The sequence below is a fragment of the Zalophus californianus genome, chromosome 4 (genome assembly GCF_009762305.2).
Source record: "Zalophus californianus isolate mZalCal1 chromosome 4, mZalCal1.pri.v2, whole genome shotgun sequence".
In the NCBI taxonomy this organism is placed as follows: domain Eukaryota; kingdom Metazoa; phylum Chordata; class Mammalia; order Carnivora; family Otariidae; genus Zalophus; species Zalophus californianus.
This window is the reverse complement of record NC_045598.1, coordinates 47,388,218-47,532,396: the sequence shown is the minus strand read 5'-3', so window position 1 is coordinate 47,532,396 and position 144,179 is coordinate 47,388,218. Positions and strand designations below refer to the sequence as shown.

Genomic DNA, 144,179 nt, shown 5'->3' with positions numbered 1-144,179 from the left:
GTCAGACAGACCTCTGAGTTCAAGTGCTGGCTGTGTCATGAGCGAGTCACTCCTCTCTGGGCTCAAGTTCCTGGGAAGTAAAGGAGCTGGAGGTGGGGGTCAGATCAGCAGCTCTCCCCGAGACAGAGGTGAGGACCTGGAACCAGAAGCTCCAAGGAAGCTTATTTTGCTTAAAAACAAAATGCTGAAAACGTTGTCCTTTTGCTTTGATTTATTTTGAATCGTGATATTTAAGTTATTTTGAATCTGAAACTCATTGAGAGGATGTGAGCATGTTGTGTTTATCGAGGGTGACCTGGGTTATAAAAGAGGCAGAGAAACCCTGGCAGGGCTGATCTTAAAGACCCCTCTGTCTCTAGCCTCCAGTCCTAAGATGACCGACGGCTAGGCACACAGGAAAAAGCAGAGTGGTGCCATGATTCAGACACTGAACTTGGAGTCAGACCCAAATTCCAACCCAGACTCTGCCCCTTATTCTCTGGTGAGATAGGCAAGGGAATGAACTCGTTGAAGTGTCAATTTCTTCCACAGCATATTTTCCTCACAGGCTTAGTGTGAGGTTTATTTAAAACAATGGAATTCCAAGCAGCTGGCACATAGTAGGTGCGCAATAAATGTCAGCTGAGGGTAAAGTCTTTAACTGCATCCCAGTCCTCAATTTAAACAGATTCTCATTGAGTGCCTACCATGCCCTGAATGCCCCATCTCATCTACAAGGAGAAACTCAAGATTTAATACTATGTCATCAATCAAGTTCCCTGAATTGTCCAAAGTTGGTTTTGACCCTTTAGAATGCGTCCACGACGAATGATGGCAACTTAGGGTGTGCTGTCTGGAATCAAACCAGGCTTAAAATCTTTCTTAAATTTAAAGCTGTGTTTTATTACTCTGGAAACTTACCCACCGCACGCTCTTATTTCTAACCGTTACGCTTTTTTTTCCCCCCCTACTTTCCACATTTAACTCAAGGCTTCAAATGCAAAAGCCAAGCTTGAAGTGATCATAACATTTAAGCGATTAATGTAACGACAGCTTACACTTGCATCGCAGGAAGATCTACATTCTCTATTTAATAGCTTTAGCCATTTACAGCAAAAGTTATCACAGGGACCCCATAGAGGGAGGGGAGGAGAGGGAGAATTCTGCAGCTTTGACCAAAGGTGTTGTAGTCATAAGCTAGCTGGGAAATGATTAAGCGATAAATACAGTAAATTCACCCTCAGTTCTGGGAACCCCACAGCGCAGACAGTAATTCTCAGAGGCAGAAGCAATTATTATTAAAAGGTCTAAACCTGGGGCGCCTGGGTGGCTCAGTTGGTTAAGCCACTGCCTTCGGCTCAGGTCATGATCCTGGAGTTCCTGCATCGAGTCCCGTATTGGGCTCCCTGCTCAGCAGGGAGTCTGCTTCGCCCTCTGACCCTCCCCCCTCTCATGTGCTCTCTCTCTCTCTCTCTCATTCTCTCTCTCAAATAAATAAAAAAATAAAATAAAATAAATAAAAATAAAAGGTCTAAACCTTAAGGGTGTGCTGTTTCAGTCTATTTAACTGGAAGATCACTAAGTACAGATAAGGAGGAACTCAGGTGTGTGAAGCACCTACGGACACCGAGGACTCCATCACCTAAAACACCTAATGTCCACACTCCATATAAGTACTTGTAGGTGGACCCCTAAATATACAGGAAGAGGAAAACAAACAATGTTGAGTACTTCCTGTGTACCAGGAGCACACAATGTGCACATAAAATATAATGAAGTGTGTGCAGTGCTTAAGCATGTGTAAGGAAGGCCAGTAAACTAGGAAAGGACCCCCTGTCCTTTGTTAAGGAGGTGACTGTTCGTTGTTTTTCCTGGATGCATCCCCATGGCCTACTATAATGCCTGGTACATCCAGTAGGAGTCAGGAACATGGAAGGTGGAGCCAGATTTTGTGGATGCAAATCCTACTTAGTAGCTGTGTAACCTTCAAAAAGTAACTCAACCTCTCTGTGCCTTGGTTTCCTACTTGTAAAATGGAGTAACAGTGATAACCTCCCTCATATTGTAATTGTAGCATTAAATAAGCTAATAAGTGCAAAGTGCTTAAGACATTGCTGGCAAACAATAAAAGTTGCAAGCATAGGCACTTGTGGACTTGCCAGACACTGGGGAGCTCATCTGTCCTCACCCCCACCCTGTGATGTAAAGTGTAATAAAGCTTCCTTTTCCAGGTGGGGTAACTGAAGAAAGTACACCTGCCAGGTCAGCTAGTTCCTAATTGGCCTAACTTAAATTCCTACCCAGGTCCTCCTAACATTAAGGGCAAAACATAGCATTTAATTGGTGTTTTTAAATATTCTAGGCCTTCACAGATAGGAACGCATTTACTTCTCATAGCAATTACATGACGTAAGGGTTGCTTACCCCCATTTTAGGGATACAGAAACTGAGAGTGAGAGCTTAAGTAATTTTCTCAGGGCCTGATGGTTTGCAAATATCAGGATCGGATTTAAGCCCAGGACTGACACATGTCCCAACACAAGGAGAGGGCCTCTGGTCCCAGCTGCCTGGGGTAAACGCTGGGGTGTCTTCCTAGCCCCTGCTGGGACTAGGGGTCGGGATGGCGGCTCCTCCGCAGGGGATAGTTCTAGGGGGCCTGTAGCAGGGCTTTGTCCCGGCGCTCGGGTCCTGCGCCCCCACCCCACCCCAGGGGACGGCAGACAGGAGCTAAGGCAGGAAGCATCCGGCGCGCTCCCACTGCGGGGACCGGGCGGTGGCCCCGCCTGCGCCGGCGCCTGGGCTGTCCACGCGCCGCCCTCCCAGCCCGTCGCCCGCGTGTCCCTTTCGCTTTTAGCCCCAGCCGCTCCGGTAGCCTGCGATTACTCAGAATCGCCCCCACTTGGCTGGCTGAGTGACAAAGATTAGCAGTCGTTGTCCGAGGAAACCTATCTGCAAACAGGGCTCCCGCCCCCAGCAGAAAGCACCCCTGGGCCGGGAGTCCGGAAGTCGTCCCCGCCCCCGCTCTGCTTCTTGCTCTCGGTGAAACTAGGTTCAGGCCTCAGTTTGCCCATCTGTTGTGTAAATGGTGTCAACAGTGCTTCTGCCCAATAGATCGAAAGGTGAACGATGTGGAAACAGCCTGAAATTTCTTTGAAGTCCCCTCTTTTTAGCGAAAATGATTATAAGTTTTAGATTCTTATCCACCATTATTTGTTTTACTACGAATCTAAACTTTTTAATTTGAAAAGGAGTAAAATTGTCATCCAGGAAAAATAATCTTTGGTTTATCCTGTGGTTCCCGTCCCCCTGTTTGAGATACCCAAGTTAGCTCTGGAAAGGCCCTTCCAACTCCCGCTGTTAATCTGATTCGTTGTGGACCGTTAAGACCTTTATGAGCTCACTGATGACAGGTGGGGTGGGGAAAAGACTGCGTTTTGCAACCAGATATGTTCGGTTAGAATTTCTTGTTCTGCCATTTTCTTTTTGCCTTTGGACCCTTATCAAGCCAATTAAACTTGCTGAGCCTCATCCTCGCGTCTTTAAAATGGGGAGAATACTCCCGGCAGGGTTGGTGTTTGTCAAGGGCTTGCCGGGTGGTCAAAGGATGGGGGTGCTAATGGGTCGGGACTCTCAAGGGTCTAATGGCTCCTTGCTGCCCCCAGGGCCCCGCCCACCGCCTGCGCTGGGCGCGCCTGCTTCCAGTCTCCCAGGCCCTCCCAGTGCCAGGCGCTCAGTGCCACCTCCTCCGCCCGCCCGCTCTGCCCGCGGGACCCGCGGCGACCTGCAGGCGGAAGGCCGTGGCTTTATTTACACAGAAAGCCGCCGGTGGAGGCTGGCCATGTATGGACGAAACGCTGGTGGGCCGGCACCATCGCCCGGGGAGGCCTTCTCCTGATAAGAATCTGAATAAATCAACACGCGGAAGAAAGAATGCGTTGAAACGGATCACAGAAACACGACCCAAAGGCGGCCTTCGGGATCAGCCCACACGCCCCGTCCCATTTGATAGTTGGCCAACAGAGGCTCAAATGATTCGCGAGTCATTGCCAGGCCAGACCTCCTGCCACCCAGACCCCATTATCCTCGGGTCTCCTGTGTGGCGCGACTTTAGGTCGGGCAGGGAGTGAGATCTAGACCCTAAGCCAAGGAGGGGAAGTTCCCACCCCCCCTCAGCTTTATGAGCACCAACGACGCGCTAGGCACCGTTCCTATGTTATTTCAGGGACCTTACACACCACGCTTTAAGCCAGGTATTCCTATTTTTCATCTAGGGAAACTTTGGCTCAGAAAAGCGGTATCACTTGCCTAAGAACACAAAAGCCTGTAGGTGGAACAGCTGCGATTCAAACACAGCCCTGTCCCAGGCTCATCCCACCCAAACGTGCTGCGGGGGACGCCGCAGGGTAAAGATCAAAATGCGCGGTTGCGACGTCAGGAGAGCCGCGCGATTACCCGGCTGTTTCGGGGAGCCGCCCCTTCCCTCGTTTTCCTTCCCAGGCAAACTGGATGTCCAAAGCCTCCTCCAGTTGTACCTGTCAGCTGATTCGCTGCTGCCCCACCCACTCGCCTGATTTAGCAGCCGGAAGTCGCTCTCCCGGTGACCGCTGACCCAGAGCCCCTAGTCGTATCATTGCCAAAGCTAATGTCTTCCCTGGAAGACACACAGGTGCGCCCAGAGCGCGCATTTCTCCTGTCTCCGCCCGAGTTACCGGGCTGCATCCGGTCCGGGAGCAATTGAAACTGGTCCAGCAGCCCCTTTCCCGACAGGGCCCCGCCCACGCCCACCCGCTGCCGCTGAGGCCCGGAACAGCTTTCTTCACTTTCCCTGGCCCAGCTCTCCTGCCGGGGGCGAGGAATGGAAGCTGGTTGCTCAATGTGCCTGAGGATTGTTCTGGTTCTCATGCGATTTGTCTACCAACTATGGGGGGGGGGGGGGAGGGGGGCGGTGCAGCTCAAGGCACCCAGCAGGTACAGAGGCTTGCACATCCAGGTACACCCAGCAAGCCCTTAGGATTCCTCAGATGACACCTGGGCCCTGTGCTCTGTGCATGGCCCTCCAGAGTCAAGTCCCATGGAGAAGGTGGGCAGGGTGCCATAGGCTGCCCTAGCCCTCTGGGTCCACCCAGCTGTCTGGAAGTGGGGGAGGCTGGTGTGAGGCTTGGCCCAAGGCTGGCTCACTCACCTCTTGGTGGCCCTCCATCAGAAAATGCCCAAGGACCTCCAAGGACTTCCCCTGAAGCCTCAGTTCCTTTTCTTTAGACCTCTTGGCCAAGAGGAAGGCTTGAGCAGAAAAGCCAGTCAAGTGACAGAAGGAATTGACTCACAAATAATTCATTGAGTGCTAGGCACTGTACTAGGCCCTGGGGATACCTCCATGACACAGACACAGTTCCTGCCTTCACCCTGTCCCAGACTAGTGAGGCATCAGGCAAGTAACAGGTCACTTTAATTCTGGGCAGGGAAACGTTTCCCAGAGTGCAGCTGGGAGAAAGCCTAAATTGGCTAGGAGGAGGGGGTGGGAGGCATTGGGAAAGGCTTTCTCAAATTGCAAACACTGCCCTTTCCTTCCTTCTTCCACCTTTCTGCATGCATTTCTGGATCACCTGAATCATGCTAAGAGCTCAGGGAGCAGTTGGTAGTTTTCAAGGGACAGCAGGTCATAGATGTCATGGTATAGGGGTTAAAACGCCAGTGCTCTGGCTACAGCCACTTACTTTGCCCTGGGTGATTTGCATAATTTCCCTGAACCTCAGTTTCTTTATCTGTAAAATAAGGCTAGTGATAATATGGCTTCATAAGAATAAGGCCTGGCCTAAGGTAGGCATCAGTGAATGGGATCTATTGTATTACTTTGTTGTGGTTCACATGCTTCTTCTGATCCTCTTGATGATGCCCTACAGCACAGGTAACTTCATACCCATTTTACAGATGAGGAAGCTAACTTGAACAAATCACCAGGATTGCCCATGTCTGGTAAGTTTTCAAGACCAGGACCCTGGGGAGGAATGGCCTCCTGGAATCGGAGAGATATTTTGACCTCTACCTGCCCTCCCTGAAACCCCAGATGACTGGTTGAGACTGAACTGTCTGGGGAACTTCCTTTGACCTAAATCGTGTCAGCTATCCCCGAACAGCAGCCAGAAATACAAAGAGCCCCACCCTCAGCACTTTTGCCCCAACAGGCACTCCATGCCAGGGGATTTCTCTTTCAAGGACTACTTTAAAAAGGGGAATGAGAGATGCTCATTGGACACTTACTATGTGCCAGACACTATACCGGGCATGCTCCCGCGGGTTATTTTACTTTCTGTGGCAGGGAAAGGAGGAGGAAGGGGATCAAGAAGAGGAGGAGGTAAGCATCGACTTACCCCCACGGCTCTCTATAATATAACTTGACATATGCACATATAACCCTGAGTGTTCTTTCTAAAAATGCAACTGCAGTGATGTTATTCTAACTCCCTCACTTCAAATCTCTCAGTGGTCGCCCACCGCCTTTACACAAAGTCCACGCTGCGGAAAGGCATACTGAGCCAGCCACAATATCACATCTGCTCTGCCCATTTATCTTCTAGCCTCCGCACATGGAATTCCTTCTTCCTGGAATGTTCTTCCTATAGCTCCTCACTTCCTTTCCTACTTTTACTTGGTTAAAAACGATTCATCCTTCAGCTCTCAGCTTTAGAGGGCACCTCCGCCAAGAAGCCTTCTTGTCCATTTAGACAGGACGAGGCCTGTCTTACTCTATTGTAGGTATTTGTTTAATGGTCTGTCCCACTAGATGGTGAGCTCCTTAGGGACAGGGACTATGCTTTGTTCCTGTGTCCTCAGCACCAAGCATAGTGTGGCTCATTAAATGTATTCAATAAATGTTGAATGGGTGGATGAGAAAAGGTTGAGCATGAAAATTATTCCTCTTTAACAGAGGAGAAAGCCAAGTCTCAAAAGAGGGCAAAAATGCCTATCTAAGGTCAGACAGCCGGTTAGTGGGTGAGTTAAGCTAAAGCTAAATCCCTGTAAATTCACTCAGTCTTGAATCACCATTTCACTTATATTAATGATAATACAGGGGCACTGGGGTGGCTCAGTCAAGCCTCTGACTCTTGGTTTCAGCTCAGGTCATGATCTCAAGGTCTTGAGCTCGAGCCCCGTGTTGGGCTCTGGGCTCAACACAGGGTTTGCTGGAGATTCTCTCTCCCTTTCTGTCTCCCTCTGCCCCTCCCCCCTGCTCGAGTGTGCCCTCTCAAAAGCGCTCTCTGTCTTCTCTCCCTCTCTAAAATAAATAATTAAATCTTTAAAAAAAAAAAAAGATAATACAAACTGCTTCTAAGATTTCTCATCAAAGTTGCTCCTACCACTGGTTTTCAATATTGCACAGAAACAGGACCCAGGCCCTGTTAATACATGATGAAATAATTATAAACACTAATCATTAAATCTATAGTTAGTCCCAGTTACCAACAGTAGGTGCCTGAGACATATTATACCTCATAACGTCTTAGAGAGGTCAACATTGTGATGTCTAGCAGATTAGGAAGCTGGATCACAGAGGTTAAGTAATTTGCCCAAGGTTCCATGGCCTTCAAATCCAAGTCAGTCTCCCAACTCCAGAGTCCAAGTTCTTTCTACCTCCCCAGGCAGCCTCCTGACCATGACCCTGAGGCCAACTCTCATATGGCCCTTGTGCTCCAACAGGGCCCCTCTTCTCTCTCGACGGGATACAGATGAGACTCCGTGATTATTCATGGTCTTCTGGGCTTGGCCCAAGTGTCATACTAACGCTAGCATTTTCCTCTAGCCACTCTTCTCTTCTCCCTTTGGGTTCCAGCATCTGCCCTGGCTCCACCTCTGGGGAAAAGACAAGGCATGGGAAGCAGTCATTGTTCCTTGTTCCAGTAAACGGCCCCCTTGAGAACCAGGCAGGTAGGGGCAGATCCTCTCATTCTCAGATGTCTCAATAAACAAACTCTTTAGCAATTACACACACCCTTGGCCAGAGCTCCCACAACCTTTCCTGACTCCTAGGAACGGTTCCCCAACTCTAGGGTCACCCCAAGAGCTTCCTTAAGGTGTTTGCATTGATTTATTTGCTCAATGAATATTCGAGCATCTATTACATGCCTGACATAGCTCTTTCAGCGAACAGTGCTCCCCGTGGAGCCCTGGCACTTTTTCAACTCTCTGAGATGAGGGGGTGCCCCTAAAGCATCTGTACTAGACTAAATGTCCATGAAGGCAGGTGCTACCTCCATCACCTAACACATGAAAGCCCTTAGTAAGTATTTGTTGAATGGCTGAGTAGCTATTAAAAAAGTCCATTCATCTCTTAAAATTTGCTTCTAGTGCTCTACTTAGAGATAGGATCAGAGCGTGTTGAGTCAAAAGAGACCCTAAAGGAAAAAATTACCTACTTTAATCCCCTCGTTTTACAGGAAGGGAGACCCAGAGAAAGGAGATACCGATTGGCAGGAAGAATCTGAAGTCCAACCCAAGCCTCCTGAATTTTGCCCCAGTCCCTCCTCTGTGTTGGGACAAGGCATAAACATATTCCCATTTAATTGTCACAGCCACCATGTGGGGACAGGAGTAAGGAAGAAAGAGTGGTACCACAGTCAAATACCACAAGAAAACACTGGGGCTCAGAGGTGAAGTGGAGGGTACCCAAGGTCACACAGCCCGAGTCTGGGGCTTTCTCTGCCACAGCCATGCTAAGAGCTCATTCTCCCCGAGTCTCTCTGCCTATTGCTCCCGGCTTTTGTGAGCCTTAAAAGAGATTTGAAAAGAACAGTCCCTAAAGTTGCAAAGACCTTCATCTTCATTATTCACACCACTTCTGGAAGGTTTGGTCAATCTGTCTGCCCAGTGCAAAAACTAAGACCATCCAGGTATGTAAAACTGTCATCTCTTAAAGGGGCTGGTGGCCCAAATGCTTGTCTCAGAGGACAAATGGTCTCAGATGGTGCTGAGGACTCCTCCTTGCTATGGTGGCACTGTGTAAGTGGGGACCCAGGGTCTTTGGGAGACTATTAGAGCCCATCTCCAATCTCAGAGGTCCTTCTGGACTCTGAGCACAGCCGGCCTTCCTGACGATAGGCTCATCCACACCCCTGGTCTCGCCTTTGCTGTCATGGCTGGTGCTACCTCAGCAGAGAAGAACTACCCATTGTAGCAGAGAAAGGTCTTCAAAGGAGGCCAGATGCCTTAGGAAAAACACCAAGAAAAAAAGTCAAACGCGCTACCCTAATATCACACTCAAGTGACCTGAAGTGAAGATTTTTATCTCCAGGACAAAACACTGCAGTTACTCAGCAATGAAAAGATAAAGCATTTCTTTTTCTAGAAGATCAGGAGCAGAGTCCGTTCACCAGCATCCTGGGTCCTGAATTAGAGGCAATTTACAACGTAATTGAAAAATAAGATGTCTTACCAATGACTTGAAGATGCCAGTTTGGCCAGCACTGGGCAGGAGCCCTGGCTCTGCTCCACACCAGCAGAGGGATCTCGAACAAATGGCCCCACCTTCCTACATCTGTCTCGGGGGCTGAGCAGGGATGCTCATGGTGCCCCCTCGGCAGGATTTGCAGGGATTAAGTGAGATCATTGCCGTAAAGCACCCAGCACCATGATGGCACAGAGTGGGTGCTAAACAAAATTAGTTCCTTTTTTTTTTTTTTTTTAAGAATAGGGAATGAATTGTGCTTTGGAAATAGAATAGTCATGGAAAAAGCCAGGGGCCCCCAGTGAAGTAAAGTTCCACCAGGGCTAAACAGAGCCATTTCCCAATCGTTTGTTCAAGGACCAGCCCTCACCCGTGTGACTGGCTTCCCACACAGAGGGCTAGTACGCTTCCTTTCCAGTTCTCCTTGAGCCGGGCCTTGCCAGCAAAAATGCAGTTAGCCACTCAAAATGCAATCATTACGACTCACCCAGCAGGCACAGCAACATGCTGGCTGACATGTACCTACACATACTAAAAATGCACGCAATGTGATGCAGCCTGATAAAACATGTGGCTCCCTTCCCCAGACCTTCAACAAAACCGTAGTGCTGCGTGGAGAGGGCAGGAACTTCGCAGCCAGATGAATGGGGGCCCAAAGTGGTTTCCTTCCTTTAACAGTGAGTGGTGTGATCTGGAGCAAGTCACTGGAAGTATCAGTCTGAAAAGATGGGTAATTACAATACTTAGTTTTGGGGTCTCGTTGTGAGGATCATATAAGACAATGTCTGTAAAAGGATGGTCTAGAACACTTAAAGAGAGTTATTGCAGAAATGCCAAGAATCTGAAACGGGAGGAGAGAGGGGAGTCCAGTCCTGAGCTCACCTTTTTTATAGTGTTTTACCCAATAAAGTGGCCTCATCTGTTTCTCAACTCCTTTGGGGCTTTTTGCCTCTTAACAGTAAGACTTGGACCCTAGCTGGCTTTGCTCTGTTCTGGACCTTTTTTTGTTTTGCCTCAATAAATGAGCCAGCCCACCATCTGAGTGGTAATGCCATGTTTCCCCCCTATGTCTCCCTCCACCCACCACAGACAATTCCCAATGCCCAGTGCAGAGCTGGGGACAGCAGGTCCTCGGAGGGAGGCTGGGAAAGGAGAATCGAAATCATCTTCAGCCTCAAACCTCTTCCCCAACTCCCTCCCTCCTTCCTCTGCCTCAGTGGAGCCCGTTTGGATGGGAGGGCCAGCAGTGAGCAGGAAGGGCAGGGACAAAGAAGGGCACAGGAGTGACACTCTGGATATGGATCCGGATCCAGATCCAGGGTAAATTACTTTGGAATGAGAACCAAACTAAAAAGCACTGCAAAAAGAGAAGTTCTTTCCCTCCTCTACTCCTCTTTTATCTGAAAAACTGTCAGATGGAAAAGAAAGAAGGTCAAATGAAGCAGTCCAGACTTGAGACAGGTTAGAATTTGAGAATCCTATTGGCAATTATTTTGCATAACACTTTCCCCAGCTTTGTCTCATTTCAATCTTCACAATGTCTTGGTGAAGCAGATGCTGTTGGCCCATTCTATAGATAGTAAAACTGAGAATAAAAGAAGCATCATTACTTGCCTGAGAATCACACAGCAAGGAAATACCAGATATGGGGCTCATACCTGAGTTTGCCTTCTCTAGGTCCTAGGTTCTTCCTATTATGGGGTGTCATTTATCCACAGGACAAAAAAGAACTTCTGAGTCCTGGGCCCATCTCAGACTCTCCTCTATCCAGCCCCTGCCACCAACAATCCAGACACCCAAGCAACCTCAGTGGGGTGCATGTGAAGCTACTCACTGATTCACCAAGCTGCACTCAGGATTTGTGCACTTTTCTGTGTATGTGATCTAGTTCTTTTAAAAAGACACAACATAACAAATATAATTTTAAAATCTACTGGAATATCACCTTCCACTAAAGGCTTTTTCTAATTTTTATTCGTAAAAGCACCCTATATAATGGGACCCCTTGCCTGTCTCTCCAGCCCACCACCCCCCACTTTGTGCAGGACCCACAGAGGCCAGGCTCTCCCGCCTCTGTTCCTTTCTCTCCAGAACTCTTCCCTCCTTGGGCAGGCTGGTTCCCAGTGCCTCATCCCTCTGGCCTCAAGTGAGACAATCCTGCTTCTGGGAGTCTTCTCTGAGCACCGCTCCTCCAGAGTTGGGACCCATACCCGCTAAGCCTCCCAGCACCAGGGCCCACCTCCTGCACAGCTCTGCTGTTCTGAGCTGAAAACGCCTGTTTCTCTGTCTGCCGCCACCAATCCGTGAACTCCTTGAAGGCAGGGCCTATGCTCTGTAATTCCTGCTTCCCAGCGGCCTGCTCAGCAGAGAGGCCCCGCAGGTGTTTCTGGATCAAAGAACGAATGAATCAACTCCCTGCCCACCTTCCAGTAGGGTTTGTTTCCCTCTTGACTTGAAATTCTGGGGGCGCCTGGGTGGCTCGGTTAGGCGACTGCCTTCGGCTCAGGTCATGGTCCCGGGGTCCTCGGATCAAGCCCTGCAGCAGGCTCCCTGCTCGCCAGGAAGCCTGCTTCTCCCTCTCCCACTCCCCCTGCTTGTGTTCCTGCTCTCGCTGTCTCTCTCTCTGTCAAATAAATAAATAAAATCTTTAAAAAAAAAAAAAGAAAGAAAGAAAGAAAAGAAACTCTGCTTTTTCAGCTGTGTGCTCTGTCCCTTTGCGGAATCTGAAATTCTAGGGCGGGGCGGGGGGGAGGTCAGTGCGCTGGAAGGGTTCTGTAGTGGGTTGGGTTGAATTGTGTCCCCCAAAAAGATATATCCAACCCTCGGTACTTGCAAATGTGACCCTATTTGGCGATAGGGTCTTTGCAGACATAATTAAGGATCTCAAAATGAGATCATTTTGGATTTCGCTTGGGCCCTAGATCAGCCACGTGAAGAGGGAGGCAGGGGTCGGAGTGATGCTGCCATAAGCTAGAAGAGGCAAAGAGTGGCTTCTCCCTTCGAGCCTTCCATGGATTGCAGGGTTTGGGGCCTCCAGACCGGTGTGAAAATAAATTTCTGTTGTTTGAAGCCACCAAGCTTGTGGCATTTGTTCCCGTGGCCCTAAGAAACCAGGATTAGCCGCAACCGCGCCTCTCATGGCTGCGACATCCCAGCCACCCACCTGCCCCAGGAACTTCAGAAACCTCACCATGCAAACAGTAGGGCCTCCGTGAAAGACCTTATGAGGTGCTGAGTCCCAAAGGCCTTGTCTGCATTTTCAGCTGGGTTGCCTATTCTGAAGGTTGACTGAAGCCAACGCAAGGTTCTCCCAGCCCCATGGTCAGGTAAGTCAGTCAGCATGGAAAGCACTAGCATCGGCATGTGCTCACTGCCCGCCAGCCACGCCACAGTGGTGTCCCATTTGGTCAACTTCCGCTCAAGACGTATTCTTGAGTATGTTCTCAAGGCCCATCTTCGAGAAGAAGGAATTGAGGCTCAGGCGATGGGGCCACCTGCTTGAGATCTCACGGTGCTCGGGTCTGGAGCCTTGGGTTCCCAGGGCTGTCCTTCACTTGGCTGAGCTACCAGGCTTTGTGACAGGAACAGAATCAGGACAGGGAGAACGAAGGGGAGAGACCAGTGGAGGAGAGGGGTTCAGCTAGCAGACTTTGTGTTTTTGCTTTCATAGGCTGGGAACAGTTAGGTATCATACTTCTAACTTTCCATGTGTTGTGCCAAATGTAAACCTTGAGTGATCCTTATCTATGATCGGTATGCATCTGTATGTGCAAAATTAATCATACTGTAAAGCTGCCATGGGAATTCCAGACAACCCCACAACGACAGCAGGAAGCACAAGTGTGAGAGTGGGCACATCACTGCCACATACGCAACAGCACTGGTCCCCGGGGGCGCGGGTGTGAAGTGGGGGGGGGTGCCTAATCCACCTCCTCGTTGCTCATCACCTTGGTCTGGGCAACATGCATGCTGGTCAGTGAGCCGCCCAGACCTGCAGTCACTTGCAGCTTCGATGCGGGCTCATCCCTGGCACTTCAGAGAGAGGTCACACACTTTCATGCGCTCAGCAACTATTTATGGAGCGCCAACTGTATGTCGGCAGAAAGCAATCACATGGTAATAACATTGTACGGTGACAGATGGCAACTACACTTATCTTGGTGAACATTTCATAATATATGTAACTGTGGATCTGCTAGGTTCTACACCTGATACTAATATAACGTTGTATGTCAGCTATCACTCAATAAAAATAAATAGGAAAAGGGGGGGAACACAAAATCTATTCCTATAAAGCTTACATTCTACTGTGGGGGGAGGAGAGAGACAATAAAAAGTAAATACATAAATATATACTATTTCACCGAGAAGTGAGAAGGAAAATCAAATGGGGGACTGGGAGAGACTGGGGGTGCCATGTTATGCAGGTCTTCCAGGAGGGCCTTCCTGATAAGGTGACAGGAGAGCAGAGGCCTAAGGAGGTGAGAGTGAAGTCTGTGGATACTTGGAGGGGGAGGGAACTGCAAGTATAAAAGACCCGAAGGTAGAATGTGCTTGAAAAGTTCCAATAATGGCCAGGAGACCTTCGAGGCTGGAGCAGAGGGAACTGAGATAGGGCAGGAGGAAGCCAGTCCGAGAATTTGCCAGGACACTGTCCATACAGGGTCTGCCGGCCACGGTGAGGACCCTGGACTGCTCTGGGTGTGATGAGAAGCCACTAGGGGTGGAGGGAGGTCTGGTGCAGGTTCTGGAAGGATAAACAACAGAGGGCCAGCTGGAGGCAAGGAGGCCAGGGAGAAGGCTGCTGTCAGATTCTGGGGGATGGAGAGTCCTGGATGGAGGCCTTGAGTCACAGTGGATTGGAGCAGACTGAAAAGGATGAAGAAAAGGAAGGGAAAGGAAGGTGAGGGGAAGAAAGAAAAAGGGTGGGAAGGAGAAAATACAAATGAAGTGTGACAGAAAAGACTGTTTTACATAGAAACAAGAACTCAGTCGTCAATTACTGAATGTCAGACTCTGGGACCGGCAAAAGGGAAATGGATACCTCCTAGGTGCTAGCCTCTGTACTAGATTTTCGCACGTCCCACCTCATCATATAACGATTGTTTGAGGTAGGAATCATGAGCCTCTATTCTGAGGAATCTGAGGCCCAGAGAAGTTAAGTAATTTCTCCAAGGTCACACAGCCAATATGGGAATGCTGGAATCAGAGTCGAGAGATTGTCTAAGTCCAAAGCCTGTTCCTTCCAAACCTTGTTCTGGCTGGGTGCAGAGAAGATTATCGACATAGTCCCTGCCCTCAAAAACTTCCCTGACTTACGACAGCCCCATGAGGTCAGAACTGTTATTGTCTCTATTTTTAGAAATGAGAAAACGGATGCCCAGAGAGGTTAAGTGACTTGCCCAAGTCACAACAGCTGGTAGGCGGCAGAGCCAAGATTCAATGCTGGTCTACCTCCTTGTATCTTAACCACGACTCTGTGTCATTACATAACGCCATTGTTTTGACCTTTAGTAAAATATAATTTTAAACTTCATTTACAGATAGGTGGTAGGTAAGAAGGGAACCAAGTCATCTATGCTGACCAGTTCTCTAAGACTTCTTGAAGAACACACACACACGGGCACACACACATTTATTGACATGTATACATACACATACGGATATGGACACACCCATAAAGTGCATGCATACACAACATTCCAAAGTCAATTACTTCCTACATTAACTTCTGTTATCTGGGTCTCTGGGGAAGTTAAGTCATTTGCCCAATCATGATGAACTGCGAAAGCCATCTTGTCCATTCCCAGGAAGTAGGCGGATATAGTCTTCAGATTACTTCTTAAAAAGTCAACTGGAACACTCTGTTACCATTTCCTTGAGAAGCTCAGGGAAGGGGTAGTAGTAGGACAGTTGAAATGTCAAATATTCAGCCCTCGGCAATAGAGGACTCCTGAAAACACCGATTCCCAGTGCCCTGCTTCTTCTCCGGAAATGCAGACTCAATTACTCTGGTAATTCAGTTTGGAGCATCAGGAGGAAAAAGACTCCTGTTGAGAGGTACTGTGGTCTAGGGAAATGAGTGGAAACTCACTTTGTCCTCCGACCGCCCTGAGTTCTAAGCCGGTTTCCAGCCCTTCCTGGCTATGTGATCCCAAAGAGGTGACTGGGTTCCCCTATAAACAAAACAAGGATAATATAATACCTCCTTCTGAGCTATCACGAGGATTATAAAGATCCCTTAAATAAAGTGTCAAGCACACAGCTGATGTTGATGGAAGGCAAAGTTCAGAGTCTTGACCTTTCCCCTACAAGGCACAGAGTCACTAACTTCCAACCAATAGAACCTATAATTACTATCTCTGGCCACCATGGGAAGGAGTTTAAAAGAGGGGGGGAAAAAAGGCAGTCAGATGTTTTCACGCAGAAAGGCAGGCCCAGGCATCATTACCATGTTGCTCGGTAGTGTTAAGCCACCCACCTAGCCCCAGAGTGGGCAGCAATTAATGTAATTAGTGCAGTGATGAGTGTCCTCTGCAACGATAAACAGCTTGGTCCTGCAGAACTTGACAGACCTGCTGGTCCCATGAGGCTCCTGACCTTGAACGTCCACTTGGGGAGTGGTGTAGTACAGTTTAGTGGAAAGAGACAGGCTTGGAGTCAGATGAAACCAGAAGTAAATCCTGTCTTTGCTAATTCCTAGCCGTGTGTCTGAAGGCAAGCTGTGTCCCCTCTCTGAGTCTTCGTCTCCTTATCCAGAATGTGGGGCTACACAGCGTTGTTATAATTACCTCTACCATCATCATCTCATCATCCTGGAAAACTCCAAACCGGGCTGGTGTTGAACTGGCAAAAGGGTGGACATAAACATTGCTGATACCTAGCGTGGGAACAGCCCCATTCTTCTCTGGCTAAAGTCAGAGCAGGCAGCACTGATCTGACTGGCTTTGGGGAAACTATTAGAGTTTGGAATGTAAAGCATATTGATACCTAGAATAAAAAGGGAGAGAAAACACCCCTTGATTTGATCATTTAAGATAATGTTATAAATAATTACCACTAATATTATCGGCAATACCACCACTTACGTAAAACAAAAGCACCACGGCAATCTGGCAGTTGGTAATAAAAGCAAAAAACCTGCTTATATCTTTGTATCTAGCAATTCCATCTTCAGAATTAATACCCTCACAAAAGAAGTCAAAAAACCCAAAGGTTGTTACATGTAGGTAAGTGTATGGTACGGTTCTTGATAATCATTAAGAATTTGCTAATTTGTCCAACAGTTACTAAGTGCCTACAGCTACCAGAGATAAAGACCTTGAGTGTGGGGACACACACACACACAGGATTCATTGAAACGAAGGTTCTGAAAAGTCTGTAAAATAGAGTAAATCAAGAGGGTGGAATCTTAGGGAAACTACTAAGCAAAACTGAAGCATAATCCCTGAGACTGACATGGGAGAGAGCCACGTGGATTCTTGGAAACACACATATGAATTGGTGTTAAATGAAAGAGCCAAAGAAAAAAGAAATAATCACAGGACTCAGAGAATGTCAAAACCAGGAAGGGCCTCAGAGAACACCCAGTTCAGCAGTTCTCAACCCTTTCCATGGCGTCCTGGACAGGTGAGACTCACATAGCCTAACAGTCTAGGCAGAGAAAACAATTCATGGGGTAATGATAATAAATATTTCCAGCTGCTAGCTGTCAATCCAGTTTTCTCTCCCACCAGAGAAAGCTTTTCAGTATCCCTGGGTGTAAACTGAAGCTATTAAAGGGATTACTTTTTTGAATCCACTCTAATTTGTTTAATAAAATGGAGGTTGGGAGTCAGCACTACAGTGGAGAACCAGTGATCTGGCCCAGGCCTTCACGCTATTGGTGGAGAAGCCGAGGCCCCAAGTGACCCATCTAGCCTGTCATGCTAGCATATACTTCTTGCTCAATCGGTATTTGCTGAATGAGGATTTGTGAATGAATAAGCAAATGAGATGACATGACCAAGGTTACCCAAACTGTATGTGGCTAGTAACACGTACGGTTTGAAACTTTGGGATTGGGAGTCAATTTATTTATTTGTTTGTTTGTTTGTTTAGTATATGGACTACTTCACAAATTTGCATGTCATCCTTGTGCAGGGTCCAAGCTAATCTCCTCTGTATTGTTCCAGTTTTAGTATATGTGCTGCCGAAGCAAGCGCTGGGGGTGAATTTGGAATGTGGTACCTAGAAATGCATGTTCATTGTATTTCCTTTCTTTATTTTGCTCAAGGGTAGCCTGGGAAATAAAACAACTGCCCAACAGACATGGCAGTGTAGAGTGAGCCACAGTAATAGCCCGAAAAGACGTGGAGCTCTAGAATCTTCAAAATATGGATGATACCAGGGCCACCTGGGTGGCTCAGTCAGTTATGCAACCAAATCTGGTTTCAGCTCAGATCATGATCTCAGGGTTGTGGGATCGAGTCCTGTCTTGGGCTCCCCGCTCATCAGGGAGCATGCCTGAGGTTCTCTTTCTCTCCCTCTTGCTCTGCCCCTCTCCCCCCACTCTCCAGTGTCCAGTCTCCAGAACTTAAAAGCCACAACTGAGAGCCCCCCCCATACAGTAGACACTTGAACTGAGCAGTGGAAAACGGAAGATCTTTTAACAGAATTGACCTAGTGCAGAGCCTGTAGAAAAAGTCCTCAACAGCTGATCCTTGGTGATGGCTCTTCCCTGCCTTTTCCTCTGCCCCGAATGCCCTTCCCCAACCACTCTCCTCTCCCAGGGTCAGCATTTATATCCTTTGTGTTGTAGCCCCTCTTTAGAGAGGCCCTTTCAGATCATCCCCTTTAAGAAGATCCTCCATTTTATTTTCCTTAAAGCCAGAAGTGTTTGGAGATCTTCTAGGTCAGTAGCTCAACTGTCTCCCAACTCCCCCATCAGGTAATATTCAATATCCTGCTAACTACACTGCAGGGAAAACATAGTTCCAGATCACAGGCAATCCCCACCTGGCTTTTTTCACTCCTAACACTAGCTGCTTACTGTGATTTCATATTAATTTATTTATTACCTATATATAGTAACTATAATACCAGTGATCACAGTTGACATTTACTGGGCACTTCCTGGGTTAGGTACTCATCATTCATTTAACATCCATAACAACCCTCTGAAATAGGTTCTATTGTGAACCTTATTTTACAGATGAGGAGACAGATTCAGAGAGAGGAATTTGACCAAGTGCATATAATGCATCAAGGACAGAGCCAGACATCCGAGCCAGACACTCTGGCTCCAGAGGTTAAGTGCTTAACCTCTAGGTGATATAGAAGCACCATGAGGGCAGATTCCATGTCTTTTTTGCCCACCACTTCATTCCCAGGACCTTGTATAATGTGTGACATGGGATAGATCCTCAGTCAGTATTTGTCAAAAGAATGAGAAGTCAGCAGGGAGTGGGGAGGGAGGGAGGGAGGGAAGGAGGAACACTGAGGAGGAAGATACGCCCCTAGCCCCTTCATGCTCTCGCGTAGGTAAAGTAGGGCTGGGACCCACTGAGGAGTGAGTCCCTGCCTCACTGGAGATAGAGCTGAATGAGACAGTGTCCCCATCCTGGAAGAGTGCCTGCATCCTCATCTCAAGGGGGTCCACTGGTTCCGATGCTCTCAGGAGAGCCCAGGGCCCTTCCCTGCCTAGGAAAGGGGGTTCAGCTCTAATGCAACCATTCTGCTCCAGGGCCCTTATGGGAGCCCTCAGAGCACATCAGGGAATATGACAGAGCCCTCTCTCCAGGAGACACAGGCTGGTGAGGAAGAAGAGCCCTGCAACCAAGGAGAGGAGGGCGGTGTGGACCAGTCAGACGGGGAAGGGAGGGAAGTCTCTGAATGTATTCTGCCTCTGGGAGTCTCTGCTTGTGCAGCTCATGAAGCCCGGGACTGGGACAGGCTCTTGGTCGAGAACTGCACCCCTCGCCCTCCACATCAGCATATGCGGCCACCGTGCTCTACGACACGATACTGTGACACGTGAGACTTGAAGACAAGCTAAGACTGATCACTAGGGGAATGAGAGCCGCCTTCTTTCACACTGATTTCTCCCAGGATGTTAGCATTTTGTTCCACTGAGGAACAGCAGGGGAACAGAGACTGTCCTGCACAGGGGAATGTGATTGCCTCAGAGGCATACAGAACTAGGGGGACTGGGCATAGTGCCCTTTCACCCTCCATCCTCCTGCTGAGCTGTTTGCCCACGTTGCCTTTCTTAAAAGGGTTTATTGCACAGTGTGCCCCCATCTTCAAGCACCTGCCCTCACCGCCATAACTGGGCAGCCTCCTCTCTCCCTTATGCCTCCCATCAAGCAACCTTTGCCAGTTTTAAGGTTGAGTCCTATATTTGCTATAGTATGTGTGTGTGTATTTATTTATTTATTCTGTCAAAATTTAACAGGTCTTTTTAGGATACTGAGAGTTTTATCTTAGCATTGTGGTTACAATACTGCACAGGTTTTCAGTGGTCTGCCTCAACCTTATTTTTGCAAAAAGGCCTATTATTTTTTAATGTACAACTCTGCAGAACACCAAGCTTTGCAGGAACTTCCATGTCATGTTGTAGCAGAAATGCCTGTAGCATTTTCTACCTGCTACTATGGCATTCCTTACCCAAGTTCTGCGAAGTAGGGGGAAGTGGCAATTACCACCCTCATTTTCAGAGGAGGGAACTGAGGCTCAGAGATGTTTAGTGACTCATCCAAAGGTGATGAAACAGTACTAGAATCCAAGTCTGCAAGTCCATTTACCCAATTTTCACTGTACCCACAACATTTAGCACATTTCCTAGTGATATGGTAAGCAACTGATCAGTAAGATATTCAGGGAATAATTAATTCTGCCCGCAGAACATTCCTTTATCCAACAATAGGGTCCATGAATGCCATTTGGGGGAGAAAATGAGGGAAAGAAGGTAGCTAAATTTTTTGAACTTCTACTATGAGCCAGGAATGACATTTGATACTTTTTGAACACACACACACACACACACACACACTCACGCTATGAGATAGCTGTTGTCATTCCATTTTATAGACAAGAAACTGATGTTCAACAGTTTAAGGCAACTGCCCAAGATCATACTACTGGGAAGGGAATGCATTGAGATTTGAACCCAAGTCTTCCTGATTCCAAAGCCCATACTTTTTCACTATATCAGTGGAGAATGTCTACCTCCTATAGAATAAGAGAATACTTTTGGTGGTACAAGGACAAATCTATGTATTTGAATGACTGTGTATTTATTTTTACAGTGGTCTAAATGTTTCTGGCAAGTAATATTTGTTACTCAAATCAACTTAAAATTGTAAGACATCATCTCCTATAAAAAATATCTTTAAGTTTTAAGAAAGTAAATCTCTTTAAAGAAAAATACCAAGAAAATTAATTTTAGATCTGTAAGTGAACATAGCAAAATGGAGAAAGCAGTGCGTAAATCACTGAAACTTGAGGAACACAACACTTAATCCTTACAAAGTCCTTAATAAAACATTTTCTTTATGTAGTTGATTCCCATGAGCTAGATCAGCAGATATTGTCTAAATTAGCTTGAATAGAAAGGAAATTAAAATAGGCATGATTCCCTGGCCAGTGTCTTCAGGAATTTAACATGGCACTCTTTATTTCAGCGTCTGTGCCAATTGGTGTTTTCGTCCCAGGACTCAGACTTAGTAGGTCTAAGAAGTGCTTAGGTTCTTGCAAGACAGAGGAAGCAGTAGAGAAAGAAGACAATATATATTTTAAAGAGAGTAATGGAAGTTTCAGGACCTAGTGAATATTCCCAAATGATCCAAACACTTGATGTTTGTGTTATGCAGAGAGAAAAGTAAGAAACCCTGGGCCCACTCTAGACACCTGGGTTTCAATCCTATCTTAGCTACTAATTTAATGTGTCACTCAGGTAAGTGACAGCTGGGAGGTCCATTGTCGCCACTGGCTGAATGAAAGAATTTTGATTTCCATAACCACTTTCCAGCAATGTGAGACACACCCAATCAAGAATAACTATAATTGGCAAAAGCAGCTGTCCATGTAAGTTAGAAGGCACCTGCCTACCATGGGCACCAGAGCCCTTCCCGCTCTAAGAATCTCTTATTTCATGATTTAAGCTCCTTGTGCTACAGATGGCCACACAATTAGCAGGGATGCATATAGAGGGCCAATAAAGTCTCTGAATTATGCCTAGAATGTCACATCATAAGCCACATAAACCAAGCTGGTGTAAATGACTACCTGCCCTTCCAGGCAATGAGTACTCTGATTAATTAAATGCCCATGTGGCTATCACTAAGCTCATTATAATTGTAAATATGGAGTTTGTATTTTTAAGAAATGCTTAATGCAACTTTGTAATATATTGAACACAATTTAAACTATGCTGGCTAAGTATTCTCTTTTCCTCACTTTATTGTTATTTTTATAACTAACAAAGCAGTGAATGTGGATTATAGTAGATGACTATACAGCAAATATTCACTATCTCCTTCCATATCCTCCATGACCTTCCAGCTTCACTGATATTGGACTTGGACATGTGGCTTGCTTCTGCTATACAAAGTGGGCAAAAATGATAGTATACCAGTTCCAAGCCTCGGTCTTAAAAAGCTTCCCATGTTTCCATTTGCCCCAACCTCTGCCATGAGAAGAACAGATCCCTGGTAGATCCTACCTCTCTAGGATGAGTTCTAGAATGAGACACATCAAGCAGACCTGCATTGGACACTCAACTCTGTCTCTTCAGGGTGCACATGAACACATGCAATATGGCATTCGAATCAGCAGTTCCAGGAGAAACCAGCATCACTACTCTGAAAACTGCCAGGGAGCCCCGTGTGGTGGAGAGAAGAGACCACCCACCGGGACCTTAAGAAGTGTAAGCCACCTCAGCTAACCTGCAGACTCATAAGCAGGAAAAAATACTTAACCTTAGATAGCACTCTGATTTTGTGATGGTTTGTTTCATGACAAAAGCTGATTAATCCACCTATTGTGACCAGGAAAAATTCACAGAAATCATATGCTTTTAAAAAGTACCATCTCTTTATCCCACCCCCAGTGAAAGTAGCTGACAATCACCATTTGATAGGTAACTTTCTACTCCTTTCTCTGGACTCTCCAAAGATTAAATGAGCAAATGCATGTAAAAAGCACTTAGCACAGTGATGGGCATATGATGTAGCCACTCATTAAACATTAGCTGTTCTTATTATATTCTCATGCAAACAAATATCTCAGGTATAAGGGTTTTTTAATGTATGCAAAAATGAGACCATATTATACATATTGCTCTGCAACTTGCTTTCTTCATGTAACGTGGTATCATGGGTTTGTCTTTAGGTCAACTTATCTTTTTAACTCACTTTTTAAATTAGCTACATGATATTCCAGGGTTCAAACATATCATAATATATTTTACCTATTTCCATTTTGTAGATAAAGAAACTGACATTCAGAGAGCTGTCAAAATATTTGCTTTTCCTTCCTGTCAAGTCCTGGGACACACTCTGGCCAATCAGAGGTGAGTGGAAGTGACAGGTGAGCAAAACTTTAAGAGCAACCTCATGGTGTTACCTCTCTCTCATCCCATGACACACAACAGCAATATTTCAGACAGGGGGCTGCCACTTCAGCCTGAGTTTCAGAGAGAGAGCTAAGGCCTAAAATCATGATGGAAATGTAACATGCACATGAAATAAATTCATTTGTTGGAAGACTCTGAGATTTGGGAGGTGGTTTGTTACCACAACATAATTTAGAGAACGTTAATACAGTGTTTTAAGACTTTCAAGTGTTTGGATGTTCATTGTAAATATTCATCATCCACTGGTTTGGCCAAGCATCAACATGCTCATCAATCAAGATGTGGGTTGACAGAATAATGGGAAACGATCTCCTCCCTAACTTCATTTTTAAAAATTATCAATAGCTTTCTCCCCTACTGCCAAATCACGAGGCAAAGAACATGATGGTATCACAGAAAAAAACAAGTCTAGTGATGTAGTCCAGTAGGTTGAGGACATCCTCTGTATGTGGGAAGGCTCTTAGGTAGGTCAGGATCATGAGAACGTTGACCCATTTTCACCAGGTTGCGAACTACATACACACAAACATGCAACACGGCACTCGTGTGAGCAGTTCCAAGAAAAGCCATCATCACTACCTAGAAAACTGCAGGGAAGGCAGGTGCAAAGGAGAGAAAGTAGACTCAACGGGACCTTAGGAAAGCTAATTTCAGCTTCCCTGGGTATCAGCTCTGGACCTCCATCTGCTCAGAGAACTACCGTGAGGATCCAATGAGGGACAGCAGGTCAGGTGCAATTACAACTAATAAGAGAAAACATTTATTTATTTATTTATTTATTTATTTATTTATTTATTTATTTATTTATATTACACAGGTAAACATGTTTATCATAGAAAGTTTTAAAACAAAAGGAGCAACAGAAGGAGGAAAATGGAAATTACCCAAATATCTCAACTGTTGATATCTTGTTGGTTCATCAGCCGTATTTCCTCCTAGGTAAATGTATACACATAGAGTACAAGGCCTTCTGTATGCATTTATTAAGCGTGTGCATACATTTATTACAAGTTACTCCTCTCATGCTCATCCTCTCCATTCTTCCCTTCCAGTTTACCTTTTGGTCCCTCCAAACATATCCCATAGTCATGCCCCATAGTCAGACCCTGTTCATGCTTTCCCTCGTCCCACAATGCTCTTTCTCTCTCCATAGACTCCTCTTCTCCTGGCTACTCTTCCTCAACCTTTAGGTTTCAATTTATTCATCACCTCCTTAGAGGACAATTCTCTAGCCACTACCTTTGTCACATGTCTCTTCTGTGTGAACCCAGAACATCCTGCCCCCTTTCTCATAGCATCATCATACTCGACTAGTCTTGCCCCCATATTGTCTATTTCCCTTGCTATGCCCCAACTTGAGGGCAGGTACTGTAGCTTTTGTTCACCAATGTTTACCAGTGATCGGCCCATGGTAAACGCTCAAAACTTGTTGAATAAATGAACAACAAAGCTAACAAAATGTGCTACCTATATTTCCTCTGAAATCCCCAAGCAACCTGGCATTTCTCAATAAATATCCAGTGAAAGATTAAATATAGAAGAAGATGAAGGAAATGGTCACACATCTCAAGAAGTTTATAAGTTCTACAGGAAGAAAATATTACCAACAGGAAGCATCAGTATATAATTAAGTGCTATGTCCTTTACTTCTGCCTCCTCCACTAATTCTCTTCAAACAGGAAAGGGCAGAACAAAATCCCTAACTTCAGTTCCGTTTATTCTTTCACTGAGTGGATCCTGCAGCACCAGGTGGACTAAGAAGACACTAGCAACTTTAACATATATACTCTCAAATCTCAGTGGTTCGACACAATACAGTTGATTCCCCATTCAGGTCAACTCTAATGCAAACACTCCTGTCAATGGGCAGTTTTCCATGTGGTCATTCAGACACCCAGGCTCCTTCCGTCTGTGGCTCTGTCCTTCTCTATGTCCCTTACACTTGACCAGGAGATGGGGAGAGATGGTTTTAGGAGCCAGGCCTGTACCTATCATGCATTAGCTTCACCCTCTCTGCATTGGCTAAAATTCAGCCACACGGCCACACCTAATTACAAAGGAGTCCAGGAAATGTAGTTTAGCTGTGTGCACAGCAGGAAAAGGAGTTGGTGAACACTTTGCAGTTTTTCTGCCACAAATATTTGTCATACATCAGAATACAGAGAGTTATCTTAAGTGATCCCAAGTGCAGGTAACTCGTTTATGAATACCAAAAACTCTTGTTGTCTTCACACAAGAATGTCCATCTTACTAACACTGGACATAAGAAAACATCATCTCAGATTTTCAAATTTTGAGAGTAATAAAGGGTCAATTCCAGAATTGAAAACCACTAATGTTCGTCACCAACCTCCGGCCAAATTCTAAAAGAGAATATTTAAAGATGATTTTTATCAACTTTGAAAGTAAAGTGATGATTACTACAAGCTACTATGATCTCACTGGGAATTTATCATAAACTAAGCCAGCATAGTGTCTGGCACAGGGTAGACAACAAATATGTATTGAATGGATGGCCTTCAATTCCACTTTTAAGGCAACTATCCCATTGATAAGTAACTGTGACTTCAGAAATTTCTCTCTTAAATATTGCAGAGTTTTCCTCTCTAACCTCTAAACATTACCCTCATTCTGACCTACAAACCTGCAGACTAGGTCAACTCTCCCATGTGACATTTGCACAACTACTTGAAGACTTCACTTATTTTTCCCCCTGGGTAAATAAATATGCCCCGTTCCTTCAACTCTTCTTCATGGGACATAGTTTTGGGCTTCTCACCATTTGACTGACCCTCTCTGAGATCTGATTGGCCAAAATTGCATTCCACTGTTTCATGCCCACAATGCTCCCAATGAGGTCCAACCACAGCATTCAGCAGAATTAGCACTGCCCAGCCGCGAGTATCACTAGAAGTATATAAGTAAGTGAAGATGCTGCCAAAAGGATTCCTGCACTGGGAAAGGGGCAGGACTCGAAGATGACCTTCCACTTTATGATCCCAGAAGTTTTGTGGAAGTTCTGAATGCTGAGAAGAAATCACCAGAAGGATGATGGTGTGCACAACCATTACACATTCCTCCTTGATCAAAACCTAGTCTGTGCATACTCTACAATGACTCAGTTCACTCACTTGTATTTCAATTTTCTTCATTTCTGCCTCTTTACTCCAATTGTGATGTGAATGCATATATCCAAGCTGACAATCTGGGAAAAAAAGAAAAAGAAGAAACAGGTGGAGGGTGAGGAAGAGAATGAAACATTCCAAAATTGGAAACCAATCTCAAGCACATAAGAACAAATTTTGTGGAGAGCTGATCCAAAAGAAGGACTTCCACAGGGGCTCTGATGTATAACAGAGACTTAATGAGCACCCTCTATGTGCCAAGCACCATACTAAATGCTGTGGAATCAGTGAAGACTAAAGGACGCCTATTCTGTCTCTGGTGGGCATAACAGATCTTAAAATAAGACTTACACAAAGAAATATGGAATAACAAATTTAGGTAAATTCTCTTGTTACAAAGAAATCTCTAGGTCCCTGGCTTCAGCTTTCCATGAGGTGATATTTGTTAGAGTAATTTCTTGTCCATTTTCTCCATCCCTTATTTCCTTCCCATGAGAAAGGTTTGGGTTATCTGATTGCTGAAGTCAGAAGAAAGACCCAGCATGCCCACACCAGCCATTGCTCTGTCTTTTCAGAATCAATTTGTCCACAGGATGTACACACTCACTGTCTATTTGGACGTGGCTTGCAAGTGCCCACCTTTGCCAGGGACCAATAGGTAAGTTTAATTCCAGGTAAATCATTGGGAAACCCATTGTGTCTGCCATGTCCTGCAATCTCTCCTTTATCAGAGTAACACTGTGATCTCCATTCATCCGACTCCTGTGTCTAACTTCCAGCTGGTTCTGAGCTCAAGAGGGAAAGGAAGGAGTGTTATTTATTACATTCCTGAGTTCCCAACTGCTATAAAGAAAAAACAGATTTATGAGAAAGTATAAGAGGAGAATCTAATTTAAATGGGGGAAGGGTGCAGTATGAAAGAAAGCCTCTTCAAGTGTTCTTAAAGCCAACATCCAAAGGAAATAGAAATTGACCAAAGAACAGGGAAGAGGTGGGAGGGCTATTATAAAGGTTCTTAGGCAAAAAATAGTTTATCTTGCTTGAGGTACTAAAGAAGTCCAGTGTGGCAGTCATTAGGGCTGGTCACCAAACATGTGTAGCTCTCTGCCTTCCAGGCAAATAGGATTGCACTTCCTGGTCTCCTTGTGGCTGGGGGTGGGGGGTAGGGCTGATGGGAGAGTGGGCATGAGACTAGTTTTAACCAATGAATTGTGCGAAATGACATGGTACGTTCTCCAGCAAATGTACTTAACTGCCTGGCCAAGACCTTTCAAAGTTTGCTTTCTGTCTACCACGAGATCTGTAATGTTCCTGAAAGTAGGTGCTACATTAGGCTGGGTCCCAAAGAAGGCAATGTGATCAGAGTCCCTGCCAACCCTTGATGGATATGGAGCAGGAATAAGAAATATTTTTTTTTGTCTTAAGTCACCAAGATTTTTGTTTGTTTGTTTTTTTTTTTTACTGTAGTATAACCCAGGCTCTCCTGACTGATACAGTCACACCCAGTATGGCTACAAAATAGTTGGAGAGGTAATATAGCCCAGGTAATGTGAGATCTTATAGGCAAGGTAAAGAATTTGGGTTTTATCCCAAATCCAATAGGATGCACTTAAGGAGGTTTCAGCAGGGGCGTTTGATATGTCCCAATTTTTATGTATTAAAACAAAGTGCTATTACTATTTGACTATTAAAATACCCCCTTAATTCCACTATAGAAAAGGCTATTTTTTAAAAATTCATCAACAAGCATTTATTGAAAACTTTCTAACCTCCCATGTGCCAGGCACTGCATTAAGCATCAGAGATATAAAAATGAATTAGAAAAATAATAATAAAAATATTTTTAAAAAAGAATTAGACACAGTTCCTAGATTTGGAGTCAGGGATGTAAGAAGACATCTACATGATAAACATTCTCTGCTTCAGGTGTTTACCCAGTATGGTGAGAGCCAAAGAAAACAATAACTATCTGAGTGTAGGGCGGGAGACGGGGTAACAGAAAGTTTCAGGGGGAGAAATTATTCAAGCAGGATCTTGAGGGGGAAGTCAGAGTTTGCCAGGTGGCATTTAGATTAAGGATAAAATGAAGTGGAAAGACAGAAAAACGTTAGAAGAATTGAAAATGTTTAGGGTAGCTGAGACACTGTGTAGTTCAGGGTATGGTAGACTGAATTACTCTTCGCAAACAATTGCTGCCCAGACCCACTGATGTCAGGCTTGACAGTGCGAACTGCTCTCAGCCGAAGCTTTAAGTACCATGCTCTTTTCTCTTTGCCATGACAATCAGCAATGTTTCATAAAGGTTCCTAGAGAAACGATGATATTGTATGAAACAGAGACACAGCCAACCCATAATGGGCATGCAGTATGAATGAAAAATAATTCTTTGGTTGTCATCCAGTAAGATTTTTGGATTGCTACCATAGTGTAACCTAGGCTATACAAAGGTGCACATTTCCAGCTCTTGACTTCCAGACACATAGTAGAATTGCATTTTCTTGCACCCTTTAAGTAAAACAGGATCATGTGACTTGTTTTTGACCAATAGAATGGATATGCAAGTAATGTGTGTCATTTCTGGGAGGGACCTTCAATTGCCAATGTGAATTCATCATGCTTTCTTTCCCCTGTTGAGGTATTGGGATGATTATGGAAGCATTTATCAAGAGGAAGCCTTCTTCAGACTCTGTGTCTGAATGAGTACATTGAGCAGAGCTCCTCTGACCTTGAACATGTAGTATGAGCAAGAAAGAAAGGTTTTTTGTTAAGCCACTGAGATTTTAAAGATTTTATTTATTTATTTGAGAGAGAGAGAGTGTGTGTGTGTGTGTGCACACAATCGGGGGAGGGGGAAAGGTAGAGGGAGAGAGAGAGAGAGAGAGAGAGGGAGAGAAGCAGACTCCCTGTTGACTGTGGAGCCCAACATGGGGCTCAACATGAGACTCCACATGGGGCTCCACACCAGGCTCAACACGGGGCTCAGTCTCACAGGGGCTTGATCTCACAACCCTGAGATCATGACTTGAGGCGAAATCAAGAGCTGGAGGCTTAACTGACTGAGCCACCCAGGCGCTCCAAGCCACTGAGATTTTAGAATTGTTCAACATGGTGGCAAACCTAGCCCATCCTGACTGATACAAAAATTAGAACCTAGATACACGGTAATGTAATAACAACAACAAATAAAAGTAAACATTCATTTAGAAGGCAATAACTAAGAACACATATAGAAGATAAAAAGATGGTGATTTATTTGGTGAATATATCACCTGTGATAATGCAGAAGGCATATCATGAACCCAATGAACTAAAAAGCAAGAGATTGTAAAACAAAATGTTAGTAACCTGTGTTGATGGCTGTTAGATACATTTGGAAACTTATTACAAAAAAGAGATGAGCTCAGAGAAGATTTGCCCAGTTTGTAAGCAGAAATTAAAGTAGGGACAATCTATAAATTCAGAGATTTGTAGGGTTAGAAGAGGCTACTGTTTCTCAGTCTCAACTAGTAAAATATAAAACTATGATATGTTTTCAGCAAAAAAAAAAAAAAAAGGCCAATTAAAATCAACCTTGAAGTATGTATCAAGTCAAGGGTATGGCCTCAAACCTATTGTTATAACTTCTGGATAAATTAAGGTATTACCCAGCATACGCTTGCAATTGGACAGAATGGCTTTGGAAAAGGGAGGAGAAGTATCACTCTCCCACCAAAGCCCAGAAAACCCACAGTGCACAAAACCAAGTCAGAAGAGAGAGAAGAAGGGAGGGACAATGAATGAGAGAGGGAGAGATACCAGCAGGCAAGAGAACAAGAAAGCAAAGAAATACAGCAAAACGTGGAAGTATGTCTGGGAAAGAACTGGCTGTGGCTATGAGCTCATGGAACGCCTGGAATCAAACAGATAAGAAGCCTACATTTTTGTGAGAGCTGTCCAGCCAAAAGCACATCAGCCTGGGATTAAAGGAGACCATATTCAAGACTTAGTATCACTCTGCACCTCCCCCAATTTTTATAAAAGCTTATTTTAAAACATATTTCCTCACGCCATCTTCAGATATAGAAAAGGAAGACTTTCTCAGAGAGCAAAGCCAGAGGTCATGGAAAGCAATGGAGAGGGCAGCTACACGAAGCGGGTAGAATCAGGGTCTAATCGGGGTTTTGGATGGTGGGGGGTGGTCCTCAACCTGTCTGCTCAGTGGACTGGCATCTACTGTGGCTTCCCATTCCTTCACTTTCCAAACGGCGTGCCCACCACAGTTAGCCTGTCTCTGTCCCACTTTACATCTTGAGGGTGCACAGGAAAGATATCTCACATTTAGAAAAAAAAGTCACATCTGGAGCTGATAGAGAGTCTACTACGAATCACCCAGAAGCTGGAAAGTGAGCTTGACACACTGTGACTAGATGAATCCTTAGAATTGTCCCCCCTGAGGAAAGAATGAGGAAATTCTGCCTGTGGAAAGATAGTAAGCCAAACATTTGGTGAACAGAAAGGAGACTGCTAGAGTCATTAGTGTTGTTCTCCAAATAGTCCTGGCTCTCTCCCTTCAAGATACTCAGCAGGATTACAGAGATTTAAAATTAGGCGTTGTCACATGACTTGCTTTGGCCAGTGATACCTGAGCAAAAGTGCAGTGTGTCACTTCCAGGTGGATGATTCGAGAGCCACTGAATGGTTTGCTGCCTTCTCTCCTCCAGCCAAGATAGTAATGAGAAGCACGTGTCAAGACGAAGCCTTCTTCAGCCCAAGTCCTCAAGTGTCCACAGTGAGCAAAACTCCCCTGCAGACCCTTAGCGGGGGCATTGTAGCATGAGCAGGAAATAAACTTCCCTGGGGTAAGCCACTGAGCTGTCCGGCTTGTTTGTTAGAGCAGCATAGCCCAGATTTTCCTGACTGATCCTGGAAGTGAGAGAGGAGACAGGAGAGCAGGAGTGGGAGTATGAAAGGTTCTCTGGGGCAAAGGTTTCTGAACTCTCTCCTGGTCATAAGTGGAAGCCATGAAAGCTTCCAAGCAGGGGTGTTAACAGGAACAGATCTGCTATTTTTTGGATAAAATATGCTATTTCTCAACATAAGGAGAAAATAAGCCTACTAAACCACGTAAGGCAGAGAGAAACACACAAAGTCCTTAAGTCTTGAAGTTTCTAAATACAGGAGCTCTGAAAGAATGTTCTGAAAGGAGTTCCAGAGGATCAGGCATGGTAATTTGTTCTATCCCACCATCCAAGTGCCATTCCCCTACAGACCTCTAATAGTTTACAAGATGAAAAATTCCAGAGCAGAGCAGATACAAGGGAACGTAACAAAGACCTGAGGTCAATTTCCAGCGGTCTGTGTGACCTGAGCAAGATTCTTAACCTCTCTGAGCCTAGTTCCTCACATATTAAATCCAAATAATAATACATGAAGCTCGAGATGGTTGTGGGGAGAAACAGCATATTTAAATGGCTCAGATGAATGCCTGGCTGGTGGTAGGTGTTTAATACATGAAACTTATTTTTATTACCATTAACATAAAAAATGATTAAGAACATCAGCTCACTGATTACAAAAGAAAATGATTCAGGGCAACAAAATAGAGAATGTTCCCTCCTCGAGGAAAGTAACTGGATCTTGTCATCACTGTATCCCCCCCACCGCAGCTCAGTGCCTGGCTCACAGGAGCCACTCAATTTTCCTCTGCTACTGGAGGGAAAGAGAGATGAGGGCGTGGGGTGAAGAAAAGTTGTCAAAATTTCTGACACCAGCTGCCGTTGGGCCATTGAATCTGAACTCTCAAAGCCACAAATACCTTAAAGCTCTGGGCTATAAACCCAAGGCTGAATTCCCCTAAGTTCAGAAGCTGAAAAGCCAGAATTAGAATCTAAGAACACAAATTGCTGCAGGTCCGCCTTTCAAACCCCAGTCCTCAACAGGGAAAGTGCTGACTTCTGACCTTTCCTCCCTCACCTTCCTCCCCTCCTCACTGCTCTTCACAGGGGTAAGGACACCTGGTCCTGCCAAGTCACACTCCTGTCATTCCATCAAGGCTCTGGGAATCTCCGAGGGAGGGTAGAGAAGGGGGCTGTTAGGCGACCAGCTCCTGGCCCTGGAAGCGACGATGCTACACTAACTCAGCCCACCCAGTGAGGAGGGTCTCACCGGCCCCACTTGCAGACCTGAAGGAACTCAAAGAAGTTCAGTGTTTTGTTCACTTCATACCGTGGCAGCGCTGGCCACGAGAGAACCCACGATTCCCGACTTCGGCATTCTTTCCGCCATAACTTTTGTCCCTAAGGGGTGCGGGGTAGGGGGAGGATAAAATAACAACCGCAGAAAAGGAACCACTTACATGTGTCTAGCGCTTCCTAGAGGCTACCCAGGATATGGGCCCACCTTTTTAAATCCTGGTCCTACCCCTGACTCGCTGCGTGACTTTTTTTGAGTATCCGACGCTCTCGGACTTGTTTTCCTGTAAACAAAACAGGACGGGAGGTGTGTGGGGTGTGTGTGTGTGTGTGTGTGTGAAGTGAGGCTGCATGTTGTGCGGGGGCGAGTAGCAGACGATCACCGGGGTTCCCCAAGTTTCGGATTCCCTAAACGCTCATTCACAATTGGAAGCTGAGTTGCCCAATTCTACCCCCTATAGAAAAACTTCCCCGTCGAGGCAAAACTGTGAACACTCGCACGCTTTTTCCCATGGTCTGGAGGGTGCAGTGGGGGTGCAACGCCGACTTAGCTAAGCACCCAGTTTCAAGCAATGCAAATCACTTGGCTTTTAGGCGCAGCCGGACAGCAGCGCGGACGATCGCTCGTGAACTTGACCAGGAGACAAACTTCGCAGAGTCCTCAACGTGGGGGGCCCGCTCTCGCGAGACCGCCCCTAAACTTAAGCCCACTTTCACTCGCCCCCACAGGGAACTTAATAGAGCCACCTTAAGGGCGCTGCTCCCGCCCCCGGAAGTGCGGGGGGGGGCACAGACCCGGGCGATCCGCCTCCGGCCCCGCAAGACAGCGAAGTGCCCGTGGATGCCATCGAGCACCCCAAGTGGGGAAATACCCCCCCACCCCGCGCTCTCGGCCCCAGACACCTGGCCCGGCTTCCGAGCCTTCCGGGTGCCTGCATCCCCTGCATTCCCGCCCGAGCTCTGGACTTAAGCCCGCCTGGGTCAGAGGCTCCGAGAGCCCGCGTTCGCCCGACTCGCGGTAGCCACCGTCACTAGACAGTCAAACCCCAAGACGTCAGCCCACAATGCACCGGGCGGGCCGGGAAAGACGCGCCGGGGAGGGGAGGGGAAAGAGCCCGGCGCGAATCGCGCGGGAGGGGGAGGGGGAGAGGAGGAGAAAGAAGGGCCCAACTGTAGGAGGGCAGCGGAGCATTACCTCATCCCGTGAGCCTCCGCGGGTCCAGAGAAGAATCTTCTAGGGTGGGGTCTCCATGGCGACGGGCGGGCCCGCCCCCTTGAGAGCGACGCGAGCCAATGGGAAGGCCTTGGGGTGACATCATGGGCTATTTTTAGGGGTTGACTGGTAGCAGATAAGTGTTGAGCTCGGGCTGGATAAGGGCTCAGAGTTGCACTGAGTGTGGCTGAAGCAGCGAGGCAGGAGTGGAGGTGCGCGGACTCAGGGAGACAGACACAGGCAGGCGACACGGCAGTGGAGTCCGAGCTGCAAATCTTATTTTCTCTTTCATTTTCTCACCAACTGCCCAGAGCTAGCGCCTGTGGCTCCCGGGCTGGTGTTTGGGGGAGCGTCCGGAGAGCCCCTTCTCCAGTCGCCCCCAGGAGGAGAGCCCCGCTGCCCGGGAGCTGCTGACAGCGCGGAGGGCGGCGACAGTCCGTCCGGGGAAGTCCGGAGAGCGGCTGCAGCGGCCAAGAACTTTCCTGGCCAGGAGGACAGGGGACAAGTGGCCCGGGTCCCGGAGCGAACTTTTGCAAAGCTTTGCTGCGCCTGAAGCTGTGGTGGCGGCGGCGGCGAAGACAAGAAGGCGGCGGAGAGAGGAGACCGAGGAGGGACGTGCGCTCAGCTTCTCTCGCACCGGTTGCTGAACTTGGGCGAGCGCGAGCCGCGGCTGCCCGGCGCCCCCTCCCCCTCGCAGCGGAGGAGGGGACAGTCGTCGGAGTCGGGGCGGCGGAGACCCGCCGCCGGCCGGCCACAGCGGGATCGGCGCTGACTGCCGCCGCCGGGAGGGCCGCTGTCGCCGGGAAGCGTCTTCGTCCGCGGGCTCCCAGGAACCGCTGCGCCCGAGAGCGCTCCGTGAGTGACCGCGACTTTTCAAAGCCGGGCAGCGCGCGCGAGCTGACAAGAGTGCGGGCGGCACCTGAAACCCTGAGCGCCCAGGGAGCGAGCTGGTGAGCGGGGCGCAGGGGGGAGGACAGCCGGCGGGTGCGCGCGCCCCTCGAGAAACTTTCCTTGCCCAGGGCCCCGGGAGGCGCGGGTGTCCCCCGCTCGCCAGCGCGCTGTTGCGGCCCCGAAACTTCTGCGCGCAGCCCAAACTAACCCCACGTGAAGTGACGGACTGTTCTATGACTGCAAAGATGGAAACGACCTTCTACGACGATGCTCTCAACGCCTCGTTCCTCCAGTCCGAGAGCGGCGCCTACGGCTACAGTAACCCCAAGATCCTGAAACAGAGCATGACCCTGAACCTGGCCGACCCGGTGGGCAGCCTGAAGCCGCACCTCCGGGCCAAGAACTCGGACCTCCTCACCTCGCCCGATGTGGGGCTGCTCAAGCTGGCCTCGCCCGAGCTGGAGCGCCTGATAATCCAGTCCAGCAACGGGCACATCACCACCACGCCGACCCCGACGCAGTTCCTGTGCCCCAAGAACGTGACAGACGAGCAGGAGGGCTTCGCAGAAGGTTTCGTGCGCGCCCTGGCCGAACTGCACAGCCAGAACACGCTGCCCAACGTCACGTCGGCGGCGCAGCCGGTCAGCGGGGCGGGCATGGTGGCTCCGGCCGTGGCTTCGGCGGCGGGCGGCAGCGGCGGCGGCGGCTTCAGCGCCAGCCTGCACAGCGAGCCGCCGGTCTACGCCAACCTCAGCAACTTCAACCCGGGCGCGCTGAGCAGCGGCGGCGGGGCGCCCTCGTACGGCGCGGCCGGCCTGGCCTTTCCCGCGCAGCCCCAGCAGCCGCAGCAGCAGCCCCCGCAGCCGCCGCACCACCTGCCCCAGCAGCTCCCAGTGCAGCACCCGCGGCTGCAGGCCTTGAAGGAGGAGCCGCAGACGGTGCCCGAGATGCCCGGGGAAACGCCGCCCCTGTCCCCCATCGACATGGAGTCACAGGAGAGGATCAAGGCCGAGAGGAAGCGCATGAGGAACCGCATAGCTGCCTCCAAGTGCCGGAAAAGGAAGCTGGAGAGGATCGCCCGGCTGGAGGAAAAAGTGAAAACCTTGAAAGCGCAGAACTCGGAGCTGGCGTCCACGGCCAACATGCTCAGGGAACAGGTGGCACAGCTTAAACAAAAAGTCATGAACCACGTTAACAGTGGGTGCCAACTCATGCTAACGCAGCAGTTGCAAACGTTTTGAGGAGAGACTGTCGGGGGCTGAGGGGCAGCAGAGAAAAAAAAAATTACACAGAGAGACAGACTTGAGAACTTGACAAGTTGCGAGAGAGAGAGAGAGAGAAAAGAAGTGTCCAAGGACTAAAGCCAAGGGTATCCAAGTTGGACTGGGCGGCGTCCTGACGGCGCCCCCAGTGTGCACGAGTGGGAAGGACTTGGCGCGCCCTCCCTTGGCATCGGGCCAGGGAGCGGCTGCCTGCGGGCTGCCCCGCTTTGCGGACGGGCTGTCCCCGCGCGAACAGAACGTTAGACTTTTCTTTAACATTGACCAAGAACTGCATGGACCTAACATTCGATCTCATTCAGTATTAAAGGGGGGAGGGGGAGGGGTTACAAACTGCAATAGAGACTGTAGATTGCTTCTGTAGTACTCCTTAAAACACAAAGGGGGGGGTTGGGGGAGGGGAGGCGGGAGGGAGGTTTGTGAGAGCGAGGCTGAGCCTGCAGATGAACTCTTTCTGGCCTGCCTTCCTTAACTGTGTATGTACATATATATATTTTTTAATTTGATGAAAGCTGATTACTGTCAATAAACAGCTTCATGCCTTTGTAAGTTATTTCATGTTTGTTTGTTTGGGTGTCCTGCCCAGTGTTGTTTGTAAATAAGAGATTTGGAGCACTCTGAGTTTACCATTTGTAATAAAGTATATAATTTTTTTATGTTTTGTTCCTGAAAATTCCAGAAAGGATATTTAAGAAAATACAATAAAATATTGGAAAAATACCCCTCCCACAACCTCTTTTCTGCATTATCTATGGATTACCTATCTAGGTGAAGTTGAAAGAGTGAAGAGTCAACTTAAAATCACTCTCAGTGCTTCTTACTATCAAGCAAAACTATTCTCTACTGGACTGAGAATAACTGTAGCTGATGCTCTTGTCAACTTAATCCTCTTCCCTCCCCCAACAATCTATATAGAGTTGCTTACAAAGGATAGCGTGGCCCTTCAGAAGGCTGAGGGAAGGGAGGTTGTGCTGGAGAGGGACAGACAGTGCCCTGAAAAGTCAAACTAATATTTAAAGTCTGGATTATACCAAGTGGCATGTGCTGTGACCATTTATGATGTTAGCAGAAATTTAAGAGTAGTTGCTTATTCTCAAGTCAGGAATGGTGGCAGATTTTTACAAAAGATGTATCCTTCCAATTTGGAATCTTTAACAATCCCTAGATAAAAAAGATGGTCTTTGCTTATGAATATTTATAACAGCATTCTTGTCACAATAAACGTATTCAAATACCAATAACAGATCTTGAATTCCTTTCCCTTTACTACTTTTTTTCTTCCCAAGCTCTACACTGAAGCTTTTCTTTTCAGTTGCTGGGGTTAGCATTACTGCCATCTGAAGTTACTGGGTAATTAAGAAGCAAAGAATTTAGGAAGAGTCAACACAGAATTTGCAATCTGGATGAAACATTCTCCCAGTTTTCATTAATACTCTCCTCTCCTCTCCTCTCTCTCTCTCTCTCTCTCTCTCTCTGAAATAAACACCTATACTTAGACAAATTACCACAATAGCAGTTTACCATTTGGGATTCTTGTACAGTTTATTTCTTAATTTGTTTCTAAAATAATCAACCTCGTTTAAGTTATTATTACAGAAATGGCCTTAAAAGATGGTAATCTATATGCCATGGAAAAGAGATGAGAAACCATGAACACCAACACATTGATCACATGTGTAAATCAAACCTTAGCTCTGGGGAAATGGCAAACAAATTCTGTCTGCAGATGCACCTTGGAAGATCAACAAGGCTGTATGCAACAAGGGAACAATTTTTGCTTGGTTGCTTTTCATCCCAAGAGCCAGTATGCTTATCAAGCAGCAAAAGCAATTTGATATCCAGGAATATTTTCACAAACCACTAATTGAGGCAGGGCTGTTTGCTCATTAACAGTGCTCTAGTACCCAACAGGTCTTGAGTGCTAATATCCTGCTTGTGACTGTAAATCCAAAGACACAAAGAGTTTCTCTTTATGAGTGTATCTAGGAGTGCAAGAGATTGGACAGACTTGTTAGCTATCAGATCCACTCCGTCGTAATAACACTTCTTTAACAAAGGGTTACTAGGAACGGAGCAGAGTTTGCCGAACAGTGAATTTGCCGATGTCAGCAACCCGGAAGGTGAGTTGATTTTGACCATATGTAGGAATAGTCAGCAGAGGGACAATAAAGCACTTTGGGGTGGGGCTCTTTGGAAGCTAAACAAGAGCCAACTAGAAAAAATAAGCAGGCTGGGGAATTAATTACCTGCAAAGGTAGACTAAGCCCAGACAACAGAAAAGCCACACCACTCCCCAGCTTTATTTAGACTCCAAGTGTAAGTAAAAAAAAAAAGCCTGAAACTCGGGCCTATCCCCACACTTGTTTGTTTCTTCAACTAACATTCTAAATGTATATCCCTGAAATTCTAACCATTCTAACCAAAGGGATACAAAAATCATTGTGATAGAGGCAATTAATCAATGACCTTTGGACACAGAAAATCAGCTAATTTTGTAGACACAAGTTAATTTTATTTTGTCATTCAATGAGTTACTTGGGTAACACTAGTAGTTGGAGAAGATGAAGCTAGTGGCACATAAAACCATTAATTCTCTTCTAATTTGTCTTATATATGTATATTTTACACATAGAATCTTAACCCTTTGTGTCCACTGGGGCAGAAGGTTCATGAACTCAATGAAAAAGCCTATTTATGTATGTGTATGTGCGTGCACATATGGGCACATGCACGCTCCCCTGGGGAAAGAAATCATTAGCTTTTATTTGGTTTTCACAGAGTTCCATGACTCAAGTGCTTAATAATTCCTAAACTTAATGGCCACACACTCATTATGAGAAATTTACCATTGTGTGAATCTGAATCCCATGCCTTTTCACCCTTCTTTGCCTCTGCCTGTGCTCATCCATCTACCTGGAATTCCTTTCCTTCTGGTCCAGCGGATGAATCCTATCCATTCTTCAAGGCTTGGCATACATAGCACCTTCTCTATGAAGCCTTCCTCGCTAACTCTATCTTCAGGTGGAATGAACATTCCCATTGAGCATTCATAACATTTTATCAAAACTTCTATGATAGCACTTATCAAGGTATTATCATTGTGAACCTCTGTGACTCTTGGCTGGAGCCCTATCCTAACCATCTATGGACCCCAGACTCCTAGTATAGTGCCTGGCACTAGGAGATGTTTATAAAATAAATGTGTGATGACTGAGCAAGCAATTGAACTTGAACCCTCCTCCAAAAAAATTCCAGGTCTTAATTTTTCTAGTGAAATATGCCTCATCCATTTTCAGGTATACAAATCCGGATGGATTGGGAACCTCAAGAAAATTCAAGTCCAGCCAATTGTCAATGAGTGTTCTAAAGCCCGATTTTCACGATGAATGTTCTTAAAATAACTAAGCTGTCAGCACATTCGTCCAATCATACAGTGTCCCTTCCCCACTTTACTAATGCAAGTGGGCATCTCCTCATATAAAATGGGTCTCCCTGAAACATTAGGCTTGGAGGTGGGGATGGGCAAGGATAATGTGTGACCATTAGGCAAGCATAAAAAATAGCTCCAGATGTGGCTTTATTAAAAACAACTACTTCATTGGTAATCACACAGAGGACTTTCTGTTTATAAAGTTAATGTATCTCAGGGGTCTAGAAGTTAGTGCTCGGTATCTGCTGGATAGAGATAAGGATCATGCTAAAGTAACTATTCCCCGTGTCCTCTTATTGTTAGAGAGGATATGCATTGGTGGAACTAACCAAAAAAGACAATGCCTTTTACTCTGCCCTACCCTTGCCTCCGTGGGTCTTCCATATGGGTCAAGTAGAAGGTCATGGAAGATGTGAAAAGGTTAGAATATGGGATGGCCCCAGAAAATGAAATTATTCCTTCCTAACTCTGGAACCTGGCCCCATTTATTTGGTTTTGGACTTCTGACATGCCAGAGAAGGACATGACCATGGGCCTGGGTCTCATTGAGGCCCTATGCTAAGCATGGGGATTCAGTGATGAGCAAGACACAATCCCTATTCTCAAGGAACTCACAGTCTAGTGGGGAGGAGTATAGAGATAAAGCACAAAGAGGTGCCAGGTCTGGGGAGGAGGGACCATTATCAGGAGAGACTTCATGGGAGAGGTGACATGTGAGCTGAGCCGGTGGGACTCACCAGGAAGGAAAAGTTGAAAGAGGAACTTTATGCAAGGGCACAGCAGTGTGGGAGAATGTAGTGCATTCAGAGATTGGTAAGCTGCTTGGAGAGGCTGGGAACGAAGATATGAGAAGAGGAATGAAAGGAGATGAAGCAAGAAAGTTTAGGTGTCAGGTTGTGAAGTAGTATCTGTCCCATGCTAAGAGTTTGGTAGTTATCCTGCAGGTGATAGGGAAATGTAGAAGGACACAGAGCAGGGAAATGGACTCTCCAAACTTGAGAGAGATTTGTGCTGGTAACAGTTTGGGTGATGGACTGGTGGGGACAATGCCAGGTAAGAAGAGTAATACCAAAGGCAGGATTTGGTTTAATTTAGAACACCTGTGGTCTTTAAAGCTGTCCTGGAGTTGGGGGAGAAATGGGGAGCAGATTGCTTAAGCTGAACCCCATCTCCCACATTTCTTCCTGCACAACTCCCTGGCAAGCTGGGCCTAAGGAGGGATATCAGCAAGTTCACGCTTCACCTTGGCAGCTTGTCTTGAACTTAACTTTTCCTGTGTCAACTTGATATCTGAAGGAAAGTCATCTTATGGTCCAGAGTCCACCTGCTCAGTGTCAGGATGCTCAAATAAACAGATGTAAAAGAAAAAGTCTTGTGACCTCACCACTGCAGGACCCAAACCTGATTTTATGTCATTTCCCCAGAATTGACTAAGCTCAGTGGGACTAATTGACCCAAACTATGCAAACCTTTCGATGCAAGTGAAGAGACCAGTGTTTTTACTTATGTTGGGGGGGGGGGGGAATTGAATAATAATACCTCGCATCCATATGACACTCATTTGATTCCTCAAGCAACATTGAATTTCCTATTTTGTGCCAGGCACTCAGAAGGCAATGGAGAGTGAAATCCACAGGATGTCTCCCTCGTGGAGTTTTTATTCTGGTAAGAGACACAGCAAATAGAAAACACACTGATTAATGTATGATTCTACACCTACACGAGGACAGTGAAGAAAATTGGGCACTATGAAAGAGAAAAACCATCTAAATAGGGCCAAGGGGGAAAAAAGGCCTTTCTGCAAAAAACACCTGAAAGGAGATTTCCTCCATGATTTGATTTCATCAGGTGAAGAGCAGAAGAGAAGGGGCAGCAGCTGAAGGGGCCACATGAGGGAAAGCTTGGGAGAGAGTTCTGGGCATCCTAGGGGTTGAGAGATGGCCTGCTTTCCTGGAGTGGAGTAAGCAAAGGAAGCATGATGAGCAATGCAATTTGTCCTCACCTGTTCACACTCCCACCATTTCCAAAGCGCTCTTCTCTCTTCTGTCTCCTTCCATTGGCACCACTCCCCTGGCTATGTCATTGTTACTAGCTGTGTCTCAGAGACACAGCAACTGATGCTCCCGGTGAGGCTTAAGAATTTTGTCAAGGTTCCTCATCCACAGGCTGGTGGGGCCACAGTTAGGCTTCAAGAACCCAATTCTTCTCCTATGTTGTTCCAGGAACCAGATGCCCTGGTGATCCTGGGTTCCTTACCCAGGGCATGTCCCCAATTCCACATCAAGGACCCCAAGAACTGAAGTAGTCATCAGAAGGTTCTTTGATGTGCACACCATCTGAGCAAAGGTAATTAGATAGTTTCCTGGGATATGTCATCCCTGCCCCAGCAGCGAGTAGTGAACTTTCCTTGCCCTGCTGCAAACTCCTCCTCTCCGGACGGACCAGAATACTTAGTACCAAGAAGCCCTGACACTTTCTTGCCATACAGACTTCTCTCATGTATAGCCACTGAAAAATAGTGCCTGGTGGATGCCTCTTTGTTGCTTCAGAAAATTGGATTCCCAGATCACTACGTTACTGCTTTCTTGGGTTACTGCTACTCACTGGCTACCTGCACAGAATTTGTGTATTTCCCAGATCTCCTCAGGACTGTCAGTCCATCAGCTTCTGCTACTAGCTAATCTCTTCCAGAGTGTTGATTCATCTAGGTTCATGCTCAGTGGGAGGAATTTTCCCTGGCCTTATCCCAAGTTCTGGAAAAAGGTGGGCAGGAACCTGGGCTGTTATATAATTGACCACACTAACAGTTAGGATGCTTACAGAGGCCAGTAACAGAAGACACAATTTAAAGAAGTCCAGACATGAACCAAGTCCAGGGCTCAGTGACCTCGTTCATTGACATCACCATGGGTCTGGGGCTTCCTATCTTTCCATGTCACCATTCTTAGTATGTCAAGGAACTTCCTTGTGTGGCCTCAAGATAGCTTTGGCAGTTCCTGGCATCATAGGTAAATGCAATGCAAGGATTTTTACTTTAATTTTTCTCTTTTTATTAGCAAGAGAAACCTTTTCTGGAAGCTCCCCACCTCCACCCCGGTTGACTTCCCCTCAGGTCCTGTTGGTCAGGGGTTGGTCCCATACATATACCCAAACCGGGAATGAGACCTCCATAATTGGCCGACAGTCATGCTTAGCCCTTTGGGATCACCTTTTTCTAAGCACATGGGAAAGTGAACACAGAAAGTTATTTTTAAAATAAGTAAAAAATCAGGGCTCTGATAGCAAGAGAGAAGTGAGAGGGAGGATGGCTTTTGGGTTGGTGGGTGCTCACTAATGCTCTACGCCAAATATTTCCAGCTCTGCTTTTGGGTACGAGGTAAGGCAGTACTTTCCCATCTCCTACCTCCTTGAAGGTGGGTAAGAAGACATGGACTTGTGTCAGCCAATGAAATGTGAGCAGGGGTGACATCTGTCACATCCAGGTGGAAGCCTAAGAGCAAGTGAGATTCAACATACTTCTTTTTCCCAGCTTTGGCAACTACGGAAACACAGAGATAGAGTGTCCATTAGCCTGGGTCTTTAAATAATGATGATGTAGATCAGAGTCCCTTCCCAGGCCCAGCATATCTACAGTAGACATTTAACCTTTATTGTTTTAGGACACAGAGATTTAAGAGCTGCTTATTTCTGTAGCATTACCTAGCCTTTCCCAACTCCAGTAGAAACCAACCGTATAATAAAAACACCTGTATAATATTCATAATAGATCCCATTTACCAAGTTTCTACTATGCAGCAGGCACTGTGCTGGGTCTCACAAGTAGATGATAAGGCTGTATTTTATACATGAGAAAATGGAGGTTCAGGTCTTGTTTGCGCTCATGGAATAAGTGGCTGGTAGAAGCCCGAGTTGAGTCCAGGTCTTTCTGACCCCAAAGAGCTTGCACTGTACACATATGTCCTTATTCCTGAGTAGTACTGCCACATGAATTTATATCTCCGTTGAGCCTCACAACTTCCCTGCCACAGACCCTGTTGTCATTCTACACTTCACAGGTCTGGGAAGACACCAGAGCCTCTCCCTTTCCACTCTTCCTCCCTATGCTTCTGACTCCATGAAGAATCAAGGTATTACAAGTTAGAGGAGGCACATGGATTTTGGAACCAAGGGTCTAGAGGTTAAATCCGGGCTCTGCAGTTGTACTTGGGGGAGCATGGGGCAAGTACCTTAATTTTGCTAAGCCTCAATCCCTTCCTTTGTAAAAATGAGGCCAGCCATGGCTCCCTCGGAAGGTTTTCAGGAGGATCATATATGTAAAGCCCTTGTATGGAGCAGATAAGCAAGAATTAGTCATTAGTCATTTTTCACTGTAGACTTGTTCATTTAAGAAGAAATAATCAGGAATCCCCCACCCCATGCCCCAAGCCAGTGTGCATGCATGCACACACAAACCACCCTCGCTGAAATGCAAACATTTCCCACTAAGATTCAACAAGGTCTCACAGGGCCTGCTTCTTGGTCATATAAGGGCTGGCAGGTCCTCTCTATGGGCTGGAGAAAAGTTTTGTTTCCCCAGCTGCACTCACAGGAGAATGCTCTGCAGGCACGGCATTGGGAACCTGTTTGACTTGGCTCAGAGGCCTGTCAGCACATTCAGGAAGTGAAGTCAGAGAGAGGCAGGATTTCAAACAGAGCCATCTGCACACAAATGCCCAGGCAGTGACATGCCTTATCTAGGCAGGGTGCCTATCAGCCCGGGTCGCCCTGGGTGCTGTCCAAGAAACCTCTGAGGATGGCTCTGGGCCAGAAAAGGAAGAAGCAAACTCTGGCACCCAGAGAAGGGCCATGACTCCCAGAGCAAAGCAGCCGGAAGGGTTACACAGGGTTCATCTCAATCAGCCCCCTGGCTTGGGCAGCGAGATGACTAAGTCCAGACTGCCAGAGCTTGCTGGGTTGAGGGGCTAATGTTTATCTCCCTGGAGACTTGAACTCAAGTTTTGGGAAGGGAATGAAGGAGAGGGGGAGGAGAGAAAAACGCATAGGTTAGGAGTGCTGGGGCGGGGAGAGAGAGAAATGGATGGCGTCTTGACAACATGTGGACCCCTGAGAAGGAACACATTGCCATTCTCCTGCCATGTCCAGGAACAGTACAGTGACTGAGACCTTCATGAACCCTAATACCAATTAGAACATTAAAGATTAAATGAGCTAATATATGTACAAGGGCTTAGCTTGTGCTGGCAAATCAGAAATGTATCGGTTAGAATTCTATGGTTGCAAGTGACAGAAAATTCAATTTAAAGAAAAAACAATTTTACTGGAATAAATCATTGAAAAGCCATCAGTAGAAGTAGCCTAGACCTGGCTGTATGCAGGGCTCAAATGGAATCATCAGGCTTTGATTTCTCTCCATCACTCAGCTTGCTATGGGAAGTGTTAGCTTCATGCTCAGGCTGCATATGATAGTATCCAGCAGACCCCACTCTCTGTCCATAGGAATAAGTAAGATGGAGACAGCAGCTCCTCCCAGGATGGTGTCTCATTGATCTGATCGGGTCTCATATCCATCCCTGAACCAATCACCATGATTGAGGGATGGCATGTGGCACACTGATTGGCTTAGTGTAGGTCAACCTTCAATACTAGGGTTTGGGAGTCCCATCAAACCACGTGGCCAGAGAAGAGAGAGAGAAGAGAAGATCATCAAAGCAATATCAGGACCTACAAAGGAGTAGATGCTGTTCCATCTATTTTGTGATTATTGTTGTTACTATTATCAAATTTTACAGGCCAGGGTAGAGAGGCATCTAGGCTCCTTCAAAAGCTGAGTCAAGATTCATGATCCATTCTTCAATCTCTTATAACAAGTTGGGGGCTCCAGGTATAAATGATCAAAACATATTTCTCTGGATGGAAAATGTTCAAGAGGATTGTATTAAACAATATAACATGTAAAAATACTTTGTAAAAAATAGTTACTTACTAATATTAGTTGCTTTTGTGATGTTTATTGTAAAAGATTTATTCATCCAGGCCAATTGAAATAGAGTCAAATATACTCCAGGCAAGACTGAAATGTCAGGAAGCCCACTAATCTATTGTAGTCTGTATTTTTCTCTACTCTCCTGCTCGCCGAACTGTATCAGTATCAATATCTACACTAGTATTTCCACAATTCAACTGTTGAAGTAGTAAAATTCAGAAAAAATTGAAGTAGACTGTCATCGTGATTGAATTCTAAGGAGAATCCAGTACAATGAAATATTCTTTTTTTCTCCTCACAACACATCAAAGATATTTTTTTTTAAAAAGATTTTATTTATTTATTTGATAGAGAGAGAGACAGCCAGAGAGGGAACACTAGCAGGGGGAGTGGGAGAGGGAGAAGCAGGCTTCCCACGGAGCAGGGAGCCCGATGCAGGGCTCGATCCCAGGACCCTGGGATCATGACCCGAGCTGAAGGCAGACGCTTAATGACTGAGCCACCCAAGTGCCCCAACACCAAAGATCTTTACATGAAAAATATCTGAAAATATCTAGAACTGGTTATTAGCATAAGAAATGAATGATAAATCCAGTGTTGCAAGTACGACATACCAAGAAAGGTTGATGAGTCTACTGTGTGGTTTAAGACATTTCTAGGAGGTAATATGGTGACCAATTCTTGGCATTAATAGTCAAAATCTTTCCACCTTAGGATACTAACATGGAACTGAATGATCATTACTCTCTCAGAAGGTAGTGTTACCATGTTTACTCACCCAAGTTTATCATATGCCTCCTCTCTGCCAGGCACCCACTAAGCACTGGAAGTGAGAAGCTACGTAACACATCAATCCTACTACCAAAAGCTGATGGTGGGGCGTCTGGGTGGCTCAGCTGGTTAAGCAGTTGGCTCTTGATTTCAGCTCAGGTCATGATCTCAGGGTTCTGGGACTAAGCCGCATGTCAGGCTCTGTGCTCAGTGAGGCGTCTGCTTCAGGATTCTCTCTCTCTCCTTCCGCCCCTCCCCCTGTTCATGCTTGCTCGCTCTCTCTCTCAAATAAATAAATAAATCTTAAAAATAAACTGATGGCATCCAATATATTAGTTGCTGTAACAGAGGTAAATAACAATGTACCTTGGAAACAATACCCCACCTAAAGGAGTTGAGTAATGGCTTCACTGAGAAGCTGACTTGGAATTGTATCTTAAAAGAGATGAGGGGAGGGGCGCCTTGGTGGCTCAGTCATTAGGCGTCTGCCTTCGGCTCTGGTCATGGTCCCAGGGTCCTGGGATCGAGCCCCGCATTGGGCTCCCTGCTCGGCGGGAAGCCTGCTTCTCCCTCCCCCACTCCCCCTGCTTGTGTTCCTCTCTCTCTGTCTCTCTCTCTGTCAAATAAATAAATAAAATCTTAAAAAAAAAAAAAAGAGATGAGGGGAAGTTTGACAGAAAAATGGGGGGATAGTGTTCCAGGGAGAGGGGACATCAAGGAGTAAGGTAGGACTCAGGGCCCATCAGTCAATCATCAACTATTCATGGACAAAAATGGATGGAGTTTCTGCCTACTTACTGTCAGGTAAGGAAAAGAGACATTTAACAGATTATTGAAAAGATCACAATTACTTATCAAACATAGCACCTTGCAAAGGGCTGCAAAGATGTGCAGGTAGTATTACTGCAGATACTGTGGCACTTTGCAAAGGGCTGCAAAGATGTGCAAGTAGTATTACTGCAGATACTGTGAAGGGTGCGCTCCCAGAGCCTTCAGTGGAAGGGCGGGAAGGAGCTTGACTCAGTCTGGTCATTAGGGAAGGCCTTTCCAAGGAAGTGACCTTTAAACGGAGACCTGAAGGAATTAGTCAGGCATATGGGAGTGGGTGGAGAGAGCATTCCTGTCTTGGGCAAAAGCATGCATTAGAAGTAGCCAGAAGACCAGTGTGGTTAGAATGTAAGGTTCTCTCCAGGGGAATCAAGGGAGAGAATGGGAAGAGGAGGAGGCCATGGGGCAGGTGGATCCAGATGGTGTGCCGTTTAATGCAGCATGTCCAAATATAGTACCTCGAACCTCAAGTCTCAAACAACCTGAGAGGTTAGATGACAGTGAGCAAAGAGAACGCATTTTCTAAAAGTCACACATCTCATGCATAGGGCAGAAGCTCTGATTCCTGGCTCCAAGAGATTTATCCTGACATTAGCTGTTTGTGAAGCTCTTGAGATGTGCCCAGACCCCCGGGGTGGGGGGGGGGGAATGCCTTCTGTGTTACCTGTTTGAACCTCACAACAGACCTATCAGCAAGCTATCACAGGCTTGCTCCCCCGCCAGGAATCTGGACCCAGACTGGTCCCAGAAAATGGCTGCGTCCTTATGACTGTACGAGTCAGGAGTCGGGTTTGGCTCTAAAGTCAAGCTCTTGATCGTCCCAACAAGTACCTCTGAAGAAATCCAAATCTTTAGAAATCTTGAGAATTTCAACGGCTCAGCAGTATCACTCTCCCTGAGGGTTACTTCAGTAGACAGTAGGTTTACAAGAAATGCTAATTCCTTTTCTGTAACGTGAAAGGTGAATGGGGGGAGCTCCAGGGACCTTTTAATTTTCTCTCCCATCCATATCTAGGCTTTATGCCCCTGCTATTTTGAATTCCATTTCAAATGAAAAAATAACCAAAAACCACTCTCAGCCAAGCCATTTGGATTTAAAACAGACTGGCAGAAACCTGGAAAGAGTCGAGATTCTCCTTTAATATATCAAATAGAGAAGCTAGAACCAATCTAAGAGGTGTTGCTCCATTTTGTAGAGAACAGGCCGTATTTTGAAAATGAATGAGTAAGGCTCACTGTTGCAACTTGTTTCAGGGTCTGGAGGCCAGGCCTGGTTTTGATCTGACAGGCCTGGGTCTCCAACTGTGAGTTATTCCTTTGCAAAGACTCAGAGAGGCAGCTCATTCGCCAGGCACAGACCTGGAACAGTGTTCCTTTGAAGACTTCCTCCGTGGGTCTTAAGTGGGATTTGGTGCCCATTGTGGAATCACAGTAATGAGCTCAAAACTAATGTTTTTCATTACGCCAGCAAATCAGTCAGCCCCTCTGTTTGCTCAGGTGTGTGGCTGTGTGCCCCGTGCCCTGATCTCTATATAAGAACAAAATAAATATTTTTAAAAGGAAGAAAGAATTGAAGATGAAGGAATGTCACAACTGGTGGGGTAGGAAAAGTGAGAGAAAGGAGGCTCTGGTCCCTTTAAAGTATGATAGATTTGCTATCTACTTTCTTTACTAATTGGTCACCCTCTAGTCTGTGAAGACCAAAAAAACCCACAAAAAACCATCAGCTAATGAGGTAGCAAGGTTCATCCAATTAATTGGGGCTTGGTCAGAGACTGGAGCAGTGCCGGTAGATGGCGCCAAAGGGCAGACCCGGCGCTCCTGGCTTCTCAGGGTGTAAAGGATTCGAAAAAGCCCAGCCAATAAATTCGGCTGGGAAGCATATGCACTGTAAATGTTCTTGCTCTACCAGCCGGAGGCCGGGAAGTGAGCACCAGATACTGTTTACAGTACAAGGCAGCTCTTATTTCAGAATGAAGAATAAGGCTCAGCAGGTAGGGAAGCCTTGAGAAGAACCAAATTTCCCAGAAGCCCACACTGAGATGGAACTGTGGAGGGCTGGGCCCAGGAAACTCACTGGATAAGACGATGGAGCCTTATGTTGTCGGAATAAACCCACCCGCCTCTGCAGAGGGACCGGCTGGGTACACTGGAGTATTGAAATAGGAAGTGCCAGGGTTGGCCAGAACCGGGTTAGGATCCTACATGTGTGACCTTGACCGATTCTCTTTCCTTCTGAGCAACAGTTGACTCATCCCTGGAATAGATGCAATAGTTGTAAATGAGAGACAAAATTTGATTTATAGAAAATGCTTAGCACAGCACTCAACATTCAGCAATCTCTGAAAAACTCTTCCAGCTGGGGCACTAAAACCCCTTCCAACGGGAATGGGGACAATCAGAAAAGACAGCCTTCTCATTTGTGTCACCACTGTGTCTGATACACAGTCTGATTCTGGGCTTATCACACTATTTTGCATTTTATTTACTTATGCAGGTCCTGAGATTGGGCCCTCCTTTAAATAAGGGCTGTGCGGTAAAATCCTCCTTGTATTCCCAGAATCCATCAGGGCCCCCGAAACATAACATCTGTTGAATACATGAGCTTTTCTTGTGAGCAAGTTGGTCCAACCTACCAAGCTAAATGATTCAGATACAGAATTATGGCCACATCTCATTTTCTTTTTCTTCATTGTGCTCAGGAAAGAAAACAGAAAATACTACAAACCCGGTAATGAAAATCAACTTTGAGTCTTTTGTTTTAGCCAAAGACCAAATAGGAGCCAGATGCTAGGCAGCCATTTTCAGTATTGGCCAACTCACCCAGCCAAGATTCTAAATAAATTCCAACACAGAATTGCAATATTAGACATAATTCTATGGTCTTAGTGTCATAGGTTAAGATTTGGGCATGTGGCATTCTAGTCTACGCAGGCCAGAGAGAGAGATGCTGAAGGAAAGAAGAATGACCTGGATGGAAGCAAATAATGGGAGGCCAACAGAATCAGGGATGCCAATGAGGCCAGTACTAAGGAGGGAATTGGAGACCACAGAGCTTGGCTATTGTGGTCAAATAGACTCAGTTACTAAGTAGCCCCTTTGATTGGGGCAAGTTACTTAATTGCTGAAAGACTCAATCTCTTTGTTTATAAAATAAGGCATATTAGTCAGAATAGGTTAACCTATGCTATGGTCATGTGTCAACTCTGAACTCTCAGTGGCCTAGCAAAACAGAAGTGAATTTCTCACCCACCCAAAGGCAGGTTAGTGGGAGCCCTTCTCCACCTCAGGGATCCCATTTCCTTCTATCTTGTGACACTACCCTCTCATCATGCAGCTTCCAGTGTTCCTACAGCAGGGAAGAGAGAGCTGGAGGAGGCACACCGGCTCTGAAGTGCCTTAGTAAAAAAGTGACATATGTAATTTCTGCTCAGAGCCCATGGTGCAAAATAAGACACGGTCCCAGCTTAACTGCAAGGGAGACTGAGAAATGTGGAGAGGCATAGAGATATTTGGGGGGCACTATAGATTTGTCTGCCCCACTATATTTTAATATTTAATTAAAATATTTAATCAATCAGGATTAGGCTCTGCTGCATGAAATAAAACAGCCAAATAACAGTGGCTTTAAAAAGTTAGAGGTTTATCTCCTCTATTATAAAAGAAGCCTGAAGAGGTGGGGCAGCTCCACAGTCATCAGGAGCATAGGCACCTTCTACATTCATCCAAAAGTCACTTCAGAGTTACAAGGGGCCCTCTAGGAGCCATGGCCACATTTCAGCCAAGACGAAAGAGAAAAAGATCAGGGCAATAAAAGGCACCCTACCCGCTTTAAAGAGCTTTCTCAGAAGCTCACCTTGCAACTTCCGTGTATATTTCACTGGTCACTCCTAGCTACAAGGCAGTGTGTGATGTGTAGTCTTTAGCCTTTGTGAATGGGAGAGTGAACGTTGGGAAGGCTACTAACAGTCCATGCCAAAATAATAACACTCAGTTCATGGGGTTATGGTGAGCCCTTTACAAAACTAAAAAAGCTTTGCCCAGGAGCTGACCATTATACATGTCCAATAAATGTTAGATATTGTCATTACTGTTTTTATTACCACATCATCATTTTGGAAGCCTGATCTTGGTGGCAACGCCTTAGGGACCTGTCAAGAAAGTGGAGCGAGTCTTTGGTTTTAGTGAGGAAGATTTGGAAGAGCAAGGCAGGGTACAAGAACCCCAGACCCTGGGTTAGGGATTAGGACAAGGGAAAGCATTAGCACTCAAGGGGAGGACCAAGGCAGAACGTCATTCTGATGGGCTGGGCCAAATCATCCAGGAGCTGGAGGTGCAGGATGGAAGAAGCTGAATGTGGTAGCACTAGGTTTTTCTGAGGCTAACTCTGGTTAAGAGATGTAATTAGCAGAGAGAAGAACCCAAGAGAACATGGTGGAAAACCAGAAAGCATCACAGTGACTGCCTTGGCTGGCACCTTTGGAATCCAACCTTTCTGTACCTTCAACTCCACATATGTACTCCCTTGCTTACTGACCTCTTTCCACCTCTGTGAGGTCACCTCACCCCTTCACTTGGTTTCTGACACCACAAATCTCAGCCCTTCTTAATGTTACTGCTTTTTCATCCTTTCCTTCAGCATATATTTATTGAGTACTTGCCATGGCCAGACATAGCTTTTAGTACTAAGGATAGAGTGGGGAATAAGAGAGGCAACACTCCTTGTTTTGTGAAATCTACATAACATGTTTTCCTTTTCCTTCCTTGGATTGGTGCATTCTAGGTAATTCCTCAGCCTGGCCCCTGGGACTTCCTCTCTGGTATGCTACATATCACTTACCACCTTGTTGGTCTCAGTCTTAACAGTCCTATTAGTCACTAAAACCCAGATATAAGAGGGATAACTTAAATCTTAATCCCACCTTCATATCCCACTTCGATGTTGGCTCCGAGGTATGGCAGGGCTAAGTCTGTGGTGGGAGGCATTAGTGGCTTTGTCGGGAGATGCTGGGGAGGAAAGAGCTAGAGTTAACAATAGTCTGGGCCAGCCTATACAATTCCAAATCTTCAGGTAGAACAATGAATAACTACTTGTGTCAATTAAGGTTCTTGGGTTGCAAGCAACAGAAACAGACTCCAAGTAACTGAGGTAAAAGAGGTTTACTAGAGGGATATGGAGCATGATGAACAAGATTTAAAGGAATAGCTGAAGAGTTGGACGTCAGAAGGAATAGAGTCTGGGGCAGCTCACGGACTTTGTTTGAAATCCATGCCTCTGTTGGAAGAATGATCCCCAATCATATTTCTTGCACCTTTTCTCTCTCTATTCAAAAAACAAGTTCCTGAGAGAGAGGGAGGCTATTGTTCTGACTTGAGTTACATTTCTCCGCCTTCCCACCCAAAGCCCAATTAATAGTTTCTACCAAATCTACAAGTAATAGGACCTGGTAATTCCCCAAAGCAAAATTAGAGTGTGACTACCAGAATGGGGAATGAATGCTGGGTAGGCAAATACACAGATATCTACCTCCCCACTCTGGGTAATGTTCCTATTCCCAAGGCTATGGCTTTAGGAACATTTCATGAAGATGCATAAGAATGTGTCCTCCTGGAAACATTTTCAGTTGCAGGGAGCAAGACCATGGCCTAACTATAATAAACTTGATGCTCATGTTGGGAATTTGGAGGGACATTGATAGAAATAACAATTACAAGTGATTTAACAATCCAAAAAATAAAAAAAATTATTTTTGTATTTTTTTAAGTTAGGTCTACATTTTTGTAATTGTAATTCTATTGATTTTTAAAATTAGTCATGTGTTCACGTGGTTCATGCACCTTCCTCCCTCCTGCTGCCTGGAACATGGATGTCTCCATCTTGAACCTTGGAGGCTGACCTTTTGGATCATGAAGACTAAAACACCGGAACGGCAGGACAGCATGCTAAAAGAAACCTAGATTCTGGTGACTTTATGGAACAGAGACATGATGTTAGCCCTGCTCTGTATCACTCTATATTTTTCTGTAATAGAGAAATAAGCATCTACCTGTGAAAGCCACCCCTATTTGAGGTTTTTCTGTTACAGGCAAGTCTAATTCCAATTGTTTCTCCAAGGTTATGCTACCAATAAGTGACAGAGATCTGATTCTAACTCAGTTCCAGAGCCTGGATGAGATGAGGCAAGGGAAGTCCCCGAGGTACAAAATTTAAGGAGGCACTCATGCTCAGGGTCATGCAGGTGCTGACCATGTCCTTGTAGGACTCTACAAGTAGGTAACTCCTAAAATTTTGTGCCCTGGGTGCTTGTCTTGCCTTAGCCTGCTCCACTTCATCAGCTCCCAGAACCCAGGCTCTGTCAATACACCATGACTATGAGAAAGCAACTGGTCTTCGTCTGAGATTTGAGAAAAGCCTGCTTTGATATTAACTATGAGATGCAAGATTTTAAAACTTTCTGACATCTCCATTCCACAGCACCCCTGCTATTTCAAGAGCTTGCTTTTCTCATTAGCTGGCACAGGAGTGAAAAGCCCTTCTGAAATACTTCGCCCTCCCATCCGCTTTCCAAGCAGACAGGCTTGTTTATATACCGCTTCTCCTGGATGAATCATTTGTAGCAAGCGTACAGCTTCCACTTGTCCATGAGAAACTGTTCAAAACAATCCTTTCCATTTTGCATAAAACCTCAGGAGTAACAATAGATATTTAAAATAAGATGGCTACTTGTCAGCCTCTCAAAGTCAGGGAACAAATACAAGTAACTATGTGCCATCAAAAATCATTTTGAAAGAAAAAACAAAACCTCCCTGTGATTGCTTATTTTTTTGAGCTCCCACCCTCCACCTTCTTTATATTTTGCTTCCTGCAGAAGCCTTTCCAGTTCCTTTTGCTTCTGGTTTCAAGGTGTTATTTTCACATGGCGCTTCCTGAAATCCATAAAGAATCATCATGGGGGGGGAAGAGACGGCTGGGTTAGGGGGCCAGAGTTCAGTTGCCATTGGCATCTTAGGGATCAGAACCCCTAAATCAAGGTTAGAGTGAAATGTAGAGTCATTTCTCAAGAGTGGGTTTATTTGATATGTTGAATTTATGTAGTGCTACACAAAGACCTTCCAAAGAAATACATGTTCTGTAGATCTCTGACAAATTCTCAGGAACAGAGAAAATGTAGGTAAAGGAACAGGGGCTGGAGAAGCTAATAGAAGTGGAGAATGAGGTCTGGATCACGACTTGTGAAGAGACACTGTCCCGGAGACTTCACATTAATTCTCATGCCACGCCCCCCGCCCCCGGCCCCCGCTTCAAAGAGAGTGCTTTTATCTCCAACTTATAGGTAGAAAAAAACAAGTTCAGAGAGATTAAGTAACTAGCCCAAGATCACACAGCAAAGAAATAGCAAGTGGGGACCAAAATCCAGGTTGACCCGACTCAATACCTATGCTCTTGCAAGTGTGTTTCACTGCCTGCAAAAGCTCAATCTATTTCCTGTTAGAGGGAAGATTCAGCAAGATGTGGGAAGTCAGGAAACTGAGGATCTAGTCCCAGCATGGGCACATGGGACGAGACTTCCATTTTCCCTGGGACTCCATGCTCTTACCTATGGGAACAAGAAAATAGAACTAGGTGGTTCTTCAGTTGCTTCTGCTCTCTGACAATCTGCGTTTCCATATCTACTCCCATCAAAGGCATCCAACAAAAGCATAGAAATAACAGGAAGTGTGAGCCACAGGCAGGATCTCTCCCTGTGGGTCAGGAGTCCAGGAAAGGCCAGAGACAGCCACTGCAGGATAAATAAACTGCACTTGGTGTTCTTTACACTTTCCCATTTTTTCATCAGCCTTTCCAGCCCCTGCCTCCACCATTCAGGTACTCTGCTCCTGGCCTTATCACCTCCAGCCAGCCAGCCTCAACTTATAGCTCCCCATCCAGGCTTGCCTGGATTCCTGCAGTGCCAAGTTAAAAGTCCTAATTGTTTTTTATCTAGCCAACTGGATGGTTCCTTTTTGCAAATTATAAGAAGGTGCTTCTCAGACTTGAGTAGGCATAGCACTGACTCAAGATGAATGGCTTGGCAAGCAGAGAATGGACTGACTTTCAGCTCCTGCCTTCCCCACTCAGCCAGATGCCCTGTGCAGTGCACAACTCAAACAACTGTATGTGGCAGTCCTGGGATGAGGCCAACTATTGATTCATTTCAGTGAATGGTACTCCATTCATCCAATTACAATTGCAAAGAGGAATCTAGGCAATATCTTGACCCTTTTCTCACCTTATCGCTCATGTTCTACCCACCACACTATTGATGTAGCTCCTATTTACTTCTCAGAGTTTCCAGTGCTCTCCATCGCCACCACCACCCTGATCAAAAGAACATCTTTCTTCTGAACTTCAGCACTAGCGTTCTAACTGGCTTCCTTCCATCTATTATTCTGTCCTGCCTTGGGTTTATTCCTGTTGTCGCAGCCAGAAGATAGATGAACTCAATGAGTTTAACACTGAGAGCTAGCAAATTGCAGGATCTTTTCACAATATAAATATGGCCATCCCTCTTTCTTGCTTGAACTTTTCAGTGGCTTCTGATGACTTTTACACTAAGGACAAAACTATTGACTCAGTCCGCTCCCTACACTTCCAAAATCACTTCGCATTGTCTTCTTTTCAGCTCTCCTCTCCCCAACTCCTCGAGAAAGTCACCCATGAGCACAGTCTTCTCTCTACCTCGAGCACTAGTCTTCCTTCTTTGCCTGTTAACTCCTACTCACACTTTGAGCATGTCAAGGGTCAAGCATTATACCTCAAGCATCCCCCTAACTAGCCAGCTCCCCTTAAGATAAGTCCCTCAGAGACAAAGCCTCGTCCCTTTGTGGCACTCATCAGTTACATTTCCACATGTATCTGTGAAATCATCTGACACTATCTCTCTCTCCAACTGGCCTACAGTAAGCTACATCCCACAGTGCCTGGGGTCATTGCTGTATAGTGTCGGACACACAGTATCTCCTTGATAAATGTATGTTGAATGAATGCAGGTTTGTCTGGCTTGGAGACACCAACATTTAGCAATGACCACTTTGGATCATCCCCCAGGTGATCTACTAGTTTAGCGGCCCCAAACTGGGGGGTGTAAAAGGAAGAGGAAGAAGAGCAAATCATAGAAGATAACACTGGCAAACCATTCCTTCATAACTAACCAACTCTGAATGCATCTTCTACGAGGCATTGTGGTTAACTGGTTCCTGGCAAACATTTGTTGAATCAGTGAATAAAATCCAATCACTGAAGGCCCAGATTAGATGCCACATCTGCTAGAAAGACTCAGAAGTAATCTCTCTGTCCCATACATGTTCAAAGCATTTCATCGTTCCCTCTCTGCTGGTAGTTTTTATCTTGTGTTACAGTTATTTGGGTATATGTCTCATCTCATAGAGGACATTGGAATTGCCCAGTTGATTCCTGATCTGATCTTCCATCCCCCAACACGTAGCGCAACGTCTATCTGTAATAGTGCTCAAATAAGGTTCAGCAAAAGAATGAAGGCATGAATGGGTGATAAATCATGCCTGTTTAGCTCTCTCTCTCTCAGGGGCACAAACTGTTAGTTTGAGTGTATTTCTGACTTTCCTGATCCTACATTCTCTTCAAAAGGGCTGGGGGAAAGCATTACTTGGGATACTTCAACACTTTAAATTAATTAATCATCTATCATTTCATAAGTCTCCATTATGGGAAGCCAGGTTGTTGTCTCCCCTGCTCCTGTCAAGCATTTTCAGTCTGGATGATCTTGACAGCTTTCTAATTCAAATCAGAGAACTTCTAGTATCACATATGTGCCCCAAGCATGCCAGAGGTTCAAAATCCAGCTTTGGAGATCTTAGTACCAACCTTATGATCATTTAGGTATATGGCCTCAAGCTATTTAATAACTGCCAACACTTTCAATGAGTCTCTTGTTTGTACTAATCAAATACATGCATTAAAACATAGAAAATCTAACCCGCTTATTAGGACTCTGACTGAAAGACAGTTTAGATAATGTGTCAGGATGGTGGGAGTCTCAACTCTTCTCTGACCATGAGCTACCATTAGGATTCATATATGCATACTGAAATATGCCTAAGAGTCACCAAGTTTTAGAGCAGAGGGAGACCTCAGAGGTTATTTAACCTAAATGCCCATTTTATAGATGGTGAAACGTAAGTCCCAGGGGAGGAAGGGACTGGCCAAGTGGGTCATGGAGTTGAGATGCACGCTCAGCTTCAGAGGTCTTCAGTATCAATGTGACCTTCAGAGGTCACATTGTATCTCCTGGGATGTAACAGGCTTTTTAAATACTTTATCACTGCTTATCTCTAATTACATCTTAGGGAATGTGCCTTGTCCACATGTCATAGGTGAGGAAACTGAGCTCAGAGAGTTGAAATAATTTGTTTCAATGTCTCCGATCTACCAAATCTTTCAGATAACAAAGTTGGGGTTGAACCCATATCTGCTGAATCTGAAGATAGAGCTTCTCCCAGTGGTAAAGGTCACTGGAGTTTTGTGAAGAACACATTGCTACTGAGTGATGGGTTTGAGACCAAAATAATGCAAATTCCAGACTAGAGAATTCCAGAGCAGAGATATCAAATGCTTCTGTACCCCCACGCCTCCTACACAACCACCCCTAGATCCTGAATAGTCAGACCAATACCTTCTCAAACTTAACTGTGCAGACAAATCACCTGGAGATAAAAGTGCAGATTCTGGTTGAATAAATCCTGAGTGGAGCCTGAAATTCTGCAGATTCTGAGATTCTTGGGTAATACAAATGCTCCTAGTTCTGCCACCACATTTGGCGTAGCAAGGTTGCTGAAGATATAACTCAGTCTTCAGCAGCTCCATCCCCAGACTGTCAAGCAGCAAAATTCATAAGGATGAGGGAGAGCAGCTGTGGCTGAGTAGTTGGAGGAAGCACAATGTTGTGTAGACTGAACATCTTACTATGTGCTGGCATAACACTGAGGACTTTATTGCACAATCACATTAATCCCTTCTGTAACCCTCCTAGTAACTATTAGTATCCACAGTCTACAGTTGAGGAAACAGATTCAGAGTTCAGGCAACTTCTCCAAATTCACATGGTTCTGTCTGATTCCAAAACTCATGCTCTTAACCACAGTGCCAACTTCCTCCACAGCGAGTATCCCCTTTACATTCAGCAATTCTGAATGGCACTTTCAAGGGGAAAGGAGTCTTTGAGCAGATATTGATTAGCTGATAGGGACATCCCAAACTTAACACCAGAATGCTAGCAAATATCTTAGACCAGATGTTGATCAACTTGCTAGAGGAATGTGCAAAGGATTCATTCACATCGCATAAATAGCTTGAGTGAAAAATTAGAAATAACTTGCATGCTCCAAGATAGAGGAATGGTTAAATAAAACATGGTATATTAAGCAATGGCCATACTAATTAAGCAATGGTTATACTGATTTCAGTAATATATTTGCTAGAATAGTATGATCTGACTTGTGTTAGGAAAGACATGAGTTGGGGTGCCTGGGTGGCTTGGTCAGATAAGTGGCTGCGTTCGACTCAGGTCATAATCCCAGAGTCCTGGGATCTAGCCCCATGTCGGGGTCCCTGCTCAGTGGGGAGTCTGCTTTTACCTCTCCCTCTGCCCCTCCCCCTCCTCTCTCCCTCTCCCAGAATAAATAAATAAAATCTTAAAAGAAAAGATGTGAGTGTGTGTGTGTGTGTGTGTGTGTGTGTATTCACACATAGGAAAAGATTGGAATGAGGTATTCCAAGAAATTTATATCAGTAACCTTTGGGTGCTATTATTATCCATTTTTTCTCTTCTTTTCCTTTTATACTTATCTGTACTTCTCATTTTTCTATAACAAGGGTGAATCATTTGTGCAATTTTTTAAAGAAAAAATAAATATGCAAGAGAAGCCAGGGAAAAGCTTTTCCAAAAGGGGCAATGGAGCTAGACAGACATGCATTACCAGATATTAAAATACATTATAAAGCTATAAATATTATAACAATTTAGGGTTGGGAAATACTAGACTGACAAATCAGTGGAAGAGAATAAAGTAAAATATAAGATTTGGATAATTTACTTTTTCTCTTCACGTGAGAGGCTTTTCTAAAAATAATACAAAACTATTGTATGGCCTCCCAAAATGCTACATATGCAGCCAGTAGACCATTGACAAAGTGGGGTGAATATTTCTAATATATATGACAAATAAACAGGACTAGTGTTCTTAATCGATAAAGGGTTCTTATAACTCAATACAAAATTTGGCAGAAACATAAGCATCTATTCAAAAAAAGGGGCGGGGTGATGAGCAAGAGAATGAATCCTAGCTATAGTAACATTTAGAAAGGGGGCACTGCTTTTTGCCATGGTCCTCCCTGGTCATCAAAGTTTTTATGTGACTTTCAAGGTAGAAATTCAAATCAAACTAAAACAGAAACAATTTCATGGGTCACATCTGACCACTGAGAAGCTCATCAGTAGCTTAGTGAGAGAGGGATCAGATATTAATACTAGTATCCTACTGTGCACAATTCACAGTTTGGGCTTTTTTTTGTTTTTGTTTTTGTTTTTTGACATGTAATTAGGCTTAAGCTAACTGCAGAATTAAACAAAGAAGGAAGGGAAGTGACATGGCATCAAGGACAAAAAGGTGTAGCTAAAGGGGCTCTTCTCTGACTGTGTGTATTCTCAGGCACCTCATTAACCTTCCTTTCTTCATCTGTAAAATGGATTCAAGAAATCCTCTTCACAGTGTTTTTCTGTGGGAAAAATAAGATTGCCTATGTAAAGCACTTAGCACCTTTTAGTGAGTGCTTCATAAATAGCAACTACGATGACATCCCCAGAATTATTATTACCATCCATAGAAGGGCAGGAACAGGGGCATGCGTTGTGCCTCCCCTCTCCTCGCCCCAGTATGGAGCCTACAGAGCAGACCCCTGTGCTTACTGGGTTGGGGAAGGCAGCACAGCACTGTGGCCACATGGATAGGACATGGCTTTATCTCCTGTCCAGAGCCCAGCACCAGCACAGACTCCCATGAAGGGAGCCTCTCAGGACCTCTGACTCCTCATGCAGAGAGAACGTTAGTGGTGCAAGCTGTAGAGATCAAACTAAAGAAGAAGGTGTTTGGGGAAACACTCTCTGAGCTGTAAAGCTGTCGGCCTCAGCCCTGCCTTCTCCTGTTCACAGATCTCAGTCCTTGAAGCAAGCCTGTACAGCAAAGTTTACCTCTAAGTCATCTCAGATGCCTCATCAGCCCATCCAGCCAGATGTCACCAGACCAGGAATCTGCTAACTTAGCCAGAACCAAGCAGTTCCTAGCTTCGTGCAGGACACCAAGATCCAGCTGACTGGAAAACTGTGGGACACCCTAGAGTATCCCCTAAACGGTCATCATTGCCCAAACACACACTACATAGACCTATTTCCTGCACCTTCACTGCCAACCAGACCAGGACCCGACATCCCAGGACCAACTAATAGCCAACATTATGGAGGGCTCTCTGTGTTCTGAGCCTAATGCTAAGTATTTTACCTGCATTGTTTCATGAATCTTGGTTGTTATGCTGCTTCCCTAGGGATCATTTTGCAGATGGCCCCAAGAAGGGAAGGGACGCACCCAAGATCACACAGCTAGTAGGTAGCAAAACTGGGATTCAAATCTATAGCTCTCCAAGTCCAAAGTCATGCACTCCCCATGACACCATGCTGTGTTCCCCAGTCACATAAGATTAGCCTCTAAGTGTCCCTTCCCTGAGCCTAGAGCCTGCTGTTGTCCCAGCTCATTGGTTGATGGCCTGGAACCATGCCTGACTTTTCTCAGCTCCTTTCCCTGGGGGCTGGTTCTAGAGTTTGTTCTTGCCAGTGGGACACCTGCTGTGCATGGACAGATCTTTCCCAAAGGTGACAAATCCCGGCTTGGTTCTGGAGTTCCCATCCAGACACACCTACTGTTGAGAATGAAAAGCAAACTGACCCACCCTCTTGGCTGCTTCATTGGATCTTTGAAGTTGCCCTGCTCCTAAGCTGACTTGGAAGGGGTGAAGACATCAGTGCCCCATCCCGCCTTCTCCCACTTCTGTCCACCTGCTCAGGCAGGCATGTTAGGGACCCGCAATGCCCCATACTCAAACCTGACGCATGACAACTGTGCGCCGTTATTTTTTACTATGTTTGTTCATTTCCAGTTGTAAAAGCAATAGGCTCATAGTGTTATTTCCCACGGCTCTGACAAAACTGCCCTCTCCACAGCAATGCTGCAGGAGCATAAAGGAGGCCGGAGCTGCTGCTGAAGTCTCGTAACTGGCACAAGTACAAATTAAAATTCCTCCAAGGTGTGCAAACTGGATCAATTTGCACATAAAGGCTCCCAGGGAGGGATTCAAGAGAGGAAAAGCAGACTAAGAAAGAGAATATTTAAGCACTTCAAATCATTTCCTCCGAAAGGCTTTCTGCATCTTGCTGGAGGAGCGAGTCATCTTCCTGTGTGAAATGTTCGAACTCACTTCCGGTGAGTCACGAGAGGGCCATTCAGGTCTGGACACAGCCACCGTGCACGTGGTGGAGCCCACGACTCCACAGCTTCCTCTTCACAAAGCAGAGGTGCTGCCTCTCGGGCCCTGTTTGCCGGCTTCTCTCCAGGCTGCCAAACAACCGGAGTTTCTGAGGGGCATCTGCTGACAGCATCTGCCAACTCCCTACCCAGTGTATCCGTGAGGTCTGTGACTCACAGCCACCTCACACCGGAAGCCATTTCCCCACGCAGGCTCTGTTGCCTGAAATCCTTGCCAGCCCCGAGAAAGGTCTGTGGTGCTGACCGGCAGCAGGCGTGCATTGGAAAGCAGCAAGGACCCAGCCTTACCTCGGACTGCAGCAGCACAAAGAGCAGAAATACAAACCAGCACAAACTGATCGGTGTGAGGAATGGGCTTGGCTATTCAGTAGGCTGGAAACCACATACCATAGATATGGTGGATAAGGCAAACGCACGCCATACAGGCAGAAGGCTGTGTGTTATCTAGCCAAACATGGCCCTTCAAAAGAGAAAAGGAAGGAAAAGAACCCATTGCTCTGAAGCAAATCAAGCAGGACAATGAGAGACTTGGTGTGTCAGAAACTTCCCTCCTACCTCTAATTTGGGTTAATCATAATGCCTTCCAATGATCCCCCCAGAAAGAGTCTACAAGGGGGGTGTTGGAGGTGTTGTCTCTTCTACTTTACACAAACTGAGCTTCAGAGAACTTAAGTTGCCACAGACCCCCAGGAGTCAGTGGTCCAGTGGCATTAGAACCCACATCTGTCAGACTCCCACACTCTTAGCTCCTTCAAAATTCATTTCCTTCTGATAGATTTTTATTGAAAACCACCTGTGTGCAATGCCATAGCTTGGAGCCAGACCTTATGAGGTGCTGAATGGAAGAAAAAAGAAAGAGGGCAGAAGCCCTAGATGTGTTGCTTTTTAACTATGTGACCTTGAGTAAGTCACCAATAACCTCCATCACCTTAATGTTTAACTGTGATTGCCTGAAGAAGTTGTTCAGGAGAGGCTCTTGGGTGCATTTCCCATATTGACCCTAAGAAATAGAGTTTTCTCATTCATTCATTCTTATTTATTTATTCCATCACTCTATAAACATGTGTTGATTACTCAGTAACAAGCTTCGGGGCAGAGGGGTAAATAAGACACAGTCCCTGCCATCAAAGTAGTCATGGTCTGGTGGAGAAAAAAGGCCTCCAAAGGGAGTCATCCTGCAGTAAGATTGATGGGTATCCTAGGGAGAAAAAGTTACAGCAGTAAGAAAAACAAGAACAACTAATTCTGCCCAAAGGGCTGGGGGAAATTATAGAGAAGGTGACAGTTGACCCAGGCTTTGAAGAATGAGTAAGGATTAGCTAGGACGAGTGTGCTTCATGTTCTGTCCTGTCTAGGCACAGTCTATGCCTTAACCTCAGGTGATGCTGACACTGCCATCTTGAATAAACAATCGAACGTGCAGAAGGATGGTGTAGGGGTAACAACACAGGCTTAGGAGTCAGGCAGTCCTGAGTTTGAACTGGAGCCCTGACACTTAGTAGCTCTGGCCTCAGTCTAAGTTTCTATCACAGCAACCTTTAGAAGAGCTTCTACTTTTTGGCAGCCTTTTTTGAAATCCCTTTCCAAACCTGCCTCTTCTCAATTAAAGGTCCTTCTACAAACATATGAAATGCCCACCATTGCCAGGTAGTTGGTAGGTACTGGGGGGAGATGCCGAGGCGAGTGGGACACAGTCCTTGCACCCTAAGAGCACAAGCATTTTGGGAGGCAGAGACAGGGACAGCCTCACTAGGCACAGGGGGCCATGCACCGTGGCAGTCCCCTCCAGCAGGACTGTGGGGGCACAGACGAGGGGCAGTTCATGCTCAAGGTGCCATCCTCAAACCATTTTGAAGTTACATTTGGGGTCCTTCAGGCCTGCATGGCACTTGGGTGGTTTATTATAAAATTAGAGCTGGAGTGGAATTTTGAAATCATTCTACAAGTGGGAAAAAGGAGGCCCAGAGAAGCAAAAGGCATGGGTAGGAAGGGACGGAATCTTGTTCTGGACCCAGTCCTCTGGACTTCTGTGTCTTGCTAACTTTCAGCAGTGATGAGATACCCAAATCTTCCACCTCCTTCTATCTTCCCACCCGCAGCCATGCCCTGTAGTCTCATTCAGCTGCATGTAATAATGCAGGGCAGGGACTCTGAATAAATATAAAATTTCTCAGTGGGACATTTGAAATGAGGGAAATCATTTTTGGACTCATTTCCATATATTTCTCTAGTGAGGACCTCTGTTTTCCTAGCCGAAGTACCAAGTCTCAGCTAACATTAGAATCTGCTACAGATGAATTTCTTTTGTGAAATGTAGTGGATGGAAAACATCCTGGTGTGGGATCTCGGAAGCCCAGATCCTAAGATCAGCTTTGCCAGTGGGTTGCATTGCGGCCTCAGGCAGATCACTCCCCTCTCAGGGCCTCCAGCATCCCCTCAGCTGCAAAGATGGCTGAACCCAATGGAAGCTCCATGAGATCTGGGACTTTGTCGACGGTGGTCTCTCCGGGGCCTGCAGCCATGTATGAACTCAATCCTTGTTTCTTTTATAAGATAAATATCTTCAAAGTCACCAGCATTCACTGAATAGGAGTCCATAAAATAATTTCCAAAATCTGAAGTTCGTCTCTGTTCATTTTTTCCCCTCTCTTTCATTAGAAGCATGATTACCTCCCCACCTCCCCGTCTCTTAGCAACAACATGGAAGGGTTGACTGTTCCAAGGCACTTCTCAAGTTGCGTGACCCGGCAGCTGTGAATTATTCTGTGTACTCTAATATTATCATTTCGGCATTGCTCCCCCTCTGCTGTCACTCCCCGGGCCTCCTGCTCAAAACCACCCGCTCAGCGCCTTGCCTCACTTGTTGCTGAAAACACACCCTAATTCCGCCTACCTCCACTGAGCTTGTTTGTGCAATTGTTCGGGACACCAGAAAACTTGACAGAACATCGTATTTTAACAGGAGCACAATGGCGCTGGGAGGTAAAGTAAATACTTTGCAATTTTTGCAAATCCCAGATCTAAAACCTGTACACATTTTTCTAGGGTCTTCCATTGGTCACTTTATTGTGCAATGCATTAATAAAAAAGAAAAAAATTAAAACAAATAATAATGACTACCATTTATCGAGCACCTACTATGTGTCAAGCAACTTCCCACACTCTTCCCTGTTTTATCTTCTCAACAGTCCGGGGAGCACCCAGTTTTACAGATGAGGGAACTGAGGCTCAGAAATGTTGACGAACTGCTCAGGGTCTCACAACTGGTAAATGCTGCTGTCAGGACTGGATCTGGGTCTGCTATCTGATTCTCAAACCTAGGGCTTTAAAACTGAGAATAATCTGGAAAGGGTAAGCCCACAAGAACCACCTAGCAGAAAAAGAACAGAATGGCAGTTGCAGTCCATCTAGTCCTTTCTCCACCCACTTTATTTCCACTCCTAAAACTGAAATAACTTGTTTCCTGTTGTTCCAATATAGAGAATTCACTAAAAGTTGGGTCTACTGAGGAGATGCCTAGCGATTACTAGGCCAAAGAAAGTTCAGGTTGGAATGGGCCTTCTAGCTCATTCAGTCTAGCCCCCATAGTTTATAGATGATAAACTGAAGCCCAGAGAGTTTAAGAAGGTCACCCAAGTTCACCCATCTTATCAGTAAGTTGCAGAGCCAGCCTATCGCTACCGAATTCTGTGCTTTCCACCTGTGAGACTCGCCCTAGCACTTGTGTATGAGCCTATGGCTCTGAGGCCAAAGTGCTTTGCCTGGCCACGCCCTGCACATGTAGCTGCTGCTGACCTGGATCCTCTTTGAACCTCAGTCTCTTTATCTGTAAATGGGGTTGGCAAGGGCTCTTAACTCATAAATTTGTGAAGAAATTCCACTGAGCTCCGGGATGTGGCAGAGACTTATAGTGCTTGCTTCCCAAACACGAGCTATAATCTTTTAGGGCTGTTGGGTAGGGCATTTCATGTCCCTGCATGATTTTCCAGGTGGGCAATATTAGAATAAGGTGGGCAGCACCTGCCCCCGGCCTCTTATGATTATGGATGATTAGGAAACAGGAGAAAGAAAAAAAGCACAGGAGAAACAGAACTTGCGTCTACATATGTTTTACTTTCTCGACCTTCGTCTCTTTTTGGCACTGCCTCGACTTCACGGAAGCCGTGGGTGAGGAAGGCGGTCAGTCGGAAGGTCACAGAGCAACTGGCACAGGGTGGGGCCAGCCTATATTAGAAGTCAGGTGGCTCCAGGTAGAGGGCTCGGAGTGTGGAAGGCAGCTGCACCGCGCGTGTCACAAGCCTCGAGGACTGGGGGTCCGCCCCACATCCGCGAGCCTGGATTGCACACGAGGTAGTCAAAGACAACAGGGGCCAGGCGATTCCATTCTCCGTTCACCAGAGTTCCGATCATCTCCCCTTCACTCTCCACCCTCTCTCTAGGCCCCCTTTTCAGGATGAAAACAACTCCGGACCTTGTGTCTTCGACCTTGCTCCCTGCAGACTCCAGATAGTCACCCTCCTCCTTACAGGCTGCACCACCGGCAGTAGTGGTGAGTTGGGGGGTGAGGAGGTAGAGCCAGGTTGTGCAGAGAAATACTGCAAGGAGTTTGCCTGGGGGAGGATGGAAAGAGAAGGAAAGGCACTACAGGGACAGCTGGGGTTTAAGCTGATTGTGTGTGGTGGTGCGCGCGCGCGCGCGCATGCGTGCGTGCAGTCAAGTTTGTTCTAAGGAAGAGACTGAAGCCCGTTTACGTGCTTTTGGGGAGAAGCCAGTAGAAAGGAAACAGCTGAGGAGAGGGGCCAAAGCACTAGCACAGGGTCTCTGAGAAAGCAAGAGAGGAGGGAGCCCAGAGCTCTGGGCAGCCATTGGCCTCACCCAGGAGGAGGGAGGGCTCTTCTGCTGTGGTAGGAAGGGAGGAGGGTAACCAGGAGCAGAGGTAAGGCACCGATCTGCCAGCTCCCAGAGCTCAGCACCGTCTGTCTTTCCTCTGCGCACAGCTGTGGCCTCACCCCAAGGGCCACCTCCAGTGCTCCACAGACGTGAATTGGTATCCTCACCACAACCTGCAAGGCAGGCATTTCTAACACCCCCATTTTATAGATTCCCCCACCGAATCTCGCAAAGCATGTGAAATTGCCGAAGGTTGCACAACCCGTATTAATAATAAAAATAGTGCTGACACGAATACAGCCCTAAGTCTGGGTCAGTCTTTATTCTAAGTACTTTATATTCATTAACCTATTGAACCCTATGAGGTGGGTGCTATTACTATCCTGGCTTTACAAATGAAGAAACTGAGAAACTGGATGATTAGATAACTGCCCAAAGACAAACACTTTAAAAGCGCTTGAATGCAGGCTGTCTGCCTCCCAGGTTAGTATTTGGAACCCTCATGTCACGTTGGTTGTGGGAAACAAACTCGTTTGTCTGATTCCAAAGGCCATACTTTGCTCACATGTCAAGGGATGAGGCTGCGTAAAGGCAAATCAGCTTTGAGAGTTGAATCCACTGTACCAAGATCTAGTTAGGATGTCAAAGAACAAGTATCAAGTAACCCCCAAAGACTTCCTCCAATTTTTCTTTGGCTCAAACTGGGTGACAGGGCTCTCCCAAATTCCCTAAAGGCTGGGGTGTCTCTATGGTGGAAGCAGGAAAGCAGGGAAGGTTAAACGGGGTATAAATTGAACCGATCAACAATGTCTGCCGCATCCATGCAAAGCGAGAAGTGCTATACTTAAGTCTTCCTGTATATTCAGTAAGTCATTTATGGACCACAAGTTCTGGTGGGCCCTGTGCCAGCACACAGGAGGGAAAGCCCATGGTTCTTGCTCTTCAAGGAGCTTACAGACTGGAACTTGGAACAAACACAAAAGCGGACAAGTCCCTCGCGGTGTGTGGCAACGTCCTCCGGAGGATGTTGGAAACAGAGGGGGGCGCTGCATCTGTCCAAGGGGGGGGAACTGAGGCACAGGCTTCACAGAGGAACCATCACTTTTAAGGAAAGAAGTTGCCAGAGGAACAAAGGAAGTGAGGGCATGTGACTCAGGCAGAGAGGACACACGCGCCAAGTCAGAGAAGCATGGGGGATGATGGCACGTTCCGGGGAACTGGTAACAGGTCAGTATGACCGCCGCAGAGGTGCCGGCTTTGTGGGGTGGGAGATGCAGCAGGAGAGGGAGGCAGGGGCCAGATCCCCTCACGATGGGTGCTGTACAGCCTGTGTGCGAATTTAATCTGTAATCCTTACTCCCACCTTGGGAAGCCGTTCTATTACTATGGGTTTCCGCAGCTAACCCTGTTCACCCACACAGTTGGAAGCCCTGGCGGCTTGCCGGTCCTGAGTGTAGTTCCCAGGGCAGGCGCTTGGTGGCGCCACTCCGGCTGTTGGAGGTGCCAGCTGCAAGACGCGCGCTGAATGCTATTTTTGCTTTTTGCCTATTTTAAAGATTTATTTATTTATTTATTTATTTATTTATTTATTTATTTATTTATTTATTTACTATGTTCCGTTCCTCTTCGGGTTTCTACAGCACCAATGTAGATCTTCCTTGAAGAAAAGGTGGCATGACACACACTTTGGGAAAGCAGGGGAGACCTGTATTTCCAGTTTACAGATAAGAAAAAAGAGGCTCAGAAGAATTAACATGCCCTCTCTCGAGAGCTGATAAGATGCAGATCCAAGGTTTGAACCCAGGCTGGCCTGCAGCCAGAACCTACCCTCTTTCCACTCTACCACAATGACTGCCTCAACTAGGCCTCTCAAGCTATTGCTCCCTATTATGTAACCAAAAAATAAATAAAAAATAAAATAAAAAGCCTTTCTTTCTATGGTGGCAGTGGCGATGTCATTCCAGAAACTAAGATTTGTTCCCTTTATAAATGAGGGGTCAGTGCATTTTTTCCCCTGCTCATTAGAAAGGCCTGCTTCCTACCAGAATGAATAATGAGGTTGTAGCTGTCTGCATTCAGCCATAGGAAGACGCATAATTGTATTTCTTCCACGATGGAAGAACCAGCTGTGGTACTAATAAAAATGACTGCTTTTCAATTCTTTCAACAGAGTAAATAAAACTCCCTTGTGATTAACAGCAAATTGGTTTCCTACAGAGTTGTCAGATCTGAAGGGGTGCAATGAGGGCGGTGGGAGGGAAGATGAGGGTGAGGGCTTGGCTAGTGGTTCCACCCCAGCAATGTGCTTTCTCCAAGTACTCAGTCCTGAGGTGCTCTGGGTACTAAAGATATTTTTAACTCCTTTCAGGAAATTCCCAAGTCTAGCAAAATAACACTCCAGTATCCTGACATGGGGACAAGAGAGGAAAGGGGTCTCACTTATTAATAAGAGCAGTCCCTAAGGCTTTCAAATCTGGGGCACCAATTCTTATCCCATTCATGCATTCTATGGATATTTATTCAGTGCTTGCTAGTGGTTTATTCATTAACTGACTGTTTACTGAGTATCTACTATATTCTGACACAGAGCTGTGCCTTGGGGACGGAGCTCACAGTCTAACAGAGAGAGACACACACACACACACACAAGATTTGTTGCAATTCCTGTTCTATATACTGGAAATAAAAGTTGGGAATTTGTATAGTCTTTCCATTCTCTCGACAAATGGGATAGAAAAGCTGTTTTACCCCCAGCTTTAAGCCGAAGAGTTACAAACCAAGTCCAATAAAAGATCAATCAGATGTGAAGATAATATAGTTGGAAATGATAACAGAGGGAAACGTGATTCTGAAATTTGCAAAATATTGGTGGATCAGACAGGGCCCCCATAGGAAACAGGTGGGATGCCCAAATTAGGCTAATTTGAGGAGAGTTTATTTACAAAGGGATTCTTTGTGTGCAAGGATGTGGGCAGGATGTTGGGCACTCAGGGGCTGTGCGGGAACCCAACACTAGCAGCAGTAGTGCTGTTAGCAACCCAGGTCCAAAACAATAAGGGAGGACATTAGCTATAGGAACCTGGAAGTGAAGAGTTGTATGGGGAAGATCACCTTGAAAGGTGCAGTGACAGACAGCAGAGATTCATAGCCAGGGTGACCATACAGGGAAGGTGTCAGAGAAATAAATACCTAATCTCATTCTCCCCCGTCCCAAGATTTTTTTCCATCTCACAGGTCAGGGAAGTCTTCCTGTAGTAGAGATAGTATCTGAGCTAGATCCTGACAGATGAACGGGAGTTTGTTAGGTGATGAAGGGAGGGGACAAGTCTTTAGGCAGAAAAAAACAGAGCAAAGCATGAAGGTGGGAGGTGGACTGGAAACAGATCCTGAGAGACCTTCGTGATACACAGAGAAGTTCGGCTTTTGAACCCAGGCACTGCAGAGCCACTGAGTGATTTTTAAGCAGGTGAATAGCATGACCGTAAGCATTTATGAAAACCCTGTTGGCTGACCCATGGGAGATGGGTCAGAGAGGGGTGCGGCCTGGAGAGGAAGAGACAGGCTGGCTGGCGCGGTAAGGAGCAGATAAAGGGGGAGAGCCTGAGCCATAGTTATGGAGATGGAGACAGGGAAGATTTTGAAACAGTTGAAAGAAGTAGAAACGATGACTGATTGAACCAGAGCAGGGCATGCAGGAGAGGGAGGCATCCAGGCTGATTCTCAGGACTCCCGCTAGGGTGTCAGCGGACCGCACCATTTGCTGGGACTTAGGAAAGAGGCAGAATAGGTTTGGGGGACGAAACGAGACAGCTATGCTCTGAGGCATACTGAGGCCCCCCTGCCTGCAGGACCTCTAGGTGGGGATGACCGCTGTGACTTGGGTACGACCCTCAAGTTCAGGAGAGGGAGACAGAGCTGGCCTGAGAGAGAGGCCCGGGACACCTGAGCATGCTGGAGGTTAGGACACGGTAGCACACAGGAAGACCATGGGCAGAGGGAGAGGGCTCTCCGGCTGGGCCACCTCCACGCCTCATCTGCAGGATGGAAATGGGAGTGCCTCCTCCACTGGGTTGTTGTGAGCACTTGAGAGAAGAGCTAATATGTGAAAGTGGCTGGTGCACAGCAGATCCTAAAAATACTCACAGAAGCAGAGAAAAGGTACAAATGCTAAGAAACTTGGTTTTACACTATATCCAGAAAAGAAACAGCAGCTGCTTTATACTTAACGGACACCACGGTCTTATCTCACCGCCTAGTTCCTTAGGCATCTGTGTCTTCTTGCTCCTTGGGCTGAAAGGGGATGGGAACTAGATCCCAGAGTTGTCTGTGTTTCACATTCCCTTACCTACTGGCAAAACAATTAGCACATAAGAGCTATCCACTAAATACATAGATATGGCTGATTGATTTATCTGGTAGAAAGAAAAAAATAAAATGAGAAAGACTCCAAGCTGGAGATAGTCCCAGTTACCCTAGGACTTCTCTATACCCAACAAGCAGCTCACTCTCTGGGTCCTGCCCCTCCCCCACCAGAGAGACATAATTAATGTCCTTCCTCTGTTTGAGAGTGGTGGTCCCAAGATTAATGAAGTCAGAATCCCTTGGAGATACTTGAGTAAGAAATGGGCCGTATTGTTGTCTTGCTTTAATTAATTTGAAAATTATCCTATATTGTTCAAATGGCAACTGACTCATCAAAAGTGGGTGTTTGGAAGTGATAGATGGAAAGTCTGAGGATTTTCTCATTAATTAATTTGGCTGTGAAAATAAGCACTGGCCGACATTCCCAGTGAAATAAAAACACACCAAAAGGTAACCAAGAAAGCGGGCTGGCGTGGAGGGGCCTAAGTTCTGCCCTCAGGCGTAGACTCACACTTTTGGCTGCCAAGCAATGACTTTATGTAGGTAATATGTAATTTGTGATTTTTCTCAGGGGTTTTTTTCCCAATTTTCTACAATGGGCACATATTATCTTACCATAAAAACTTAATTTAAAAAAAGTAAAATAAAAAATATTTGTCATGCATCTATACCACATAGAATAAAGATAGCATGGACAATAAGTATAATAATATAGAGTAAAGTAAATGCTATCTTTATTTTTCTCTTTATGTTTTGAGACTTTTTAATTAGTATTCCATAATATTATTTGTCCCCCGATTCCATTACCACATAAACCAGGGGTCTTTACTTGTAAGCAACAGAAACTGCATCTGGCTAATATACGCCAGGAAGGAGTTTTTTGGAAAACATAAGGGAATTCAAAATTCAAAAGGAAAGTGGGCAAATAGGCTTAGTAAGACAGGAAGAGGAAGCGAGCTTCTCCAGGGGTTTTGCAGGAACTATGCACCGGCTTGTCCAAGAGCCCCTGTGACAACCAGTGCTCCAGCCACTCACATGCTCAGTTAGGAAGGGAAGTTGTGGTCAGCCCAACGAGGGCCGTGTGTCTGCCCTGGCTAGAGTAGGGCACCTTGCTAACTGTTCTAGCCAGACTGTACCCAGAGGACTTTGATCATTCACCCAAGTGAATTTTAATCCTAGTCCCATAGGAGGTAGTACGGATGGTGGACAAACAAAAACAATAGATGAGGTCATTGTTCCCCCCTCACCCAATGATTTTCTTAGGTCTAATTTACATACAAGCAATAATGTTGCTAATCAACCACTGATCCATTATTGAACAGCTCTGACTCTTAGATAATCATTCCCTGGATATTGATTTCACTTCTGTCTCCCTGTATCAAAAGAGGGGTCAGGGGCGCCTGGGTGGCTCAGTCGGTTAAGCATCTGCCTTTGGCTCAGGTCATGATCTCAGGGTCCTGGGATCGAGTCCCGCATCAGGCTTTCTGCTCAGTGGGGAGCCTGCTTCTCCCTCTGCCTGCCGCCTTTGCGCTCACTCTCTCTCTCTCTCTCAAATAAATAAAATCTTAAAAAAAATAAAAAGAGGGGTCAGGATGGTAGTGGGACTGGAAACAACTGGAACCGTTAGAAGATCAGTTGAGAAAGCTGGGGGAGGGGAGCTTGGAGGTGTGGAGAAGACTCAGGTGAATGAGCTGTCATCGCCACCTTTCCAAAGGGTGGTCTGCCACGTAGCAAAAGAATGAGTTTTAAAACAATCAATAGAAGTTCAATGGACATAAGAGTTGTCTCAACAAATGGTAGAACTTTTTAAGAATTAAAACAGCCCCACTCTGGAAAGTAGGAAGCCCCATCTGAAGGGGTGAGCAACTAGGAATTCCAACATGGGGTGGAGTTGGGTTATTTGATCTTTAAAGGATTCTTTGAACCCTGATAGTCTATGGTCCTATGATCCTTTGTTATTCGCAAACCTAGTAAGTGTCCTGCTGAAGGGCTCCTTGCCTTTCACAGTTACTCAGTCACACGTATGACACATGCCTCAGGCTCAGCTTCTCCTTTTCACCTGGTTTTGCTCGCAAACCTGTGTTTGTGGAAGAATTGCCCAGGCACTTCTCGCTGGGGCAGGAGAATGTTGGGATTTCCTCAACAGAGCGTGGCAAGCAGAGACCAGAGGAAAGGCACAAGCAACAGATTCAAGATAAGAACTCTTGGGTTTAAACCTCAGCTTTGCCGCTTACATACTGTGGGATCTTAAGCAAGTCAGTGGGCTTTGCAATTCTCACTTTATTCCTATGTAAAGAGTGGATGACGAGAACAGTAATAATAGTAATAACCTGCTTTTGAGAGTTTCGTTTTAAAAAAATGTAACACTTGGCTTTTGTGGAGTCTTAATGGTGTGCTAGATTATTTACATGCATTATTTCGTTTTTTTAATTCATTGATGTAATCCTGCCAACAATCCCATGATGTGTAGTTTCCATTATTCCCATCACACAGGTAAGAAAACTGAGGTTTAGTGAGTTTAAATCATTTGCCTAAAAAATGGAGCTAAAATTAAAATCAACAGATCTAACTCCATAGGCTGAGTTCTCTATAATGCCAGACCACGGCAGTCAGACTTACACAAGCGAGTGCATATACCGGACTTAATAGACGATCTGGAACATGATAGGGACTCGGTAACTATTAGCTCTCTACTCATCATCCTTCTGACTTAATCTTCCAAAAACTCCAGTTAAAATGCATCTTTAAATGTTGTGCCCCTGTGCTGCCTTAATCCGCCACCTGGTCACGAGATAGTGGCCACAGCTTCAGTGTCAAATCAAGATACCACACAGCACCCTTCTTGTTCTTTTCCTAGAAGCCTCCTCTCACACTTTACCTAACAGATTTGGGTCCACAGTCTCATCCCTAAACCCATCATTCCAAAACAAGGATGACTGAATAAGCCTGAGGCCAACCAGGCCTACCCCGGAGCTCATCCGCTTCCAAAATCAGCCTTCTTCTTGGGGACGAAACGGAGGTCCTGGATGCTGGTAGGCTACCAACTGTCTCCTTGACAGCCCTGTTATTCTGATAAGAAAAAGAAGGGTCAGAGGGGTTTAATGAATCTGTCCAGAGTCCAAGGGCAAGGGTAGGGCTGGAGGAAGGGACATGCATACCAAGGGTGGTTCTTAGTTCAGGAAGAGGGTTGGAGCTGTGGCAGGGTAGGGAGAGGATTTAGGACAGTGGTCCTCACCTGGGCCGCATACTGGAGTGACACGAGTCACTTTAAAGAGCACTGAGGACTGGATCCCACCCCGAGGGATTCTGACTCACTTCATCTTGGAGGCAGCCTGGGTATCGAGATTTATAAAAGCACCCCAGGGCATTTTAATACGCAGCCAAGGTGAGAACCAGCAGTTTAGGAAAAGAGCTGATGGAACATGGAGGGCTTGAGGCCAAAGGCATAGCGTAGGCACTGAGTAACAGAGATCCTGTCTCTCCTGTTTTTCTTCAATAATTGCTCCCATTTCCTGAGGACTCCTCCCCCCACCCCCCAGTTCCAGGCATGGCTGTGCCCTCAGTACTTGCCGTCTACTAGGCAGGCAATAATTGAAGGGATCACAGACGCTTTACTCATAGAATGAATAATTTTCATGCAACCTCTACAAAGTAATAGTGCTTCCATTTTACAGATGAGGAAACAGAGGCCTAGACATTTTGAGGAACTAAGTCTTTTTGACTCTGCTCCCCAAGTCCTGTCCCATCTGCAGAAGAAATCAGGAGTCTGAGAAGCGAAACTGAGCCTCCCCTCTCTGTTTCTGCCCTACTCCACTTTGCATCTTACACTGTCTGGAACCTCCTTGTGGTCCCCCCACCTGCTGGGGAGCCCTAGCCTCCTGCCAGAGGAGTCAAGGGCTGAAGCTTCCTGCCTACTAAGGCATGGGCAAATGTCAAGACCCATCTTCATTTTTAAGAAACCCCATTGGGAAGCCTGGTAGCTAGCCTGGTCTTGGGACCTCCTTGCGGTGTGAACTTGAGCACGGGCCTTCCTGTTTCTGGGCTTCATTTTCATCATCCGTAACATGAAGAAGTTGGACCAGAATCTGCAGGTTGTAAACTCAAGTACTTTTGGGTCTAGAATGATGATGTAAACCCATGGGGCAGGTTGGATGGGAACTATAGGGAAGGAGCAAAACCTGTCCTGTCCAAAAGGGTGAATTTTTTGAACTCCAGCCAGTTGTCATCATGGTGGCCTGTGGGCACAGGATTATGAGAGTTTCTGATTCGTTTTCAAAGAAATGCTAAGAAATATTTATTTTACGTTCAATATCCTGTTTAAACTGTTATTAGTCTAATAATATAATAATGATGATGATACAGGGGAAGAAAACATGAATGTGGGCTGAATTTAGCCCACAGGCTATTTCTTTGTGATCTGTGGGCTAAATGGTTTCTATAAGGCTCTAATCACATTCTATGATTTCTGAATGAGGGGAACTGACCCAATATTATGAACACAAGCATTGGCATTTCTGCACTAACTGAAAATTCTCTTTGGGAAGTAGACCCAAATGGCATCTTTCCTATTTTTCATTCCTAGTACTTTGCAATATATTTATTTCTGGGGTCCCTGGGAAACTGTACCCCCTCCAAAATCTGAGGATCCTGTTTGAAAGATCACCTGCTTTATAGAGAAACAGTGCCCTCTGCTGGAAGAGTAATGCAGAAAGACGCCTCTGGGGCTGAGATCATTTAACACTTGGGAAGAGCAGATTAGTTTGTTTTCACTTGAAATAGATTTCATGAAGAATAATAAATAAAATATAAATGCATATTTATGGATGGCTTGATGTATGTTAGGCATAAATTGGACTTTCATGTATCCATTTGGGAGTAATTACTCTTAATCTACAAAAAGGCCAGGATTCGAAAAAGGAAGAAAACATTTGTTACCTCAACTGACAGCAATGTGGAATGCACAGACAAGGAGAGGAAATTGGAGTCTAGGTCTCCAGACTGTGTGCTGGAAAGTCAGAACCTTTATAATAATGTATTGCAAATCTGTGGGTTTTAATAGTTACTTTCATGCATCCTTTCAATAAATCCTCCCCATAACACTCCAAGGTAGGTATTATTTTCATTTGACAGATAAGGAAAATGAAGCACAGAACCTGAGTGACCAGCTCAAGATTCCTTGGCAATTAAACAATGGAGACAAGCTTAGGCAAGTTGCTTGGCCTCCCTAAGCCTCAATCCCCCTATTTGTAAAACATGGATAAAAATAGCATCTATGTTTTCAACAGGGATGGAATGCAAATCCATGTGTGAGGCACTTAACACCATGCCTTACCCAGAGTGAGCCTGGTACCCAGCCTTAGCTAGAACTACTGCAATGGTCAGAGTCCAGGTCTTTCAACTCCTGGTCCTATGCCTTTTCCGCTACCCGCGTGGTGTCTTAAATGGTCAAAATAGGGACCCCAGTGCTGCTGGGATTCACAACCATGGCCCTAAACCCTAAAAACATAGCCCAGATTATTTTTAACATAATTGGCTTTGTCAACACCTATTAAGATCTTAAGCTGCATCGTAAAGGCAGATTATTCTAAATGAGGGAAGTTACGGTTCCTGTGACTTATGCACCACTCACAAGGTCCTGGGGCTGTTGTGCAGATTGCTGAGCTCTACATTCGAATAGGAGCATTGCCATGTCAGATGATATCCAAAAGAAAGTGGTGAGGGGTCCAGGAACCACATCAGAGTAGACTTGTTGAAGGAACTGGGGATATTTGGCCTGGAGAAGACAAGACTCACGGACCATATTCATTCATTCACGTGTTCATTCGTTCTACATTTACTGAGTACTTGCTCCATGTGACACGTTGCCGGGACAGCCAGCAGCCAAACAGACAGAATTTCTGGTCTCATGAACCCAAATCTAGAGAGGATTCACATGGAGTAATAGAGGATGTCATGTGAAGAATTAGCCTCATTTTGGCAGAACTCTTTAATTGGGCACAGGCAAGAGGGCAGGGATGGCTAGCTCAAATGTGTGAACTCCTTGCTGCTAGGTGTATCGTAAGTCTAGAAGCCTACTGGGAGGTTTTCAGAGGGGATTCAGGAAGGGGCCAGGGTGGGCCAGAGTGTAGCAGCTTTAGTTCCCTTCAAGCCTAGGCACCATGGATATCAACATTGCCCAGACTGCTCTGGGAAGGCCCTCAGGAGTTGCCACTTATCCTGTGGGGGAGAAAAACAAGGACCTAAAACTCCTTGGTCTCTGGCTTCCTTTCTTGAGCCTCCATGTTCTTGATGCATCAGTGATACTGTGGCCCTTTCTCTTCCTGTCACAGAGAATTCTTCTGAACAGTGTCCCTCAGCAGAACATAAGGGGATTGGCAGCAAAATTCTTTAGTACAGGATGCAGATTTTTCAAAAGCCCATTATAAAAAAAAAAATTCATTTCCATTGTAGCTAATTCTGAAGCAAAATATAAGCAACAAAGCTAAGGGAACAAAAATCACCCAAAGATAATCATGGCTAAGACTATTTCCTTCCATTTTTTCCTGTTTAGGATTTTTTTTTCAGTACATATGATCACACCAGATCCTGCCTTTTTTTTTTTTTTTTTTTTTTTTTTGTAGCTGATCCTGCTTTTTCATTTAGGATTACTTGAAACAAATCTGTCTTTAAAATTATTATAAGCTCTTCATTATAATCCTTATTGACCTATATAATTATATTATTATTACATAACATTATATTGAGTAATAGACCATAGTTTACTTATTCCTTCTCCTGTCATTGGCCACTCCCAATCTTTGATACTATTCGGCATGAGGTGGAAGTCCATACATGATACCAGCGTGGGGGGAATAAAGGAGGAAATGGTATGCTCTGTGGGGAGGAAGGAGCTTGGCACTGGGTGGGGGGAGAGTCTGATCACTGATAAAAAAGAAGCAGAGGAAGTGACATAGACTTAAAGACCCACAGATGTTCCCTGGGTAGACCAGAGAGGAAAACGCATTTGCGGTGTCTGAGAGGTCCTCTGCAGGGGTCAACGCCGGCTTCCCACTACCGGAGACCAGCTGGGTGACCATGGAAAAGTAACTTCTCTGAGCCTCATTTTCCTACCTGTATATCACAGTGTGGCTGAGAGAATTACTTTAAACTGGTAGAAAGGAGGATCAAATTGAGATAACATGTACGAAGTGCTTCAATCCATGCCTGATTCTCAGCATGTGCCCAACACAGGCCAGCTGTGCCAGATTGTCTCTTGGCAACTCAGGGCCATTTTTGCCCTTCTAAGTTCCCCTTATAACATGGGGGTTGGAAGCCTAGCAACTATGTCTTAGAAAATTCCTACTCCTGGAGTATGTTACTCTACTAGGGCTGCCCTAACCAAGGACCCCAGGCTGCGTGCTTTAAATGATAGAAATTTATTTTCTCACAATCCTGGAAGCTGGAAGACTGAACCCAAGGTATCAGCAGAGTTGGCTTCTTCTGAGGCCTCTCACCTTGGCTTGTGGGTGGCCACCTTCTCCGTGTGTCTTCACATGGCCTTCCCCTTGTGGGTCCATGTCATAATCTCTTCTTATAAAAGGACACCAGCCATACTGCATTAAGTTAGCACCCATGAGACCTCACTTTATGTTAATTACGATTCTTCTTTAAAGACCCTATCTCCAAATATAGCCACATTCTGAGGTATTGGAGGTTAGGACCTCAACATGAGAATTGGGTGGGTGTCCGAGTTTAGCCCGTAACACAGAGGCTGGATTAGAGCCCTACATGCAATAGTTGAAAGGCAGAAGAGAAGCAAAAGCCATTGTCTTGGTCTTTGGCAGGTGATAGACACTCTTTCTAGTGTCTGCAGTTTCCAGGCATCCTCTTGAAAATCACCCACTTGGCAGCTGCAGATAAGCTAGATCATTAGGGAGAGTTTTCCTGTGATTCCTGTACTTCCTGCTTCCCTGAACACTGGCAGGAATTTTCCTAAACTTTTTCTCCCAGATCTTCTAACAGCTTTGCAAGCATCTAATTTCCTGTGTAGTATTCATTCCTGTTGGAGATACCTGCAGTGGTTTTTGATTCTGACTGAATCCTGAAGGCTACAGTAGCTATTATGTATGGTGATGTGGGATGGTTGGCGAGTAGAGTTGCAAGAGACTCATTGAAGAGAACAGGGTGGCAAGCCACAGATGAAAAGATTCTGGAGAAATCAAGGATAGGATATGTGGAATTTATCGTATGGTCTAAGACATTATGGACTTTTCCCACTAAAACATCCCTCGATGGCAGAAAAGAATACACTTTTACTCCCGTGGGTTCTGACAGCAGCTGCTACAAGAAAATTCTTTGAAATGTTTTAATGTCACCCTAATTTCTCATCTTGATCTATAATATATTCATTTGTTTTCATGTAAGATAATATTTGTAATTATTAGCCATCAAGTTAAAATCAACATTCTAGAGTGATGTTGTTTATCCTACGGTTTTGAGCACTGTCTAGACCCGGTCACAAACAACAGTTTGAGAAGCAGAGCCCAAGGCAATATGGAAGCACTGAATCGTTTTGAGGAACAAAGTAAAATAAGGCAATTGCTTTTCTGAATGGTTTATGGGCCGCTGTGTGGAGGGTGGAAGGAGACAAACATGTAGGCAGGGCAAGCTGTTAGGCTATTGGAATAACCCAGGTAAAAAATGATAAGACACTGAAGTAAGACCCTGGCAGTGAGATTGAAAAGACAGGAGCCAATACAGGTGACTAAGAGAACTTGAGTGGTCATTTTCATCTCGGGGCTTCAGCAGAATCAACAGGTTGAACCATCAGACAACCAAGATCCTTCCCTGCCTAGAGGTGTAGGTGCAGGTATAGGTGCAGAAGCATGGCGGGGAAGGAGGTGCCCAAGGCTCACAGGGAAATCCCATGAGTGGTACCACCCACCCCTGACACCTTCTTGATTCCACCCCTTCTGGGGCTGCTGAGAGGCAGCTGGCCTGGGTGAGGGGGATACAGAGCCTACACTTTAGGCCGGTATGGTGATTTCTTTCCATTTGTCTTTATTTTATGTGCTTGCCTTTAATCTATCATAAATATTCATGGTTTATTTCACTCAAACACTGACTTCATTCAAAGAAGACTTTTGCTGCTAGTTTGTCAATGAGACAAAATTTTATAGCTTTGTTGGTTTTAAAGGAGAAGAAGAAATTCTTGATATAAGGAGCAGTGATATTTTGACAAAGGTCTCTACTAATTTCCAATTCTAATCCACTTCTCACTCTAATGTTACCTGACATATAGGAAGCACTCAATACACATTTGTTGAATTACCAAATGAATGAATAAATGGCAAGTGACATATTTCAATGCATTCAAACACTTCTGATAGCAAGCCTTCCCTTACATTATCTGTGTGACCTTACATTGTCTTGGCAGTTCAGCCCGCAATTTAGAGCCTTGTTCATACATGTGCTGTTCCCTTGGCTTATAATGCCCCTTGCATCCTAATCCATCTGGAAAAACGTCTTTTCATTTGTCACAATTCAACTTAAATGTCACGTTGCCAGAGAAGAGCATAACTGTGTAAGACGAACACAAGCATTTAGAGTCAGATAGAACTGGGTTCAAATCCGGGCTCTCAAACATACAGTGGGAGAGTATCCCAAGAGTCCTTTCTCTTAAATGTTTGGTCTATTAGATGATAAGAAAAACAGAAGGAAAATTATTTCACCAAATCCAGCCATCGTTTTCCATGGCTGTGAACCATTTTTCTGTAGGCAGTCCAACCTGGTAACAGCACCAAGTCTCATGTTTAGCTTTGCTGAATGTCTCAAACTGCTGCCCACATGGAAACATGTCATAGGCTGGGTAGCAAATGTACTTGGTGGCACAAAATCTCAGCCGTATACTGGATTTACCAGAACTTTAACTCCAACCAATTTCTGGATTTTGTCTGGGTCAAACATGTTCACCAAGCTTGTGTATCACTGTGCTGGAGGGGTCCATACTTAGGGTAGACCAAAGCTGGGCAGTGAGACTCAGAAAATTTGAAAACTCTCTTTATTCCCATTCTGTTATTCAGAGATTAGTGAGGAATTCAGATCAAGACTGGCAAACCAATTGAAAGGGTAGAACCTCTCATCACTCCACCAAACCCACACCTTCTCTTTGTGCCTGAGTCGATCTGGTTGGTTCACCAAATGTGGCTCATGATCCATTTCACTCATTGTCAATCTCTTGGCCTTTGAGTTCACAGAAGTGTTGAGCTGCCATCTTTACTCTCAAGCTTGTTTTCCAGAAGAAACCCAGAAATACTTGAATGTTATTTTTGTCATGGCACATCTGGAGGACTAAATAAAATAAAATGGCTTAAAGGGCAGACCTTGAAACAAACTTCAAAATGATACCAAACCTGCTTATATCCAATTTGACTTTCACATTGCAAGGTCAGCATCAATAAGATCATACTGTACCACAAAATAATTTTTGAGACACGTTAGATTTCTGTCCTTGGGCAAGCCTTCTAATCTTCCTTGGCTTCAGTTTCCTCATTATAAACTGTGAGTAGTAATCCCTACTGTGGGATCTCAGTGGGGTGTATTAACATACCTGGCACACAGTAGATGCTCAGTAAACAATGGCTACAATCACGCATCCCAAAATTCCACCTTTCACAGAGTATACTTTCTTCTTCGGTACCATGCATACAGAATGTCTTCACCTATTAAGTGGACAAAATGATACCAAATTCATAGGATTGTTAGGGCTAAATTAGATAAGACACATAAAATTGCAATCTCATCACGATTCCCATTTGCATTACCCTAAAATCTAACGTGCTTCCATTAGAGTTCTGATCACTGTGTAAGTTTTCATTCCCTATCTATGCTGTTCATACAAGTACACATTCTTTGAGTTTCTCATGCGTGTCTTAGGGGAGCATGGGTGACTAATATGTGTTGGGTATCTACCACAGGCCAGGCCTGTATGGGGTGTTTTTGACACACTATCTCCTTGGTTCTTTCCCCAGCCTCCGTAAGGAGATGTTGGATCCCAACACTAGGTGAGCATACTGATGTGATGTTATGAAGATCAAGGCCCTTAGACCAGGTGTGATGCATGCTCTTTGCATCACTCTGTAGCTTGAGTGAGGCCAACGCAGACATTCAATAAATGTGGAAGAATGCTCCTGTGGATGATGAGGCCCCTGGACCAATGCTGAATGTCGGCTAAGGCTCAGCACGTGAGAGCAAGCACTCTGGGGCCAAATTGCTTTGGTTCTTCCACATTCCAGCTCTCTGCCTTTTGACAGGCTCTTAACTACTCTGTGCCTCAGTTTAAATAAATTGCAAAGTAGAAATCATAATAGCATCGACCTCCTATGATTGTTCACTTTGAGAATAAAATTAAATAGTATATGTAGATTGTTTCATACAGTGCCTGGCATATAATAAGTGTTCAATAAATGTCTCTCTTAAATAATTAGTCTCAGAAACCCTGAGGGGCACTGCTGGAGAGACTCGGGAAGCTGCCCCTTGAACTGTGGTAGGCAAGGGCCTCAAGAGCCTGCAGAAGCTTGGATGCTGTTGCCGATGGGAAGTGAGGCCCATTTGCAGCTGCGATGGCCTCACAGCTAACAAAGGGACGGTGTTCATTTCCTTCAGAAGTTGTTTTGCTCTCTTTCCAAGGCTGTAGGGCAACTGCAGCTTTAATAGGAAGCTCTCTGAAGCAGTGAGTCAATAGTCACTCATCCTAGGAGGTGATTCACACGCCACAGTGTGTGGTCCACAAATGGTGTGGGGGTGGTACCTCTTGGGGAGAGACTGATGTGCCCCTAAATGAGTTGTTTGTGATCACAGGCTGCTCACGAGCAGACATGGGAACAGATGCGCCAATTAAGCCCTCATCATGTCCTCTCCACACTCCTTCAGGAGGGGCGCACGTGTTGCTCGAAAAGATGTTGAACTTGGGCATAAGAAATGTGATTGCCCACAACCCCCAGGCCTCTTCAAAATGAGGGCTGGTGAAGATTCAGAATGGGGAACTGGAGGTTTGGATGGTTTCAAGACTTGTGCTGTTCATCCAGAGATAAAATGAGAGAATCCTGAAAAGCTGGCCGGAGAGGAATTTTGGAGCTGAGCACAACGTCAGGGGGGTGAGAATCTTGTCCCTAAATTTTTACTAAATGATAAAAATTTTATCAAGATAAAAAAATAATTAACCTATTATTTATCTGTTTCTTCCAATGGACTGTGCATGTTCTAGGGGTTCTGTGAATCATATTCTGTATCCATCACAGCCAAGAGGGCTGCATTGGCTGTGCCAAAATACCTGGGTCTGGAGTGGAGCTCTGGACAGCTACAGAACCCCTCAGTGCCTCAGTCCCTTGACCCGTAATATGGGAACTCTGAATAATACCTACCTGATAGAGTTGTGAGCATTAACTCATCTAATGCAGTGCTATTCAAAGTGGGATCCATCCCCCAGAGCTCATCTACAAACTTACCAGTCCTTTGTCAGTTAAGAACAAAAAGTAAGAGTAACCTTCTGGGAACCTTTATCCCAATTGCTCATTATAGCAACAGTTTTATTATATTTTACAAAAGTATCAGTTTGTAGTAGATAAAACTTTTTTTTAAACTCGCTCTTCATCACAGTTTGAGAACCACTAATCGTGTACATCTTAAAATGTAGATGTGTTGCAGTATCTATTTATTAAAATTCATATCATTTTGTTATAAAGACCTTCCTTTTACTTCTCCTCTATGCTTATCTTTGAATTTCATGGGTCAGTAGTATGATTTCCATTTCAGGATTTTTTAAAAAAAAAAAGATAGTTAAAATGTTTATTATTAAAAGTGGGTATTGTAGAGTGTTCTTAACTCCACTGATGTAGAACTATAGTAAACATTAGGATTTGGGATTTGATTCCAAGACACAGTGAGAGAGACTTAGGATTCTAAGTGGGAACACTGGCGACATGGTGAGGGAGGGGCTTCTATGAAATCTCATCCTCCAGCAATGTGGTACCATGGTAGGCCCTCCTCCTTGGTTCTGCCGTTGGAAAAGCCCTCTTGATGAGCTCTGGGTTGAAAGTAGTCTTTCCCATCTTACAGCACATTTAATAAGGTAGAATATGGGCTTTGCTCAATATCAACTCATTAATTTTAGACAAGAGCAAATACTGGGCCAGGGCAACTGTGACAAAAGTGATTATTTTAAAATCTACCAGTTCGGGGTGCCTGGGTGGCTCAGTTGGTTGAGCGTCTGACTTTTGATTTCAGCTTAGGTCATGATCTCAGAGTTATGAGATTGAGCCCTTTGTCAGGCTCTGCACTCAGAAGGGAGTCTGCTTGAGAATTCTCTCCTTTTCCCTCTGCCCCTCCCCTTGCTCACACTTTCTCTCGGTCTCGCTCTAAAAATAAATAAATAAATCTTGAAAAAAAGAAAAGAAAAAAGAGAATCTACCAGCTCACAGGCATTTAAGGTGCCCTTTCTTTTCTCCTCCATAAAATGAGAGATTCAAAATAGATGTATGATAGTGTAATGTAGCAGAAGGAACAAAAACTTCGGAATCAGGCATAACTGGGTTTGATCTTTCACTCTGCCACCAATTGATAAACAAGTCACTTAATATCTCTGGGCCTCAGCTTCCTCACTAGTAAAATGGGGATAGTAACACTTACCTTACAGGGTCTTTGTGAGAATGAGCAGTGATGCTTGCCGTGTACCCTTGACATAGAGTATTTCAGTAATTGTTAGCTGCCATTTCCCTGCTCTCATGTTTCCATGAAGGAAATCCTGAGAAGTAAAAATTAAGGATGGTCACAAATATGTAGCTATTCTTCTCACTGAGAGGCAGAATCTAGTTCCCCTCCCCTTGAATCTGAGCTGGGCTTGGTCACTTACATGACCATAGAATGTAGCAGAAGTCACGTTCTAGGACTTGCAAAGCTAGGTCATAGGAAACCTTGCAGTTTTCACTGAGGCTTCTTGGGAAACTTGCCATGGGGGAAGCCGTGTGCAATGTAAGTATCTGGTTATTCTGTCCTCCATGCTTTGAGGAAGCCCAAGCTACAAAAGTAGAGAAGGCAGTGGAGGAGAAATGTGCCAACCAGTTTCCAGCTGGCCAGTCATCTGGCCCAGGTGCCAGACATGAAGAAGTCCTCAGATAATTCCAGTGCCAGCAGCTATCTCTGACAATAGCCACCTGAAGGACCCTAAGCAACAACCACCCAGCTGAGAGTCAACAGACAGAACTGTAAGAAAAAAATACTGCCGGGGTGCCTGGGTGGCTCAGATGGTTAAGTGTCTGCCTTCGGCTGAGGTCATGATCCAGGGTCTGGGATCAAGCCCCACATTGGGCTCCTGACTCAGGGGGGAGCCTGCCTCTCCCTCTCCCTCTGCCTCTCCCCCTGCTCATGCTCTCTCTCTCTCTCTCTCTCTATCTCTATCTCTGTGTCTCAAATGAATAAATAAAATCTTTTAAAAAAATCCTGCAGTGTGGAGTCGTTTGTTAAGCAGCAGTAAAAAGCTAGAACATTCTGCTAGAGCAAAATTTCTGGTCTTTCCACCCCTTACTAACATACGAGTGATTGATGGTTTGCCAATAGTTTAAACTCCATTAGCTCACAATCCTGTACTGGCCAGGAGTAAGGTATTCAAGTTGCTGTTCCCACATGGCCTGCCTTTGTTTCCCATTTTGTAATCTGTGAGCATTCTCCTCCTTCTCCTCTGTGACAGGGGTGGCTCTTCCAGGGATGGGGGGGAGGAGGCTGCTTGCCTCATTGATCTTGCCTGTGACTGGGTAGGTAAGTGGGAGGAAGTCAATTTGGCTTCATATTGAGGTGACTTTCTCCAGGCTAGATCTGAAATTTTGATGTTCTTCTCTTTGACTCAACTGGTTCAGAACCAATAGTGGGAAGTGTTGGGACTGGCACCTCAGAGAGACCCCAATCTCCCTTACATTTCTGACATTCTGTAAAGCAGATAGTTAGGTACCAGGCAGGTTCCTAACTTGCCTTGTACCCTTGCTTATATGGAACTCTTGCATACATTGTTAATAACGTGTTTAATTTCCCCAAACTTACAAACAAGCTAAAGCAATTATAATCATGGTTAATAAGTTTCTGGTTTTATCTTGACACTTTTGATGGTTTGGTTACATGACTTCTCACCAAGATCATGACAAAAACTTTCTACCAAAGCCAAGCTGATAAACAGAGCCCTGGAGACTGCCATCATATCCTGTACACGATTCAAACATGACTTCTAATTTCCTCAGCCCCTGGAAAGATGACAGCGTACATCTGCTTTATTAAATTCTGATGGGCCTTCATTATTTTTTTTAGTTGTTGTTTTACTGCTTCCAATCATTCTTCTTGCTCAGGACATAGAAAGAGAATAGAAATCCTGTTAAGGTGACAAATAACTGTGTTTTTCTGCCCCCTCTCCATGACGATGTTAATTCATCCATTCATCCAACCATCCAGTCATTCACTCAGCATGTCTTTATTGGGAGCCTTCTCTGAACCGAGACCTGCGCTGAGTCCTGGACATTTAAGTGTAAGTGAGATACTTGCAGGCCCCTTCCTCAAAGGGAGTGCATCTAGTGATGGAGCAACTCAGCAGACAACAGCAATGCTGTATAATGAGTGTCACAACATGGAAATACATATACCCATACACATTCTTCTGAGGGAAGAAAGCAGAGGCACTGAGGACACCATCCTCCGATACCCATCTCCTTTGAGTATTCAAGTTTAAGCACAAAATTTGACATTTTTTGTGACTCAGCCCATGGATGAATTTCACCATTGCATTTTGTGTCCTTCATGCACCTCATTTACAAAATTTTATGCAACAGAATTGCTGGAGATGGAAGATCAGTGTCTAATAACTGGAATATTATTAACATAGTGATTGCAACATACATTATCTTAGCTAAGCCCCACCACAGCCCCGTGAGGCGGCCTATCATACCTGTTGTATAGAGACCACTACAGGTTAGGTAACTTGCCTTTGCAGAAAGAAACTGTGAAAACAGGTTTGTACGAGTCCAGTTCCATCCTCTCTCTATCATATTGTGTCATAGAAAAATATCTACAGAAAGAGCAACTCCACCACTCACATTTTGTCATTAAAAAATAATAAAACCTTTATTGGGGAAACATAACAAAAAGCAATAGGAAGAATGTTAGTGGTCTAATAATATTAAGAGACAAAAAGCAGGTGTTATGGGCTGAATGTTTGTGTCCCCCCAAAATTCTCAAGTTGAAGTCCTAGCCCCAGCATGATGGTATTTGAGGTGGAACCTTTTAGCCGGTGATTAGGTTTATATGAGGTCAGAAGGGTGGGACCCTCATGATGGGATTAGTACTTTTATGAGATAAGGGAGAGAAAAAGATGGATCTCTCTCTCTTTCCTTCTCTCTCTCTTTCTCTCTCTCTCCAGGAATATGCACCAGGGAAAGGCCATATGAAGACGCAAGGAGAAGGTGGCTCTCCCAGTCACCAAATCTGCCAGCACCTTGATCTTGGACTTCCCAGCCTCTAGAACTGTGAGAAATAAATGTCTGTTGTTTAAGCCACTCAGTCTATGGTATTTTGTTATAACAGCCCAAGCAGACCATTACAACAGAATATGAAATTCAATATAATCATAACTATGTAGCACAAATGTACAAAACAAAACAAAACAAAAAAAGCCTTAAGATGTTAACTCTCTTCTAAGTGATAAAAATACTTTGAGAAAAGTATTTTATAATACTTTCTAAAATGTTTATAAAATGGCTCATATGAGCTCCAATTGCTTATAGGCTAATGTTTATTGAGCACTTAACTCCGTAGTTTCAGTTGGTCCTCACAACAATCATATGGGGGCAAGATCTATAACTTCCTCTATTTTACATAAGGGAAAAGTGAGGCCAAGAGAAGTTAGATCACACATCTGGCAAATGACAGAGTAAGTACTCAGACTTCACTCTCTATGGCTCTACAGCTGACTTTCACTTTTAAGTTCCAAAAGCAATAAACTTTATATTCTTCCTTGGCTTCATCCTAAACGTAGACTCCAAAAATGTTATGTTACTGCAAAACATTAACCTTCATTTGTGTATTCATATTTTGATCCTGGGAAGACAACAAGCCTGCAGAAATGGCTCAAAAGTCCAGACCACCTGAGGCAGTAAATTCCTTACTTTGAGGACATGAATGAATTCTTAAAGACCACTTAGTAACTTGTTTCATCCCTGGGGCCTCCTTCATCCTTTCCAGCTTTTGCTTTCTGTTAGTCTTCTCATTGGCTGACCTGTTGAATCACAGAACCCCCAGGTTGGAAGGACCACAGAGCCCATGTGGTCAAATGTCCCATGTAAGGCTGGAGGACTCTTTAAACTCCCCAGCAGGAGGTACTCTTAACTATCCCTTGAATACTTCTCCAGGGCAATGCTGCCATTAACACCATGATCCAGCTCTTCGCGGGGACTGTGCTCTTGCTTTGAGGGAATTTACAACAACCTCATTATCTGCAGAGAAAAATAAAGCAAATACAATGCTGTCCTTACTTCGCTCTCAGAAAAACAGTTTCAATGTGCAGCAGTAAACTGCTTGTCCAGCACATTCAAGACATACTAGCATCTAACTGTGGCAGAGAATGTTGCTGATACTCGGCCAAGAAGCATCTAGCATCAGGCCCAGCTGCCTCTGACCACAGGTACTTCTTCAGTCAGCTTCTGCTCCAGTCTTCCACATCTCAGCAAATGACACCTGCATCCTAGCATTGCTCAAGCCAAAAACCTAGGAGTTATTCTTGTTGCCTCCTTCTTCCTCACCCCCACAGACAATCTGCCACCAAATCCTGTTGATTATACCTTCAAAATATATCTCAGTTTCATCTACTTCTATCATCTAGTCATGTCCAAACAACTATCATTTTCCATCTGGACCCCTGATCTCCCCTACTTTCACAATACTCCCCCCAAACAAAGACATGCACACTCAGAAACACACACACACACACACACACACCCCACAATCCATTAACCATCTAATACCCAAAGTGATCTTTTAGAAAAATATGCTAGGTCATATCACTTTCCTGCTTAAAATCCATAAATGGCTTTCCATTGCCTTCATATCATTAAAAATCCTCCCTGATACTTCCAAGGCCCCAGCACCTCTTGGCTTCAACTTGCGCCACTCTTCACCTCATTGATCATATTTCAGTGTCAACAGACAGCTTTCATTCCTGCCTGCCTTGGGGCTCTCATCACCCACCATCCTGGAATAGTCTCCCTGCATGACCCATCTCCTTTCCTGATCTTTGTTTGGCTGGTTCCTATTCATTCTCCAAATGTCAGCTTAAATGTCCCTTCCTCAGAGAGGTCTTCCATGATTTCCCAACCTACATTAGCTCCCTGTAGAGGCCAGGGCTCTTCCCTTGAAACTAACAAAAAACAAACTTTCACCAATTTAATTAGTTTTTTTTTTTCTTAGATCAATAAACAAAAAGGAATTTTTGACCTACAGCGCTGAGAAGTCTAGAATTGGTCTTGCTTCAGACACAATAGGTCCAGCACTCAAATGATGTCATCAGAACCGGGTTCGACTCCATCTTTTCATTCAATCTTATATTCAAAGAATATTTATGGAGTATCTAGTAGATACCAGGTACTGTTCTAGGTGTTGGGATGTATCTGTTAAGAAAAAAAAAAAAAAGATAAAAATTCTTGCCTTCATGGAGTTGTCATTCTAGCTGACAAGGACCAGTAAAGATAGTAAACAAGATAGTAAAGATTAAGATAGTAAACAAGTATACTGTATAATAGATAATGTAGAGCAAGATAAGGCAGATCGGTACTGTAGAGAGAGGGAAGGGGTATGAAATTTTAAATAGAATAGACTTCAATGAGAAGGTATTGTTCAAGCAAAGATTGGGAGGTGAGGAAGCAAGCCATGTGAATATCTGAGCTGGTGGGCCATCCAGGCGGAGGGAATGGCTAGTAAAAAAGCCCCATGCAAGAGTGTGTCTGCCATCTGCCAGGACCAGCAAAGGAGCAAGAGTGACTGGCATGGGTGAGGGAAGAGAGGAAGAGGTCACAGGGAGCAGGAGGCCCATCCTAGAGAGCCTCATGGGCCATTGGAAAAAATCTGACTTCTAAAAGAATCATTCTGTGTTGAGTGAAGATTTCAAGGGAGGGCAGGAGTAGAAGGAGGGACCAGTTAAACAGCTACCGCAGTCCTCCAAAGGAGCTTCACGGTGACTTGGACCATAGTGAGAGCAGTGAAATGGTGAGAAGGGGTAGAATCTGGACACATGTGACAGACTGGATGTGGGGTATGACAGATGCCTGGAAGAAAGACTTCATTTTCCAGTCTCTCCTGATGGTAGGTGGAGTCATCTAATTCTAAGTCTTGGCTCTTGGGACATAAGCAAGAGGAGGTGGACAACTTCTTAATGGAAGGGGCATACCCTCCACTTTGCCTCTTACCTCTCCTTGCTGGCGATAGTCAGCTGTAATACTGGTGGCCATCTTGCACGTTGCCATCTTGGATCCCCCCAAGGGAGCCAGGGAGTGTCCCAGGGAGGAGCTTTCACAGCAGCCCCGGTCTGCCCATGCGTGGCTTCTTGAGACATGAGAAAGGAAGACACTGCTGTGTATCTGAGCCCTTTTACTTTAAATCTCTGCACAAGAGGTCAATGTTTACCATACCTAAGAGCATGGATGTGTGATCTTTATCTCACACGTGCCAACAGGATTTTATCTTGCATGTGAAAGTCTAGGTCAACCCAAGGGAAATATTGTAATGGCAGAAATTAAACCTTTTAGAAGTTACGAAAAGTTGGAAGTGTGAATACCTTACTTCTCATAATGAACTATTTAGTTCACAAAATTTTTTTTTATTTAAAAAAAATTTTTTTTTAATAGTTGACATACGATGTTATATTCATCTTAGGTTTACAACATAGTAGTGTGACAATTCTATGCCTTCACAAAATACTTTTAACTACATTACTTTCTTTAATTCTTGAAACAACACTGTGAGTAGAGTATTATTCTCCACTATATTGTGATCACCCAGTGGGTAGGGACGGTATTTTAATCATCTTTGTATCCACATCCCCAGTGCATTCAGTCCAGGCTCTAGCACCCAAATGTGTTCAGTAGATATCTGATTAATAAATACATTTGCAGGGCACCTGGGTGGCTCAGTCAGTTGAGCATCTGCCTTCGGCTCAGGTCATGATCCCTGGGACCTGGGATTGAGTCCCAAATCCCACTCCCTGCTCAGTGGGGTGTCTGCTTCACCCTCTCCCTCTGCCGCTCCCCCTGCTTGTCCTCTCTCTCTCTCTCTGTCTCAAATAAATAAAATCTTTTTAAAAATTAAAAAAATAGGGGTGCCAGGGCACCTGGGTGGCTCAGTCGTTAAGTGTCTGCCTTCATCTCAGGTCGTGATCCCAGGGTCCTGGGATCCAGCCCCGCCTCGGGCTCCTGCTCAGCGGGAAGGCTGCTTCTCCCTCCCCCACTCCCCCTGCTTGTGTTCCCTCTCTCGCTGTGTCTCTCTCTTTCAAATAAATAAATAAAATCTTTAAAAAACTAAATGCATTTGCAAATGCTTGGATACAGGAAAAATATGGTTCCCCCATTTTCAAGATATTCAAGAACATACCAAGATGTTAAGTGACTTGCTCCAGGTCATGAGAGATAAAGTCAGAAAGCTATGTCCTCTGAGTTGACACTTTGCTTCAGATTTTACCCAAAGAAGAAAGGGGGCAGGAGCAAGATGGAGAGAGGGGATTGAGAGCTGAGGGAAAATAGAGAAAGGGAGAAGATGGGGTATCAGCAGAGTTACCCATTGACGGGGACATACTGCCTGAAGGGAAGGAAACAAAGGAACTAGGGATTTCCTCACTTGGATTCCTGGGTGGCGCCCAGCGATATGCTAAAGGCACATCAAAAGCCGGCCTCTCAGCTCTCTGAACCCCAGAGCTGCTCTGAGTCACTTTCCCGCTGGGCAGATTCTGGACACAGATACTCTCTCTGGGTGATGGATCCTTCTGTAAGTAAAGATCGTTTAAGAAAACCAGATGCGCTAGCTGCTTATGTTTGCTGGGAATAGAAATGAGTGTGCCTTTTCCCTTAAATCCTTCTTGTGTGATTTTAAACCTTCCTGCTTACACAACCTGCAAGGGAATTATTAGACCCCAGATTATTTTTTTTTTTAATCATTCTGCAGCTTTAAAGTTTTCCTGCCTTACTCATTTAGTGGGGAGGATGTGGGCAGAGCCGCATGATGTAAAGTAAGCAACAAGACCATGATATTCATCTCAGGCTGCAACCGACCGCACAGAATCTTGATGACCAGAAATCATAGAGCCCTCCTCCCTGGGCCGGTGGCCAAGGCTGGTCCCTGCTGGTCTTAGGCACACCTCGAAGGCAGGCTAAGTGCCCATTTGAAGGAGGAGGTGTTTTGAACACAGACCTACAGCAGATGCTAGGGTCAAAACCAGTCCAGTGTGTATGAAGTGCACGATAACCTCGACCAGCTATAGCCTGAGGTAGCAAGATTTGTTAAGTACCTACCACATGCCGGACCTTGGCGAGGTGGGTCCACTTCCTTTATCTTTATTTCATTTTGTTTCAGATCATTTCATCCATCCAGCAGCCCTCTGAGGTAGGGATCCTTACCCACCATTACAGATGGTGAAACGGGGACCCGGGTAACAAGTACCTTTCAGATGCACCCCGCTAGTAAATGCAAAGCTGCAATTCCCTCCTGTTCACTTTCTACTCTACCGTTCACTGTCTACTCCAGCAAACATCACCTCTGCCATTCAGAGAATCCACCTAAACTCTTCGGTGAGCAGACAAAGGAGAAATAAAGACAAAATCCCTGTGGAAGGGGGCACAGGGTGGGTGTGCGTCTCTCTGTACTCTCCTGGGAAGCACCTCAGTGACTCTGGGCTGCCTTCCTGAGGCCCCGCTGCCAGAATGGGAAGATGTTGACCACAGGGGACCGTGGGGAAGACAGCCCCTGCTCTGGGGCTAATGAGGTGTAACCACTGCACTCCAGGCACCGGAGCCATCCAAGGTCTCTGAAACCTTTTATGATAGGTCCACTAAGCCTGCAAATCCTAGTGGCCATAGTATATTTTCAAAGGCTTAACCAGCTCAGTAAGAAGAATGCCCTGGAATCTTCACTAATTCAGTGAGGTCTGTTTCCAAGACATGGGGCTTAGAGTCCAAGAATCTTACTGAGTATCATCTGGGCTGCTTAACAGAGGAAAATCACAGCAAGTTCAAGGTGTCGGTGACTGTGATGGAAATGGGCTCTAGTGAGCATGAAATTAAATCAAATAAAAGCGTGGAAAACCTTGAAAAACCCCTTCCTGTCTTAAATGAAAACCACAGCAAATGTATATGAATAATTCCTTGATGTCCAATTTTTTCTATCAAAGTAAATCCTTTCAAAGGGTTAGAAGAGTTAGGGACAGCATGTGGCCTTTCAAACATACCCTCACATGTAAATAATTAATGCAATATCTGTACTGTCAAAATTATTTTACCACCACGTTTAACTAAACCATTTTTTTAAAAAGGTCCTTGGTTTTCTTATGAATGTGATAGAAAATAATCCACGGCATGGAAACACATAGATGAAACACATTGTGGGAAATCACACACGATAAGTTCTCCAGTCAGTATGAACAAAAAGACAGTAATATGATATTTTTGTTGATACTTAACTATAGTGGGTCTATTTCATGATACTTTGCAGGGTTCTGAGATGGATGATGAAATTTTTATCCCATGAAATATCCTATGTCAAAGCGGGTGAAGATACATAGAAATCTGTTGTTTAATTCAACAAACATTTGCTGAACACATATCAACCATACATGTACCAGGAACTCTATCAAATATTAGAACCAGTCAAAGTTGAACAAGTCAAATCACTGTCACCCCCCCGCCCCGCTAAGACAGAGCTCACAATGTTGCGGGAGGGGGGGAGATGAAATTGCAGGCATCAATTTCAAGTGATATATTTTCTCAAAGCTCTGAAAACAGTATGCATCTTACAATCAACAACATGTCAAAATGTAATTGGCAGCACTTTTTCTTTCTTAATGGCACATAAAATAATGGAATAACTTACTATCCATGACAATGAAGTTTAGATTCAATGAACTATGGTAATTATTGTGTAAGACAGAACATAGTGCTAAAACAAGGAAGTCCAAAATTTCCTTTCAAACCTAAACGTACCATCCCTCCATGGAAGGGTATTTGTAGTTCAGAACTTAAGTCCTTAATGGGTAATGGTAAATAAGGCAGGAATGATTACACAAAAGCACTTACAAATTATTTTTGTTCATAATAATAAAACATTGAAAATGCACTGCTATTTTATATAACTTTAATTAATAGTAATGGATATTATATAGTTCTTTTCTATTTACTATGCTTCCTTGAAAAATTTCAGGATCTCCTCTCTTCTGGTCACAATAAATTTTGTTTTACATACCTGCTGATTTTATACACACTAAGAGCAGTTTTGTTTTCCAGAATTTGGTCTTTCACCCAAGTATTCAATTTTGTCTTGAGTGCATGGCATGGCTCACAGTTACTACTCAGTCCATGGGCCATTGATTTCTTCATTCAGAAATGAAGAACAATGTGAATGCTTATTTTTTTAATAGCATTTTATTTTTTTAAGTAGGCTCTGTGCCCAATGTGGAGCTTGAACTCATGATCCTGAGATCAAGAGTTGCATGCTTTACTGGCTGAGCCAGCCAGGTGCCCCTAAAAGAATGTGAATGTTTATGATGAGAAACAAATAACAAACAAAACTTTGGGGGAACATTTTTTCAATATTTTCAGCTTAGTGTATCTGACAGGTATTTCTCAATGAACAAACCTTCCCACCAGTTTTCTCCTCCTCATATCGTCCATATATCCTATGCTTCAGCCACAGCAGGTTGCTGCAAATCCCCAGCCCTGCCTTATGCTGTCCATGCCTCATTGCCTTTGCTCCTGCCTTTTTTTTTTTTTTTTTTTTTTTGGCCTGGAATGCACTTTCCCTCTCTCTACACTTGGAAAGGTCTCACTCAACTTTCAAAACCCAAGTCTAACCTCACTGTCTTATCTTAGGCTTCCCCAGGGAAGAAGGGTCTGAGACCAGGGCTTCAGACGCTATTTGGGAAGTAGTCCCAAGGATTATGAATGAGGACTGGAAAGAGCATGCCACTAAAGGAGGGAAAGTCAATTCAAGAGTCAGTTATTGCTTTGTTCCATTCTGTGAACAAAGGGGTTCCATTCTGTGAATAAAGGGGCTCCATCCTACAGGAATTTGCTCCCCATTGGTCATCCGTTGTCTTGTGGGGTGTTAACACCCTTGCCTTCCCGGATTGTGCACGAGTGCACTTTCTGCTGCAGAAAGTAGGAGATGTGTGGTGCTGTCAGGTTACACCTGCGTGAAGCTGGTTGCCATGGCAATTGCTGGAGCAAAAGGTGACCTAGAGAGGATGAAAGGCAGAGCATAAGAGGGGCACAGAATTAGCCTTGCCCCATCAGTCCTCCATGGTGCCAGGCACAGACCTCTGCTTCACAGCCTTTGTTCTGTTGCTTCTAACGATCCATTTATATATTGAGTATGAATTTCTTTTTTTTTTTAAGATTTTATTTATTTATTTGACAGAGAAAGACAAAGCGAGAGAAGGAACACAAGCAGGGGGGAGTGGGAGAAGGAGAAGCAGGCTTCCCGCCGAGCAGGGAGCCCAATGCGGAGCTTGATCCCAGGACCCTGGGATCATGACCGGAGCTGAAGGCAGACACTTAACGACTGAGCCACCCAGGCGCCCCTTGAGTATGAATTCCTTATCAGTGGTGACAAGATCTTGTTCACGTCAGAGGCTACTGAATCCAGCAGAGTCAACAGCAAGCAGCATATGGACTTAGGACCCCTCAATGTGGTAAAACACACATTGTTTTAAATGAATGGGAAATGTTATGGCAGCCGGTCTATTTCTCAAGTAGTAGATATGACAGTTCAAAGGAGAAGTTAGGATGCAGTGTGAAAAAAGGAGAAATATGTCAGGTGAACTCAACACAAAACCAGCATAGACAAAGATGTACTCATCCACGATCCTGGGGAAAAGGAATTATTTTAACAAAAGTATCAGTTTTCTTTTGTGGGATTTTTTCCCTCAGGAAACCTAACAAAAAGAAACATCATATGGGTCATGTTATCAACCACTCGGTATATAATCCTAAATAAGTTTCAGTGAACTCGTATTGCTAATATCTACTTTTAATCTCAATGGATTCCCGACAATGACTCCCTGATTCACTCAGAATGAAAACTAAAGTCCTTACAATGACACTTCAAGCTCTACAAACTGTGGTCCTGTTACCTGTCTGGCCTCCTCCCCTCCTGCTCTCCCTTTGCTCACCTTCCTCCACCATGCTGGCCACCACCAGACACACTCCCACCCAGAGCCTTTACACTGGCTGTTTCTTCCACCTGAACACTTTCTCCTGACATCAGCTTGGCAAGACTCTGCTCAAATGCCACCTTCCCAACAAGTCCTATGCTGAGCCCCCTTTTTAAAAGCTGCACCCCTCCATCACTCTGAACTCTCAGGATCCATATCCTGCTCTATTTTTTTTTCCTATTTCCATAGCACTCAATCACCTCCAACAAATATATAATTAGTTAATTTATTATGTCTATTGTTTATTTTCTCTTCCCCTTTGCTAGGATGTGACTTCCATCAGGGTAGGAAACTTTGTCTTTTTTATTTATTGGTATATCCCAAGCATGCAGAATAGTGCTTGGCGCATAGTAGGTACTCAGTAAACACTTACTAAATTGAACAAAATGTCTTGAAGCTTTGAGATAACAATATGCTTCCTAATATAGAGGACATATTGTTCATCCAAACATTGGTGAGGCATCTACTATGTGCTAGATGTGGGTAACATGGACACGATCCCTGTCCTCAAGGAGGTCCCAGGCTAGTGTGGAGGCAATTACCGGCCGGAGTGTTGGGCTCTCTGACACAAGCATGCACTGTGGCTCTAGGGTCGCAGAGAAGGGGATTTGTGTGAATGTGCAGGAAGATGAGCAAGGGCACAATGCTGAAGCTGACTTTTCATATAGAAAGGGAGCTACCTAGACAACAAAGGGAATTGTAATTGGGTAATGTATAATTGGGTTGTGTATTTTTTGTCAGGATCGTAATGCAATTGTTAGATACATGTGTGTATATTTATATTTATATTTATATAGTTCTCATTTAAAATATCCATTGATTATGTGTTTATAAAGTAAGTTTTCTATATTCAATTAAAAAAAAAAAACCTCTGGCTTTATTTTTTTCTAGTTGATTCACTCATTCCTTCAACGAACAATTATTAAGTGATTATAATGTACCAGGCATTGTAGCTAGATGCTGTGGATACATAGAGGAACAGAAACACGTTCCCGGCCCTGAAGAAGACTTTAGTAGTGCCGTAGGCAGACCTGTGAAAAACTAAGAACATGGAAGTGTTACATGTAGTAGGAGAGAAGAATTTAGGGCAATAGTCCCGACCTGCAGGTCAGATGTAGCCCACATAATTGTGTGTTCAGTTCAACAGTGTTTTTTAAAACTTTGAATGGTTTTTTACAAATTAATCCTGATTTCTGGCTTGTCTTAAAAGAAAAATCAAAAGACCTGGCAACGCTGAGCCTGAGATCCAAAATGGCAACAGTTGACCACAGCTGAGTCAGAACCAGCCCTTTCAGAGGGAACAAGAGGAGGGGGAAGGAGCACGGAAGGCAGAGGGCCCCTGAATGTGGAGGGGTCTGGAACGCGGGAAGTGTTGCACATTCCAGGCAGAAGGAATATTTTATTTACGGTCTATACTTCACTAAGCAGCCAACCATATACAAACCCATGCAAACGTCGATAATTCCATCCCCGTTTTGCCCGGGACAGTGTTCAGAAATGTCTGTGGCATGAACAAGAACATGATCAAAGAATTTTACCTCTGGAGGAGATTATTTCATAGGTCATTTTCCAAGTGAAGAAGCGGTTGTCTAGAGGGGTTGAGTAATGTGCCCAGGGCACTGCTAACAGGAGCCTGTAGCTGTTAATGGATTGTACTAAAGGCCTAAGGGAACAGAGAGAAATGGCAACATAGAACAGTATAGCGGGGCATCTGTTGTTTTCCTCACCCAGCATCCATTCTTCCTCCCTCTGGAAACAGTACCCTTATTTTGCTCCGGGGAGCCATCACACATCCTTCTTCCACGTGGTGCTGGTGGAACTGAGTCCACCCGGCTTCTTGGATGGCATGTGACCCAAGCCTGGCCACCAACACCCATCTTCCTGGAGCTCTTGAGAAAGAGGCATAATCCTTCCACTGGGGGTTGCTGAGAAGCAATGCAATTCTGAATGATGCTATTAGAACCTAAGCTAAGACAGCATGATGTAAGGAAAACAATGATAAGCTACAGTTCCTTGGGTAAATTGCTTAACTGTTCTGAACCTCAGTTACCACATCTGTAAGTGAAAATAACAATCCCTTACCTCAAAGGGCTGTAAAGAAATAAAGTCTGTAAAATGCCTGGCACACAGTAGGAGCTCATTAATGTTGGCATCTTTTCTTTCCCTTCCGCATAATGTCAGATGGATGTAGCATTACTGTAATTAAAATGTAAGTAGTGCATTGGCAGACGTTCCTTACAACATATTGAGAACAGCTTTTTCAGTAGCTACCTTATGTGATTTCAGGGAACTGGGGAGGGAAAATAAAATAAAATGCAGCTTGTTTTCCTGGAACAATTCAAGCCATAGCCAATGCGTGCCAAGTGTAGCCCCTAAGTCTATGTCTGCATTCATCTACTATCTCACCTCTGCATAGATAAAGTGGTTTTCCTCCCCGCTCACTGGCCATTTTATTTTTAAAATGGGAACTCTTGAATCCCTGGCAATCATTTAGCTGACAGTTTGGATCATAATGTAACAATAACATTAGTGAGCAGTTGTGTGACAGTTCCTGCTTTTAAAGCACTTTAGAAATCTGAGCTAATTAGCATGAACGCTAATATGCCAGCTTTTCATGGATTAATATTGCAATTATACTTTGCTTTTTCAATAAAAATGCAGTAATCTTTTTTCACCAGAAATAGGGAGAAATGAAATGAATAAACTGCCTCTCCAGTGGATTCATACACAGTGCAGTTAAAATGTGAGTCAGACACTTTCTTGACTGAATGTTCCTCTAACATTTGTGAGGATTTATAGGTATGGCACCTCTTGCAAATTCTGTTTTAGGATCAATGAAGGAAATGAAGTGTATTAATGGGGGACCGAAAAGGAATTTGTAAACCCAAGTTTCCAACCTTCAAAATACACTTTCTACTCATTTCTAGATTTAAGCACCTCAAAGAAATCAGAAAATTATCTGATTATGATTTACTCTTAAACCAAATGAGAAAATACCAATTCATGTAGTATTGCAAAAGACCCTATTCCTTTTGTTGTGAATTAAAATATAATAGAGTAAGAACAGAGGAATAAAGACTTGGGTTGGAATCCCACCTCTAGTACTCAGCTATCTAACTGTAACTTTCTGAATTTTGGTTTCCTCACCTCTAAAATGTGGGATGGGGTGGGGTGATAATACTTAGTTTGCATGATTCTTGGGAGGTCCAAAAGGGATTCTACCTTATACAATATCCAGGATATGACAGGTGATCATATTAGCCCTGACCCGTCCTCTCTGTTTGTAATTCATTTTCCTCCCTTTCTGCTCTAAAATTATTCTGACATTCATTCAGTTTCAGTTCATGGAAAGCAGAGCACCATCATGAATTAAAATTTTTGTTAGGTATTATAAATAACTAAATTTAAAGGGACTAGGAATAATTATGAAAGTTCATTTTGGTGGGAAAAATCTAAACCTATGATCACTTGAAAACTCCTTTGAACATACTATGAGTCTACGGCCATACCAGCCTGAACGCGTCTGAACATACTATGAAATTGTATAGATATCTCAGCTAAATTTTGTCATTTTGTCCTCTGTTCTTTGTATAATTTAGCGAAAAGTGATGTGAGGAGGTATAACACTGGAAAGACTGCCTGAGACAGTTAGAAGCCTGTATGAGCACACTTAAATTGTTTCATTCATTCATCAGTTCAATATTTATTGAGCACCTATGATGTGTCAGACACCATGCTGAATGTTGCTGGTATAAGGACCAGTATAAGGACTAGCAGATAGAGCCTTTGTCCTTAAAGAATTCAGTCTCATGGTGGAGGCAGACAAGTGAATGAACAGTTGCAATAATGTGAGCAATAAATGCTAGTATATGCTACTCAAAGCCAATATCTAATTTCTTGAGAAGTTATAAATTCTGAGAGAAATGGTGTTTATCCTGCCAACAAGATTTGTAGAGGGTGAGCACTCAGTATGGGGTCAAAAGACCTGGATTCTGGTCCCAGTTCTTTGACTACTATATATCCTTTGATAGTCATTTCAGTTTTCTGAGCCTCAGTTTCCTCATCTGTAACGTGTGACTGATGATAACAGTCCTCACTGCGTTATCGTAAAGATCAAAGGTCATGAGAGTGAATTTTTAATTAACTGCAAAGATCTCCTAAAGTAAGTTACATACTTAAATTTTTTTGAATTTTAAAATAGAAGTTGTTTAGTACTTCACATAATCGCTGAATGATCCTTTTCCTTAAAACATGAAGGAAGGAAGGAGGAAAAAAGGAAGGAAGGAAGGAGAGAGAGAGAGAGAGAGAGAGAGAGAGAGAGAGAGAGAGAGAGAAACAAAGAAAAATAGAAAGAAAAAGAAAAAAAAGAAAGAAAAAGAAAGAAGGAACGAAGAAAGAAAGAAAGAAAGAAAGAAAGAAAGAAGAAAGAAAGAAAGAAAAAAGAAAGAAAGAAAAAGAAAGAAAGAAGAAAGAAAGAAAGAAAGAAAGAAAGAAAGAAAAGAAAGAAAGAAAAAAAAGAGAAAAAGAAAATCAGCCACCTTTCAGTCCAAAGCAGGTCTGGCTTTGATCTTTTCAACACTCCAGGTAGATATTTACCATTATCCCCATTTTATCAATGAGAGAAGTGAAGAGCCAAGAATCTGTCCAAGAGAACTATCTCTTCAAAGCCCAAGCCGGGGAAACTTCCCAAGGTCTTTACATACCAACAAAAGGCCAAAGCACCAAGCCTCAGAAGACGGCGGTGATCTTCTCTCGGAAAGCCCCGCCTCCCCCTCGCGGAAGGGGCTGGACGAGGCTTCAACTCCGCCCCGTGACTCATGCGACCCCGCCCCCAAGTCTTCCACCTCTCGCGGGATCTCTCGGGAGGACGGATGGGATTAGGTCCCATCATGGCGGCTGAAGAAGCGGATGTGGATATCGAAGGGGACGTGGTGCCAGCCGCGGCACAGCCAGGGTGAGGCGTAGAGACCGAGTCTCGCAGGGATGGGGAGGAGCGCGGGTGCGAGGAGAGTACCTTGGAAAGGCTGCGGGTTCAGCAAGGAACAGGGGAGAGGAAGACGATCCGCTGGGCCAGGGTCTCCTGGTGGCCGGGGAGGTGCCGCGCCCATCCCGCTTGTAAGCTACTCCTGAGCCCAGGGGGCGTAGGTACCCGAGGCTGGTGTCGGATGGTTGTTTCACCTTTTACCGGGATGTTCTGAGGGCGCCGACTTCGCCGAGCACATGGCACTCTATCCAACAATTTAGATTCTTTCTTCCATGATCTCCATCCCAGTATCCCCCCTCCGTTTGCCCCCTCCGGACAGTAACTAGAACAAGAGCGGCCTCTGAACGGGACCTGAGCTCAGGGATCCTTGTTCCATCGCTTGTCAGCCATGTGACCTTGGGCGTGTCGTTTCATCCCTGCTGACAGGTTTCTTATTCCACATGGGGTTAGTTGTGAAAAACTTCCTGAGAGTCAGCTTGACTTAAAGGAAAGGGAAAGGACTTGAGAGTTGGACAGCTCTGGGTTCTCCAGCATTGGCCGGCCTTGTCCCTTACTTAACGCAATGTGACCTTGGATCAGACAGGTAACTTGCCTGAGCTTCAGACCGCTCATGGAAAACTGACAGTCATGGTTATTGTGAACATCAAATGAAGTAGTTATGGGATGTGCTATAGCATACAGTAGGACCTAGGTAAATGTTTTGTTTTTCACCATCTTACCCTCGTGGAGATTATTGTGAAGACCTAGGCAGAACAGGCCAGTGTGGTTTCAAGCAGCATCCTCCAGTTTGAGAATTCTAGCCCTTTGCTTGCTTTCCAAGTAAGAAATTGATAACATACTATTTTTAAAATGTGCTTCCCCAGTCACCTTTTAGAATTGGAAGAGGCCTAGACTGGTCAGGAATCAAAAGACCTCAGTTCTAACCTTAGCCAGTCATGTTGCTTATAAATATGAACAACCTCTTTAGAAGTCTGTTAGGTTGAATGAACCATGTGGAATTACCAGTCTTAGACCATTTTTAACTTACAAAATGGCAGTTTCATGCAGTCCAGCCTAATGTTAGGGACTCTGTAAATTATGGAGAATAGTACCCACCCTGCCTTGAGGGATTAAGATAGTGGGTTTAAAGTTCTACTGAACTCGGGCGCCTGGGTGGCTCAGTCGGTTAAGCGTCTGCCTTCGGCTCAGGTCATGATCCCGGGGTTCTGGGATCGAGTCCCGCATCGGGCTCCCTGCTCTGTGGGGAGCCTGCTTCTTCCTCTCCTCCCCACTTGTGCTCTCTCACTATCTCTGTCTCTCTCTCTCAAATAAATAAAATCGAAAAAAAAATTTTTAAAGTTCTACAGAGCTCTAAAGCACTATAAAAATGTGAGGAGTAATTAAATTCATATAGTCATTCTCTCCCAGACCTTTAGACAAAGCAGTCCAAAGCTATACAAATGAGTAGGGAACTTTTATTAACAATATTTGTTCACATTTGGTAGATCAAGTTACCAAGTTAATCTTGACTAAGTGCTCTTACATGCATGATTTAATTTACTTTTCACAATAAGTCTATGTGTTAAGTAGGCAGGGATACTTACCTGGAGTCCAGAGAGAAGTGAGTTGGCCTTGGAAACACAGAAGATCATCTGCGAGCATTGGCTCTGCCCCTTTTCCAAAGGTTCTTCTTTATTTTTCTGATCGTGTTTAATTTTTTTTTTTTTTGCCTTCTCTTTTTCTTCCCTTTCTCTTACTGTTGTACTCAAGCCTTAGGTCTACAGGTGATACCTATGATCATCTAAGACTCATGCAAGCTGGATTACAAAGGTTATTGGTTCCTGACGGTCAGAGCCTTTGCCTTACCCAACTCCAAGGAGCATCATTAACATATTCTGGTGAATGGTGCCCCCTGAAGTGTGTGTAGGTAGAGCTAATGATAACATCTGTGGAAACGGTGAGGATTAATTGAAAGCACACATTTAAGTACTTGCTAAGTTCTAGGTGCCAAAGTTAGAAGGTGGCATTGAAACTTTGGTTTCCCTTTCACTTCTACCGTTCCTCCTTATCTTCCTTTTCTCCTGCTTGTCCTTTAAATCAGTGTTCCCAGGGGTTTGTCATAAGACTTCTCACTACCCACACAGTCCCTGGTTATATCATCTCTCAAGATTTTAAATTTCTGTCTGTTAGGCTGGATCATAAACAATTTTGCCAGTGTTCAACCATTTTTGACCATAAGAAAAATGGCAGTTTCCTAAAATTCCACCTAATACATGCTGATGTTTTCCGTATCTTTCACCAACCCAAATCTCTCTCCTGAGCTTTAGATCCATTTATCTAATTCTCTGAATCTATCTGTTCTTGGATGTTCCACAAGCACCTCAGTCTCAGCTTATAAACTTCCCACCACACCTGCCATCTGCCTTCAAGTTCCCTAGTTCAATAGATGGCACCATCCACCCTGTAACTCAAGGCACAGATAGAGACTTTATCCCTTTTCCTTACCTCTCTCCTTCTACCCCTTCTATAAGTTGCTAAAGGTCAATTGATTCTACGTATCCTCTCAAATGTGTTCACTTCTACCTGTTCACACTGCTTGTTCCCTGGGTCTAAGTTACTGTCACCTCTCTAGTATTTATATAATCACTTCCTCTTAACTGCTCCTATCTCTTTGGCTCCCTTCTGTTCTTTACTGAAGTTAGACCAGCCTTTCTTACATCCAAATCTCATCATGTTATTCCCTTCAATCCCCGATTTGCTTTATGAGAAAATCCTCATTCTTCCTACAGACCTGGATGATCCATGCCCCACCTACCTTGTTCATTTAATCATTAAACAAATGCTGATGAGCACCTTTTCTATGCCAAGGCCTGGGTATATAGCAGTTATCAAACTAACTCCTTGCTCTCATAGAACTAACATTCTTATTGGGTAAGACACAGTAAAACTTACAATGGGCCAGATGGGGGTAAGTGGAAAAAGATAAAGAAGGGAAAGTGGATGGCATGTTAGCTTTATCTTGGAAAAGTGGCTCTGAAACTACAGGACTTCAGAGGTCAGCATGGATATAGTGGAAGGACTGGATTTGAAAAGTGAGGAAGCCACAGAATTGGCAACCAATTGAATGTACATTGTGAGGAAAATAAGGGCAGCCTCAGATTTCTGGCTTGGGCAGCTAGGGGGATGCATATCCTTTGTCTGAGATAGGGAACAATGGAAGAGTAGCAGATTTGATTTGAGAGGAATTTCTCAGCTAAGGTTTAAACATGTTAATTTATGCTACCTGTGGAGATTCAGGTAGGTGTCCAGATGCATACACCAGAGGTGTGGAAGTTGCTAATCCTTATTGAGGAACACTATAAAAAGACATTAAACCTGAAGTGAGAGGCGCCCAGGTGGCTCAGTCAGTTAAGTGTCTGCCTTCTGCTTAGGTCATGATCTTGGGGTCCTGGAATCAAGACCCATGTCCAGCTCTCTGTTCAGCGGGGAGTCAGCCTCTCCCTCCTCTCCCTCTGTGTTCCCGCCCCCATTCAAGTAAATAAATAAAATCTTAAAACAAAAAACACCTGAAGTGATACTAGTCCCCCCTCCTGCACCCTTGGCCGACCTCTCCATAAGCAAAGGTTTCCCTCTGTCGATACAAGTCTCAATCCTTTATTTAGCATTCCTGGCAGCCTCTTCCAAATCAGAGTTAACACCTGAATTATAAAACCTTTTTGCCATCAGCAGCTGAGGGAAATTACTGCTTTTAGTTTATTGTAGATAGTCCACAATTTATTATAACCACTGTGGAACTAATTGAAGATTCAAAAGTATAAACCTTTTTGCAGTCTAAGAGGTACAAAATTCTTACCACTAGACTAGGTCTGGGAAAAGTCAGTAATTTTCTAGGAAACTTTATAACTTCAAGACATAAAAAAGCAAATATTGAATTTAACTATATCATTAATTCGGCCTTCCAAAACTTAACTATTCAGCTTTTTTATGTGAGTAGTGAACATCAAATGAAGTAATTTAGTCACATAAAGAGCAACGTGACTTTAGAGAGTTTTTATTAGTTCAGTGAAAAGAGTGAGAATTAACAAAGTTTAATCCCCCATGGACATAGAAAAGGCCCCAAATAACCCAAGTTAATTTTTTTATTATACAAATTGTTATTAAAACATCAGATTTTCTTTTTACTTTACTGTCGAGTATTTTCTATTTTGACTCTTCGATCTATTTTTTTTTTCATTTTGAGGGCAGTGCTGTTATTGATGGCTTTTATGCTTTAGATATAACTAAAAGAATTGATTGTAAAGTGGAATTCTTATATACGTATGTATGCTCATTAAACTCTGAAGTGTTGGTTCATGGCTTTAGAGCATGTGTGGTTGCTACTTTGGGGTACTTTTTTCCTCATGAAGTTGTTTATTCTTGGGGAACGAAAGAAGTGAACAGACTGGCTGGTTGCAGTTGAGATGGGGTGAGCTAAAAAGGGTGGCTTAAAGCTAGTCTATATTCCATAGGTTAAAGAAATAGAGTAGGCATTTCCGTAATGTTAAGTCTGTTAAGGGAAGAAGGAGATGAAACATTTGCTTAACATCCATACCCTGCCAGTTCCTGTGTTGTGTGAATGATATTTATTAATTAGTATAATGTCACTTTTTACCCATTTTCTTGATTATTACAGAAGTGATGAAAATACAGCATCTGTTTTACAAGATCACTATCTTGATTCATCGTGGAGAAGTGAGAATGGTCTTATTGTAAGTATTTTATGAAAATATCAGGTGCATAAGCTCTTACTCATTGCCTGGAGTACCTCTTTTTTACTTGGTGCTAGTTCTCAGCAGTTACAGAGGTAATATACTGGAAACAGTTTTCTTACTTTAAAAGAAACTTATTCTTATTTCTTTTGACTTTGAAGTGGTCTGTTGGGAAACGGCTTTGGAGCCAGCTAGATTTAGGTACAAATCCTTGCTCTACGACTTACCAGATTTGTGAACCTTTGTTTCTTCATCTAAAAGACGGGGATCATTGCAGGGTCCATTTCTTCCATTTAGCGGTTATTTATTGAATTCTTACTGTGCATCAGATGCTGGACCCAGTTTTGAGGGATACAGCTACAGTCGAGACAGACATAGTCTTGCTCTCAAGTTGCTTATATGTTAAAAGGGAGTCAGACAAATTAAGTATAGACCATGAAGAACCCAAGATGCTGGCTGAGAGTAAGAGGGTGGGGAACCTATTTTAGATAAAGTTGTCATTGAGAGAAATAGAAGGTGACAGTTCAGTTGAAAAGTAATAGAGAGGAGTAGATATGTGAAAAGCTGAGGAATAACATTCTGGGCAGAAGGAATAGCAGCACAAAGGCTGTGTTTGAAAGCCAGTGTCTAGAATATAGTGGGAAAGGGGGGAGTGGCAGCTGTGACAGGGTTGGAGAGGCAGACCAGAGCTCTGTCATGCTTGTATGAAGCAAGAGCAGAATCAAAGAGTCCAGTTAGGAAACATTTGTGGTAATCTAAGCAAGAGTTGGTGGTAGATTGGCCTGAGATTGTGGCAGAGATGGATAGATTTTAATTATATTTTGGATGTAGAATTGCTTGGTAGATTGGATATAGGATTAAGAAAAAAGGGAGGAATCCAGATGATTCCTAGGTTTCTAGGTGGAATAACTAGGTGACTCATAATGCTATTTACAAAGGTGGAAGCACAGGGAGAAACAGATGAAGGTATGTGTTAGTGAGTTTTGAATATGTTAACTTTGAGAAGCCTACTGGATATCCAAGTGGACATGGGGGAGTGGGCAATTGGATGTAACAGTCTAGATAGAGCTTAGAGAAGAGACCTGAGCTGAAAATGTTTAAGTTTTGAGAGTTGAAAATGAGTATGATCATTTAAGGAGAGATTGTGGCTTAAAGGAAAAGAGAAGTGTGGTGAGTTTTGGAAATAGGTGAAATATCTAGCAACATGCTTGCTCTCTGATAGGTCTCATACATGCCAGCCATTATGACTTTATCGTGGGTAGAAGCCTGAGCCTTGGAATCCAGCGGTCTTGTGTGTCAAGTCTCTCCTCCTCCCCTTGAAACACTTGCGGTGCTATGGCAGTATCGGTGAAGTAATAACCCCTGTCTCACAGTGTTATCCTGGGAATCAGATATGTCTGGGCATAGTAAATGGTAGCTTTATTATTCATAATCATTGTATCATGTATTTCACTTGATAAAACATAGAAGATAATTTCAAAAAGCAGGAAATAAAAAGAAAAATATATTCTTTTTTAATAGCCTTGGACTCTGGATAGCACCATCAGTGAAGAGAACAGAGCTGTCATTGAGAAGATGTTGTTGGAAGAAGAGTATCCTTTAATGATTATGAGGAAAGTAAAGATTTCAGGGTGAAAAATCTATGAAGTGCAAGACTTAGAAAAGAGATCAGTGTTATTACTAGATGGACCTTATTTGGCCCCAGACTGCAATTACATAATGTGTTAGCTACCTATGAAAAAAGTAGCATTTTATTCCTGTTTCTGTTTTACTGCACAGTCTTAAGATCTAACTCAATACATTTGAGTTTCTTTTTTCAACCACCTCTATACTGTCTGAATGTTGAGTAGAAATTATAGAATGTTTTGAATCAGTGAGAACCTTTAGTCCATATCCAAGATCATGTAGTCTGAGCCTCCATCTACAGTTATAGAAGCTAAATCCCAGAGATGGTTAATTTACCCAGGGACGCAATTTATCCACAGTTTAGTCACTAGCTTCTTGTCCTTGTTTCTTTCATCTGTTTGATGATGGCAACTTAACTTCTTTGGGATTCCATTTTCTTGTATATAAAATGAAAGGATTGAACAAAATGATTTCTGATTTTATGATTTTTTTAAAGATTATTAATAATAGTCTAATAAATAGTGGTTTATTTTAGATCTCATCTGTATTTTATGGCTCTCTACCTCCTTTTTAAGCCAGAATTTCTCTGGTCCCTTTATTCCCAGTTATTGCTATGTTGATTTCAGAGTGTCTATGTACCTTTAATTGTCATAGGTTAACTCTTTTTAAAGGCTTTCTTACTCTCTTTCCGCAGACATACAGCTATAGCCTGCTTTTCAGTAGAAAAATAGTGCAAGGCTCATAAATCATTTAAAATTTTCTGGTAGCCACATTTAAAACAGGTGGAATTAATTTTAATAAGATTTTATTTAACCCAGTATATTTAAAATAATATTTCAACATTTAATCGATAGACATTATTGAGGTATTTTACATTCTTTGTTTACATGTGGTATTGGTGAATACATTGAACAGTGCAAGTCTCAACTAATGAACTACTACTTAAGTAGTAACGGGTTCACTTCCAGATTTAGAAGCAGAAATAATGAAGTAAGAGCTTTGTGAGCTCTTAGAGGACAGGGATCTTTTCTTGTATCTTTGTCCTCAGCTCCTCGTACCTAGCATATTAGCTGACATACACAATATATAGTCAATATTTGTTAAGGGAAGAACATGTCAGACTAATTAAAGAGTGCTGCAGTAGGCTAGTTTTAAGAAGTTGCAGAGGGAAGCTGCGTGGTAGATTCAACCTGAGTTATTTGTCTTAATGTAGGGAACACCCTGAACTCTTTCTATTACTTTTAGAACTAGGAAAACATACTCCCCAGTTCATCTGGACAGCCAAATTCATCTATTACATTCCCCATGTTTTAGGGAAAATGATTTAAATAAAACACAGACTATTTCTTTTAACCTCTTCTAGTAGGGAATATAGGAAAAGCTAACATTTATGTAGCACACATTTTGTGCAGGTGCCATGTTCATGTGATTTCACCTGTAATATTTAATCCATATAACAGCCATGTGAGGTATAAATATTTTTATCGTAATTTTTGCAGATCTGGAAAAGGTTTTAAGAAGAATTAGTTTAGCTAGGATTCAAGTTTGATTTTCATGGATGTGAGTGCCTACTTAATGTAAGTGACATAAAAATGATAGGATTTTATTATTGTTTTAAAAGTTTCTTTAATAATTACACAGGTATTACTTATCTAAAAAATCACTTCCAGAAAAATTCTGGCTTGATCAAAAGGAAGATGATAAAAAATACATGAAGAGGTAAAATCAGTTTTTAATACTTTTAAAAGTCTGAACTATATTTTTAAAAACTTGTTCACAAGCTTCCTTATTTTCTTTTTCATGTGGTGCAGTCTACAGAAAACAGCAAAAATCATGTATGTACTTATATGTTTTATATTTTAAAATTATAGGAGAATTAAAAAATTATAGTTGGCCTGTGGAAAAACTCTTGACCTTGGGTTGTACAAAAATATAAAATCAAAATTTCTTATACAGTTGTTGGAATGCCACAAGATAATTTTATGACATTATTTATATGTCAGAATTTCTTTTATGGTCCTATATAAGCTATTCCACCGGATTATGGAAAAGATGGCTTCCTAAGGATTTGTGGGGAAATTTTTTAAAACTGCTATCTAATATATCAGGAATTGGCTTGATTTCTATTACATTGTCAGTTAATTTTCACTCATTTCAAACTAATTTTAATTTGTGGCTTTCAAAAATTATCTAGCGAAATCAAGTATTAACTATTTTATAAATATCCTTTCCCTATAACTGAAGAAAATTTGATGTTATTTAGTGTTTATAAACTTTCATGTTTATGATCCCTCAAAGGGTAGACTTACAGATTTACCATTGCCAAGGGTTTGAGCAGTGGGCAGACTTTGGCTTTTGCATTTTGCTGAATAAATAACAAACAAGTTAATGAGAAGATTAATGGTTTGCTTGAATTAAATTAATGAGCTTCATCACTATTTTAATTTCATAAGGACTGCATTTCAAAAGTAATAAACATAATGCCATAGTTTCTTTACTTCTTTTTTGGCTTGGTATTTACATAGATTATAAAGAAGAATCAAAAAGATAATATTTCTGGAGCCAACTTAAACACTTAACATGCCTTTCAGGATTTGGAAATGTATTAACATCTGCCACGTCGTGTCCAGTCTAAGGAAGCCTGTTTGTTTGTTATCGCATTGACTTCCTTTGATGTCTTTTAGTGTCATCTTCACTCAGACCCAAGGATTATGTCTTTTGGGGCTCCTATCATCCTGAGCTAGAGAAGTATACAAGACAGGGTAAATCTGTCCCCCAGGTAGAGGCTGCAGACTTTTCTTCTTTTTTAACTCTTAGACTCACAGTATTGAATTTAGCCTATGGCTATCTATAACCTTTAGCTGCATAAATACGGAATGTTCCATTTCAGACTTTTTTTTTGCAATTCCTTTTTTTCCCCTCAGGGCACACTCTCCTACAAAACCAGCCAGTTACTCAGTAAAGTGGAAGATAGAAGAAAAAGAGCTGTTTGAACAAGGGCTGGTAAATAGAGCAATTTTTAATTTATAGTAAAATAATTCTAGAAGCCAGTATTGTTAGAATTATAAGGTTAATTTGTGGAGACCAGAAATTTCTTTTAATGATCACATCTTTAGTTTTTCTGTAGTGATGATGTTTGTAGTACAAGAGAATTCCTTTTAACTCATATCTAAGTTACTAAAAGATTAAAATACATTTGGATCAATATTTTAGATAATTTTCATCCCCCCCCTTTTTTTGGTAATAATAAAACCCAAGATATTAAGCTCTGTCTGTATACATCAACTCCTGGATTAAAAAGCAAAATTACTTAGTTATGTGATGTTTTCTCTTGGGAAAAAAAACCCAAAACAACAACAACAACAACAACAAAAACCCTTGATATTTGGAACTGTCTGCATAATCAGCTGAGTTCTTTTTTATTCAGGTATTTGGCATTGTGCACACAGTCTGAATATTTTTTTAGTGGATATAGTTGAAAACCAGAAACATTTCTTTTGCATGAATGTTTCACTGAGATCTATTTAAATATCAATAAGTTACATAATAGAAAAAAAAAAGGTACGCCCATTTGTAATTCTGAAAATTCTATTAATATGAAGAAACTTTTAAGAAAATATTCAGAATTTTTTTTTCTAATTATTAGGAGTAGGTTATATCTTTTCCTGTAGGTACATGTTACCCAGTATTACACTAATTTTGAAATTACATATAATTTATATATTACATATAGGATATTTATATAATATTTATGTGGGCTTTATGAATGTAAATTGAAATGTCATTGTTAACATTTCTTACAGATGATGGGAAATAAAATGTATTTGTATTTTTATAGATATCGCCATGACATCTATATATTCTGTGATGTCTTTATATAAATAAACTATCTTGAAAGTTTTATCTCCTCCTCAGGTTTTTCTCCTGTACTGTTGATGTTTTTTATATTGGTATTTCATTCTGTTGCATGATTGTCATTTTTATAACCTAACTTTAATTAACCAGTCACTTATTAAAGATTGCTTACTACTTTGGTGTTTTGCCCTTTACCAAAGGCTGTGCGTGCGTGCGTGTGTGTGTGTGTGTGTGTGTGTGTGTGTGTGTGTGTGTGTTTGTATACACACACAAAAGTGGGTTGTGAATTTTTAGGTTATTGTTGACACTTATAAAGATGGGGCCACGTCTGCATGGCTCAAACTTCAAAGAGTGTTTAAAGTTATAAGTGTTAAGTCTCCCTATCATTCCGGTCTGTGCCTTCAGTTCTCTTTGCCTCAGGTAACCATTGTTATCTGTTCTCTGCGTGTCCTTCCAGACATATTTGTCCCTGTATATGCCAATATGTATTTATTTATATACAGATGTAGGTATCTATATACATAAACAGAAATTTTAAACCTAGAATGTTTTCCCACAAAACTAGATGGAACTGTTGGTTGTATTCCCAGCCTTTTTTTTTTTAATTTTTTTATTTTATTATGTTAATCACCATACATTACATCATTAGTTTTTGATGTAGTGTTCCATGATTCATTGTTTGCCTGTAACACCCAGTGCTCCATTCAATACATGCCCTCTTTTAATACCCATCACCGGGCTAACCCATGCCCCCACCCCCCTCCCCTCTAGAACCCTCAGTTTGTTTCTGAGTCCATAGTCTCTCATGGTTCATCTCCCCCTCTGATTCCCCCCCTTCATTTTTCCCTTCCTACTATCTTCTTTTTTTTTTTTTTTTTTAACATATAATGTATTATTTGTTTCAGAGGTACAGGTCTGTGATTCCACAGTCTTAACACAATTCACAGCGCTCACCATAGCACATACCCTCCCCAATGTCTGTCACCCAGCCACCCCATCCCTCCCACCCCCCACCACTCCAGCAACCCTCAGTTTGTTTCCTGAGATGAAGAATTCCTCATATCAGTGGGATCATATGTGTATTCCCAGCCTTTTTAACTTATTGATATATTTTACTTATACACTGAATTCTCTCAGGCTTTAGAGAAGGGAATTATCTGGTACTGAATGATGAAGGAAATTTTTTCCTTCCCTTTTGGGCATAGAGTTGTCTCTTTGCTCTATTTTGAAATTGGTGAGTGTTTTCTTCGCTCTTGTTAGTGTACCCTCTCCAGTTTTCATAATGCTCAAGCTCCTACAATCCCAACTGGTTGTACTCTGTCCAGATTTTTGATGTGTCCAAAAGTGCTCCATCCTATGAAGTTACTCATTTGCCTTCATCCCACAATAAATATAATTGTTCAGTAAGTTGATCTTAGCTAGGTGTTAGTTAATAACAATCTTAATTTATATTTACTAAGAATTTTCCTAGAAATGCTTTCAGTTTTAAGAAATTGTCCTCATGTCAGATATTCTCATAAATCTCAAATAAGTATCTAATTAATCTATCATTTGCGTCAGGTTTTGAAGATGATTTGCCACTGTAACCTGTAAATGTCATAACCAGTCCTGTAAATCTGGCCCGGGGATCAACTTCCCTGAGTTGTGGAGATATGGTGAAGATTTATGTATCAAATAATAGACTTGATACCTAAAAATTCCCTTTAGCTTTAAAATTATAGTGCATTCCTTTCTGTACTTCAGAAAACACCAGAGCTCCCTTAGGGTTTCAGTTTTTTCCCCACTACAGCTTTTGTCATTAGCGGGCATAAGCCATTAACAGTACAGCAGTATAGGAAGGTGTTGGTTGCAGGTTGCTTCATTTGTGATTCATTCGTTCTTCAAAGTTGGTTTTCTGTGATACCTGTGTAGGGAGTAAAAGTATCTGCTATGGGACAGGTAATGGATATTGTGCCAGATGGAATCTGGGTAAAAAAAGATATTTTGAAATTAGTGTCAGAATGTAATCAGTTGATTCTATAAATGGAAAATGGAACCTGCCTCTTTTTCAGGCACTTGTTTTTTTAGATTTGGAACATCATAATGTGCAATATGAATACATACGGTTAGGAATCCATAAAAGTTGTGGATCTTCATTTAGATAGCTGTAAAAAGAAAACTAATTTCTAAATCATTTTCGTCAGTTTTCAGAAGTCGAGATTCCAAAAGAGTATGGGCTTTGCTTTTAAGAGTCTTAGCTTATATATGTGGCTTCGTTGTGTACTTTAGAAAATAAATAAAGATGGGTTGTTCTTTTAGGTTTTTTTTTTAATGTGCCGTTGCTTGGAATATTAACAAGTAAGTTAATCAAAATCAATTTCTTTTCCATATTGATAACTAGGCTAAATTTGGCCGAAGGTGGACTAAAATTGCAAAGCTAATTGGAAGTCGCACTGTTTTACAAGTTAAGAGTTATGCCAGGCAGTACTTTAAAAATAAGGTAAGCAGGATATAAATATCCTAGTTAGTAGTAATATTTGCAATAAATAAAATTAGGAAGCAAAAATCATGCTTTAATTTGGGCATTAATGTCAATGTTCAAAGTTTTTGTAGTGAAAGTATTTTATATTCATAAAGTACTCAACACATGTTTATCCTCAAAAATCTCAAAGCATAGCTTAAGTGTTTTGAGTATTGTGATTAGAGGTCATTGTTTTCCTGGAAAATATCTTTTCTTTTTAAAGATTTGCATTGTAGCTTTTTTGTTTTTATTACTGTTCCTTTTATTAGCAAGATGCCTATTTGTAAATTCTGAGAAGAGTTTGACTTAAAAACCAGTCTTTTCAATATGTGAGTGCAAGACCCAGTCCAGAAAAACAAGCCCACGAGCTCTAGAATGGTGTTTGAAAATGCACATTGTTAGAGTGCCTGACTGGCTCAGTCGGCACAGCATGCTACTCCTGATCTCGCGGTCATGAGTTCAAGCCCCATGTTGGGCACAGAGCTTACCTCTGTCCTGGCTGCAAGAGAGGCTGGGGAAGTTTATGGATTTTACTTGGGGGTTTAGAGCTCCTAGCAGAATTGACACTGGATGTTCCAAAAGCTTGGACTGGCTCCTGCTCTGACTGTTTTGTTCCTGCTCCATTCTCATGGCGGCAGCTTCCACTACACTCTCAGGACTCCACGGTCTGTGGCTCCAGCCTACTTCTCTGCTGGGCCTCCTCCTGCAGGCACCCGGAACATCATAGTAGCCTCAGAACTTCTGTCCGAAGATTTGCATTGTAGCTTTTAGGAATGATTAGAGCTTAGGGACCATAAATGCTAACATGATGCTAAAATCTGTTTAATAACAATGGAACTTTTATAATTTTTATGAGGAACTTCAGTAAGTTGCAGTGTTCAGAAAAGCATAGTTATGGTCTAGTTCTTTAATCTTTAAGTAATCTTTACTGTGTTCAACCATGTAGTTTTGATATTTAGTAATTTTTAATATGTTCTCTGCTAGAGTTCTGGGAACATAATTATGTAGAATTTGACAGGGTCTTAAGTGAAATATGCTATTTTCTTTTAATGCAAATAATGGGGTTTATCCTGCATACAAGATTTATAGAACTTAGTGTCATTTGAGCATAGGAAGTAAAGAATGGAATGGATTCATTATACGTCAGTCATCTGCTCCTTCTTTAACCAAGCAAATGCATTTCCAAGGCAGCCTGGCAAGATTAAGGTATTCTGGACGAGAATAAAGCTTAACTTGGTTATTACTGTCCCCATGCTTCTCAGACTGGAACATGCAGAACATCTTGGGGTGTCAGTTTTACTCAAAGACTTGGGGTGAAAGGATACATCATGATGTTAAAAGAGACATTCATATGAAATATAATATGAAATCTTACCTGAATTTTTAAGGTAAAAACAAGAGACTTCAAGTAAATAGCAAGGTTGTTAAAGGCTATTATTCCAGGTCATATGTCCAAATCTCCTTTTCTCTCCTGCTACCTTTTTTCGTATCTACATAATAAGCCAATTAACTTCAAATACTAGATCCTAGGATTCTGTTGTGATACAGGATCCATTAAGTAAGCTCTTTTTAGGAGCTGTCATCCCTTGGGTATGCCAGTCATGTACAAAATTTTTCAAAAACCGTGTATGTGAAGATTTTATTTCAAATCATTTATATTCATTGATAGTCATTTTCTTCTCCATGACTAGAATGGAGTTTGAAAATGCACGTTGTTAGGGTGCTGATATTTATGCCTATAATAGTACCTATGGAAGATAATTTCATGCCTTAAATTATAAGCTGTATAATATTGGAGCTACATTAAATGAACCTTTGAAAAATAGTTTGTTTCTATTATATCTGTATTTAAATGAAAAATGAATTTAATTTACTAAATAAAGATACGTGACATAGATTCCTTTAAATAATAGGCTGTTTAGCATTATAAAAAATAATCAGCTGAGGTATCTGACATTCTAAGGAATTAGCCATTAAAAATATTTTAATATCTTAATACCTTAGTATGACAGTTGTTGGTTCATTCTCTGTGGTTGATCTGAGACAGTCCTGTTTTAAACTTAATACTGAAAAACAAATAGTTGTACAAGGTCATAGGTCATGATTATTTGATTAATACCATGAATGAGTCAAATATAGTGATAGAAATTTGAAATGATGACATTTTACATTTAAAATGCAGTTGTAAATCCTTAGAAGAGAAGGCACATAAAGGTATAATATACCATTGATGTGTACTCAGTTTAATAATACGGTATTTATATGTGTGCCAGTGGTTAAATTTTTAAATGTTAATATGGGGATTTTATCTTGATTTTTGATAAGGTAAAGTTAGATGGTCCAGAGAAGGAAACACCAAATCAGAAGAGCAGCAGTGACCTTCAGATTAAAAATGAAGATGAGGGCACAAAGGCATGGACGCCATCAGGTTTAAGGGGACGTGCTGATCCCAACTTGAATGCTATAAAAATTGAAAAGTTATCTGATGATGAAGAAGTAGACATCACAGATGAGGCAGATGACTTGACTTCTCAAGCTCCCCAAAAGAATCCTAGCAATGATGACTTACTAAACATTCCTAATAGTAAAAGTCATGAAACCAGTCAAGGGGAATTTATTGCTCTCAACCAGGAAGATTCTGTATCTCAATCTTCCAAGGAGTATTTTCAGAATATAAAGCAGGGAGAGATGGAAGCACTTTCAAGCTCAGGAAGTAAATTTTGGACTGAAAAACAGAGCATTAGTGACAAAAAATCAGTTTGAGTTAAATGATCAGAAATGTAATAAACTGATGAAAAACTCTGAAAAACATGATGGAAATGGAATAATAGATGCTGCCAGGCCATTGCCTTCTCCAGAGCCTTGTGAAGTTCACAAAGACTTGAGTGATACTGAAGTGCTTTTTCATTCTTCCTGTCAAATGGAGGAGAGCCATGAGGAAGAAGAGCTGAAGCCACCAGAACAAGAAGTAGAAATAGATAGAAATAACATTCAAGAAGAAGAAAAACAAGCAATTCCTGAGTTTTTTGAGGGGCGCCAAGCTAAAACACCAGAACGCTATTTGAAAATTAGGAATTACATTTTGGATCAGTGGTAAGGAAGAATTATATTTTAGATACTGTTGTAAAACTTATGATGCTCTAGAGTATTTTAATTAGGCCTATGCAGAATTTAGTGTTTTACATTGCTAGTGATGCAGAGAGCTTGAATATACGAACATATTTTAATAGGCAAGACTTAAAATTTCTCACAGTGAAATTTTCTTTGGAAGCTTTGGTAAATATTGTTCTCTCTAGCTATCTCAGCCCATCTGTCTATTCATTAGGAGTATTTGGTCCTGGATTAAAAGGATAATTTGCTTTAAGAATAAGTTTCTTAGGACAGTGTTAGGAAGATAGAGAAAACACTACTGTACTGGAAAAGGGTGAGAATGTCTTTCCTAGTTTATCATGTACTTGTAAGTATAAAAAGAAAATTTTGGTGACAGAAGGTATTTTCTGTCATTAAATGTAGCTAAATTACAGAAACCATTCTAAATTGCCATAAAAGCTTTCTTTCAGCTTTGATCTTATAACTGTGTTAATAATCCCTTCATCCAGCTTCAGGATGCAGGAATTTTCTGATATGTGAAGTTTATCTTGTAAATTGTCAAAATTTGAATTATTTAGCATTGGATAGGGCACAAACCAAAAAACTTCCCACCTTATTAGCCTAAGTGCTCTGCAGATAATTTGACTTTTTCATAACAGTTTAATTAAGACATTATCAAACATTCATAATTGTTGTTACTGCTTCAGGAGATACTGAATTGTGTAGGCCCATCTTTACAGAGGACTGTTGCTGTAACTTAAGAAGATTGCCAAAGCAAAACAAATAACCAGGCTTATTACAGCAGTAACCTTCATTGCCCACACAATATTAATTTGGCTTTTAAAGATAGCTCTATTCTAAATGAAGGACTTTTGTTCTTGTTCTTGACTGATGATTGAGACGGCTAAAAGTAGAATTTCTGGGTAAGGGTGATATCAAATGAAAGAAGAATTATAAGGAACAACTGATAGTTGCATAGTGCTTTACAGTTTATGGAAAGCTTTTCTATGTTTGATTCCTCACAACAGTCCTATAAAATAGGCAGGTGGTATTTTCTGTGTTTGATAGATTCTACGGTCAGGAGAGGTTTAGGGGCCTGCCTTTAATTACACAACCAGCTACTGACAGAAGGACCTAGGTGGAGGTCTCGACTCTGTCCATCACTCTCTCCATTATTTCACACTATTGAAGAAGAGCAATCAAATTAGATCTCTATGGGTATCTAATTTTGTTTTTGGAAATAAAAGGATGAATATCCAAAATTGAAGGACTACAAAATAATATCTCAAAAATTTTTATCTATGTGAATCATCAATGAGTGACCTATTGGTGCTTTAATTAATTTCACTTACTTGAATTTTGGATTCTCAATAAGGCAGAATAACTTATATTGATGATATAAATTATATGGCAGTAGTTTCCTAATGACATTTGCCTTAGTTCATAAAACCAGTTAAATGTTGTTTCAATATAGTGATTTAGCAAAACAGTATGAAAGCAGAAAGAAATGTTTTGAACAGGAACTCAAAAACTGTTCTCTTCAGAAATAGAAGAGGGGACTGGAGGTGGTGTTAAAAAAAAAAAAAAAGAGTAGAAGAGTAAAGTTTTAAAATAAAAAAGACCTGCTAGATTTGTTTGTAGCTAAAAGATCCTTTCCATAAAAACACATGCAGCTGACTCCCTGTTTAGGGGTATGTTTTATTAGGTTAGGAACCAATACTATTATTGAGTGCCTACCAAATGTATTTAAATGTATTTAAATCATCTCCAGTCCTCTTGACAACCTTGTCCTCCTCTTACAGATGAGAAAAATGAGGTTCAGAGAGGAAAAGGAACTTGTTCCAGGTCACATTAGGGGAAGGTGGTTTCAGGGTCTTGCAGTCTTGACTCCTTATTTTCACACTTCATCTCAGGTCCTTCACCCAGACTTTTCACTCTGCCTTGGATGCTCCCCCCGCTCTGCCCCCCAGATCTTGATGAACTGTGCTTCGTCCTCTCCTTCAGGTCTGCTCCAGGGAAATTAGAGGATTTCACTGACCGCCCTATCTAAAATAGCTCACATCTTTGCCTCCTACTCTCTTACTCTGTATTTAATTAATCTTCATAGAACTTATTACTACTGAAAATACTGTTCTTATTTGTGTATTGTCTCCCTCACTCCTCCTAATACAGGCTTCACATGGGCAGATTTTTGTCTGTTTTATTCATTGTTACACCCCTAGTGCTTAGGGCAGTGCTTGTTCTAAGCAAATACAGAGGCACTCTATTTGTTAAGGGGAAAAGATGGTGCAAATGAAACATGCATAGGTATCTTTAGAGGCCTTACCGTTTTTTTTTAAGATTTTATTTACTTAGAGAGTGCGCACACAAGTGAAGGGAGAGGCAGAGGACAGAGGGAGAAGCAAGACTCCCTGCTGAGTGGGGGGGTCCAACGTGGGGCTTCATCCCAGGACCCTAGGGTCGTGAGCTGAAGGCAGATGCCTAACTGACTGAGCCACCCAGGTGCCCCTAGAGGCCTTTCCATTTGTTCAGCATCATGCTAGTGCTGAGCTCTGTTTAAAGACTTTTGATTTGGGTGATCTTTAATTAAATCAGTACAGTTTTTAGATTCCTGTAAATTTTTGGTAGCTGGTTACACTGTGCTTATTCCTGTTCTCTGGCTTCATTTGTGCGGTTTGTTTCCTTCACACTGAAGTTGAAGTGAAAAAACACTGAAACCTCAACTTTTCAGTGGAATTTCTGTTTTTTTCCCCCTTAGATTATATTTATTTATTTTAGAGAGTGCATGAGAGTGGGGGAAGGGGCAGGGGCAGAGGCAGAGGGAGAGAATCCCAAGCTGACCCCCCACTGAGCACCGGCCAGTGTGAGACTCAGTCTCACAACCTTGAGATCTTGGTGACCTGAGCGGAAACCAAGAGTCAGATGCTTAACCGACTGAGCCACCCAGGTGCCCCTCCAACATCACGAGTTACTTTTTGCCTTCCCTGAATGTAGAATTAATGTTTTTAAATTTGGTTTCTGCTTAGACAGGCCTTCCCTGCTGAATACCCTGTCTAAAATAGTCTGCACCTAGTTCTCTCACTCTCTCCCCTATTCTTACTTTTTCTTCCTAGCACTTGTTGCTACCTGCCATTATAATATATATTACTTATTTTCTGTATATATAACATATATTATTCATTATATGTATTCTATCAGCATGTAAGGTCAGGAACTTTATATTTATCTCTGGATCCTTAGTGCCTAAAACAGTGCCTGGTGTGTAGGATGCAAAATAAATGTTTGTAAAATAAAGATTAAATGCTGTTATATGATATATATGAATACTTGGTTTATAACGTCCGTGTGTAAATCTTGACTTTAACTTCCATAAATAAGTACTTTAATCCCCGTGACTTGTTTCCTCATCTCTAAAGTAAGAATAATAAAAGCTACTTTGTAGAGTTATGGGGACTAAGGTTATATAACTATTAGTACTGGCATAAGTGTTCAGTAATTGTTTGCTACTATTAGTAAGTTCTCCATTACTCTTAACCTATATCTACTGTGGCACAATAAGTATATTCGGTAAATATATGTTTTATTGTGTAAACCTTTTAATTTTTTCATAGTCTTTGGACATTTCTTGATTCCTTTGAAATCCCCTGTAATATCTATTTCTGTGAGAGTAAGCACTTGATATTTATTGTTCTAATGTTTAAAAACCAATAAACTTTTAAGCATTTGTAAGGTAGCTTATAATTAAAAGATACTGTCCAGCAAAATAAAAGTAGATGAACCTAAGTAATATATTAAAAAAATAAGAAAAGCCTAATACTAAATACTTTAGATATATTATCAGAGTGCCCTTTTTATTCAAAGTTTGAGGCTTGAATTTGGATCTGTAGACAAAGCTTCTAACCTTAAAATCCTGGAATAACTGGAATCTATTACATTTCATATGGGAAAGAAATAATACGTAGTAACAATCACATTATACTCAGAAGTTATTGTATCATTTAAAGATATTTAAAATTTGGGTTTTATGTATTAGCATTGTTTTTACTACACATTTACAGATTGAGGGGGGTAAATTTTTAAGATATTTCAAATATTAAAAGTTTTCCCCAGAAATCTTTTTTTTCATGTTTTTATTTATCCAAAATAACTGTACTTCCATCTCTTAATTAGGGAGATATGCAAACCGAAATACTTAAATAAGACCTCAGTACGTCCTGGCCTGAAGAACTGTGGGGATGTTAATTGTATTGGACGGATTCATACATACCTCGAGTTGATAGGAGCAATCAATTTTGGATGTGGTAAAAATAAAAACCCAACAACATCTTTTACTCAACATTTTTTATCTTTAGACCACCCATTAACTTCGATGGTTAGAATTCAAGCAGATTTTAGTATAGATAGAGAACTCAGGAAGATGCTGTGACATAATGAAATAAATGTATTATTGAGGTTTGTTTTTTTTAAAAAACAGATTTCTGTTGATTAAACTATATTTTCCTGTAACCTACAGTGAAAATTGGTATGAACGGAAAAAATATTCAGTCTAAGTAGTAGAAATAATTTAACAGTGCTGCTCTTTGTCAAGTAAAAGTAAAGTCATTTTAAGAAAAATCTCGTAATAGCCCATTTAATTTGCAAAATCTGTATTAATGCTAGAAATACTGTCTGGCAGTGTTTAAATAAAGGAAATAATTTATGAGCCCCTACACTTAAATGTAATAAAAGTGCCAAAATATTTTTCATGGAAGAAAGTTTCTTTCACCCTAGTTTTTCTCAAATTTAAAGTCAATGAATATGCATGATGATAAATGTATTCTTCACTTCTATTGAATTAACGTGACACAAACGTTTTGAAGAAAGATAATAACAATAGTTGCAAAGTGATAAGGTAATTAGAACTTTGTAACCCATGGTTTCAGAGGAGTATATTCTGTATTGTATGTGTATGAGAAGACAGCTAACCAGGAAGTTTCCTTTCAGAGATTATTTCATTGAGAGAGAGAATTCATAGGCTGCCCTGTGGTCTGTCCTTCATTTCAGTGTCTTTGTTTCCCCAAGCACTGTATATGGGACTGACTGGTCAAGAAAGCTAGGGTGTCACAGCTTACTCAACCACAAAAGAAAAATCATGTTTTCAGTATTAGATCTTTGAATTCAGCAAAGTGGCCTTAGCATTCATTTAATTAGAAATTAAATTACCCATCTCACGAATACCCCATTTTACTGGGATTTCCTTAAGGGTCTTTTACGTGAGAACTTCCAAGTGATTGTAGAGTAAGATAGGTGCTTAGGTGTAACAGAACTTAGACATTGGCTTATTACAACTTACAGTCAGTGTAGATGTGTCTTCCTAGTTAAGAAATGAGTTTCAGAAAGTAATAGAATGTTTTGTTTTTCCTGAATTCCAATAGAACAGGCTGTGTACAACAGGCCACAACCAGTTGACAAAGGACGAGTCAGAGACCGAAAAGCTACAGGGGAAGCATACCGGCTTGCACGGCGCCTGCAGTCTGCGGTAAGCAGCCGCCCTCGCCAACACAGCGCTCCAAAGTGCTCCTTGCCCTGTTAAGTGAGGTGTGCTTCCTTCTCGCCAGCTGCTTAACAAGTGGACATTTAGTGGACTAACGTGTTTTCTCTTGTATTTCACCTTAGCCCTTCACTTTCCTGGTTCCCATTCAGTTCCACATTAGTTTTAAAAGTCAAAAACCAAAAAAACCTCACAGGTCACTGGCCGACTTGACATAGAAGCATTGTGCTTTGCTAGTGTGGTCTTAGACTGCTGGTCTGGTTTCTGTATCTAGTGTGTCTTTTACAACCATACAGTTAAACTCTTTTTTTCCTCCTCGGTTACTTTGTTTGTTTAAAAGTCTTACCTTTGAGAGTCAGCTTTTTGGAATAGCTATCCAGACTATTGTAACCTTTGTTAATTCTTGAGGTTAGTGAGTTTTACAATTTCTTACAATTCATGAGTTATTTTATTTTTTTAAAGATTTTATTTACTTGGCAGAGAGAGACACAGCGAGAGAGGGAACACAAGCAGGGGGAGTGGGAGAGAGAGAAGCAGGCCTCCCGTGGAGCCCGGAGCCCGACGCGGGGTTCGATCCCAGAACTCTGGGATCATGACCTGAGCAGAAGGCAAACGCTTAACAACTGAGCCACCCAGGCGCCCCACCTGAGTCTTATTTTAAAAATGGGTAATCCTACAAGTCCTCTAAAAGGCAGAGTCATATTGGGTTCTTGTTGGTTTTACTAATAAAAGAGGTTAAATTGGTAATAGGTGAGGCAAATGAAGAAAAGTGCCGATAATAGAGTGGGTATTTTTCTCAGAGTATTTAGGCCATAAACCATTTCTACCTAGATTTACTGTAGTAAAAAAGGATGTTTTTAGATATAGTTGCTGGAAAGGGTGCTTTTTATATGCTGGCTTCTGAGCCAGTGCATTTTAAAGGCTTCAGTATTGAGGTTTACAAAACTGGGTATTAGTAATTCAACTGACTTTGTACTTTTTTATTAATTGTATCCACTAGGTAGTCTTTCCCTTTCTAAGGCTGAGAAATAATTAATTTGCTTCTAGTTTTCAATAACCTACCTCTTGCTGTGGGTTCTTGCAAGTTTTCTACCACAAGTGGTTGAAAGGGAAGTCATTTTCTTGGTGGTTCTTTTGGTCTTAAAAATATCTTTTGTCCTAGTGTTTAACTCGTAAAGGTGAAGAGAAGTTAAACTTCAAGAAGAAATCCAAGTAAAATTCAGGAAATCATTACTGATTTATTTTTGAGCAGAGTGCCATTAAAGATAAATTAATAAAATAAAATTTAGTCAGGCATTTCTGATCAGAGATTATATTTTAATGAAGAAATTAACTGATTTTTAGAAAAATATCATTTTGGTGTTGTATATTAATGTGCTGTGATTTCTTCAAGTTAACCTAATTACCTTTTGCTTTATTTTAATCTTACCCCAGCGCACAAGGAGACGTAGGGTCCGAGACCCATGGGGAAATTGGTGCGATGCAAAAGACTTAGAAGGACAAACCTTTGAGGTAACTTTGATCTTTGCAAATAGCTCATTAGTGAAAGTTGTTCTGTCAATTATATTTGTATATCTTTAATGCCACATGTATTACACTCGTTTGTGTTGGTGTGTGTGTGTATCCTTCCCATGTTAATTTGCTTGTCTAGAAGTCACCAATAAATAACAAAATAAAGGCATTGGTACACTTAACTAGGAGTTTGATTAATTTTCTGTATTTTAATTATCTACCTCTGCATTCTGGTCTCTAGTTCAAGAATAATCTGCCATTGTGCCAGGAAGTTGCTATGCCTAACTCATTTCAATAAACATTTATAGAATGATGTTCTGATAGACCATTTAAAATATTGTCCCACACGTTAGACATAAATTGAATTACAAATATTAAAGTATTTCTACTAATAGAAACTGGTTCTAAAAAGAAACATAGGCAATGAATATGTGTGTGTGTGTGTGTGTGTGTATTCTATTTGTGAACAAGTAGTGCAGTAGAATGGAAAGAATGTATGAATGGGTGCTTACTGGTTTTGTTACCTTGAACAGTTTCTTAACCTCAGTAAAATTCAGATTTTTATCTGTAGAGTGTGGGTAATATCTCTCTCAAAGAATTGTTGTGAGAATTAAGTGAAGTAAACAGGATAAAATGTGTGGAGGTCCTAGTACTAGGCACTTAATAAGCCTTGCATATACCAATTAGTAAATGTTACTTTTCCCCCTGGGTTTCAGTGCCAAAAAAAAAAAAATGTTCTCTTTTTCTCTTCCCCATTCCCTGTCCCCAACCTTATACCTGAGCACCAGTCTAGGTACAACATTAGTTAATGCCTGGTTTCTGCCTAGAAGGAACTTAATTTCTAGTAGGAAAGATGACCTGTGATAAGTTCCATTAAGATTGGTCTTAAGAAATGTCAGGTCTTCCCCAAAGGTTGTGATTAGAGGAGGTATCACAGAAAATGTGATATTTCATCTGTGACATAAAGGATTAGCCAGGAGAATTAGTACATGAGGGCATCCCAGGCTAAGGGAGTGGCATAAACAAAGGTACAGATGGGGAAAAATACCAGACATATTCTGGAAAAGATGCATAGTTCATTTGGACTAGAGTATAAGAGTGCTAGTAGAAGTGGGATGAAAGATGTGTTCTGTACTTACTATTATCAGGGTTTTATAAACATTAATCAAATCAGTCATCACAATAACACCGGGACATTGTTGTTATTACTACTTGTGTTCCCATGTTAAAGGTAAGAAACTAAAGCACAGAAAGCTTCAGTAACTTGGCCAGGGTCGTCACCCAGTAAGTAGCAGAGCCAGGCATTCTATCTCCAGAATCTGTGCTCTTTATCATTATGTTGCCATGCCTCCTGGTTGGGAAAGAAAACTTCACACAGTAGGACTTGGTGACTAGAAATGGGGAATAAGTAAGAGGAGGGACTCAGGTGATTCTGAAGTTTTTGAAACTGGGTGACTGGTGCCATTAATTGAAATAGGCAAAACAAGAGAAGGAATAAATTTTAAGCTTGGTGTGGCTGTAGATTTTGGAACAATTTTTTTATATATTATCCAGCATTTCAATTTGTTAGTAGAAAGAAGGAGACCCACATCTACATCAACATAGTTGATCTCATTCTCACATGCCTTTAAATATGGTTTAAAGAGTTGTTTTTGTTTTAATTCTGCCTCTCAGTGGCTGATGGACTCTTTGATCAACCTGTTTTATGTTTTAGCATCTCTCTGCTGAGGAATTGGCAAGAAGAAAAGAGGAAAAATGTAAACCTGTTAAATCCTCAAAAGTACCAAGACCAACAAAAAGGTATAGTGTTATATAACTATAATTTTTTTAATTTATCACAAATGATTAGGAAATGAATGGAAAAAATATCTGATATAACATTATATTCATATTAAGTTCAAAAATACTAAAATTCTTGAAATTTTTTATTTCACTGATTATCAATTTGGAAGACCTTGAGCAAAAGTTTTAAATTTATTTGGGTTTAGTGATCATAGCATCCAACATATGCTGTAAAGGGGCCTTAATTATGACAGGTAGTCATTCAACTCCTTAGACATTATAAACAGATAACCTCTTGAAATGACTAGTTCTTTCTTTAGTTGGCGCGGATTTTTAGCAAGGTTTCTTGTTTTTGAATAATCTGATACTTATAACCTGTAGTAGTAAAGGTCACCAAGTAAGTTAAATGTCTTGATTTTCTAGACCCTTATTTTCTGCAGATGCCCCATTGAATAGACTATAGTTTGTCAGTGTCCCTTTTAAAACAAGATATCTAGGAATGAAAAAAAAAAAGATATCTAGGAATGGCACTAAGTCATATTCAGTGGAAAGAGCCCTGATGCTTAAACAGGGGTATGTCCCCAGGTAAGTTACATAAGGCCTTAAGCCTTCAGTCCTCATTTATAAAATAGTAACTGTAATAGCTAACACTGTTAGCTAAATTTTAAGCACTTCATGTATATTAACTTATTTAATCCACATAACTACCCTATGCAGTAGTTAATATCATTCCCATTTTATAGGTGAGGAAACTGAGGCACAAAGAGCTTAAGCAACTTGCCCGTGCTTGTCAGTGGCGAAACTGTGATTTAAATCCAGGCAGTTAGGTTTAAGAATCCATACTGCTAACCATTACATTATGTATCACTTCTATAAAATAAAAATTAAAAACTTACAGTTGTTGTGAGAGTAAGTTAAATGAGATAAACTATGTAAAAAAGATAGTCATCCCTAAGCCAGGACTCCTCATCTAAATGTAAGACATATTTATTGTGATTTCCAGGTCCTTGTTCCAGTTTGTCAGGATCTTTCTGAATCCAGATCCACTTTTCTCAATTAGCCTTCATAGCTTTGAATCATCAACATTTCAATAAGCTTAACCTCTTCTGTCATTGACCACTGATTAAAATGTTTAAATGAGATACATGTAAGCCTCAGACCTCATTGTGCAATCAGCTGTACATTGCTACAAAAACACCTGTGGTTTTTCATCTTTTGCAGAAGAAAAATCTTAGCAGATATCTTGCTTATATTCAGATAGAATATATTTGAATCTTTATGAGTCTCCTAGTTTCTAGCAGATCCTTTGTATCAGAAATGAAATTTAGATTTACTTATCATGACTTATATTTTCATAGATCCATTATTATTATTCTTAATAGTCACCTCTTCACTTGCTAAAGGCTCAAGATCACCTGTTTAATAATCTTTTCCATGATTTTTCCAATATTTACATCTAATTTCTCTGCTTCTAAAGTCTGCTTTTTTGTGTGTTTTGAAAACAAGCCCAGGGCGCCTGGGTGGCAGGTCATGATCTCAGGTCATGAGATCGAGCCCTGGATTGGAGCCCCACACTGGGCTTCGTGCTGGGCTTGGAGCCTGCTTGGGGTTCTTCCCTCCACCGCTCACACATGCATACATTCTCTCTCTCTCTCAAAAAATAAAATGAAAACAAGCCATTGCAATAATTGCCTATTCATAGTCCTCTACTAATTTTTCCATTCTGTACAGTTCCTCCAACAAGATCATTGGGGTTTCACATCATGTTTCTTCAGTGCTCTGGGATGCATACACTGACTTTCTATTCTTTTTATTCAGGTTGTTGAAGCACTTTTTTATTTGAGGATCTTTCCCCTTCATTCAACAAATATTTCTGAATGTTTGTTATGTATCAGGCACTGTTCTAGGCACTTGGGATGCACAGTGTCTGACTTTTGGCACTAACAGTCTCTGGTAGAATAGGAACTGAATAGTCCTGCTGTTTTCCAGTCCTATTAACATGAATATATTCCTTGTTTGTTTGGGTTTTTTCTTTCTCTGAACATAGCCTAAAAAAACCTTATTAATCATTCTTAATATCTTTCTCAAACCTCAGTTCTTCACTGGTAAAAGCCTTTCTAACATTTCTCTCAGATTTAAACGTGCTTTTGTATTCTACCCTTGCTTATGTGCCCCTCTTTTTGTCCTTTTTTTTAGCTCTTTCATTTTAAAATATGTTTGTCATAGAGCTTTTTATATACATTAATTTCTTTAGCAGAACTGCTTCTTGTTTATTCATTCAGCAAAAATTTATTGAGTGCCTACTATGCTGATATGGTACTTACAAGTGTTTTTGAGAAACTTTCCTCTTTCTTGGACTTTCTTACCCATGTCATGTCAGGGAGTTGGTTACATTTTCTTCAAACTTTTTGAAACCTTTCAATGTAGGACACGTGTGTGGGTACTTACAATGATTGTTCTTCTCTTTGGGTGTTAAAAGAAATTAAGGCAACAGAATTACTTTCTCTCAAAGGTTCTGTCATTTCCCATCTTTTACTGAGTCCAAAAAAACAGTGCTTCTTTCAGAAGGGTTGTATGGAATGTCCTTAAGAAATTCTCCTAGTTTAGTATTTTTCTGAGAATTGGGGTTTAGATTATTGATGCATGTTTTCTAGTTTAAATGAATGTGATTTTCCTGATCTTGTTATTGAGATTATATTAGAAATGACTTTTTTTTCTTTTCCAGCTCATTTGATCCCTTCCAACTGATACCTTGTAATTTTTTCAGTGAAGAAAAGCAGGTACTATTTATGCATCAGTGAATGGCCATAAATAATGCCCCCTTGTCAGACATGAAGTATTTCTTTTTCTGTGTGTGCAAGGCATATATATATATATATATATATATATATGAAAGATTGGACAAGGCAAGGTACATTAAGGGTCAAATGAATGATACAGATGGGAAATGAAAGAGCATTTTTCCATGCTAGGATTTTAAATGATAATATTTTAAAAATCTCTGGTTTGTGCTGAGCCTTGGTTGGTGATGAGAACTTGGTGTGACATGTGAAGGAGGAAAGGGTGGACATTCCAGTGAGGAAGAACCAAATCTCTATTTTTATGCTCCCCCATTTTTTTTTTTTTATATTTCAGGAGCCATTTCAGGTGAAAGTGGCTTCAGAAGCACTTTTAATAATGGATTTGGTAAGGATAATCTATTGTGCTTACTTACTCTGATTTCTATTCTTGTGTATTTTTATTGCAGGCTTAAGAGAGTATGGAAGACGTGTATTTTGGATCTTAACTATCCTCTTTTACAAGGAATCTAAAAATAACTCTTTTCTTTTGGAGAAAAGCCAAACAATTGCATGTTTCCATATTTTAGAGAAAATAAATTAATGTGAGTTTTGCAGACTGTTTATCATCATTAACCCTATATTCATTTCCTGGTATCCTTTGTCTGCTGCCTTCTAGATAACTGCAACAATGCACAACTCCTACAATTTGGAGGCTCCTTGTTTGCACTAAATTCTAGAGACCTCCAATAGTTGTGTCTGTTTAGGGTGTTTTTCTATTATATCCATATGATACCTTTCCTGAGTAAGGAAAACAAATGGTATCTTCATTTTGTAAATTTAAAAATACCAATGAATGTTTGGTTCAAAGCTTCTCAGCTGGCAGTGAAGATAAATCTGAAATTCTAAATTTCTTTGCACTGAGCCTAGCATCTGATTCCTCTACTATGCTACTTTATTTTAGAAAAGCATAGTTACCGTACTTATAAATGACTCTCGTGTGATAAGTGAGTTTTATTCTGATTTTTTTTATCAGATGGATTTGTATGTTTGGGCTAAGTCTATTTTGTATTTCTTTTTAGCATGCTCATGTTTCTATGGCAGAAGTGATTGGTCTATTAGGAGGAAGATACTCAGAAGTTGATAAGATAGTTGAAGTAAGTTCTCGCCTTTAAAAAAATTTTTTAATTATTTAGTACTGCTGCCATATCAAATGTTTTTGTAGATTTCAGTGGATATAGTTAAAATACAGACTTTTACCCATGATATAAATGAGACTATGCAAATGTAGGTTAGATATTCCCCGGAGTAAACTAGCATTCTGTATATTGAGCACCAGTTTCCTTTTACCATCAAGAAGGAGGGAGCACTGCCAGCCAGGCCTCCTCATTGCCGTCACCAGTAAAAAGCTACAACTACTTTAAAAGGCCAGGAAACATGCACCTACCCTATAGTTGAAACTTGGCGTGCGTCACTCTGTTGCAATTATTATCATAAATAATGGGAGTCATTGGAAGACTGTGTTTGCACAGAGATATTATATGGGCTAACTTGGAGAACTAACAATTATTATGGCCTTATTTGAGTAGCAAAATGGATTCTGAGTTCCTATATACAATTGCACTTTTAGAGTGTCATTCATTGCAAGTTAAAAGCTGCTTGTGATACTGTCAAGTACTTTCATTGGCTTAAAAAAGTTTCTGTATCTACGTATGAAGAACTAAAACTTTAAGTAATAGAATTAACAGAATTTCAGTGTGACCATATAAGGATTAATCTTTTATAGGTCTGTGCAGCAGAGCCATGTAACAGTCTGAGTACAGGACTGCAGTGTGAGATGGATCCTGTCTCACAAACACAGGCCTCAGAGACCTTGGCTGTGAGAGGCTATAGTGTTATTGGATGGTATCATTCTCATCCCGCCTTTGATCCAAATCCTTCCTTACGGGATATTGACACTCAAGCCAAATACCAGGTGGGCTTCTAGGTCTTATGTGTGTATGTTGTGTGTAAATAATTGTACTTTTTCTCCTCCTTCATTGCTTTCTATTAAATAAGTGTATTTTTAACATTTCTAGCAAAGTATTGCATTTCTAATATTTACATCTGGAGTTTTGAAATGACTTTGCATTTTTTCTGATCGCAAGAGTAGTACGTGTTTATTTAAATATTTGGGAGAACGGCTATTTGTTTAGTTCAGACGAACCGTCCACGTAACAGTGATAAGTACTGCCAGGGCCTTTAAAAATTTATGGGAACTGGGCGCCTGGGTGGCTCAGTCGGTTAAGTGTCTGGCTCTTGATTTTGGCCCAGGTCATGGTCTCGGGGTCGTGAGATGAGCCCCGCATCGGGCTCTGCGCTCACCGTGGAGTCTGCTTGGGATTCTTTTCCTCTTTCTCTCCTTTCCCCTCAACAGCGCCCCCTGCTCAAGCTCCCTCTCTCTCTCTCTCTCAAGTAAATAAAATCTTCAAAAAAAAATTGATGGGAACAACTACGGTAGGGACTGGGTACGAGTGAAATAATCAGCACCAGTCTGTTTTACATCTCTGGGAAAAACGAAGTTTTGTTTTATTCTAACAGTTCATGTGAAATAGATGGATGTTTTTGCTGTCAGCAGCTGTTAACAAATTATTACCATATTGATAAAGATTATAGCTGAAGCTTAGTGAAAGTAATTTGTAAACATGTTCATGGCAAATACAGACTTTGGAGGCCAGGTGATGACCCTTACAAAGGGTCATTTCTGGTCATTTCTGGTTGGGTTGAGCACATTTTGGCCTAAAAAATTTAGAGTGTGGAATGATACATATTTCATTCAGTTGCTGTTTTAGATGTGAAGTTTTTAACACCCTTGTGTTCCTTTTTCCCGAACCATTAGGTGTTAAGATGTTGGTGTGGGTAAATACTGATTTTTAAATTTCTGCAGTTGAGACTAATTATATTTTTCTTTTAATTGTAGAGTTACTTCTCCAGAGGTGGTGCAAAGTTCATTGGAATGATTGTTAGTCCTTATAATCAGAGCAATCCTTTACCTTATTCCCAGATTACCTGCCTGGTTATAAGTGATGAAATTAGCTCAGATGGCTCTTACCGTAAGTTTTCAACAAAAACAACTTCACCTGATTTCTGCCATCATTTCTTTGAATCTAACATATCAGAGAATTTATAATTATGTGAAACTGTGTGATGGAGAAGGTGGTACCCTCAACTAGGGATCAGTGTTTGCACACCATGTAGTGCAGCCATCCCCTTCCCTGTGGTGCTGTCCTTCTAGATTCAAGCCCCTACTGTGCTACCATGGCCACTGGGCAAAAGGATTACAACGTGGAGAAAAGCTTGGGCCAAGCAATGTCCATGTTAAGTACAGGCCTACCTCCGAGATATTGCAGGTTTGGTTCCGTATCGTAAATATCACAGTAAAGCTAGTCAGATGAATTTTTTGGTTTCCCAGTGTATATAAAAGTTATGTTTACTCTGTACTATGGTTAAAAAATACTTTTGCTAAAAAATGCTAACCATCATCTGAGCTTTAGCGAGTCATAATCACTAATTACAAATCACCATAACAAATATAATAGTAATGAAAATTTTTAAATATTGCACGAATTGCCAAAATGTGACACAGAGACACGAAGTCAGCAAATGCTATTGGAAAAATGTTGCTGTTAGACTTGTTTGGCCATAGGGTTGCCACAGACCTTCAGTTTGTGAAAAATACAATAGCTGTGAAATGAAGTGCAGTAAAATGAAGCATAATAACCTGAGGTATGCCTGTATTAGAGATGCTCCTGTAAGCAAAATACACAGAGTCTCTGTTCTCAGGAAATTTCTTGTGAATGCAGACTGACTTTCTCTGCAACGGCGTTCAAATGGGGAAAAAAATGAAAAATGACCACCCTGTCACCAGCTCTCCATGGCCTCTTAGTTTTAGGCTTAACAGTGCCTGACTGGTTTCCTTCTCTTAGTTTCCATTGTGTCCCAAGAAAGACTGTGCTTTCTTGGGCTTAGGCCATCATATGATTTGGTTCCTTTGGGAATTATGTTCACTTGTGGTCCAGGCAGCTCTGGCTGGACAGAGAATAGATGTGGCAGACTAGGGAAGGGAGGGGAAAGGAAGAGGTGAGTGTGTACAGAAAGGAGAAGACTGGAAGAAACAGTGACATCCGTAGGATATTTATTCTCTCTTCTCTGTCCTTACCACCACTGCTTTCATTCTCTGTCCTCTCTTGATGCTGTCACTGCATATTGTATTCTTCCCCATTAGCTCATGAGCTCCTTAAAGGTAGACGTGATACCAGATTTGTTTTTCTGTCCTCGGGCTCTAGCACAAGACCTGGCATAAAGTAGGCACTGAGTGAATGTTTGTTTAACAAATTAATTTTGTTTCTCATGATGTCACTTAGATCCCATCTCTTTGGTAAAGACCCTACCGTTAACCCCCATGTCATTGCAGTTAGTTGCTCTGTTCTTTGTACACCTGCAACACTTGTTTCCTGCCTTCATGGTGCTTTTGTCCTTTAATGTGTCTGTTTAGCATGTCTCACTAAAATGTGAACCTCAGAGAGCCCAACTGTCTTTGTCTGTGTAGCCCCACCAACACCTAATCAATTGCCTTGCACTTAGGAAGTGGTCAGCCCTCTCTTGGTTTTTATTGAATGAATAGTATTGACACTGATTTTAGTTCAAAATGCCCATTTTGAACATAGCATTTGTATACAACATTCTTTAGCCCAATATAATTTTATAAAAAGTTACAAAAGGAGTAATCACAATTAACTTATTCTCAATTTCAGTCATCTTTTTAATCTCACGGTCTGCTAGATTTAGGGAGTGAGCCTGTACTCTGATGCTATCAGAGTATACAGAGAATACAGTAGCTACCAGTTACATAAGACTATTTAATTAGAATTAAATGAAATTTAAAATTCAGTTCCTAGAATTCTGCTTCTGGCCCAAAGGAAGTAACAAAGACCTCCCTGAAACAACCACAAAACTGGACAAACGTATAAGACAATGGTGTTTAGGTCGTAACGTCAGGCAGTGAGGGGATATGATTGCTGAGAGACGGGAAACAAATGAGGAGAGCCCTGAATTACCCTAGCTTGCTTACCAACTTAACAGAGTTTCCAGGTATGACACAAGGAGGAGAACCCTACCCAGGGGCTGGCAACCTGAGTTGAGGTGACAGAGAGACAGATGCAACTAAATTTTCAGGACAGGGGACCCGAGAGCAGAAAAGTACATGGAGAGCCCAACTCTGGAGATTTGCCGAAGGTACAAATTTAGTATTGCGAGAAACACAGACCAGAGTGCATGTGAGGAAGAAAGTACCCCAGTCCGGGGCAGGAAACACTTGAAAGGATGAGAGAGGACAGTACTAGACGCTCTCATAAGCTACTATTGGACAGCACACAGGATTCAACATTATAATTGCAGAAAGTTCTGTTGGGCAGAGTTGTCTCCTAAGCTCCTCTTAACACTGTTAACTCCGTCTTAGTCCTAGGCTCTTCACTTTGCTCTTCTTGGAAACATTCTGGTTCAAGAATTAAAGTTTTTTAGAAACCATGGGATGCCTTGTGTTACTGTACTTTTAACTTAGGTTCTCTCTGCCTTGCCTGGCCTGGCCTGTCCTTTCTTTTTTCCTGTTAAGTATATACCCAAGTTCTACCTTTAAAATGTCTCTAATGGATAAGCATTTTCTGTACTTGTATTAGTCAGGAAATATACTTAGTGACTAGTTTTCTTCTGATATTTTAATGGATTAAAAATATTCAGTACAAAAGGAAATTTGTACTGATTTTAGTGCCATTTTTTAACTTAGAAAAATATTCTTAATACCAAACAGAGCTGTATAGTTTGTGTATGTGTGCGTGTGTGTGTTTTCATGGTTTTCCACCAGCACACACTGAAAATGCATTATTCTTTATTCTTATTTTTGGCTTTCATTAAGAGTAGGAGTTGCTTGCCTGGATTCAGACCCGAGCTCTGACATTTATTGGTTATTTTACCTTGGGCAGATTACTTAGCCTCTCTCATTCCCTTTTGCCACCTCTATAAAATGAGAAAAAAAATTACTACCTTGCTGGGGCACCTGGGCGGCTCAGTCAGTTAAGCATCTGACTTTGGCTCAGGTCATGATCTCAGGGTCCTGGGATCGAGATCTGAGTCATCACCACCACACTCAGCAGGGAGTCTACTTCTCCCTCTCCCTCTGTCGTGCCCCCCCCCCCCGCTTGTGCGCTCATGCTCTCTAATAAAAATTACTACCTTGCATATAGGCGAGTTGTAAAAACTGCTGGTAATATATGTCAGGTGCTTAGCAAATAATAGATCTTCAATAGGTAGTTGTGATTATACTGTTGTCTGTGCTTATTAAGTAATCCAAGCATATCAAGTAAATTATTGATATCACCAAAAGGAGTTTGCTTAATAGCTTGTGTGCTGTAATGTGTCACTCTTCTTAAGTTTTTGGAGGGAAAAAGTGAAGTGGAGGAGAATTGAAAAATGAAAAAAAAATCCACCTGAAAAAAATGGGGGTAAAGGCCTTTTTAGAACATATTGACAAAGTTTGCTTATATTGTAAGGAAGTGTAGTCGTGATGTTTTTTCCTTTCATTTTTTTCATGCCTTCTGATTTGCTGGCATTGTATTTACTTGAAAAGCCTTATATTAACAAAAACCCAGTTGAGAGGCAGTATATTGTAAAGTTAATAACAGAAACTCGAGCCAGACTGCCTGGGTTCAGATCCTGGCTCTACCTCTTCATAATTATATATATGCTGATGAGCAGGTTATGTCTTTATCCCCTTCCCCCCAAAAAATGGGGGGACAATACTGGTAGCTAGTTCACTTAAGTGGCCTTACGTATATAAAGCACCTTAAGCCTGCCATGTAGTAAGCATTATGTAAGTTTTACTGTTATTTTTATGGTATTGACCTTTGGTAATGAATCAGCTGAGCTTTTCTTTTAATACGTTACAAATAAAGTTACGGGGGGATTTTGAAGGTTACAAGAAAAATTTCCAAGTAGGCTCATCCTTGATATTTTTCCTTTGTAGCTGTGTGCGTGGTATCCACCCCTTGGGCTCCTTTCCTCCAGAGTTTAGCTTGACAGAGAAGTGCAGTTGCTGCTTCTCCAGAGTTAATCCTATTCCCTGGCTGTTGTTAGATTAGCACCTACAGGGTGGTAAAGTGAATGTGGGCTCAGAAGCGAGGCCGACCTGCTGGGGCTTAAAACCCAGGCTCTTCCACTTCACCAGCCTAAACAGGTTGTTTCACTGGTCTCAGCCTCAGTTTCTTTGTCTGTTAAATAGGAATAATGCTTGCCTACCTTATAGCATTGCTGCAAGCTTAATCTGTGTGAAAATAAAAATCACTGGGATGGAATATGTCTTGTTTTGCATAGCTAAGTGTCAGTTTAAGCCCGTGGTTCTGGCACAGTCTTTAACAATGCCCTCTTTCACTCAGAAAGTCTCCTGGTTTGGATATAAATTATGTAATCACCCTGCCTCTCAGTTCCTTACATATATATATATATATATATATATATATAATTGTCATGTAAATGGTACTTTTACTTTTCTTTATTATTATTAATTGCTTGGCATTAATGTGCTTGATGGACCAGGTTCAGCCAGGCAGTAAATATTTAATGAATGCCCACTATGTTTAAAGTGCTGTTCAGCTGGTCTGCCAAGTTGGGGGGTGAGGATTTTAGGTAATTAAAAGGAGATTGGGGATTTGAGAAATAGTTGATGACAGGCTGCTTCTTTATGCTTTTCTAGGTTTACCTTACAAATTTGAAGTACAACAGATGCTGGAAGAACCTCAGTGGGGATTAGTGTTTGAAAAGACAAGATGGATAATAGAAAAATATCGGTTATCCCATAGGTATGTACTGTGCTTTGAAATGGTTGCACATCTGCAGTATTTCTCATTAAATTAGGTTTTAGAGAAAACCCAAGTTAAATACAAAATTATGATATATGGCATCAGTGACAGTTTATTATAAAACTGATTAGTTTATGGTATTTGTTTCATCAGTTTGTCTTCATATTTCTTCCAACAGCAGTGTCCCTATGGATAAAATCTTTCGCCGGGATTCTGACCTGACTTGTTTGCAGAAAGTAAGCTGGCTTCATTTTAATTGGTTCTATTGTTCATGGATTCTAAAGCTATTCATCCTGATGTGTTTTCCCATGATGCCAAATGCTTTGTGGATACATTTTCTGTGTATTTTTTTATTGCTTTTTCCTTTCAAAAATTAATTTCTAAGAGATCATTAGTAATGCGTTTTGTTGCCCACACTTGCATATAGAAATAATACTATTTTAGAATAAATTTGTCTGTGTTGGCCGCGAAATTTCTTAGCAGATTAATATACACAGTGGAGAACATTTTTCTGATTTTATTAAATTCAGAAGCACCGTGTTTCCATTTAGGTTTAACAGTTGATCATTTTCAAAAACAGTAGTATAAATCTAATAGTTACATTTAAGTGGTCATTTTATTTAACTTTCTGGTAGGAAATAAGAGTCCTGAGTTCTTTTATTTCACTTCTTGTTTCCATGAGTATAAACAGTTAAAGACCAGTATGGCAACACCTTTTTTTTTTTTCTCGGTAGCAATTTGAGAATAGAACATTTAAACATACTAAGTTTCTTTTTTAATATTTTTTACCCCCTTCTGTTAAAGCCACTTTCTCTTTGTTCTGTTGGAAGATTAATATGCATATTTTTTGGGAAACAGACTCTATCTCGCATCCTAATTTTGAAATAGTAGAGTCCTGTGTATGTACACAGATTTTTATTCTACAGGATTATTTCACTTTGTAAATGTAACTACTAAAAAAAAAAAAGAAGCAAAGTCACAAATTTGTCCAAAGTAGAAAGCATCACACTTAAAATCTTAGGTTTGTCTCTCCATACAAAATCATAAAGGAACTAGCCTAAATATTTCTCAACAGTGACTTCCTACACTTTGGCTGTATGACTATTGATCATAAATTTATCTTCAACCACGTTTAAGAAGACTGTTTCTCAATTGCATATTAGAAAATGTGAGATTTGGAAAGGGATACAATAATGATAGTAATGCAAACCCTCTTATGCTTTTTGTGTATTTTAAATATGAAATTTTTGTTTTCAACTAGCTTTTGGAGTGTCTGAGGAAAACTCTGAGCAAAGTGACTAATTGCTTCATTGCTGAAGAATTCTTAACTCAAATAGAAAATTTATTCCTTTCCACTTATAAAAGCAAGCAAGAGAATGGAGTGGCTGAAGAGAACTGTGCTGTGGGTCCAAAGGAATTGTTAATGTAATTATTTTAAAGGAAGACCTTCTAATCTTGACACAGTAGATCCTTCTTGAAATTATTGTAATTTAGCTAATAGTGGCACAACTTTAATATTTTTTCTCTAGTTCACAAAATCCGAACTTTGCCACATAAATCCTGTGACACTTGTTTTCACACAGTGATTGTCAGAGTGTGGTGTGAAGCAGGGTCTGCTGCAGTTTGCGGTCCCTCCCTGGCCAGTGAGCGCTGTAGGAGACTGAGGGGCTGTCTGCTTTTTTGTTGTATTCAGGTTGATAAATGCAATATCTCTAATATTTATTTCTCCCCAAACTAGTCATTCTACTCTTGGTACCTCACATCTGTGTCTCATTAGGAGCACTTCCATTTTTTCCATGTCTTTTGATGAGATTTTGTTTATGGTTGCAAATGAGATGTGGATGGATGGTCACTGGGGTAATGAACATGGTTGAGAACTAGTCGTGTAATAAATCTAACAACACGCTGTAGGAGGCCAGGGGAGGCCTAAGGAGAAAATCTTAAACAGAGAGAAGAGACCAATGGAGAGAATCAAATTGCCAGTTTTTCAATTATAGATATTTGTTTCCATTTTATTTTACAGCAATAATACTACAGGCTGTGCCATTTTCTCAGCTAGCTGAAACATTTAATATGGATTTCGGATACATAAAATAATTAGCTTCAACTCTATGTCCACTTAGTATGTGTGATAAAACCTCATTTAATTGGAACACAGGTAGTCATAACTCTCAAACTAGACTTTTTTTTCCTCCTACCTGCTATCAGGAGAAAGAGGCAAATTTTAATAATGCTTAAATATTAAATCCGAGATTTAATTTTAAAAGCAAAAAAGCCTTCCAGGACGTATTGTATATCTAGTCCAGTTTCATAGACTTTCTAAATGTAGAACAGAAGTAAGCAAAACTTTTTATGTAAAGGGACAGTTAGTCAAAAACTTAGGCTTTGCAGGTCACATACTGTCTCTATCAGACATTCTTTTTTGTATTTTTTTACAGTCCTTTAAAAATGTAAAACCATTCTTATTACCTCATGAGCCTCACAGAGAATGGGTTGCTGGCCATTATCTTCCAACCTCCGCTCTAGAGAATTACAAACATTTATAATTTGTTTTCAGGTATATGAACCTGAGACACTGAAAGGCCTTATTTACATCATCTTCAAACAACAACAAAACTTAAAATTATGATTTACATTTAAATATATTTTCAAGTAAAATTAGCAGTCATGCTGCCTGATTTACTCAGATAGATTTGAGTTTATTTCTGTGAGTCACACCCATTCTCCAAGCACTCCTACTAATAAGTTTTATTGTACCCTATCTGGATATGATTCTGTATTTTTACGTTTTTTGGTTGTAATCATTAGCCATGGAAGAATATGGCAATGTCTGAGGGAGCAGTGAGCCAGGTCTAGATGGCCTACCTCTTGGCTCAACCCTGTGACTTGGGGGTGGGGGTGGGGGGTAGGGGATATAAGTTGACCTCTGAACCTAAATTCTTATGTAAATGAGGTCTAAGTTATCTTCCTAACAACCTTCCAGGTCTAAAATGCATTACTCTATATGTAGTTAGGATAAACAAGGAAACATAACTTAGAACACAATTACCTTTGGGATTTGGGACTGGGGGTGGTAAGAGCTGCCGACCAAACATCCAGAAACCTGAGTCCTCATCCTCATCCTAATTTTGTTATCAGCTTTGCTCTGTGGCAGTGATAACATCACATCATCTGTCTGGACCTCAGGCTCTTCACCTGTAATCCACGGGTCTAAATTTTATGACTTTGTTTTTCCTTCCAAGCACAGAAAGTCTGCAATTTTGTAAAAGGTACCTTTGTACTCTTCCTTTTGACATGTTTTCCTCGTTGTACATGGGGCACACATCCTAGAAGTTGGTATGAATTAGCTCCCTTGATTGACATTTCCCTATAATAATGATTAATTTGGGTGACAGAAAATAATGGAAATTGTTAAAAATTCTGTTCTCAAATCTGGGTCCCCTGCATGCCAGTAGTTAACCATATTTACTAAGCTAAGCCATACCATGAGGAACTCAAAGATGGTAATCCTCAGAGTTTAGACTTTGGAGAGCACAATTTTGTAAATAATAGTTACTGAGTGTTTTTTTCTGATGATAGATTTATCTCAAAATATTTTTAAAAGAACAGAAACATAAAAATATATAAATCCTATTATCTAGAAAACGACAGGTAACATTTTATCTTCTTGGACCATGCAATTTTTTTTTAAGATTTTATTTATTCGACAGAGAGCGCAAAGTAGGCAGAGAGGCAGGCAGAGGCAAGAGGGAGAGGGAGAAGCAGGCTCCACACTGAGCAGGGAGCCTGATGCGGGGCTCGATCCCAGGACCCTGAGATCATGACCTGAGCTGAAGGCAGACGCTTAACTGACTGAGCCACCCAGGCACCCCGCAATTTTAAAGATTTTATTCACTTATTTGAGAGAGAGAGAGAGTGCGAGAGCATGAACAGGGGGTGGGGCAGAGGGAGAGGCGGACTCCCCACTGAGCAGGGAACCTGGGTTCATGACCTGAGCCCAAGGCAGACACTTAACCAACTGAGCCACCCCGGTGCCCCTTGGACCGTGTAATTTTATCTGTGGTCAGTTTTCCTCCCCTTCTGCCTTGTATATTCTCCCTGTTTCCTTTTTTCTCTTATCGTATTCTTAAAATATTTTTGCCACTGCAGGTGCCCACATTCCTGTCACTGCCAGCTTGGGCGACTTAGGGTAGTCAGAGCTAGGGCCTTGGAGAAGCACAGAAGTCTGGAACTGAGGGGCAGTGTAATATAGGGCGTTCAGGAGGCAGAGACTCAAAGGAAAACCTACCTCTGGTATTGTTTACAGGAGTGGAGACAGGACCTGAAAACACCCAGATCTCTTCATCCTGATTTGATTTTTACGATTGCACAATGATAATAAAATAATGAACTTAATTTTTTTTTTTTCTTTTCCTGCTTGGCTAGTAGAAATTGACACTAGTACTTCTCCAGTATTAGACTTAGCTCTTTTAAAAATCTAATCCCAAAGTAATTCAAAAAAGAAAAACCAGTGGAATAAGATCAACAAGATCAGATTCTCCTTACCCCTCCATTATTTTATTCTTCAACTGTTTTCAAAGCCACATTAGGTAGAACTTAGACACTTTTGCCTTCTTGGATGTCTTCTTTCAGAAAATATTAAAAATTAATTACAACTGCGTTTGTATAAAATGAATCTAATATTGTATATATTTCTTCTGAAAACTTCCTGTTGTGTTTTTTCCTTCTGCATTTAAAAGAAATGAAAACATTTTTATGGGCCTTCAAAGTATTGTGGGCTGGAGGCATGGTGTCTGAAAGCTAAGGTGGCCCTGCCTGTATTCTGAAGGGTATCGCTGGAGAAACGGCAGTCCTGACTCCGTCCCCTGTAAAACCTATCTCACAAACCCTAGGGCCACTTTGCCACCCCAGCCAAGAACGTTGCAATTCCTGGGGCTTTCAAGCTCTAGACTTGAACTTCGTTCTTCATGGACCTGACCACAGTTTAGGAGTGTTGCTTGGAAACAGTCATCCTCAAAAAAAAAAAAAGATAGGCAGTGATTAGTGTTAGCTTTCAGGTAGATATTTTTGTCCTGACCCGTAATTTATAGTTTTGAAACTCATGCCACATATCCTACCACCCCTGTTCTTTCATTTCCCTCAAACCCCGCTCCCTACTTTTTCCCCCCTCCCTCTACTTACCTCTCAGAATGTAGGTAGAAGATGGTTCATTTAGCATTTAGTAAAAGCAAGGCTGGAAGGATAGAGTTAAACAGATCCATTCGTATTTTATGGAAGTCGATTAATGCTGCCCCAGCCTTTTCTCCAAAACTCTCCTCCCCCACCGAAGTGGAGTGAGGTCGGTAATGTGCAGACTGAGCAGGGTCAGAACCTCCGCAGCTCCCTGGGCAGCAGGGCAGTGGCAGCCTTGACAAGCCAGCCTGAGCAGGCCTCCTGCTCTTCCGTTTGCCTTCTTGTTTGTCTTGCTGGGTCCTAATGAGGTGAGCTGGAGGACTTGGGGGAAGTGCTGTAGGCAGGATGCTCCAGGATTGATGCTTTGCATAGGGACAAGGAGACCTAGGGACACCTGACCACCTGACATATAGCTCCCTGTCGTCGGGTCAGCAACAGGCATTCGGTGGATGAATTCCTCAGTAGAAATTAAGTAAGGGTACCCAAATTTTGTATTTTTTCACCTACACTGTCCTCTACCAATAACAAGAGACTTAAGTCCAGAGCCATACATCATGGTATTTAGGAAAACTTAACTTCACCCAAGCACAGAGGAAAAAGCACATTTTTGTCATCATCTCTATCAGGATTAATACAAAATTTAACAAATTTGATAAGTATCCCCAGTTTACCAGCAGTTAAATAGTTTTCTTAAAAATTATGATATTTTACAATATTTCCAGAAAATCACTGTGGAGAATAATGTCAGATACTTTAACTTGCTCAATTCCTGACCTTTACTTAACTGGTTTTATGTGTGCTATTCTTCCAAACTGTTTTCTCTGTTTTTTCATTTGCCCTGTAATTTGTGCTTTCCAACATTTTCTGAATCTTGGAAGCCACCTTAAATTCTTTCTGGAACAAGGCAGAGAATAAATATGTTAGCCCCCTAAGTCAGGAGAAAATAAAAATTTCTCAGAGAAGCTGTGATTATACCAGATGTTGTATACCAAACTAAATTTGAGAAGGTAAAATTAACTCATGATATCTGAGTTTTTTGTATTTTTTTCCTTTGAATATATTTATGAATATATTCATAAGAACTTTAATTTCAGGGAAAAATGCCTTATGTGCTGTCTTTGAAGTTTCCTAGAGTAGTCTCTTAGGATTTAAGAAGAATGTTAAATATGATTTCATAGTTTGTACTCCTGTTTCATAGGCTGCCACAGAACATTTGTTTTGAGCTATGAATTATAAAATAGTATTGAGTCCAGCATGATTTACATAGACTGGTCATAGATCTTTAAACTTGTGGATTTGACGTGTAAATTGTAAATTGTGTATTATGTATAAGTATCATATAAGTTTACTATGATTATTGATAAACCTGTTGCTGTTGTTTTCCCCAAATGTTATTAGTGTTTATGGATTTCTTCTATTACTTTGAATTTTGAAATGTTCTGTAATGGAATATAATGACTTAAACTATTTTGTACATTTAAATATGATGCCACATTGTCTAAATCTATATTAAAGAATATTGTAAATATTAATGTTTATACAGTTATGAAAGCTTTTCCTTGAAATGGTTGAACTCTTCTCCCTGTACTAAACAATGACATAAAATATCTGATTTTAAGCTTTGAGATTTTAGCTTGTGGTAAAAATTAAAGGGAAACATTCTGAAGATTCTGTATAAATAAAATTTTGAAAAAAGTGATGAGTCATTTGGTCTCTTTCTAAATTTTTAGCAGCATACACATTGAATTGCAAATATGCCCCACTAATTCAAGCATTGGTTGAGTGTCTATTATGTTGAGCATTGTTGGGGACACAAAGATGAGTAAATCTTGATTTTGTCCCACAAGAAGCCCATTACTTAATAAGTAAGTGGGAAACACATAAAACCCAACATAAGACGCTAAGATACAAACTGGAATTGATTATAAATGCCTGTAAAAGCCTTCTGGGCGCCTGGGTGGCTCAGTTGGTTGGGTGACTGCCTTCGGCTCAGGTCATGATCCCGGAGTCCCGGGATCGAGTCCCACATCAGGCTCCCTGCTCAGCAAGGAGCCTGCTTCTCCCTCTGACCCTCCCCCCCCTCATGTACTCTCTCTCTCTCTCTCATTCTCGCTCTCTCAAATAAATAAATATTTAAAAAAATGCCTATAAAAGACTTCAAGGGTAATAGGTGTTTTTTTTTCTCTTAAAAGATTTTATTTATTTATTTGATAGAGAATGAGAGAAAACATGAGCCGGGTAAGGGGCAGGAGAAGCAGACACCCCTCTGAGCAGGGAGCCCAACATGGGGCTCCATCCCTGGACTCCAGGATCATGATGTGAGCCGAAGACAGATGCCTACCACTGAGCCACCCAGGCGCCCTGGGAATAGGTGTTTCGACAAATGAGAAATCATTCTCTAGAATGTGAGGGGTGAGATTGATTTCTTGGAAGAGACCTACCTTTAAACATCCTAGCAGGGTTTAGTTAAGTGACATCTGGGGAGAGAAGTTCCAGAGAGAAATGAGCTTAGCACAGGTATGGAGATAAGGAGTGAGAAATACTTGAGAATTGTGAGTCTTTGGCCAGAGGGTAGAGTATATGGAGATGCTCATTAGGTAATTCACACTGAGTCAACTAAGGATACAGAAGGTATAAAATAAGAGAAAATCTCACCTTAAAATCAGAATTAACTC

General features: G+C 42.6%; 2 protein-coding genes, 2 long non-coding RNA genes and 1 other non-coding gene across 6 annotated transcripts; 3 read left to right on the top strand and 2 right to left on the bottom strand.

Moving 5' to 3' along the window:
• Window positions 1–17,515: 17,515 nt before the first annotated feature.
• Window positions 17,516–17,622, bottom strand: LOC113917248. Its single transcript, XR_003518177.1, has one exon. It is a non-coding gene; the product is annotated as a U6 spliceosomal RNA (small nuclear RNA).
• A 17,008-nt stretch (window positions 17,623–34,630) lies between these two features.
• JUN (Jun proto-oncogene, AP-1 transcription factor subunit) lies at window positions 34,631–36,432 on the top strand. The gene has a single exon (XM_027625877.2). The coding sequence runs from the start codon at window positions 34,666–34,668 to the stop codon at window positions 35,671–35,673; it is 1,008 nt and encodes a 335-aa protein (XP_027481678.1). The 5' UTR covers window positions 34,631–34,665; the 3' UTR covers window positions 35,674–36,432.
• Window positions 36,433–41,366: 4,934 nt separating this feature from the next.
• On the top strand, window positions 41,367–52,782 carry LOC113938751. Its single transcript, XR_003524997.1, has 3 exons — window positions 41,367–41,488; window positions 51,508–51,544; window positions 52,538–52,782. It is a non-coding gene; the product is annotated as an uncharacterized LOC113938751 (long non-coding RNA).
• Window positions 52,783–80,611: 27,829 nt separating this feature from the next.
• Window positions 80,612–100,833, bottom strand: LOC113914822. 2 transcript variants are annotated; one of them, XR_003517540.1, is made up of 7 exons: window positions 100,764–100,833; window positions 91,479–91,623; window positions 90,056–90,191; window positions 89,092–89,260; window positions 84,252–84,366; window positions 81,175–81,286; window positions 80,612–80,915 (listed from the first exon to the last, which is right to left on the bottom strand). It is a non-coding gene; the product is annotated as an uncharacterized LOC113914822 (long non-coding RNA). The 2 variants fall into 2 exon arrangements; XR_003517539.1 differs by lacking the exon at window positions 91,479–91,623 and having other exon boundaries at window positions 100,764–100,825.
• An 82-nt stretch (window positions 100,834–100,915) lies between these two features.
• MYSM1 (Myb like, SWIRM and MPN domains 1) lies at window positions 100,916–140,131 on the top strand. The gene is given in 21 exon segments (XM_027609340.2): window positions 100,916–101,014; window positions 105,696–105,771; window positions 107,293–107,363; window positions 109,039–109,116; window positions 109,209–109,232; window positions 110,322–110,400; window positions 113,633–113,731; window positions 116,078–116,512; window positions 116,514–116,845; window positions 121,013–121,143; window positions 122,257–122,360; window positions 123,807–123,884; window positions 125,599–125,684; window positions 128,392–128,446; window positions 128,802–128,852; window positions 129,526–129,600; window positions 130,230–130,418; window positions 131,403–131,535; window positions 136,227–136,332; window positions 136,511–136,568; window positions 137,594–140,131. Coding segments are annotated over 21 exon segments (2,511 nt in total). The 5' UTR covers window positions 100,916–100,931; the 3' UTR covers window positions 137,762–140,131.
• Window positions 140,132–144,179: the final 4,048 nt, after the last annotated feature.

Bases quoted from the DNA above. Each gene is read 5' to 3' on its own strand.
- JUN (XM_027625877.2), top strand. From the start codon at position 34,666: ATGACTGCAAAGATGGAAACGACCTTCTACGACGATGCTCTCAACGCC.